Here is a 144179-nt window from a genome sequence, read left to right on the forward strand (position 1 = left end):
ACAAGCCTGCTGGTAGGATCACAGCACAGCCAATACACTCACTCTTTAACACACTGCAAGGGGAAAGCACTCTGAAATCCAAGACTTAATTTGAACTGATACTTTAAAAATGTTAATGCCATTTCTAAAATTTGATACAGTATTAAAATTACAGATAACATAGAAATTTAAAGAGGCAGCAAAGTTATAAATGATTCTCATTATAGCTGATTTGTGTCAGCTAAGCTGATCTAGGTCCAGAAGTTCAATTGGCTGAGATTCAAGTCTTAGTGTACTAAGCCTAGAAAGTTAACATGTGTGTTGAGGAAGAACAAGGGGAAGAAAAGGAGAACTTGCTAGCCAAACCTTTCTTCTACCATTAGTATGCCATGACACTTAGGGCCACACAGAACAAAAAGAGAACTATTTATTTTTCTGTATAAAATATTTTTTTTTACAAATAGATCCAGCATTAGTGCTGAAAATTTCCTTTCCCCCTCTCATATGTCCTGAATTGAGTGTAATATGGTTGCAGACAAGACCCTAACAAATTTCTGTTCAGAGCTATTATGCAAAGTGCAATGGAAGTGGACAAAAATTGAAAAATTGCTGGTTGAGTTCCTGTACGTGTAACAGGTAAAAGTTCCACAAGAGTATGAAGACTTGCTCTGTGAGGAAGGTCTGGCTTTTTCCTGTTAGTTTTTTGACTTGCCACTTGCCATGGAGAAGCAATACTCTGCTCTGTGAGATTCATAATGTAGTTTTCTTGTTCACGTTTGTCAAGAGATACATGTCACATAAAAGGAGGACTTGAGTGCTTGGGTTTGCAAATATAAATGTTTTTTCAATGCAGTTGTTACACAAACTATTTTTTGAACTACTAAAGAGTTGCTGAAAGTTGTTCTAGAACTAGCCAGAATTTGTACCAGAAGAGATGCTGTGATAGAGCTGTTAGCTCCACACTTTTGGATCAGGTTTTAAGTAGCAGATACCTTCATGGCTGTACATCACTTCAGTCTACCTTGAGCCTCAGCTGCTGCTGATGTGATGATTTTGCTGTGCTCTCGCTCTTTGCTCCCAGCTCTTCATTCCTGACAGCCTGCTTTTGCTTATGTTGATGTTTTGGTGTCACACAGGGAGCTGGATCAAAGATCAGCCCTAATAGGGTACTAAATTTGTTTTAGTTGTTGCTTATATTCAGCTATTTCAAGAGAGGGGATGGGTTGATGATGAGGAGAAGGAAAAGGAAGTTGTTTTGGCTGGAGCCCATATTTATTTTCAAATAAAGTGACAGTATCTGCAGCTAGAGACTGTAATTCATATAATCAATTAATTGCATAGTTAATTTTGCCATCATGTTATATAGCTGCCATTCCACCAAGCAGCAAAAAATCTCTCTAAGCTATTTTTACTGTCAGGTTCCAGGAGTATTTCTCATGTGCAGTCAGTTTTGCTATCATCAGGTCACACTGAGTTGTGATTTTGTGTTGAAATTATCTATCAGTCTTGGAAAGTCTTTTCCTGTGAGGTGAAGAAACTGAAAGTAGCTTGCAGTAGAGAGGCTTGCTAAGAAAATGGAAAATGTTAGCCTCAAAGGTTGGTGTTTCAGGAAGCTGAGCACCAAGAGAGTTAGAACACAAAGTTGTGCAATCTTTTCTGTTTCAAGGGAGGCTGATCTCCAGATGTCATAGAAGGTTGTGTATATATCCATCCTCTCAATTCTAATCAACAGAAAGAGAAATCATAAAATAGGTGGGAAAATGTTTGTGTGAGAACGTATTTGAAAAAACACAAGGTTAAGGTTTTGTTTTGCAGATATAGTTTGTCTGCTTTACTGGACTATAATATATTTTACTGGTTTAAAACCATATGTAGGTAGCATTTGTGTCCTTGCTACGGTGATTCCATGCATAAATACTGAAGCATGAATCAAATAATATTTGACTTCTTTCAGAAAAGCAGAGAAAAAGTGGAATAAGAATGTGAAAGACTGCTGTAATTGCTCTGTTTCTTAAGCACAGGGGCATCACACTGCATCCAAAACCATTTGAATGGTTTTAGGGGGTTTTTTTGCAGCCGCTAGTTCCAAGAAAAATAAGGTTCATAGCTACTTAAAGGGCATAGTTTTCTTTGCTTGCTTCAGTTATGCTCAGGAAGCATTGAACCCACAGAGAAGTGAAATGGCCCATTTGAAACACAAAAACTATTTACAAGTTCAGTTCTGAGGAAGGTGCTGTCTGAGTGACAGGTGGAAGAGGAAACTGGTAGTGAAACATAGAGTTCTCACTAGTTCAGTTAGGGCCATTTGTGGTAAGAAATGTTATTTTTAGTTCCTGCGGTTACAGCCTCATCCTGTACTTCAGTACTTCCTGATTAATATGTTTGGAAACACCTGATGTCAGTGTGTGTGTGTGTAAGTTTAAATATGTATCCTGGTGGCTGCTGTATTGCTTTCACTTATGTACATGCTACAGTAGAAAGATGGAGTATGCAGTTGATGTGTCACATATTCATCATAAAAAAAACCCACAGAACTTGTGTTTGGAATTAATGTTGCCTTTCTTTTAAGGAAGAAGCTTTAACTTGCAGCTTCCTGACCTGTTGATTTGGGTTTGTACTTTTTAACCACCTTTTCAACACCTCAAATGTCTGAATACTGCAGCTAATAAAAGTTTTCAGGTTGTAGAACACTTACTTGTGGCTACAAGCTGAATCTTTGGTTGAGACACAACAAATACGGATCCCTACAATATGATGCTCTCTATAATCTGTCTTCCCAGCAGTAGGACACTGTCACATGTGTTGTTGAAAGACATAAACTTAGTGCTGGGAGGGAATGGGGAAGAAAAAGAAAAAAAGAAAGATCTGGAGATATGAGTTAGGATAGGTTAGATGAGTGTCTTGTGCCTGCTGGTTTTTAAAGTATTGGAGAAGTATTTTAAAGTATTGGAAACAACCACTGCTCTGTGTTAGTTTGGTTAGTAGCAACATATATATTCATTCTTTAGGTTCCTCAGAGGAGGAAATTTCCTTTCTGTTAAACTGGTTTTATTAGGAGAATTCATCTGGGAAGCAGAGATGCAGGTTAGTATATTTTCATTGATTCAGTGTCTTGGCCACTGGCTCATTAAATTTGAGACTGCTATTTTGTATTGCTTTTGTTTTATACTTTATCATGGCCTTGGACAAGTTTTCAGGTAAAAACTAACAATGTTTGTAATCCACATGTTTCAGTCCTAATGTGTTGTTTCCCTTTAAACAAGATGTAGTGATTGTATGTGTAAATAATTTTGGCTAGCCCCAGCAAAATATGTAAGGGAGATCAGAGCACCTACTTTGGACTCTTAATTGTAGTCAAGGAAGCGTAACACCAGTTGTCATGACTCAACAGGAGGGCACAGCAGCTGGTGGGAGTGAGAAGTTGAGAAATGTGTTTCAGGGATTTCACATGTGACTACACTCCAGGATGTATTTTCCTGAGAAGCACCCCCACACCATGCATGGTCAGCACAGATGTTTCTGTGGTTTGGTGGTGAACCAAGTCTGGACGCAGATATAACCAAAAACCCTTGGTTTGGCTGGTTGAATTCCTTGGTCCCATCCATCAGCTGGGTACAAAGCCAGGGCAGTGCCAGACATGGACTGCGGCTGGAGATGGTGTGCAGGGCTCAGCAGTTGCTTGAGAGACTGAGATGTTTTGCTGCCAAACACAGCAGAAGTGAACATGTTGCAGGAGCCTGGATGTGCCTGAGTCCAATGTGGCTTCTAGTTCTTGCTTTCCTTAGTTGTGATCCAGGTTGGAGGCCTGTCTTTTGTCAGATAAGCAGCTGCAATGTGCCTCTGTTTATGACTCCTGCAAACACAACAGCTGCCTTAGCTTTTCATAAAAAAAAATAAGCAGGCTCTGGAAGAGGACGTGATGACGATGGTACCTGTTTGACACAATGATTTAAAACTGAGCAAGTGGAAAGAATAGATCCTTTCTCAGTTTGAATATGGCTTGTGGTTTTACCATTAGGTGTGGTCTGTAGCAAGTGGGCTGTTTGGCACAGCCTCAGCTTGCCTTGACGCAATCAAGAGCAAAAGGAGGTGCCTGACTTCCCGTTGGTAGTTGTGGCTCTTGGATGAGAGCCTTGCTCATGGCCCCTTCTCCCAGGACCATTTCTAATATAAGCTTCATAACCCATTCTGAATTCTGTAGAGCCCTTCAGAAGACCAAGTACTTTCTGTAATAGCCTTGGCAGTGCAGTTTATTCCTAGAAAAAGACAGATCCATTGCACTGAAAACTATCAGCTAATTTTTAGGTGTTCTCCCAAATGTATTGGAGGCAATTAAATAAGCTTTCTGGATTCTGCCTTTTGTCAGTTGAGGCACACAGTCACTTTGGGAAATAGTACCTGTGATTAAACCAAGCTACTTGTCCTTCATTTGATTGAGGCCTTTCCCAGCTTTAACAATTCTGTATTTTCTCTTGTTTAAAAATGAAAAGAACAAGCTAACTTCCACAACCTCTCATGTTTTTAAAACAGAGCCTCCAAAAGATGTTAGATCTTTGCTGGGCATCTGCTCTCTCAATTGAAGAGCAGTGGTTTTAAAACAGGCTTTCTAGTTGTATCAGCACCCAGCTTGCAAATGTGTGGTGTTTTCTCATTTATACAGATCCAGTGTCCATCTTGCCAATTTGTCTGGTGTTTCAAGTGCCACTCTCCCTGGCATGAAGGCGTTAACTGCAAAGAATACAAGAAGGGAGACAAGCTGTTACGTCACTGGGCCAACGAAATCGAACACGGGCAGAGGAATGCCCAGAAGTGTCCAAAATGCAAGGTGAGCTGCTCTCCCTTGGCTTGCAGGTAGTGGCTTCAAACTGTTGAAATATACATTTAATTTTTTTAAATGAGACTTTGTAGCTTCTGCTCAGCATTGGAAATGAAATTCACACTTGCTGTGCAGTTTCTTGTTAATGACCCATTGAGAAAAACAGGTCGGATTTTTTTGCTGGTTCCTGCACTGATTCTGCAGAATGTCTGCAGGTAAAAGAAATATTACGGAAATTACTAAGAAGGGGCTTTGATGTATGCTTAGAATCATAGAAATGTTTGAGTTAATTAATTACAGAATGAATTAATCCTATAATAAAACTTCAAAGAAATGTAAAGCTTTAGGGAAATACAGTGCCCTTTTTCAGGTTTTCCAGAGAGTTTGAGTATATTCAGTGTCTGAGTAAGGCTGGAAATACTCTGTCAACAAGTTAACTAAGGGAAACCAAGACTTGGCAAAACTGTAATTGTAGGATCAAATGTTACTTCTTCACAAGCTGTACCTCAAGGTGGGACTTCACAGGCCACACCTTGAGTGCTGTGTCCAGTTAGGGGCCCTTCACTTCAAGAAGGACGTTGAGGTGCTGGAGTGAGTCCAGAGGTGGGCAACAGAGCTGATGAAGGGTCTGGAGCACAAGTCCTGTGAGGAGTGGCTGAGGTCCCCCTTGAGTCTCCTTTTTAGCCTGGAGAAAAGGAGGCTCAGGGGGGACCTTTTCATTTCCTACAACTGCCCTAAAGGAGGCTGTAGCCAGGTGAGGGTTGGCCTCTTCTCCCAGGCAACCAGTGACAGGACAAGAGGGCATAGCACCTCCCTGCACCAGGGGAGGTTCAGGCTGGACATCAGGAGGAATTTCCTTGCAGAAAGGATTGTTAAACATTGGAATGGGCTGCCAGGGGGGTGATGGAGTCACCAGCCCTAGAGGTGTTCAAGAAATGACTGGATGTGACAGTGATATGGTCAGGTGGCAAGGTGTTGATCAAAGGTTGCGGTTCATGATCTCAAAGGTCTTTTCCAACCTAGATGATTCTCTGAAGTCTTTCTCATTACTCAACACTGAAATGCAGCTCAACACCCTAAAAATTTCATTGATCCCCTCAAAGAAATGAGAAGTATTTCCCATTACTCAAATGAGAGGCAACAACTCTGCACACCCCTGCTGCAGTTGCCCTTAGTGAAGGCTGCTCTTAAATTGTTTACTATTTTTTTCACAGCTACCAACAGAGTAGTAAGTCAAAGCCAGACTGTTTCGTAGAAAATGGATATTGAATGGGAAGATTTACTTATAAACATACGAAGTATATGTCACACTTGGAGCCTTACACTGTGCAAATAAGAAAATGTTCATCAGTTTATTAAGCATCATATTTTGGTCTTTGAGAAAGAAATGCCTGTGATGCCATAGCTTGAAATTGAAAGACTTCAAAACACTGAGGAAAATTGGAAAGCTCTGAAATCAGCATCTGGTTGTTTACCCTTCTTCCTGCACATGTGTGACCTAATAACAGAGTTTTTGCAGCTTGCTTTTTGGTAAGAGTTGTTAGGTTTGAGTCAGTTCTAAAAATGTTCACTTTCTGGGAAGTCTTAAAGTAAAATACTTAGTCCCTTTTTGGAGTGGGAAGAAGTATGTGTTTTGATTTTAGTTGTTTGACTTGTGTCCAGGTTCAGGACATGGTTCAGGTTTATGACAATGGAATTATGTAACTTGAAATAAATTGTCCAAAAAATTAATAAAGTGGACCAAGCAAAAAAATATGAATGTGGAAAAACAGGAGTGGTAAGAAGGCAAGGTCTTAAGCTGGAAAGAGAACTAAAACTGCTAAGTCTAACATTTAGCCTGAACTTAACCTGAATAAGTTAAATTTTAAAATGCCACGTTTAAATATTGAAGTCTTCTCACCATCTCCAAGAGAAAAGGCTGGATGCTTGGAACTTACAGGGCTCGTTACTAATTCTGAAGCATGAAGTTGCATGAGTTTGGCTGCTAATTTAAAAAATACTTGAGGTTTCTTTTCTTAATCAAAGAAAAATAAAACGTCCTACATGGTAAGAGGCAGTATGGAAACTTAAGAAACTAGCACAGAAAAAGGACCTCTGTTAAGTCTGTCCTGGTAATGTAGCATGTAATTGAATATCGAAGAAGGAATTCAACCTTTTATTAAACTGTGTTGTTACCCTGACTTGATACTTTCTTTTCTTCAGAGGTAAAAAAAAGTTTTCTGCCTACAATCTAAAAAATGTTTCTCTCAACATACTGTTTATTTTTAAGTCAGATCTATAACCTGCAAGTAATCAAAAGTACCACTTGGCTGGCAGTTAGTTCAAAAAATACATCTTTGAGTAGTTAAAAAAATATATCTTAAGTAGTATTCTTCATCTGGTCTTTTGTAGGTGTTTGGCATGTGGGGATAAGCATTCTGACAGGTAACAATTTGAAGTCAGGGGGATTAGATCTAATACTTCTCTGCCTTTCTCTCCCATTCATCCCTCCCTCCAAAACCTGTATATGAAATAATATTGAATCAGATGATAATCCTATTTCCAAATAAAATAAATAGTGACAGAGAAAATAATTAGTAACACAGGATTTGATTTATCCATGTTCTAGGTCCACAGAGGCAGTGTTTCAGGTGAAAACATACTTTATTTTTAACCTCTTTCATATTTTGGTTGAAAATTTATGGCATCCAAAATTGGAAAACAGATTGTGGGAAAGTCAAATTGTGCCTAAAGATATCAGTATTTCACTTTTACACTAAACCTGAAATTAATGGAAGTTAAAGGTAAAAACTTCAGTAAAGTAACTGTACCTCTAACTTAAGTAATATGTAAACTTACTGTTAACTTCTAAAGTGTGATACTGATTACAGTGTAAACTGTGACCATATTTTACAGATAGCTTCTGGAGATAATTATTTATACACACAGACACATACACACTCAGACTCTTTTTAGTTGTACCATGGAGAAATCAAATGCATTATCTTGTCTGGGCATGCAGGTGAGAAAATCTAAACACACTTACAGGGTATGTGTATACAGAGGCAGATCCTCAGGCAAATATGAGTATTTCATATCAGTTTGGGTAAGTGATTTGTAAGAACATAATCTTTTGTAATGCAAATATAGTGGGGACTGTTAGATAAGCTTAAACTTGATTACTTTTTCCTGAAGTTGGATACAGCTTTAGTGCATCTAATAGGAAGAGCTTATATTTACCTGGTCTCTCCAAGATGTGTTTACATAAGATAATAAAAATGTTACACACTGTCCAAATGCTTAATTTTAGATTCATGTTGTGACTGTGTGTCAGTATGGAAATATGAAAAAATGTTACTTTTTTTAAACTGTATCTTAAATTTCTTTTGACTTTTTTTTTCTTTTTTTTTTTAATAGAGCCTTTTCCAAATTTACAATACACTATTTTGAGAGTCAGTTTAGACCATTTTTCTCAACAAGACTTGTCCAAAAAGTGCTGGTCTTGTTCTAAAGCAAGTTGGCTAATAAGTGCAAATTTGCTGCATGTTACTGGATGCCATTTGCCAAAATCTATAACTTTACTTGTCTTTCTTCAGTACAGTTTTAAGGGGTTATTTTTTACAATTTCGTGGTATGTTTACAACAAAGTGCTTTTCTTTCCACAAGTGTTTTTACAGTACAGCAAACCAAGGAAATACTCCATGTTGGTGTTACCTTACCACAGATTTCAAATGCAGCACTATCTGAGGAAACACCACATAGCAGCTGCATCTTAGAAGGTTTTGAATGGCAGCAGAAATTTAAGAACAAGCATGTCAATGCAAATAAAGAAGTGTGTACTTATTATCTGTTCTGATTCATATAAGCATTACCAAATAATTCAAGGCATAGTTTTTGGAAGCACTCTCCATTAATTAATTAATTAATTGTCATCCTCTGGAGGGAGGAGAGTCTTTATTTGTATACAAAGGGATAAAGCTGTGCAGGTTTTCTTTAGGGGTGGAGTAGATGTAGCCAGTTATCCTCAGAACTCTTGGCAGTGATTTTTCTAGAAGATTTCTATGAGAGGGCATGTAACATGTAGAGGGAGTAAAATGAGGGTCTGAAATAGCTACTATGCTACTTCAGTTGTCTACTTAAGACTCTGAACTGGATGTGTTTGCCCTTGGTGTGTAATTTTCTCTCCTGTTGTTCTGGAAGTTATTGTTGGGTCTCTGAACAGCTAAACCTTCCCCTGTAAGGTGAGTGTACATCTTTGGTTTTGAACAAGCCGTGGGTGAGGGATGAAGGCTGTAGCTTTGACTGAATGCATGGAGGCAGAAACTGGGCTTGCAGTTGCTGTGCTGCAGGGAAGCCTGCAGCCACACGGCACTGGGCCCTGCAGAGCCGCAGCTTCCCACAGCCAGCGGCATTCCCGGCCCCACACGTTCCCCCGGCTGCGCCATGGCGCTGTCAGTGGAGCAGGAACACCCGTAATAGATACCTGAGCCATCGGCGATTGCTTTCTCAACCTATAGATTTGTAATCCATCTCTGTCAGTGGATTATCTGCAGGGCACGGAGTCATGCCCATGTGAACCGGAGATGAAGCTGATCTGCTGAGATGTCATGTCTTAGGTTTGAAAGCAGCCTGAGCAAATGGTACAAAGTTCACCTGGCATTGTCAGTCTGCAAAACATGTGATAGGGAGTCCAGTCCTGCGTCTAAGGTTTGTGGGGGTTTTTACTTTGTTTTTTTTTCATTAAGTCTTTACTCACTGGAAAAAAGGCAAGTTTTCGCAATAAAAAGGTATAGGCGAGTACAGCCGGTTGTTCCAGATTTACAGCATTTGAAGATGGTTATATGTGCAGATGAGTATTGACTAAAATATTTTTATGGTTTGCTTTTTGAAGAAGCAAACATGAAGTGCATGTGGTTACAGTAGTTGTCTGTAAGAAAATAAATCCTTATCAACTTCTTTTATGTTTCAAAAGGACAGTATGTCTGGAGAATTTAGGGCAGAAACAAGTAGATTGACAAACTGCTCAGCAGTAATGCATGACTTAACTGGAGCAGGGAGGCTCCTAGGAAAGCATGGGTAGAAGGATGGCAGCAGTTTCTATGAGGTGGATATTTCTGAAAGATATGAACGGTAAAGCATAAAAGGCTATTGCTAGCATGTCCTTGAAGTTCTTACTACCAATAAAAATTAACTTATTTTTGAAATGTGAAGTAATTTTGGTTTGCATTTAGGATTTTTATAGAGTCCAGGATTATACAGAATTACAAGGATGAATGGTAACTTAATTGGGTTCATACATTAGAGAAGAGAGAGGAGACTTCAACAGTCTTAATTCAAAAAGAGAATAAAGCAACCAGTTAATTCTCATTAGTCACAAAATCTAGTTCCCTCATTTACGTTTTTAAGATGGAATCAGCAGATGAGGACAATTACCCTTTAAATTACAAAAGTCTGTAATAGTTGCTGTGTGAGATTGTCCCTTGAAAAATTAATTAAAAATAATTTTTAAAGTTAATTTGTCAAAACACTTTAATTTGCTATTAAAATTCCTTCATTTCAGCTCAAGTTAATCTGAGAAATTACAGTAAATAAACAGTGGCTCCATAAGTGGGGTCAACATTGTTTTTCACATGTAACCTGAGATGTAAAAAGTTGAACTGACAATGTAATGTCCCTTTTAAAAAAAAACCAAAAACAGTGTGTGTCTTTTTAAGTTATGCTTCTTGGGTAGATTTCTCTTTCCACTTTGCCTGCTGTCAGTGCTTAACTGTGAAATTTTGAAGTCAGGGGGCTTATAAAGCTCGTCAGCAATGGTGTTTATTCAGGTGCTTTTGGAAAACAGACACCTGTAATACAACAGAATTCCTAGGGGTAGGGGAGGGTGTTTGCTTGATCAGACAAATTTTAAGTCTACTAGAATACTTGCCCACTAGAAAGCATTGTTTTTAATAGCACAGTTCTATCTTTTGTGAATGTCTTTCCCCTCTTTTGTATAAAAGCAGCATTTGAAAGCATAGAAATGCAAATCCTGAGGTCACTACTGTGGCACAGGGATGCTGGAAGTATCTGGAACTACTGTTACCTTTGTAACTCTTTTACCAGGAGTACTGGAGGTGGAAAGCACCACTTTGTTACACATATAAAGTGCCAGTTTTGGTAGATGTTTGGGTGAGCAAAGTGAGAGCCCAGATCACCCCGATCAATACCAAAGAACAAATGCATGTGACCCTCTCAAGAATGTTGGATAGCCCAGGAGTCATGAGCTTCTCTGGAGCTTGCTGAGCTTTCAGTGTCTCTGGCTTGTAGGGCACCATCGTGCTATGTCTTTGCCTGTACCTCCCCACAAAAAAAATGTGTAGGTAAATATAAGAGTTTCAGGAGGCACTGATTTATCTGTTGCAATTTTCAACAGGTGAAACTCAAATTGTATGTAATGGAAAAAAGTATTCCCAGGGAGGATGGTGAAGCATGGTGATTGCTCAAAGAGGCTGTGACATACCCATGCTTGGAAATTTTTTTAATCTAGTGGGATGAGACCTGAAGCAATCTGATCTAGCTGGAGTTATCCCAGCTTGGAGTTAGGGGTTAAAATAGATGACCCTTGAGCATCACTTTCAACCTCAGTTATTAGGCTATCTACCATTCCACTGTGGAATGTGGTCTTTGAATGCATGATGAGGAACTATTTATGCAGGCAATCAGTAGAAAGATGGCTGTAGAACTGGGGCAGCCCTGTTTGATGCTGTACTGTGGGTATCATGAAAGCTTGGTATGATTTTTTTATTCCACATACAGTTTTATAGTTTGTGGATTTTTTTGTTTTTCCTTAAGAATGAAAAAGCATCCATACTTCTCAAATCACGCACTGTAACAGCAGTGTCTCTCTGGTGTTTATTACAAAATGCCAAATCAATTTGTGATGGAAAAGGCAGTGGAGCCACAGGTGGCCTAAGAAGGAAACCCATCTGTGGAGGGGTCAAACAGAGTTCATAACTATATTCACTGTGTTGCTTTTATTTTTGATAAAGTTAGGTGCTAACACATTTACCTCAGCAATAAAATCAAAATTTCAGTAAGGGCAAGTATTCTCATCTGATATGAAGAGTATTTAAACAAAACAGGAGGATTAGGTAGGAAATGGGAATCTGGAAACAATAGAACTCACATTTAATGCTCTGAAACATGCCTCAGAAAACCGTTATTGTCTTAAGCCAGCTGCAGTATTAATTAATGCAAATGCTGATTTAGCAGGGGGTTACTTGCAGCTTCTTTCATCTGGCACATGAACTGCCCCTGGTAGTGGCCACTTTCCTGTGCTTAAGAAGGAGGGAAAAATAATATTTCTTTTTTTTCCTTCTGCTCATACAGATCCACATCCAGAGAACCGAAGGGTGTGACCACATGACCTGTTCACAGTGTAACACTAATTTCTGTTACCGTTGTGGGGAGAGATACCGCCAGCTCCGCTTCTTTGGAGATCACACGTCAAACCTCAGTATCTTTGGATGCAAATACCGCTACCTCCCCGAGAGACCACATTTAAGGAGATTAGTGCGAGGCTCTGTCTGTGGTGAGTGGATTAATGCTCCTTGTGGAGAGCTGCACAATGAAGTGATTGGGGGGGATAGGGCAATTACAGTTAAATTAAAACTAGTGGTTTAAAGGATTGGATGGGCAACTTGTTTTTCAGCTATTCAGAAGGTGGCCTGTTAAGTATGTTTAAGTATATGGCATTTTCCCTTTTTAGATGAACTGTGTATGATTAAGTATTGTGTCCTCATCTGATAGCTTTTTTCCTATTTTTTTTTTAATAATACATAAGCAAACTGGAAGAGTGCTGTCAATATGCATGTCATTGGCTGTGTTCATTATTCTGAAGGTATATTGGAGAAATGGCTCAGAGGAGGAATCTTAATTAAATTTACCTTGGTGTAAGTCTTTGAATAAAGTGTTTTTTGGATTTGAACCTGATCTGAGTTAAAAACTCAAGGTTTTCCCATATAAATAGGAGGGCACTACTTTAACTGTTAGCTTTAGTTCAGATAAAATCAGCTTGAAACAAAATACAACTTATATACGTTAATTTTGCTCACAAAAGTATGATACCAAAAATGTCTTTTTATTAAACAAAAAGGCACTAGTAATTTGCTTTTGAGCCAGGTAGATATCTGTCTCAACATACAGAAGCACAAGATAATAAAGTAGACTAGTATATTATGTCTTTCATGTACGTGAAGTTCATTGTAGTGAATTTACAGCATGTGATGTGAACTACGTTACAGGAAATAGATGTATTAACTGTCAAAAACTGTGAATCTATCAAGGAAAATAGAACTTTTCATACTTTGAATGAAGGCATAAAAAATGGAGATGACTTGTAGTTCCCCTAGGATGCGGAAATGCTTTGAGATCGATTGTAGGGGGAAAGGCAAGAGATAGAACATATGGGGAAAAAGCAGACCTGAGGTGAAAACATTACTCCTGAGCCAGACATGTTCCAGTAAGAAAAGCTAGGTGGTTTCCAGAGTAATGTAAGAATTGACATACAAACTCATAGACCTGGTAATAAAAATGCCAGTCATGCTGCTCTGCATTGTGGCAGGTGCACAAACCTGGAATGCTTGTTTTAAACAAGTGACAGTGTGTCATGCAAGCCCATTAGTTTGATCTCAGGGGCTTGCAAGGCTTTGGTAACCAACTTTGAGAGAAGTGATTTAAAGATTCAGAAATAACTAGAAAGGAGATGAAAATTGAAAATGATTGGAGGTGCCTACTCTGAAACATTTGGTAGAGATGAATGAATACATGAGAAGATCTTGTCTAGATGAAAGACAGTGCTGGCATTAGGGCACATGAATATAAGCACTCATTAATAAATTTAGGCTTAAACTTTAAGAACTGCTTTAAAGCACTTAGTAAGATTTCAGAAGGGCTTTTAGTAATAGTCACAATGGCAAACAGTGTAAGCTGTTTTTAAATAGATCTTGTTATATTTGGTGTAATTAGTCTCTGCTGTAGCAACAGATTGTACTCGGAGACGTTACCAGGTCAGTGCTGCTCACATGCAGAATCATGGGTAACCTTATTAGAATCATAGAATAGTTTGGGCTGAGAGGGACCTTTAAAGGCCGCCTGCATTGAGCAGGAGCATCTTCAACTAAATCAGGTTGCCCAGAGACCTGTTCAGCCTGGCCTTGGATATTAAAGCTCTATGGCAGATATGTGCTCATATTTACAAGGTCACGCATAGAGAAGGTGTAAGATATTTTTATTTTCATCTCCTATTTGCAAGTGTACTTGTGGTTTGCATTGATTAATAAACCAAGAAATATTAGCAAAGCTCAAAGCCTCAGATTATATTTCTCTTAAGGTTTTTTGTTACAAATTTCTCTCCAAAACTCATTCTGTCATATAATGTGATTTCTCACAAGAATGGTCCTCATCTGAATAGAGACAGAGGTATCTGACACTGTCAGCACCTGTAGTAATTGCCCACATTTTTACAATAGCTTGTTAACACTCAAGTTGACAATAATTCAAAGAATTCTTCATCAGTACTTATGACCCTAAATCTGTCATCGCTACAGCTCTAGATTTGAACATTGATCTTTATTGAACTTTATGAATAACTACCAAAATACTCCAGAGATCTAACAGAACTCACATGTGAAAATAAAAAATTAGAATCTTCAGAAATTTGCATCAGATTTGAATTTGGGAATTAAGCTCACAGCTCTTCTTCCATTGCAGTAGATTTTGACTATGACTTGCATGTATGGGCCAGTCTAGGTTTTTGTACTTTTTTCCACACAAGTGCATGTGTGGATTTTCACATCTGTTTTTAGAAATGCATTATATTGCTGTAAGACTGTACCTCCTGGCCTTTAGAAGAAGATATAATTACAAACTGTGATACAGTTTACTTGTGGATTCTGCCACTTTCAATGCTGGAAATTTGCTAGGGTCATCTATCTTTGTAAAACAGAATTCAGCAGAATTGATCTGTGGCTGTTAATTTGGCTTGTATAAAGGTCTGCCTTAGTGAGTCTGTCCCCAGAAATGGTCAGTTAAAAATAAGATCTCACTCCCTGTTTGTTTCCAGTAAACATTGCTTTAGATGCTTTCTCAGTAAGGTTTGCAAATCTGAACCTTTGCTTTATAACCCTCAGTGAATGGATCCTTCACTAGTTTTAACAGTTTTTGGATTTTGGCTTCCACAGCATTTCTGGTAGAGGCTCTAGGATTTCACTATGTCATGTAGAGAAAGTCCTGTTGTTGTTTCATTGATTCCTAATAATTTCATTGACTACTTTTGTTATCATGAAATTGAGTAAATAATAATTGCTTGCTGGCCTTTTCATATTATTCTTTTACAGACTGTCCGTCAGATTCTACTTTGTCATGATATTTGATTTCTTTCTTTTGTGTTTTATGTGTTGAGCACAAGCTTACTAGTCTTAATCACTTAAGATCAAATTTAAAACCCAAAAATGTTGAATTCCAGTTGGGGATCAAGCCCAGGCTCAGGAAGGTCCCAGTAAATATAAATATGTAAATACTTTATCAGGCATGAGAGGAGCATTATCATCAACAGGTGTTACTGCACAAGCCTGGGTTTTGGTTCTGTTCTGAAAGTCAGCAGAAGAGATGGTAGCAGAGATGCCATTAAAAGCATAGCCTCTTACCATGTAGTAAGAAGCAAAGGCTGAATTTCCTGTAGAAAAACACCTCTGCGAGTTAGCTGAGTAGTGGAAATTAAAGGAATGTTATCTTGGCTATCTGTGGGAGACTGGTGAGGTGTTGCTAGATATGTGGGGGTTTTGTATGACTTTATTTTATTGCTATGGAGAAGAAATACTTTAATTAATGTGACTTTGTAGCTATGTGGAGTGAAGGGTTTTTTGGGTTGTATCTAAAATCTGGCTAGGTGGAATGTGTAGAAAGATCACCACATGGCAGGCTGCCATGCTGTCATGATTTCTGTTGAGAAGCAAGTGCATACAGTCACAAACTGCTCTGCAGTAAAAATTGGGGAAAAGCTTTTATGGCACCATAAATTTGAACATACTTTTCTTCATAAACCAGCTGTTATGTAAAGGTAATGTTATGTAAGAGTAATAGTAATCACAGGGAGAAACCTGGGAGCAAAAGTGATGTCTGACATTTCTCTCCCTTCTTTAGCCAGCACGTTTTTTAGAGAAACTGTCCTGTGACCAGTACAGTCAACTGCAATTATTCTTACTGTTCCATTCCAGCAGACTTAGAGATTTCATTCTCATTACAATTGTTTGACTGAATTGTTGAAAGCAGAATGGCTGGTTATAACTGGAGTCAGTGGTGAATTATATAGGAAGGAAAAGTGTACTTAAGTATACTGAAGACACCACTGGAATACTACCTGGATTCCGTTGATGAATTGTATTCAAAATCACTTGCTAGGTACTTCATGGATCTGTAACAGGACACAAGATGTAGTGAAGCTATTCAAGCAAATTAATATTTCTTGCCTGGTAACCAGCATTTCAGATGGGATTCTGAAAGCAGGATGTTTTCAGATTTGACTGATGTTTACTCCTGTCACAAGCATAGCACAAGGTTCACTACATGTAAGCATGGCTTTGAGCCTTACAGAAGACAGCATACAATTCTGTGATCTAACCTTCATTAGTAACTTCATATTTTAGTTGGTCTGACTTGTAAGAAGTTGTCTCTATATGCTTGGTAAGACTCTTTAAATACATATGCAGACTTTGATTAGAACTTACGTCTACATAGATACTGCTGTTTTGATTTGAAGCAGACATTTTTATTGTCTCTGCTTAAACTATTATGATATTTAGACTTAAAAGGTAAAATTTAGTATTTCTCATATGTTAGTGATTAAATCTGTTTTATAAAACTAATTTATAAATTTTTTATGTGGCAAAGAATTCTCTAAGGATATATGGGTGTTTAAATATATTACACTAAAACCTGTAATTAAACCCAAAATTAGGCAAGGAAAAAGTATTCCCTCATGTTTCCTGAAATACTTTGTTATTTTGCAGAAAAACGTAGTTCTCTATATCGCAAATAAGACAACCTCTCTGAGACACCTGCAAATACAGTTGTTATACAGCCACAATTGTCTACATCTTCATGCTGGACTATCCAGTAGAAAAATTGTTTTCCCATTAATTTGAGTGCAATTGTAAAAAGGTTCTATTTCAATTTCTTTTTGTTAAGTTACCCATAAAACTAGCTTTGGATAACAGCAAACTGGCTGTCTTAACCTACTGCTGAGATCACCACATGGGCTAATGACCCAGGATTTTACTCAGCTCTGAAGCAGGTGTTACATTTGCTCTCTGTGCTCTGTGTTGGAGCTAACAGATGTAGGACAGTGTAGTGCCTGCAGCAAGCATCCTTAGTCTCAGTGACATTTCTTGGTGTGTCATGATTCTCTCCATGATTAAGAGCCTCATAATCCTTTGAACTATTACAAATGATGTTTGTCAAACTGGAATTGGATATAAAGTAGTTTTAAATTCTGACATGTAAAACTGAGCATTTTGTAATTGTTTTGTACAATGCAGATAAAAATTATTGAAGCAAATAATCCATAACCTACTATTTTGCCTGTGATTGCTGCTCTTTGTACTCTTCCTGATGGCAAAATTTGCAAGCCTTGTTCACCTCTTGTTGTTTGTTAGTTTTAGTGGACAAAGATAAGGAAATAGTAACGATTTAAATGTGACAGATATGCAAGTAGAAAAAGTATTTGTTTTGAAATTTGATCTTTAAAAATAATGCATTGATAACCAAAAGAAGATACAGTCTCATGATGATGAAAAGTCATTTTTTTCTATAAGATCTTGTAACTACACAATACTTGTAACTTCATATTCACTGGCAGAAGGAAAGACATTACTCATGCTTTATTTCAGCTCTGAGTTTGTCAAATGTAAGTAAACAAATTCTTGAATTAGCTCAGGAACTGTTCTTTGTGTCTGAAAAGAAGTTATTCCAATTAAAGACGAGCTCAGCCCTTCCCATAGACTCTGTTCCTGCATACTCAGTCACTAGCTCAGTTATTTAAGTTTTTAATAATTTTGGTACCAAACATCACAATTTTTTAGTGTTTCAATTACATGGCTATTAATGAAGTAAGGAGTCCAGTCTATACCTTAAGCCTCTAATCTTTTACAAGCTTTACTTGAAATTGTTGAAGGCTCTGGTAATGTTTTAAGATGTTTTTAATTTCTTATTTTTGGACCTTTCCTGAGGTTTTCCATCACTTTTCATTCATTTTTGTGTCTACACTTGAATAATGTATTTGACAAGTTCTGTGTGTATAGAACATAGCTCAGTGGAGTCAGGAAGGTATGCCATTAGGATGCCTAGCAACTAGAGTAGTACAAATATTTGACAATTTTTTTTTCTTCTAGGAATTAGTGTTTCCCACCCTCAACACTCCAATGAAATTTAAAAGCTATTAAAGCAGAGCAAGAAAAAGAACAGTTCATTTAACTGCTGTAAATATTTCCAAAATATCTAATTTTTCCTTCAGACTGCTCAAATTAGTGTCTCAGGTTATGGAAATGATTACTTCATTGTTGAATGAAGTAATCCACTTACTGAAATCTGATATGAGTGATTTGGGAGAGGGAAGGACAAGGAAGCGAGAAGTAACAACCTCAGTTTTTCTCCCCTTCTAGAGGTGGTCTTTCAAACACATACCTAACTTTGAGAGTTGCAGAATTTCAAATCCCTGCTCCAATTGCTGGTATATCAGTAAAAATGCCTGCCCCTTCTACATTTTCAAACAGCTCATTTAAGTGATGTCTTTGACCCAACTGCTCAGCCAACAGAGCCAGGGAGATTCTTCCATTCAAAGTGTGCAATGCAAGGAAGATAGCTTGGGTTCTGGTTCAGTTTCAAATTCACTTTTTCAGCAAGACCCCTGCCTTCATTCTGTGGACTTCTACAAATCATGAACTCATCAGAAATAAAGAATATATGAACATGCTTTATTTGTTCATGTTCTTACACTCTAGCGAGTATGCTGCTCAATATCACTGCACTACTCATGTAAGAGCCACAACATCTCCTTATAAATGTAGATCCGAAATAGACTTGGCTGGGGTTTGACTCAGACCTAAATCACAGCTGTACATGAGCACTTCACTGTAGCCTTTTAAAGAGAGCAGAAATGTATTTAGAGGTGATGGTCTCATCACCTTGAGCTAACCTAAACTTTCCAAGATGCTAGTTTGCTTGGCATCTCTCCAGGCTGGTTGCTGTGCAGTAGGATTCCAGAGAAGCCAAATTATAGTAGCTTTATAGCTATCACGTTCCTGTCGATGCTTGAGGGATTTCAGAATGGAAACAGAAATAAATGCAAGCTGTTAATGTATGAAATAAGCTGTGCTCAGAGAGTTGTGGTGGGTGAAGAGGGCAGAGAGAAATGTGTGTAGGGAGCTGACAAAGGGAGTGTGTGTGTGTTAGGGAGCTGTGTGATGATTAGCTCCTGGCTGAATTTGTAGGATGAAACTACAAATCTAAATCATATTTATAGAGGTAAAAAAATATTATTTTTAAAATAACAGATTAAAATAATTCCTGATATTGAAATATTTATGAATTGTTGGAAAGGAAAAAATAAAAATACCTTCTTTGAACTATTTAATTAATTTTGCATTTCAGCTGGAAAACTGCTCATTACACCCCTAATATTGGTTCTGGGACTGGCACTGGGAGCCGTAGCTGTTGTAATAGGTAAGAGTTACATATATGAATTAATCTAATCTTGGTTATGCAGTGGCTTTTTCTATATGACATCTCAAAGAAATGGAGACAAAGTACAGATTCCACTGTTTTAGTATTAAAGATGAGTTTTTTCTAAAATTTTTTTTTTTTTTTAAATTTATGCTTACTAGCTTTATTTTGTTCCCATTTATTTGGTTTTCCAAATAAACATCTTTAACTCCTGTAGATAAACTAGCAAAAGTCCAGAGTAAATGTAAATTTACTTATTTACTTAAATTAAATGTAATCCTGGGGGCTGACAGACTTGTACCCAGCCTTTAATCACCCCACAGTTTTATGATCTTGGCCATGTGTATGACAAGATTTTTAGGGAACTAAAGCCTAGTCCTAAGAGCTCACCAGCTTGTAGATGCAACAGCAACAATGCAGCAAATTGGGATGAGTCAGTCTCAAAACATGATCCAGTGCGATGGCTGCCAAATTGTATTCCATCACAAAAACTGGTATTGTGAACTCACTTAATTACAGTATCAAAGCTCTGTTAGTGTGGTTGTATTAACATGGACGCAGATATTTTAGCAAAACTGTTGTTTGCCTGACTTAGCTGAGTTTTCCTGCAGAAACAGGACTTGCTGTGACGAGAAGAGGTATCAGTTTGCTCATGTGAGTGCATATCCACCCTTTATGTTGGCAGCAATGTCATTCAGGGGTCATGCTGCTTCACAGCTTCTCATCAAACTGCTTATTCCACTGAGAATTTGCAGTGAATGCCCAGCCCTGAGGTATACTGGGATGTGGCACTTTATTTCTGTATAATAAAGCCAAAATACACCAGGATAGTTATATTAATATGGTTGTAAGTAACCAGTCAACCTATAACCAAAATACTATTACAGCTTTTCTAGACTACATCTGGCCAAATAAGGAATATTGCTGTAATTTCTGTATTTAGACCAAACATCTTCACTGAAGAGGGTGAGCGATGTCTATCTTAAATATTCATTCTATTCAATAGCATTTTTATGCCAAAATTTTAAACAGTAGAGACTTCTTAATGCCAGTAAATCCTATTTTGGTCTGCAATCTGGTATAATCTGTGGTGGGGAAAAACACCCACATTTTTGATATACTAAAAATTTAGAGGGTTTTGCAGTGATGTCGTAACAATATTTGCAATAATAATCAGAATGCCATTGAAATTTCATCCTAGGCTTGGCTGAATAAGATACAATCAAGGCCAGCAGTGTGGGCAGTTCCAAAAACATTGATTATTTATAGAAAAGTTTTGGTTTTGAGGTAATTGGAGGAATATTTGCTGCCAACCACTATTAATCTCAGTTACATGACTGAAAACCATACTGCACCGTTTACAAGGCTATTGAGCAAAGCAAGAGCCTTGTGATTGTAGTAGTCTTTTGTTCTATGTTGTTACTGTAGTGGTATCAGAAAAGAAAATCTTTAGCCATTTCAGTCAGCTGGTGGAAAGAAAAAGGGGAAAATGATACTCATTTGGGTTTGGGAGAGTACAAACTATTTGACAAATTATTTTTCACCTGAATGATAGTGATGTATTTATTTATTTTTTGGTTTTACAGCTTTCTTAAATGACTTTTAAGAATAAATAATTCCCTATCCAGGCAAGGATAAACACTTGATATTAGTCAAGATAAGCATTTTTTATTACTTCACAGTAGACAAGGGCATTCATAAAAATAAATAAAAAATTAAACTAAAACGTGCTGTCTCTATTGCATGTGAATCTAATTGAAAACTACTTTAGTTACATCAGCTTTGAATTTAGATCTAAGAATTTCCAGAGTGCTTTTAAAAGTTTTATGTTTGTACCTCATACCAAACAGCGTGGTTCAGAAATTAATTTTTCAGAGATGAGTGTAGGGTTAGCAGGAATTTGTTGTAATGGAAGGAGTAAGGAAGGAGTAAGTGGCTTAACTCATTATCAAAGACACTGTTTGTTGAAGGCTGGTGTTTTTTCTGCTGGTCCAAATGCCTAATCTAAATTCTCCTGAGACATGTAAAGCTCCATCTGAATGCATATATCTAAAGAGCATAGCACATGCATGAAGGATTGCATTTAATTACGGTTTTTCTTTCATGTTTCCTTCTTTTGGCAGGTTTATTTGTGTTTCCTATCTATTGCCTTTGTAAAAAGCAGAGGAAAAGGTCACGGACAGGTATGCCCTGGTGAGGACGGACATTACTCGCCTGAACTGAGCTGGTCCTGCAAGGGCTATCCATGTTTTGTGCAACAGAGCAATACAGTGCTGGTTACAGCATCAAAGCCACCGCCCTGGAAGAAGAATGGGGGCTCTCCTGCCATCTTCCCTCAACTGAAAACACTACTGCAGACCAGAAAGCCTCTTTGCTCTGGTGCACTGTCAATAAGATGGGCCCCCTGACTGCTGCTTTTTAAATATTTTTGGTTTGGGTTTTTTTAGTTATTACTTTGGAAGGGTTTTTTTGAGTCTAAGTTTCTGAACCAGACAATCCAAGTCTGTATTGTAGCCACAACTCTACTACCGATCTGGCCTGTGAAGAAAGTGTTTAACTGCTAACGTGTGCTCGTTTAATTTCAGTGTCGGCCTTTAAGGGGGAAATGCTTAGAAGTATTCGGACTCTTACTGTGTACTGAGCATACTACTTTTGGTATTAAAAACTACTTCTGTAAATAACTTCCATCACACAGCATTCTGTTCAGCATACCAAAACCCCATCACATGCCAGAGCACGACAGCTGGTTATCTTCTGAGTCCTCCTGCTAGTGAAGTGCACATTGCCACCGCCAAACTGCAGTGCCTCAGAGGGAAATACACTTAGTACTGAAGCGCCGTGATACTTCAGAATACGGTGATTGGTGTCACTTCAGTAATTTATTCATGACAGTCTATTAATATTAAGGGTGGGGGTGTGACAAGATTTCTTACAACAGGACTTCATTTTTAAATTCCCACAGTACAGAAAAAATTTGAAGGGTTTAGATAGCAAGATGTGTCAGTGGCCTAATCTGTCCTAAGATATGCCTGAAGTGTGTTTGCAGAGAAGCTGGAAACCTGCTCTTTTATTCTAATTTGGAATATGATACACATGCTACACACTACCTGGGTGAGGATTGACTTGATGAGATTTTATAACCTAAATAGCACATTTTGTTTGTTCCCTTGAGTAGGCTACTACTACGTAAGTCTTGGAGTATCCACTGATGTCTCATGAGGAAAATCTGTGAATCCAGGGTAAGGGAAGCGATCATAAATACTTAGAAGACCATTTCATTCTTACTTTCTGTTTCCAGTGTTTCTCTTCCTGGTGCATGACAGTTCTGAAGAGAATAGCTATCTTTGCTCTTCTTTTCTTAGGTTCCATTGTTTGCTACCAAACCTCTTTCTCAGTGCATCATGACAAAAGCAATGTAATTCAGCGTAAGGAATCAGTTGCTGAGAATTTTTACACTTCTAATTTTATTCCAAATTTATCATACAAATATGACTTAAAAGAAAAACCTAGAATAAATTTGTTTAGACAGAACACTGATAAAATAAAGAAAGGAACTGAATAAGAAAAATACCTACTTCATACTGTAAAAATAGAAGCTAATCTTAGAGGACTGGATTTGTACTGTGAAGATATTTCTTTTCAGTGTGTGTGTTTGAAGATACACACATATTTATCTATATGTTTGTGTATATATGGTGAAAGGGGAAGAAGGAAGATGGGAAATGTCCTTGAGAGTCTACTGACTTCAAAATTTAGCTTTGCAAATAAGGTATCATTTAAGAGGATGTACTTTGTACCACTTTCTTTGAAAATTGTTGTGAAATCTGAATCCAGTTATAATTTTTAAGCAAATAGTGTTCTGCCCCACCAACATAATACTGTTATAAGATACTTTGACTTCGAAGCCTCAGTGAAAGAAGCTGATGACTTTTGTTTACCTGGAAACACAAGTGTCATCTTACCATAGTTGGCTAGTATGCTTGTTTTCTGTCGGCTTCTGGTTTTGTTTTCTTGCGGTTTTTTCTTCAAGCACACCATACTAGTCAATAACTAATAATTTCCATTTGAATTTAAGGGCATGTTGACCCTCTTATCCTAACAGTAGGAATAGTACTTTTCAAAGATATGCAAATTAAGAAGGGAAACAATGACATTTAGAAATAAGATTCAGAGCCTATTGTCAATGCAAATTCACCTGCTATTTAGACTTACTTTCTTCTGAGACATATCAGTTTTCTATTTGTGTTCTGTCTGAAGTTAGAAGCTGCCTTAAAATTGGTCTTGGTTTTGAGTGTGTTTTCTGAGGCTATACATATCAGTTGTCTTTGGCTTACTCAGGGATTTTTATTCCTCTCTTTAAATGTCAAATAATGAAGATATTTTTGTATTATTTAGAATAACCTTCAGACCTCAGAGAGCAAGATATATATAGATAGATTTGGGTTTGCAATGCAGTCTATAACTTGGTGTCAAACTATTCCACTTGAGAATATTTTAGTACTTGAGATTATCTGTAATTAACTCACAGTGGATTAATTTCCTTTCTTTTCCTGGTTCTGTATAAATGTGTGAGATACTCTTATGGTCTTTGTAGCTGTTTTCACTCTGTCATGTTTGCCATTTTCAGTTTTTAACTAGAGTTCAGTAAGATCTGAAAGATATTAGAATAAAGAACATAAAAGGGAAGATAATAGATCTGCACTTACTTTTATTCAGAAAGTATGTCCTTGTGGATGGAGGAAAGGAACAGACTCAGTTCCTACATTATCATTTCATCTAGGCCATTTTGATTTTATCAGAACAGATTAAATCAGAGGGAAATGGTTCTTCATTTTCTGTACAGAGCAGAAAGAGACATCTTTGACCTTGTAAAGATGAGTAAGTCTGTGCTTTTTCTGTTGAGGTAAAAAAAAAAAGGAATTATAATAATTTTTGCTTTTCTATAGAGCAGGATAAATGTTCAAGAACCAGGCAGAATAAGCATATGGAAATATTTTTCCATCTGTATAAAAATATTCCCACATGAAAAGTACATAAATACAATTTTTATCGATATTATATAACACAACCTACACTAAAGCATGAGAATTAGCTCTGTACAAAGTTTCGTTTTGGTAAACATTAGCTTTTAAGCAACTCATCGCAACAAACCTTACATGCATCAAAGCCACATCATTTGTTTTAAAAGCATTAATTTATTCATTTCAAAAAAACTGAATGAACATTATAAGGAAATTATGTAAATGTATTACGTTTTTGTTACTACTCTAAAAAAACCTTTAGGCTGTTCTACTCCATCTTCATTAGCAGAAAACTTCATCAGGCAGCTATATTAACCTGCTAAGGCAGATTTCACACTACTGTATGCTGATCATCACTGGTCACTGTGTTTGCTTTCATGACAATTAATATTAAGGATTATTTATCTTTGTGCAAAGCTGTTGCTCATCAGTACCTGTGTTCAGACTAGGAAATGCTTGAATCCATTCTACACCACCCTTCTGTTTCCAGCTTGCCTGGGGCTGCATTTCCCTGCGCGCTCAGTTCTGTGTGCAGTCAGAGCTGGGGCTCTCCCCGTGGTGTCGCGGTGCGTGTGTCCCATCCCACTCCTGCTGGGAGGGCTGGCTGCACACGCCATCCCACGGGGGTGAAAGGGCCGCTTTCCCTTTCTCCGCTATGCGGAATTTACTTGTATTTCATTAATGGGCTCCAGTCCAGGGCTGCTCAGCCATAGCAGCAGCAGGATCATTTTCTGTTCTGTGGCATCTCAGAGCATAGTAAGATATATGTATAGAGCTTATCCAGGAGCTTGTGACTGCAAAGTAATTGTGCTTTTCCTTATGTCAGTGTATTAGTCAGTGAGAGTTATAGGTAGAGCAGGTATACAAGCAAGAGGCAGAAAACCAATTCCAAGTAGCTTTGTGCTGAGCTTACCCATCAGGCTAAGTTCTGTACAGAAGTCAGTGAGTCTTCAGTTCTCACCACCTCTATAATAAACAGCATATTCCTACTTGTTCACTGTCATTAAAGTACAGTGCACTTTGAGTGATCTATTATCTTCCTTTGAGGCAGTACAAATGTGTAAGGGAAGATTTTGTGTTTGGTTTTGGTGCTCCTAATGCTGACTTTGTAACTCTTCCTGGTGTGTTAGGGGTTTTTGTAATTTACACCTATTTATTCATTATAAGAGTTTTACTTTATTCAAAATATTAATTTGTAGGGACTACTGCCAATTCTAACTAGAAAGCATTTTGGATCACCATCAGGTTTTTTTAGCCAAGAGGCTTTTTGCTCTTCCAAAGACTGTCACAGTTTGTGTGATGTTAAATGGTGTGTGGGTAGGGCAGTAATTCTCCCAGAGGATACAAATTCACCAGTGATGGAATGGTTTCTTCACACCAGTTAGATTTGAGAAACCGTTTAATATTCAATGGCCAAATAGTTTGCCATGCAGATTCTTGGTTGGTTTGTTAGATTTTTTTAAATTTAGCTGTGTTATTTTGTTTCTTGAGCAAACCTTTGATCATAATTTTTGGTATGCTAATTGTGCAGGTTCAAGTTGTGGATAAGAACCACAGATTGCTGTTACTGTTATAATCTATATTAGATCTCTGCAGATGGAAAGAATCCTACATGAGGAAACTATTAGATAGTTTCTTACTTTCTCTTAATTTTCAAGCCTTACAGTTGCAGTGAGTCAGCTTCATTCCTGTCATCAGTCACAGCCCCATTAAAAACCAGAGAAAACAATTTTTATGCCAGTGTAGAATTTGGTCATGAATACTTTCATAAAAACATCTGGAAGCATGTTGATAGCCATGGAAAACCTGGTTCACTTCTTAAGAAGTGCAAACTACTATGGAGCCACTTCTCTCATTTGCAGAATGATGCCAGTGTGTTTAGTAAGCGCAGGAGAGGGAAGGAGTTGGGAAGAATTTCCAAACAACATTCTCATTAGAGCAGATTGTCAGGAGAGGGGATACTAGCTTTTAGTATAATAAAAAAACCTCAATGCTTTGAGTCACTAATAAAATTAGAAACAACACCCAAAGACAGTGTGAGATAATATTTCTTCAAATTCTGCTTTCTTCAATGTAACAATAGCACACTGTAAGAAGTGGGATTGCAGCTGTTCAGTATTTTTAGGACTTAACACATAAACTTGAGGACACACAACGTCTAAAAAGTTATGTTGCTGATCTCTTTGGTAGTTTTTCTTGCTACTGTTACATGAAAAAACAGCTGAGCCTTGATTTGATTGAAAGACAGTGTTTTGACTGGTGTTACAGCTCGAGCAGTACTTAACACCCCAAAACATTTTTGTAAGAGAACTAACAAATGCAGTTGCTTGCAGACTGAAGCTTCCTCGCTGATCCTTCCTTACCTTTCTGTGCATAAGAGTTCAGGAACCATGTGTTCTGTGTGCAGTAAGGAACAGCTGCACATATTAGGCAGTTAATCACTAATGCTTCTCTTCTCTTGGCCTAATAGTGAAATGCCATAAGGTAAGGAAATGAAAACTGATCTTAGAGTGCATGCTCCGATTTTGAAGTTAAAATTGTGTAATAAGTTTTAATTACTCCATAGCAAAAAATAGATTCATACATTTTGAAACATAATTCCAGCTGTTTGTTTATAAATCTGTCTGTATAACACAATAGTTATAATAGTGTTGCATTTATTAAAACATGCATATTATGCAAAGGAAAACATTTTTTGGTGCTTATTTGGCTTATCAAAACATGAAAAATTAATCTGAAGTGTTTTGGATGGTTAAAAGTCGGAAGAGAAGCTTATTGTGTAAAAATATTTGTTTAGCATAAATGTGAGTTTTGCACATATCTTAAATACTGTTGCATGCCAACCCCATTCAGTGTTCACCTTGTTGAAAATTTGTCAGACATAAAACAGTATTTTTGAAATCTTTAACTTACTGTCACAGAGCATGATGTTACTAACACAATGCCACATTTACCTCATTTTAAGAAGGAAATATATTTACCGAATCTAGAGAAGATGTTCAGGTGTTTTAAACCTGTCCTGTAAAACTATGATGCCGTCAGAAAACATTTTCATGCCTTATGCAAGCTCTGGATGAGCAGATGGATTCAGTCTTTATGTTTTTACATAAAAAAATGCACTCTTGAGAGTTCTTCATGTCAATTTGCATCCTGCTGCTTTGTGTCCAGAAATTGCAAGGACAGGGATAGATTTCCATTTCACTGTTTTGCCATCTCATAATGTTTACTATGTTTCCATTCTTATACACTTAGTTTGTATGCTCTCCTCCTACTTCTAAATTTTATAATTTGAAACTGACTTGTGTAAATGGGTGAAGATCAAATTGGACCTGTAAAATGTGATCTCATAAGAAGTTGCTTTGTTAATGCTTTGCTGAGCTATAAGCAAAAGATTTTTGTTGTATTTACATTACTAAAAGCAAGTTGCTGAAACCTATTTTTCTTCAGGGCTTTTAATTTTTCGTTTTTAAAAATGCACTTAAACAGCACAGTCATCTTTGTTACATAACTAACCATCTGAGTACAAAAATAACATTTTTGGGTATTTGCGAATTCTTGTCACTATAGTAGAGATATATAGTGCTGAAAAGAGAGAAAATTATCTCTGAGGAGTGTGTCCAAGCTGAATTTAATTCCATAACAATTCAGTGAGAAATCCTCCCTTGCCCTCATCTCTTTTTTGTGTATCTTAGGGTAAAGGGTTCCCTTTAAAATAGGTTTAATTTGAATGACAAGTGACAAGGCATGAGGGTAGTGAGATAATAGATCATAACCTTTTTAGTGTACAAGCTTCTGGCACAATTTGAATGCTGGCCAAACACTGTGGAATTATTAAGAAAGCAATTTCTAGTTCTGCATTTGGGCAACACACAAGCTAGATGCATCAATGATAGGAATGTTTTGTAGTATCTTTATGGGATGACTTAAGAACTTGTAAAAACTGGAGGGAGGCAATGCCCATTAAATCAACACTTGAATTCCAGTATTTAGTGTTTTGTATAATGAGGGATTTTAAATGTGTAAGTGCCTTATTGCGTGAAGCAAATGAAAGATGTTCATGCCCCTCAACAAAGCAATATGGGAAATCCTGTTCTGTGGACTCATACAGTTATATTAAGCCAAAGTAGTGAGTACTGGTTTGCTCAGAAAGTTGACAAATGTTATATTAGGGAAGAAGTTAGCCTATCATAAAAGTAATCTGGCAAGCTTATTTTTATTATGATGATGTAATTTCTGTGGTTTTTTTTAACTTACTCTTTGTCCCCATCCCCTCCCTGACTCCCATCTTCCTTTAGATTTCTGCACAAATGCATCTTAAGTTGTTAAAGTTCAGCTCCTCCAACATAAGAAGCCATGAGTTTTCAACCAGTGAAGGAAATGCAGCCTTTTGCAGAAGATAATTCAGCCAAAGTTCAGTTAGAGCACAGCCTCTTGTGGCTGTACCTGCCAGCTCGGGGGCTCACTCGTGCCTTGTTCTCACTAATTGTTGGAGGTGGAAGCACCAAGGAGTGTGGCATGTGGAGGTGCACTCTAACTAGGCTGGAACTTAAAACAGGTTGAGAGCATTTCATTGTTGTCCAACTAAAACTAACATATCCTGTTAATAAAAGTTGGTAACTCCTCTGAGGTGGGTACCAGTGGGGATGGAACCATCACTTGAGATGGTGGTGCAGCTCTGGGATCTCTGCCCAGCCCTTCGCTGCAGGGTGGGAGGTGTGATCTGGAAAAGTATTACTTATTTTGCCATCTTCTGATAGCTTCAAAATGGGTGTTGAGGGGTTTATGTCTTCTTCCTTCCTTTTCCAAAGACAGTGGAATTTTACCCTTTATGTCTTACTAAAACTTACTTAAAACAGACTTACTAAAAGACCTGTTGGTTCTTACTAGCATTGGTGCCACTATTGTCCATCTATTATTGAAGTCAGGAATAAGCTACTTTTCTAAAATGACCTTGAATTTCATGAGCTTATGGTAGCAATTATCTGTCAAAAAAAAATTAATTATAAAAGGTAATTGTCAGAAGGAGATTGAATTGATGGGGGGTAAGAAGAAAAATGATGCTTAGAAAGTCTATTTTTTATAGATTCGTTGTCATAAGATAGTTCTAATCGGTTCAATTTCTTCCACTGAGAATTTATAAAGGAAAGGAGAAGATGAGTGTCCCTTTGAACCTTTTATTTTCCTGAAATTCTTGAGTTTTTCAGAACTGTAGGAAGGGCTTTTTTCCCACCCTGGAGTTACTAATTGGTAATATAGCTGTCACAGTGTTATTTTGAACAGTACTGTGACTGTTTAGTCAGGATTCAGCTTACATATCTGAAGGTTTTGCTGATAGGGAATTTGCTTTAAAGCCATACTGCAAAACAATTGTAACTGAATTATCACATATCTTAATTACTTCTTTTTCAGCATTATCTCAAAATTTTAGGCATTAAAAATTTGATCCATCTATAATGCATTAAATAGAAGATGCCATGTATCAAAATACTCCTTCAACTTTGAGTTACTGTTTATTTTTTACTAGTTATTTCCTTAAATTAATTGTTTCTCTCCTAGAACCAGCAGACACAACCAAAATGATGATAAGATTTCCCCATTATCTTTGCCTTGCATTTAGCTGATACTATATTTTCTGTTGCATAGTATTGCAACAATGGTCTTCATGCTGTAATAACTTGATGAAAATATTCAGTAGTCTTGGGCAATATTTTACAAATAATTCATCTTCAAGTTGGTATTTTAAATGTATACTAATAATCACTGTTGAGTGCTACCTATGTGGCTGCTTTAGTTCTTGTCAATGTTTTGTAGGGATTATTTCTTGCTACCTTCTTCAGAGTGCCTTTTCATTTAGGAGGTCTAGAAGATGGTTCATTAAAGTCTTCTGTTGAATTTACCATAGTATTGTCTGATCTTCAAACTTGTCCTGATGAATGTATAACTAAAATCTTGTTCTTTAAAAAGCTATAGTAGACACAGTTGTATATGCACATGCATGGATACAAGGGAAGGTGTTCTGCCAATGTTTGTCCTGCTGGACAGGACCTTTCGAAAGTAAGTGAATTTTTTAACAGTTTTATTTTCAAAATGTTACCTCACTAGTATTCAGTAGTAGATATGTCTCTGTATTGCTTCACTTTGCTAAATATAATCACGGCAGTTTAATTTTTAAAAGACTCTGCGATGAATCTGGTGTTCGTATGAGACTGAATTTCGTAAGACAAAACTTACGGTACTTTGTTTCCTTTAAAGGCATTCCTTTCACTTACACTGACATCCCAAGCCCCTGTTAGCAACAGACTGAAAACGTGCTTCCCCATGATGAAATGGAAGAATGTACAGTTGCATTTGAGTGCACTCCACCCATCTTAGAATCAATATTCAGAAATGGGGGCGGGGGACAGCGGATTTGATTAATTGTGGGGAGACATACATTGTAGAATTTGTTCACTTGCACACAAGGGGTTTTACAATGTCATCTAGTAATGTTGTCTGCCTAATAAAGTTTTGAAAAAGAAAAATTAAATTGCCTGAATGTTTAACTCTTTCTTTAAGCAATTCTGTGTGTGAAAGATAGCTGGAAATCTCCAAGGAGTCTTGCTTAAATTTGTAGTACTTTTTATGATATTTATATAATCTTTAAAAAAAAAAATCACACCAAGTAATTTAAACTTAAGAATCTTTTGTGTTCTCAAACCCTGTATTAGACTCACTTTACTCTTTAGCTACTTTAACACTGAAATGAAAGTAGAGATAAAAAGCCAGTTTACTCTGGTGAATATTTTAATGTAAAATACTCCCTGTTGTATAATCATCTCTGGCTACTGCTTTCACTTTTAAAAGCATCTTAATATGCAACACAGAATTTTACCTTCTCATGAAATGTTAAAATGTTAGCTTAAAATCACTAAACACAAAAATGAGGAGAAAATTGCTGGAATCCAATTTTCCCATTCCCTTTCTATAACTACTTCCTAAAGCTTTATCACTTTAAAAGGGTTTCAGAGAAAGCAGTCTGTAGCTGTAAACTTGAAATAGGTAGCTCATTAATTGAAGCATGTGCCTCTTTTCTCTGGAAAGGAGCTGTGTTTCCTTACTAGGTGAGCTGTCAGTATTGATGAAATGTGTTTCCTGCTGTGTTGGGGATTTTTAAAAATTATATCTAATTATGAAGTTGCACTTGTACATTTGTAAACAGGCACACAAGGTATCCCCATTACTTATACTTGGTTTCTGTAGGAAATAAAGCTGAAAAACAATTCCCTGCTGAGAAATATGCAGCAAAAATTTTGATGTCTATGCTTGGTCCCTCTGGTGGAGGATAAACCTTTCAGCCCTCTCCCCAGCCTCCTCCAAAACAGTCAAGATTTGCAGCAAAGTGTCAAGGACATCATACCAGAGGTTCCTTATCTGTAGGAATTCTAGCGTGCAGTGTGCAATGGAAGGATAGGCCCAAAGCCAAAGAAATCGATAGCCCTAGAGCTGAAACTGAAGTTAAAGGCTAACTTTTCACTTGCCATCTCAAACTGTTTCACAGAAGACAAACTTTGATTATAAGCATGGTATTTCCCCATGTAAATAGGACTAATGTGCTCCACAGATATTACTGATACAGAATTGTAATCTTTAGATTTTCTCATTCAGCTGATTGATGTGTTTTGGGGGGTTTTCATGATTTGATAAGTAGTTTGGCTGGAGCAGTGAAATGAATCACTGTGGGGAATTAGAATTGGCAACCATGTAAAACTTGTTATGCTTCTAAAAGGTCAGTAAAGCTTTTATGAAGGAGTCTTGTCTTATCAACCACAAAGTTTACTGGCAGGTCAGCAAGTTCTGTAATTTCTTGCAATAGCCTCAAATTAAGCCTAGACATGGGCTAAGAAGGAGAATCTTGCATGGACAAGGTGGGCATGGTATGGTTAGAACATGCAAACTGATTGAAGTAAATAGCTTTTGCTGTGAAGGGAGGATGCTACTTGAATTCTGCAGAGATCTGTGTTTGGCTTTGCTCTTGAACATATTGGCAAATTATGTAAAGAAAAAGGTAAGCAATGGGGTAATAAACAATCTTGAGTTACCCAGGAGTATAGAGATGAGAGACAGTTGTAGTAATCAAATGAATGGGCTTTGGACAACAGCACAATAGAGGTAGGCTCTTCGCATGGAATGATATGACTGATGGATATTGGTTATCCTGTTTGCACCAAAGGTTTCAGAATGATACAGGGAAGACAAAATAGTGATCAGATGGAAACTGTAACAAAAAAAAAGATTAATCTTGGTGAAACAATGAAAGACTAGTGAAGTCTCCTGCCAAAGGATGTTGTACATGCTGAGAGCTGACATGAAAACTGGAGCAATTACAGGAGAGAAAGTGGTGGCAAGTCACTTAATGTATAGAGTACTCTCTTAGGCTCAGAAATTCTTTTGAGTCAAAAATGTTTGGAAGCCTGAATAGTAGTAGAAGGTAGTATTTGTTTGCAGTGTTTTGCATTCTGGTTTTATTTTCAGTCAGAGAGACAGTTGGGCTCCCTGAAGTATTGCTCTGTCTCAGTATTTTAGGACATTTTCTTTTAATTGAAATTCCCTAGGTAGGGATAATGTCGTAGTGGATCCCAGCGGTGATCCAATGAGAATGGGAAGGACACAGCCTCTTCCATCCTACTTGACCATAGAAAATACTCTACCATGGATGATATGCTGATAGGTAAGATTGGGGTTTGGAAAGTTGTGAAGTGGTGCAAATGTGTCCTCTTTGTGTACTGTTCTCACCATCAGCTAATTTTGTCCACCTGTTCTGAGGCAAATAAGTCTCAACCTAATTTCTCCCTAGCTTGTCCTCTTACTCTGGGATGTTTTCCCAATCATCTCATCCTTTCCCAGGATGTTTTCCTCTTTCTTCCTTAATACTTCCCTTACTGGAATACTGAAATAAACTGAAGCTGGGATTTGCTTTTGTGGTCCTCTAAGAGTGTTGTATGCATCCAAATCCATGTTCTCTGCTGGCCTAGACCTTGCCTCCTTGACCTATTTGGACAAAAATAAATAGTACTACTTCTCTAGAAATATTTCTTCCTAAAAGAAATCCCATTTTAGGTGTCCCTTGCCCACTTTCATCTGCCTTCTATTTCATCAATTTTGTTTTGTAAATTGTGTTTTCTTTTTTGTCCTCTTTTATGCTAAAGAGCTGTGGGACAGTCTCTCAAAACTCCAAAAAGGTAAAAGTGCACCAAATACAATGCCAGAAAAGCAGCACTGTGTGATTAAATGGGATTCTGTAGAGATTACCCTGACTGATACTTGTACACTCATTTTGATTTTTGTGATTTTTTTGTTTAATGTGTGCATAATGCGTCTAAAAAGTTACCTGTGAGCCTGTTTTGGGGTGTTTGGTTTTAGTGGTTGGTTGGTTGGTTTTTTTCTTGGGTTTTTTTGTGGGATGAGGGGACCATGAGGCTGGGGTGCGTTTTTTTTCAGTGTTTGTTAAGGAATCTATATGCACTTACCGGCTGATGAGGGATGGTTCTCCCCTGAGGCTGAAGCCTGCTGAGAGAGGATTTTGATGATCCCCATGATGCACGGCTTCCCAACTCACACTCCCAACAGCAGAGTCTGATGGATAAAGCAACATTCCAGTGCCTGGGCCTGGCACCCAGGGCATCGCTGCCTTCATCCACTGGGACAGGAGCATGGCTGGTTCTTGTCCCTTGCCATCCAGCCCCTTCCTGCCTAAGAACTGCTTTTTAGATTCTCTTAACTCATACCTTGTCAAATAACAGTAATGGCAGGCTCCAGTCATTGGGACATCACTCCAGAATACTTCACGGAGTGAAAAATGATGTCTGGGAGGAGTGGTGGGAAGGACAGATGTCCGTGGGGGCAGTATGGTGTGGCACCTGTCTCCCTCTGCCCCAGCCTGCTCCAGGCATTGTGGCAGTGCTGTGCCAGGGGCAGGACAGTGACAAACTCACCCGAAGGTCCAGCAGCAGCAGCAGCAGCCCACCTCACTGAGACTTCTCCTTATATAGACCAGCGGGCACGTGCAGCCAATCCCCATTGGTCGAGCCAGTCTCCGCCCAGCCAGCCAGCCAATAGCAGCCCGATCCCCGTGGCCTGGGCCTGCTCTCCAACGGGCCTCACCAGCACCCTTACATACATGAGGTAATTCCATAATCAGTCACGTCCCAGTCATAAAGTTGGGGTTATTTATAACTGTGAGAAGAGTTATTTATAACTGTGAGGCCTCCAGGCCAGCTGTAGGCCACCACAGGGCATCTCTCCACAGCTCTCCCCTCTTCCTGATTTTAACTTTATTTTCAAGCAATGTCTATTTTAACCTTTAGTTTGACCATATGTTTATTATTTATTAAAAAATACTTTCAAATGCATGGCTTCATTTTAATTTCATTTGACTTTTAAGAGGTGGTGGACAAGTCAGAGCTAATAATAAATGGCTTAGTGACAAACCTTTGCCAAATCAAACAAACTTTAATTCAACAGCTTTCCAATAATGCCTTTAGTGTTTCAGACCTTCTGTGTCTGCTGTTGCCTTTTCCTCAAATTCCTTTATAACAAGTGCTCTATGTCACCACTCCCCAATTGATGCTATTTTTAATAAACAGATTACTTAGATTTCAGGCAATATTAGGCCTCTATTTTGGTATCATTTACTTATGTATTGAAATCTCGAGTTAGCTCTTTTATAGCTTTGAACCTTAGAGGTTATTGTAGTGATGAAAAAGGAGACAAGATAGACAAAGCCTGACTTTTCCTCTCTTACAAAGAAGCATTCAAGTACTAAACGTGGCTGTCAGAATTGTACTTCATAAAAATCAACCTTTGTGGTGACCCCTTGTCAGCCCAATGGTGGATAAGTGGAGCAGCTGTCTCTGCTGGATCTGTTTATTTACCTGACAGCCTGTCAGATGAGGAGTTCTCAGGAAAAAAGTGGCTGAATGTGAGCTGTGGTCATCACTTGGGTGGCAGCCAGTCCTGAGCTGCTATTTTCTCCAGCTGTTTGAGGGGTAAGTGTGGGGTGTGTGCATGGGAACTTCAGCAGGTCCCAGCACCCTGGATTTGGTGTGTAGGGTGTTGGCTCCCGCTGGCAATAGATCCAGCCAAGTCATAACAGAGCCCTGCACATCCCATTCTTGCCACTTGAGGATGTTATGGGACCCAGTCCTGTCAATGTGCATAAGTATAATTTTTTTAGCTATCATCTCTTCATAGGCCTATCAAGATATAAAAAAAGTGCATCCTTCAGCATAGTTTCTCTGCCTACTATAAATTCAGGCAACAAATATTTCCTAAGTTAAGACACAGAATTTAGAAAAATATTTACATGATTCAGCTTATTATATGTATGCACGATCATATTACTGTGGTATGAAAGCTTTTGCTCTTTTACTTTCTTTTTAAGTATGTATGTAATATGTAACAATTTATGTTATAATGTAATAATATATAAAATTATATATTTAACCATTTGAAATTCAACAGTGGCAGATGCACGGTTCTGAACCTGGGGAGGAATAACCCCAGACTCCAGTGTAGGCTGGGGGCTGACCTGATGGGAAAGCAGCTCTGTGAAGAAGGACCTGGATGTCCTGGTGAACAAACTGTCCATGAGCCAGCACTGATCCCACGTGGCCACTGCTATCCTGGGTGCATTAAGCAGAGCATTCCCAGCAGGTTGAGGGAGGTGATTTTCCCCTTCTACTCAGACCTGGTGAGGTCATGTCTGGAGTGCTGTGTGCAGTTCTGGCCTCCTCAGCACAAGAGAGACATGGAGCTCCAGCAGAGGGCTACAAAGGTGATTAAAGGACTGGAGCATCTCTGTTACAAGGACAGGCTGAGAGAGCTGGGCCTGTTCAGCCTTGAGAAGAGACAGCTGAGAGGGGCCTCATCAACATGTCAGTATCTGAAGGGAGTGTGCCAAGAAAATGGAACCAGGTGTGGTAGTGCTGAGCGATGGGACAAGAGGTAATGGGCAAAAACAGATTTGTAGCAACTTCTACTTGAATATGAGGAAGAATTTCTTCAATGTGCAGGCGGTCATACATTGGAACAAGTTGCCCAGAGAGGTTGTGGAGTCTCTCAAACTGGAGATATTCAAGAACCATCAGGACAATCCTGTGCCATGTGGTCTAGGATGACCCTGCTTTAGCAGAGAGGTTGGACTAGATGATCCATTGTGGTCCCTTCCAATCTCACTCATTCTGTTATTTCATGATATCTTCTTCTCTATAAGTAGATAATAACAGCAAACAAATAGCATTATTCATTCCTTGCTGGTTTGTCATGCTGCATAACAAAAGAACTGCAGTGAAATAATTTAACTGCCTGTTTTATTGTTCATGTACACCTCTAGGGCTTTTTATTATTACTCTTTTGCTAATTTGCTTATCTCAATGGCATTCTTTGGCACTGAATTATCTGCATTCCAATGTGCAAATGTATTTCTTTGCTTTAGTAATTGCCTTTTTATATAATGATTGTCTACCTCCTTGAAGATAAGAACAAGGTCCTGGAAGAATTTGTGTATATTAAAAAGTGAAACGAGAACTGAAAAAAGGTTTTTCAGTTATAAAGATGATAGCAAAATAGGATTACCAGATAAAGAAAAACTGCTGACATAAAGGCACATCTGATGAGAAATTTACATTCTTTAGGTTAGAGACTGACCACATTAGACTGATATACCCAAAAACTTTAATGCAACTCAGTGATTAAAAGCAGAGTCCTGTCATTGTTTCTGCTGTCTACTGAGTTGTTAGGCATATGATATTCAAAATTTGCTGTTCCATGAATGGAAAAACCAGAAGTCTGTTTCCTTGTGAATTTGTTTTCTGTGCCCCTCCATTATAATGTGTCTTCACCTGGTGCAGCCTATATGAACTTACCTCTCCCTATTAAATATCTCTGCTTCTGCCTGGTGTTCCCTAAATTCTCACAAAGTGCCTTCTCCCCACCTCTATCTAAGCAAGAATTATGACACCTTTTTCTGAAGCATGTAGATGCCAGTTGATAATCTAGAACAGTGATGGTTGACAGACCAATTTTCAGGAGCTGTCAGGCAGGCTGGCTGCCCACCAGGAAGTGGTGACTGGGTGCTTCACTATTTCTCCCTACTGAAGCACTCCTATTTCAGTTGCCTTTGTCCAGGTACTGATTTTCAAAAAATCTGAGTGTGCTTACTCTAGGCCACCACACAATGTAGTGTTCTAAGCCTCATTTCTTTAGAATCCCAGGATAAACTGGAGATTTTCATATGTGCACGTGTAAGGTTTTCCCTTTAATTTCAATGTGAGGTTTCATTTTTTGAACATTAATACGAAAGCACAGCAACGGTAATTAGATCATGGAAAGTGAGCCAGCTGTAAGTTGGATTATGCTACTTGCAGCAGGTATGAAAAAATATAAAGATGAGAAGAGGTACATGGACACAGAACATTTGGAGCTAGGAATAGAACTTTAAAAGTACTATTAGTTTTTTTAAAAGTTTTTAACTTTATTTTGGTTTAAAATAATTTTTTAAAACTGTTTTTTTAAAAAGTACTGATAGTTTTGACCAGGTATTTCCTGGCTGTGGAGACTATTGGTTTCTTTGAGTCTTGAGTCTGAATATACAATGAAACTCCTGTAAAAATTTCCTGTAACTAGAATCTTCTAATACCCTTCTCATGCTGTGTATGCCACCAGCCAAACAATTGCTAGGGAAAGATATCAAAAGCTGCTAATAAAAATGAATAATACTGGTTTTCATTTTCTATTCAATAAAATAAATTTTCATTATATTTAAAAAAAATGTGAAATTTATATAACAAGTGAAAAATTACTTAGCAAACTTAACTTTAAATCGTCACAGTTGTGCAGAATAAAAAAGCCGTGGATCTACTTTTTTGTTGTAAATAGATGCTGATTAGATTTGTTCTGTTAATGGTCTAGCCTAAAATATTTAAAAGTTGTGACATTTTGGGTATTTTTGATAGTAAAAAAACTGTTTTAAAAGGATGTCCAATTCTGCATCAAGAACTTGTTAAAATAGTGTCAAGTTAATGCACGTCTGCCAAGCTTAACTGTGCCTTTTTATCATTCAGTTTATCATTTCATTTAGGCCATGCAGTTCACCAAAGTCTTTCTCCTTATCTAGATAGATGTTAAAACAAATAAGGTAAGAGTTCACTTTCAAAGTCTTTTTTTCTGTATATAGGTACTGTATATAGGTATTATTCTATATATTCCATGTAAATATATTATTATTATATATTCCGTATATTGTTTGACATAAACTAAATGTGGGAAAAGCTTTCTTATTCAGTCTGGTTATATTGGCAAATATATGAAGCGTTAGGATACAAAACACTTCATTTTGCTAAATCTCTCATACTCATACCTGCTTATTTTATTGACAGCCCACCATGCCAGAAAAGGAACTTGATCAACTGGGTTAAGAGATGTGGCATTGCATTTATTGTGTGTTAGTGGTTTACATCACATTTAAGTAATATTGTAAGACATGCTTTTCTGTGACCAGGCATTTAAGGAATTTGTGCAGGAGTTAACAAAAGTTTAAAATTACCTTGGAGAAGGACAGCACATCAAGCACATTCATTACTATAAATCAAATCAAGGCATTTTTATGAGACGTGTTTCATGTAATGAAAAGAAAAAAATGCAGTGATTTCACTGAAGAATATTGTGCTCTTTTCTCATGAAGAGAAAACTATATTGGACTACACATAGTGACAAGAGTGCTGTTCAGAAAGGTGCTGAAATGGGGTAGGGTCACTGTATGGCCGACCTCAGAGGATTTGATGGATGCAAGGTATTTTTGAAAAGATGCCATGTACTTGGGAGCCTAGCATCAGCCTTATGTGTTTGAAGAATGCTGCCCAAACTCCTGTATTAAAGGGCAAGGAACTGCTTGAAAGTGGGTGCTAGAAGCATCTTTCAAATCTTTGAAAGATTTTTGCAAAATAAAAACATTTTCAAAATAGAGTTTAACCTGGATGCATACTCTCCATTTTATTGTGCATGAGTTCAAAAGTAGTTGAATTTAGCATTACCTCCCTTGGAATGTAAATGAGCTAAATAAACTAGGAATGAACAAATGTAAGAGTCAAGGCCAGCTGAAAATGTCCCAGCATTTTTAAAAGGTGAGAAAGCAAATCACATAGCACTCCATTATTTATTCTAAAAAAATTGTCGTGGTAGAGAGTTTTTTTTTAGTTTTATATGTTCAGATGTTATGTCTAAAATTATACACAATCTTTGTGTGTCATGCTTTATCACTCTAACTAGTTTGAACTAATTTATTTGAAACACTGCTGTAGGTATTACAGAGGCTGAGACAAATGTTACATACAGTTCAATGTTTTAGCATGTGTGGAGATACTGCTTTCAGCAAGGTGACAGCATTTTGATGTTGAATTGTGGAATGCTATCAGACACCAAACATGCAAATTTCTATCTGAATGCCTTTTTAATAACTTTTATGTCATTTTAAAAAATTATTACTAGATTGACCTGAAAGACAATAAGGCAGATGGCTGACTTCTTGCATGGAAACATTCAGCTAATGAGGTGAATGGAACTTTCACCATAAAACACTAAATATTTTCTTCTAGGCACTATGATCTCAAGCTGACAACTTCTATTTGGAACTAAAACAAAAGGAGTGTGGTTTTCAGCAGAAAAGTATTCAGCAGGAAAAAAAAAAGAGTGTTTTAATTGCCAGACTGAGATTGTAGATGATACTTTTTTCAGTCTCACAAATGCATTTTTTCATTATCTCTCCTTCTCACACTTAAAATTTGACAGACCACTTTCATTTTAGTAAACTGATCTCTCCACTGATCATAAATATCCTGTTTTGCTACCAGAGGGCAACATATTTGCTTCCAATTCTTGGTCTCTCATGTGTCATTTTTATAACAGTCCCTTTCTATCTTTCAGCTGAAAATGTCGAATATTTCACACCAGACTGTGAACATTAGGACAGCACAGAGAGAACAGTGTGGGAACAGCCACCCTGAGGCAGATTTCTGATCCCCCAAACACTGTAGTGTTCTCCTAGTAGCTCACAATAGTGTTCCTGAATCAGTATCTGGTCCTTGGGAGCTTGTGACAGCAGCTGTGGAGGATCAGACAAAGTCTGGTAACACACAACTTGAGTAGTGTCAGAGCTTGTTAAGCACTCTTGGAGACTCTGCAGGATCTGCTGGGGAAGAAGTGGTATTTTTGTGTTTTGTTGGTCTTACAGGTATTTTAAAATTAAATTTCCCAATAACTTTTGAACAAATGCAAATTTTCATTAATCACAATATACCACAGCAAGGGAGGTGCAAATTTACCGCCCATTACCTGAATCAATATTTTTTTAAAATTTGGAATTACCACTAGAATGCAATATGCACTGTGTAGGAAGAGACAGTGAACTGCCAGCCCCTGCCTACTGCCTCCATGTTGTGAGACTGGTGTGCCCCTATAACATTATGTAAAATTCCCCCTGTTCTCCCTCACCCAACATCTCTTTTCCAAGCCAAAAAAACCTTAGCCTGTGAGTTGCTCACAGCAGAAATTCTTCCAATACTTTGAATGTTCTCTGGTTAATATTGCTGTTCTCTGGTCCTTTTCCAGTTCTGCTTTTTTTTGAGATAGGTGGTACAGTACAGAACATAGATGAGACAGACACAAGATCCTGAATATCTGGGAAAATATGCTCTTTTATAAGAGCTTTCTCTTTTTCATGCATGATTGGTTTTTTTGACTGTTAGTGAGTAAGGAAGTGAAAGTTCTTTGAAAATCCCAGTCAAACACTGAGGTCTCATTCCTGAGTCCTAGTTAGTCTGTACTGAATTGAGATCTGGGTAGGTTGCCAAACAGGGTGAAGAGACTCTTGAATATCTAGATTGTTTCAAATTCTTCCTGATTAACTTTATTGTTCCTTCTGGAAAATAAATTTAGTTCTGATGCAATTTTCTTTTTTTTTTTTTTTTTTTTTTTTTTTTAGATTTTTTGTTACTCCATGTTTCCTCAAACACAGACTTTTGTTTCACTTTATAAGCCTATATATATACATGTCCTGTCTCCTCAAAACAATAATCTGAGGAATAGCTCCAATTATAGCAATTACTCTTTCTATTTTAGTCTACCATCTCCAGCAGTGAAGAGCCCTCTTAATTATTGCTTCCAAAAGAGTCGCAAGAAACTATGCACCAAGCAGAAGCTAAACATTCTGGTACAAGAAAAGAATCTTCCCTCTAAATACCAATAAGTCAGCTGCTGATATATGCCCAGCTGGAAATGGCTTGGGTCCTTCCCAGGCCTTTGCACAGCTCTGGTATTCTCTCTTCAACCAGTTTTCTCTTTAAACCCCACTTCTTAAATGATTCAAAATGTTCCACTTTCGCCCATCCACTGACTTCTTATGCACCTTGAGAACTAAAGGGAAGATTTTTTCCACAAGGAAAATTTCTTGCTTGTAATTTTCTCCACCCACACTAGTCAATTAACTCTTCAGAAAAAAATTCAGCCTGCTTATTGACATTGTGGACATATATGTATAGCCAAACTTTTAGATTGAGTGATTTGTTTCACTTGGATGGTTATTTAATACAGTAAAATAATCAAATAGTGTATTTCATATATGCAAATTATTTTTCTCTCTAGCATTTATATATATATATACACATACAAACACATTCATTATTACAAATTGCAGTGTTAGCTATATTAAAGTATATGTTGCTACATACATTTTATATATGTATGTGTATAACTTGAATCCTGTTAAGTGCTAGCAATTTTTAATCATGTTCATCTAATTGCAGTAGGCTCATACATTAATTCTCACACACATTTAATCAGCAGCACTGGCAACAATGCTGTATTGAAGTGTATGTGCAACTGTGGTGAGGCAATATTTATTAATAAATCCTTCCCACCACAGGTGACCTAAGGTTAGGACATACATGTTTATTAGCTGGGAATGCAAGTTTACATGTCAGGGCGTGTCTGAAGTGCTAGGCTGGAACCAGGAGCCCATCCCAGCTAAACAGGTGGGTGCTAAAAGTGAGAATTGGGTAGACAAGTGGTAACAGTTGAGGTCTTGCCACAGAACAGACAGAAATGTTCTTTCAATAGAATGGTGCAAATTGAACTTTTAATTACTATGTGCTCTTTTCAGCACAACAGATGAAAAACTGGAACTGAGCAGCTGGAAGCATGAACTGTTTTCCAGGAAAAACCTGCCTTGAAAAGTGCTTTGTGAGCATGTTGGAGTTGAGGAGGCAGCTGTGTGATTTCACAATGTGATTCTAATTGTGCTTTAACAGGTTTGTGTATTCAAGTACTTGGGTTGGAGCACTGGCTGAGGACAGGTGCTGTTTAATATGATTCAATTAGGCTTTTGTGAATCAATTTAAAAATACAAAAGTGGGAGATAGAAGCCATGCATAATAGTAATGAAACTATTATGCAAACACCTTTTGCAAATACTCTACAAATGGTAAAAGTTATTGTAATTTTTGAACATAGTTTCTGACACTGACATCTCACTCTGATCAGAAGCTAACCAGGACATAAGAAATTAAGCAGAAGGGAAGATGATTGCAGAGATATGACTGAGACACTTTCACCATAGCAGAGATTTCAGAAAGCGTGGCTAAATCCCTTTGCCTAACTGCAGTAAGTCACAAGGCATCTTTCACAGGACTGGTAGTTAATTGCCCAAGTGCACGGAATGGTGCCCACTCAATACCTTGGCTTGCACCTTGGTGTAACTCCCTTGCAGCTAAACGGCTTCCTAGCATCTTCAACACATCCTTGAGATAGGTGCCTTCTGCACTTTCCCTCCTTACACTTTTTCATTCTGCATTTATCACAACTTTCAATTTCCCTTTGCAAATCTACCTTGATGCACAATTTTCTTCCTCTTTCATATTCTCAGAAGGTACCCTCAGCATACAGCCCCCATAAGCATACAGGCCATCCCTGTGCGCTGTAAAGGAGACCTGCACAGAATGCTTGCTGTAACTTCATAATTAACTTCATTTCCCTTAGGGAAATTAGTATTCAAGAGGAGTTTGTAAATGTACAGCATGTTATTCATGTCCATCCTGGAGCAGAGCAAGGCAGTGGAGATCTTTGTGCCCTAAAAAATGCTATGTGCAAAAGGTTAGAAGTAGAAGAACCTGAGCAGTCTTCTTCCTGCAACTTCTCCAACACCAGCCACACCACACCAAAATGTCAGCTTGCCTGTAAATTCTGCCTGCAGCCTCCTTAGCACAAGTATATACAAGTGCCTTCTCTCACCCCACTGTCTTTCACTACACCCAAGTCCTAACAAACAAGCGCAGATCTCCACCCATATGCTTTCCAATTATTGTTCCTTTTCTGATGCTGAATTGCTGCTAAACGTTGTAGCTCACTATCCTAAATATCAGATCAATCCTACCTAGATTCTCTGTGCTAACCAAAGCTAAGAGCCCCCCTGAACAATCTTGTACTTGCTCTTGCCAAATTCTGCTCATGGTGACGCTAAGCCAAGGGCTATGAGTCAGTCACATTTCACTGCTTAGTCAACCTGCTCAGCTAACTTTACCCTGGACTCAAATATAAATGAGTGTTGCAAATGGTGAGGACATGATGCTGATTTGTGAAAGGAGGTGACTGGAGTAGACACACTGTTAAGGATGTGTGTGGGAAAAGGGAGCATGCCTAGAGATCTGCTGCATGCCTAGTTGTCCTCACCTAGGGGATGTAAACACCAAGTAGCTCAACATCACAGAGAAGGAGGCCAGAGGAATCACTGGCAGGATGTGCTGATATTTAAGATATACACACACACAAGATATACATGGGATATACACATTTAAAAACAATTTTCAGTGCTGAAGTTACAGTAAGTGAATGATAATGTCTAATCTTCAAATAGCCCTGATATCAAATGATAAATATATGTTTCCATGAACAGTAAATACAATTCAAGCTTCAACTTAAACTGTTTTTCAAAAGATGACCTCGTTTAAAGGTGTTTTTAGCTTTGATTGTGTAAAACATTTAGCACCATCAAGTGGTAAAACAGTGCACTGCTCCGTCATAGCAGTCTCTAATAAAAAGGGAACAATGATATAATTGTGTATTAGAAAGAAGCCTAAAGAAACTTTTGAATATATTTTATCAAGGTTATTTGGGAAAGTTTCTGAGGTTTTTTTGGGGAAAATACTAGATTAAGTGTTTTTGTTTCCAGCAAATTAAGTTGAATCAGTCATTGTTTCAGCTTGAATATATGGCAGTCAGTTTCAGTATTTTTCAGTCTAAATTACTGAAGTTGAGTCTATCTACATGTGATCAACATAGAAATAATGTTCACTTTAGCACAGAAGCTAGTATGAACATTTGTATTATCCTCCTCGGTGATGTCTTAAAACAATAGTTCTATAAAATGGGAGCAGAAGTAGTAACCTGCAGAGTTATGAGACTTGCTTAACTTTTCCTTGCTGGCCATTAAATAGGCTTGAATGGGGCCAGACAGTGGTAAAGGCTGTCTGCAATAGAGGCAGCTGTAGGCCTATGCATAAAATGAGTAGAATTTAAATACAGAATTTAAAAGAGCACAATTAATTTGGTTCTAAAATAACAGCAACAAAGTATTTTGCTACCCCAAACCCAATTCTGAAATCTGAAGAGATTTTAAATTATGCAGTAATTGTGTATCATTTCAATTAGTACCAACTTTGGTACAGATAACACTTAATATATGCATAACTTGATTAAAGAAATAATAGACCTACCTGTGGGGTAAAATGATCTATAATTATACTGGTTGATTGTTACATAAATGTTTTTAATTTTGCCAGTGTGTGCTTATCAAATAAGGATAAAAAAAGGCCTTCTTCTTCTGAAGAAGAACCAAATCAAACCAAACCAAATAACCAATAAACCCACAAACCAACCAAAAGCTGTTAAAATAGCCCTCTTCATTACTTAAAAATTTATTTTAATGAGAAGCAAACTCTAATGGATGAGTTCAGACAACTGAAGAGATAGAAGGGACAAGCAGATGACCTGATGTCTGAGAAGGAAAAGCAGGTAATTTGTGCCAGGCAGCAAACCAACTTAAATAACAGTGAACAGAAAATCCTTGTGTTAAAGTCAAAGGTATTTTTCCTGATATCACTGAATAAAACAAATCATTTGTATGGATTGAATCCTTATGTTTATCTGAGGGGAAATATCTGATACACAAAATATTTCTCCATTTTGCTATGGATACAGAAGATGGAATTCAGCTTATCAGAAAAGGAAATTATTAATGTAAGTTTAAATTAATTTCTTTTAATCTACTCTTCAGACACATTAAGCTCAAATTTTAGTAAGACGTGAAGACTTCATTGTCAACTGTTCATTTGAAATCACTGTCAACTGAGCCTGGGATTCTTATAATAGGAAGGGGAGAGTGTTTGCTGACTGCAGCAGGCTCCTTGAAAATGAGGATGTCCAGCATCTTCCTGCATCTGTAACTAATAACATTATGTTTTTCATATATATCTTGGACTTCCAAGAAAGGGGCAGAGAAATTTGAAGGGCCTTCTGTGACATCTTGACCAAATTTTAGGAAGTTACATGCAAAAAAATATTTTCCAAATTGTCCTTTTTTTTTTTTTTTTTTTTTTTTTTAAGTACTGGATGCACTTGATTGTAGTAGCTTGTCCAGCTTCAGGAAATAATGTGCTAAGAGAGAAACAGAAGCGCACAAAACCCTCTCGCTGTTTGTCCCAATGTTAGATCCTGGAATCCCAAGTACAAATGCAGATAAATGTGTGATGGTTAATAAAATGTGACTCCTTAATGATTGATCAGGACTAAAATACACGAGTGCTGAGAAAAAAAGACATTTAAGAGGGAACAATGGGGCGAGCACAAGGGAGAGGCACTGAGTTTCATGAAGCCTTCGACAATATTTTAGTGTAATTCCCTTGCAGAGGCCTCAGCCGCTACTCGTAAGAGAGTGATTGATAGCAGCACTCTGCTGTCATCCTCCCAAACCCCACGTTTGGCAGAGAAGAGGAAGTGTTGCTGCAGGCTTTGTTGTCAGCAGGGAAGATGATCTGGGGAATGGCAGCGCTGCTCTGCCAGCAGCAGTGTCTCAGCGCCACGCAAACACCAGCCGACTCCAAGGCATGAGCCATGGATCCCCCCGCTGGCACAGCCCTGAATCCAAGCTCATACACCTTGCCTCCAGCTCAGCTTTTTGGCTGGGGCTCAGTGCAGGACTGGCTCAAGTCCCTCTGAGCTGGAGCACAGGCAGGCTGCACTGAAAACTGCTTTTCGTGTAAGCCTCAGGAAGCTTTTGTAGCTGAGTCTTTTGTATAGTCTGAGTAACAGAGTGTTTCATTTCACACCTTTGAGAGGAATCTGTTCTATAGATCACACATCCTTCAGCTTGATCCTTGTGTCGTCTTGACTCTCCCTGAATTTAGAATTTGCCAAACCAAAAGAGCATGCAGGGATGCCACTTTTATCACATGGATAAAACCATGGGTTAACAAGTGTTTTAAAAAAAACCCTGCAAAATACAAAGACATGTAAAAAAGAATCTGCAGTCTGTGATTTAACTGTTTTAATATATTAGGTAAAAAATGAGAAGCTATTCAGTATTTGCTCCATTTCCCACTGCTCATTACTAAGCAAAAGATGAATCAGAATGTGTGGAAGATTTTCAATAAGCAAGCTACCTCTTATCCCAGAATACTGGCATCCCAAATTAGTGGTATGGCTTACAGGTAAGCTGTCAGTAAACCAAAATTTGAAATCTCATGTTGATGTTATTCTGCTTTCTTATATGTTTACCAAGCTAAATCAAAGTGCACAACAACAAACAGCTGTAAAGCAACCACTTTCTAAGAAGAGGAGAGAGATTCTGAAATTGCAATGGCTGTACCTGACACGGAGGAGAATTTTTTTTTTTAAATAGTGATGGCACAAGAAGAGATAACACAGTATCAAGCAATTTGGCATATAGTAGTTGGGATTTTGAAGGCACAGGACTCAATTTTAAAGGCATTCTATTTTTGGGAATAAGTTGTGTTCTTACAGAGGTTGAAGTCACCCTAAATGGGCATCCAATTCTCTGAAAACATTCTGCTCATTGTGATAGGTTGCTGGCAGTTCTTACTCCCTTTTTTTTTTTGTAGATAAAAGAAAATGAAACTTTATTCTGATGTTTGCTGATTCTATGACTGATTCTTAAGAGGCATCCTTTTTACTGTGAACTCCTTTTAAAGAAATCTTAGGGGGTTTTTTTCCATTTTTAGAAGGATCCATCTCAAGAGTTTAGCAGAAATTAGGTATTATTTTAAAAATCTAACCTTTCAGTGAAGTGTGATTCATATCTTTGCATCATGATCCGAAATGAATACCTGTTTAAGGACATTACAATAGAGTACCTATCTGTTTCTTTCTGCCATTTTTTAAAGAGTTGCTACATTTTTCTCTTGGTGGTATAGATAATAGTCAGGAATGTTGCCAGGTTGGTTCAGTCACTCCCAGTCACATGGCAGGATGCACTGCCACTTCAGTCTGGAAAAGTAGGATTTAAGCCCCAGAAATGGGCATTTCATCCAGCAGTGCAGCAATAATTCAATGTGCTAGGCATTCCATCAGTAGCAATAGCACTTCAAAGAAGAATCTCCTTTAAGAAGTTGAATTAAATGCTCTTCACCAATAGCTTTTGTACCAGATTCCCAATGCACAAATACAGAAATGAATGTTTTCTTCACCAATAAAGAAATCTACTTCTGAGCTACATGTGAAAAATAAATTCTATCCTTGCTTTTAGAATGCCTTCTTACTTTTTAGATATAAAGGAAACACTCTAAGAAGACAGAAGAAACCACATCAATTCTGCTAAGTAAAACTAAATTGCATTGGATCTATCATGATTATTTTACCTGTATCAAAGATTGATTTTGACCTATTCAAATTTTAATTGTCATAATATAGATTCACCAAGTCAACTTTCTTAATATAGCATCATTTTGCAGCATTTTCCAAACCTGGAATTTTATTGTACAGTTTATTGTACAGCAGAATTGGCACATCTCTGTATCAATGGACAGAGAGGTAGATTGGAAACTGACTGAAGGACAGAGTTCAAAGAGAATAGCCCAAGCCCAGCTGAAGGCTGGGGTGTATTTGGGATGCACTGGTATGCAAGAGGTAGAGTGGTGCCAGCAGGCCAAAGGCGTTGATCCTTCCCTCTGCTTAGCACAGGTGAGGTCATGAATGGAGTACAGAGTCCAGTTTTAGGCAAACATGAACATATTGGAGCAAGTCCAGCAATGGATGATGAAGATGATTGAGAGATTGTTATTTGAGGAAAAGCTGAGAAAGGTGGGATTGTCGTCTTGCTATAAATACTTGATGCTTGCCCTATCACTGGGGCAGCCCCTGGGCTTTGTGTTGTGCTGGGGAATAAGGCAATGCTGTCTGCAAAAATGGAAAACCTAAACAAAACTTCATCAAAGGATATGTGCATAGGTACAAAAAAGAGGAGCTCCAAAAGGATTCTAAAAACAGACCATAGGAACCAGAAGAATCAGGTGATAGAAACGGGTAATTTCTGAATCAGAAATTACACTCTTAAGTTTCTTCAGAAGGTAACTGGGGGAAGGACCTCCCTCTCCCACAGCCGTGGGGCAAACTTACAGCTGTTTGTGAGTCTATTAGAGGGTGCAGGCTGGAACAATGTGTGTTTCCTCTTCCTCAGGTTAATGTCTTTGCACAAAGTTTTCATCTGCATGAGTTAAACTGATTGCCTGGTGTTTGGCTTCTGATGCATATGGTAGCAATGTCCATGCCCTGCTTCTGAAGGAGAGCTATTGAATATGTTCTTGGGGAGGTGAAAAGCTTTAGGAGTAAAAAACCACTGTTCTACACTCCATACACCACCAGTTGTTAAAGTTGAAAGTTGTCAAAGGTTAATGGCTAATTTGAACAAAAGCCTAGTGGCAACCTGACTTACAAACCAAGATATTTAGACCTTACATAAAGTGACAAGGATGCTCTTTGAAAGGAATGAGGTGCTTGTGGCAGGGGTGGATGCACACTGTCAGGCAGACTTGCTGAACATGCAACAATTCTGCAAACACAACATGACATTAAGTACATCTTAACAGGGACTCAAGCTACAGACATTTAGCCCACACCTAGCTGCGCAAAGCAGGATTCAGTTTTATGTAAAGCACTTCAGATACTGTGAAGAGTCTCACCTGGCTTGGAGCTGCTGCTGCTCCAGAACAGTGCAGGGCTCACACTGGGATTGAGCTGCACATGTCTGCTCTATTGAGGCATCCCAGACTGCCCAGGAACTCCCAGTGATATTCAATGTTTGTTTGTAGGTAACTGAGTGCTTTCTGTACTGAATATTTCAAGTGCTTAAATATCTACTAGTATTTTAGGAGTCCTAGGGTATCCTGCCTGTCCCAATGTGGCATTTCACAGAACTCCCACAGATCCTGATGCATGCCAGCTTATGTGGGTATCTTGGGCCTTTTGGGACATCTAAAATGGTTCTATGTATGTATATTTTGACATTTAATTGCCTGCCTTCATTCAGCCAGCTAAGTTTAGTCGTGTGCCATCTGGTGTTGAAAGATACCATGAGAGAACCAGCTCTGAGCTCTCATGGTTGCAGTTCATCTAAATCACTCCTAAAGATGTGTGTTTAGGTGGCATGAACCCATGCCTAGAAATGCTGGGTCTCTTTTGTATTTTAACATGAGAGATGAGCAGTTACACTGACAAATAGAGTATTTAATCTCACAAGATTTAGGAATGAATGCTGAGTTTTTTATGGCAGTATATGTATCTTTTAGAAAGTCCTGAAAGCTTAATGACAACACGTTCACACTGTAGTACCCACAAGCCCCAGGATACATGTCAGCAGTCTGCAATCACTTCATGTACAAATTCCAGTCTGATCCAATGTTCATTTTCAGTCTCTCTCTCTATCTCTCTCTCTATTTCTCTCTCTCTCTCTCTCTCTCTCTCTGTTTCATTGGATTGTGGTGCAGAGTTTTATGTGCCTTCCCACATTCTCATCCTCCATTTTTCATCTCACAGTATCCCTTTTCATCCCAGGCAAACTGGAAAAACATTTGAGAGAGTGGAACAGATACTCAATTGACAGGACAGTCAGAAATCTCTTGAGTAATGGGGGAAAAAAGTATTTATTTCACTTCTCAAAAATATTCTAAATGACCTCTGTGAGTTGTAAAAACACAGACTAATATTGTCACAGGCAGTCCTGTTACATATTTATCAAAGACAACTGCAGTGAGTAATCAGAACTTTATTATTATAATAGAGATGTTGGCATCAGAAAAGGATCTTTTAATGTCAGATTCTCTGAAATTTGGAGCGTAGTGACCAATGCTGGATAGCTGATACAAAGTTCAGTTCCACAGATCCCAGTTATGAGAAGTCAGGATGTTTGAAGGAAAACAGCTGTCAAAGAATCAGGCAGGTATTTTGAATTCATATCAATAATAACAAAGTAATTTTCTGCTCATGATTCTATCACAAAGCATGTTTCATACAACCTTAAGCACACTCAAAAATACCATACAAGGTTTGTATCTTCATTCTTACACTCTGTTAGTTACAGCTGGAGAAAAAACAAAAAACATTTTATGGTAGGAAAAGAAAAAAGAAACTACTTTATCATCAGACCATTAAGATCATTTGGAAAATAGTTTCAGAACCATTAGGACAATCAAGAAAATTTTCTGATAAAAATGTAAATTTAAGATTTCAAATTCAGATTAAATCACTAAGGAGCAACTTGTTCAGCCATATTTTTTTTGTTAGAATTGTCTTCTGCTGCAGGCCTGGCATGACATCCAGTTACAAGTAGTATGACATACATGATGGCAAAATAAATACATGCTTAGATTGTATTCCACATAATTCATGCATCCTTACAGCCTGTAAAAAAACCTAGGAATGTCTCCTAAACCAGTATCAAAATTCTATTTTGCAGAACTGTCATCTCTTTATATACTCTTATGGATCAGATACATGTGTAAAGGAAAATATTGTCCTATGGTGGACACATATATGTGATAAAATTAATCTAATGCTTCTTATTTCCATTATGTCTTCAGACCCAGCCCAGTCTTCTGCTACACATTATTTTTTTACCAAGGTTTACCAAAAGGTGAGATTTTGGAAGAGATTCCAGGAGCAGTTTCATCTTGATACAAGACATTTTTTACAATATAATTAATCACTGGAACAGTCTCCTGAGGAATGTGGTTGATTCCCATCAGAGTTTGCCTTCATGAGCTTATGGGATACTTTAGGCACATTTCCTCTCACTCTAGCACCAGTGGAAAATGAAGTTAAAAGTTTTACTTATTGTTAAGAGGTAAGGTCTAGTGTGTTCTCTAATAATGTATTTGTGTTTAATTTAGCTCAGTGTTATTTTTTATAGTGTTTCTAGTATCTTTCTAGTATTGTTCTAGTACCCATTTTGACCCATGGAGCCAGAAGCCTCCTACTGTATGAAACTGCAGACTAAACTGCAATCCCTGTCTGTAAAATACACAATGCAAGTAGCATCTTCTCACTGTTGCTCACTGTAGTAACGCTGACATTTCACACTTCGTGTTCTAAATTGCAACATTGCCCTAGATATTACGTATACAAAGAATAAGAGATGAAAATCAAAATAACTTACTAAAGGTTAAAGAAAGTACTCTGAAAGAAGATTGAGCATATTCTATTTTACTTTTCAGTATTTCTTTAAAAAATCAGAACCCACAATATTCTGAGATTTGAGCACTTTAGCATAGCACATTTGGCAAAGAACTCGATGACATCTGAATGGAAGGAAATCAATTGTAATGTCTTGTGTGAACATACAGGTTTTGAACCTTGTACAAGACATATCCTCGGCTTTTCCACCCATGGCATATTCCTACATTCCTACAAAGATTTAACCTGCTGCTGGAGATCTAACTTTGTATCGCAACTGGAATGCTGTGCCTCACTGCAGCCTGCCATCTTTTCTCTGAAGTGCATATATACACGTTGCCATAGTTCCTCCTGCTAAACAATCATTTGGCCTTAAGGACAGACAAATTCCACTGGTATTTCACAGTCTTTAGATGGTTTGCACTTCTGTGAATTATTCAGTATTTTTTTCCTGTTATTTTCCATGGAAAATCAGTAAGAGTTTAGGATACTCATTATCATGCAGAATCCTACCTTAATCTCCATCTGCAAAATGCATGTAGTTATTCCCTCCAAGAAGAGAGACATCTACTGAAGTCTGGCACGAGATTGGATGTTGTCACTTTTGTGTTAGAGGACAAGAACCAGTCAGTGCAATGACATAAACATGATACATTTATTTGAAGCCTATTGCTGTTTTATTGTGAAATTCGTGTAATCTGAAGTGTGTGATAATACATAATTGTTTCAAAAAAAAAATAATCTGGCTTTTGTTTTTTTCTGTCTGACCTCTTAAAAACCAAACAAAACCCAACTGTTTTTAATTTCAGCATGATGGGAGAGACAATGACCTTTCTCAAGCAACAACTAAGCTCCTACAACTTGATTGAGCCCTTCCAAGACAGAAAACAAAATCTGAATTATTCCAGTCTTTTCAGATATAGAAGTTAAACAAAATCTCTTGCAAGGCAAACTTGATGAAGGATCTCAATAAATCAGAGATATATGTGGGACAATATGAAAATGCATCCTGTGGTACTGTAGGTAGAAAATGAATCTATTTTATGATTAAAAATTGCATTGTGTAATTTCAATGGGATATTAATTTTCCAATAAAATCCACCTTTAAAAGGCTGATCTCCTAGCTGCATGTTGCAGGAGGATATTGTAAATGGCTGGTTTCTTTTTTCTGTCAGACATGCCACGGGATGGACATATTACTGTGGAACTCAAGACTTACGGGTCTGTTTTTCTATTTATAGCTCTCTTAAATGTAGAACTAATTTTGTTATTCACCATAACTTGTTAGGTAAAACACTGGTTGGATTTTCTTTACAGTAGAGGGCATTCTTAGTGTGGAAAAAGATGTATCTAAATGTAAAGGATAAATCAAACTCAGCATATAAGCATCTGGTAAAATTTCCTGTTGTTCAGTAATTTGAATAGCATATGCTGCTGTAAGATTTGTAATTAGGCTTGTACATAAACAGTGTTGTTAATATTGTTTTAGCCCTGTGAGTAGATTGGGTGTTGAGTTTTCATCATGCTTCATAGGAACTGCTTAGGCTGCTCTTAGAAAGCCCTGCCTATATTTGCAAAAAAGTACATTTTCTAAGTATTCTGATAGTTTCACATGTTGAGAGAAATTTCTCAGCCATTCCATGCATTCATGGCTGGGCTTGGCTTTGTGGTTTTTTTCATGTAAAAGTTGCTAGCATTTCTGAGCTCAAATCTTGTCACAGTAAGATGTCTCTGCATTTGAAATTACATGAGTGTAGGAATTTATTTTTCTGACAACCTCTGTTCTGCTTTTGTCAGTGGTAAATTCCAGCTCAAGGAGATGTCAAATCAAATTTTTAATGAAGAGAGGTTTACCTAGGAAAAAATAATGATAATTAACACTTCACAGAAATTAAAATTCAAACCCACATATGTGTATGTATTAAAAGAAAACCTTATTAGATATCTACAAATTAAAGCTGCTTTGGCCTTAGTTTTCTATTTTATTTTTTTTTTGTAAAAACAAAGTTGAGAAATAAGTAATGTTGATGCTTTGCTGCAGAATTTTAAGGAAAAAACAAACTCTTATTTTCTAGCTATAAATGTTCTTTTTTCTTTGATCAAACCACATAATCATTTTCTTTTGGATAATTTTCTTGAATCAAAGTATCACCTATTTGTATAATTTCACAAACAAATGCCCAGTACTTCTTCCATCTGCCTTTACTGTCTTGCTTTGTTATTTTTAGTAGTACAGGCCTTGAGAAGCTATGTGTTCTCAGTGCGTCCTGAACGCATTCAGCAGTATCATATATTCAAATTAGACACAGTGTCTGACTGATAAACACATGGATAATTAGCCATGGAGAGGCAGCCTTGCTAAAACAATATTCTGGACCCGTCCACAAGTGAAGTTAATGTGGACTGGTAAAAAAAATGTGGAAGTTATGTTGGCAGGAGCAAACCTAGAGTAAATCTGTGCCGCAGTGTGAACTGTGTATGGCCACACCACACAGCAATAGCAGGATACAGACCTGTGTGCTGGGAAAAAATGTAATTTTTACTTAAACTGCTAAATATACACGGTAGCATGGGCTCTGTCATTCTTTCACATGTACTCCCATGTTTCTGCCATAGGAGGTGGTAGAACTTGACGTCCACAGGTACTCAGATGAGCCATGAACTCGTTCATTTCAGGCACCTGACCACTTCACTGTGCCGCTGACACACCAGCCACGCCTCTGCTCAGGTGGCGAGCCTGTGCCGCCGGTGCCTGGGGGCTCCTGGCTTCCCCTGGGGGCAAGTCCCGAGCGCCTCCCCTCAGCGGGGGAGCGCCATGGCAGCCTGAGGTGCTGTGCGGGGGGGATGGCGAGGAGCAGCCTGAGGTGCTGTGCGGGGGGGGATGGCGAGGAGCAGCCTGAGGTGCTGTGCGGGGGGGATGGCGAGGAGCAGCCTGAGGTGCTGTGCGGGGGGGATGGCGAGGAGCAGCCTGAGGTGCTGTGCGGGGGGGATGGCGAGGAGCAGCCTGAGGTGCTGTGCGGGGGGGATGGCGAGGAGCAGCCTGAGGTGCTGTGCGGGGGGGATGGCGAGGAGCAGCCTGAGGTGCTGTGCGGGGGGGATGGCGAGGAGCAGCCTGAGGTGCTGTGCGGGGGGGATGGCGAGGAGCAGCCTGAGGTGCTGTGCGGGGGGGATGGCGAGGAGCAGCGGAGGCGCCGAGGGGCCGGCCCGGCCCGGGGCCTGTGCAGGGAGAGAGGGCAGCGCCCTCAGGGCGGCGCCGCCCGGGCCTGGCCGCAAGGGGGCGCCGCGCGGCGGCGGCGCGGGGGGAGAAGGCGGGGGCGGGGGCGGTGTGGCCCCGGCTGTCAGCGCCGCCCGAGCCGGGCTGAGAGCGGGGCTGCGAGCGGGCTCCGACCCGAGCTGTGAGCGGGCTGCAACTGGGTTCCGAGCCTCACGCAGGCTGAGCCCCCGCGCTGCCATGGAGCCGCAGGCACGCGGTGAGTCTCGTCGGGACAGAGCCCTCCGGCGCGGCGCAGGGGTCTCGTCCCTGCCGCCCGGAGCTGCGCTCACCCCTCGGGGAGGGCCGAGCCGGCGAAGGGACAGCGCCAATTGGGGAAGGGGGTACCCGGGACGGGGTACTCGGGACTGGGGGATGCTCGGGGCGGGGAGAGCCCGGGGCGGGGAGCGGGCCGGTGAGAGGAGCGCTGTGAGGGTGTCCGTGAGCGCTGCCCGGCGCCCTCCGCCTGTGGCGGCCCCAGGCTCGGCCGGGGAGTGCGGCATGACCCGGCCCGGTCCGCGGAGCGTCCTCGCCCGGCGGCCCGTCCTCCATCCCGAGCCGCGATCCCCTTGGCTTTCCTTATGGTTCGGATGTTGGCGGCCGCTTTCTCCTGCTGGCTTTAGATGTTTGGCGGTCAGGTGGCTGGCTGACAACAACTCCTTGTTTAAGTTAGTGCCATCGAGATTTGTTGGTTGGTTGAGGTATTTTTATGTGTCCTGCTCCGCTGGCCGTCCCCCTCCCCCGGTCGGGCTGCAGCCACCACCGGGGCGGTGCGAGCTGGAGCCGGCATCGCCACCCCTGTCCCGGAGACAGCCGGACGGCGGGAGCCGGCTCCAGCAGCAGACAGCCTGGTACCTGGCAGAGCTCTGGATCCATCCAGAGCCGCTTAAAATTGGATACGCTGAAATATTTCTGCAGCTTGGCAAACACGGCATTCATTCACCTAAAGCGAGCATTTTCTATTGCAACAGTTACGGCTTACTTAGCTGTTCGTATCTCTCTCTGGATAAAGTTAATTGGCGTCCAAAGAAGAGAAGAAACTTTTCATGCGAGTTACAAATGATGTTTGGGTCAGCCTAAGAGATTTAGCACAGACAGATCTTGCTCACCTTTATAATCTTCATTCTGTTTTCTAAAGAACCTCAGGGCTTTGTCACACAGGACTAAGCAGGTGGTACAAATATTTCTGCAAAGTCAGAATGTTTAGGAAACATTTTATGTCATCTAAAACAGGGAGATGAAATAAGCAGAAGACATATGCTCATTGAAACTAACTGAAAAAATAGGCTTCCCAATTCCTAATAGGATAGTTAAAATGTGCCTTTAATGCACTTAAAATAGATAATGTTGGCTACAAATACATTTGTATGTGCAGGAATACAGTAGGAAATTTGAATTCACAGTGCTTGTGAATGAGAGCTTTTTTTGCAAGTGTTGTGTATATGCTGTCCCAATGGATGCATGGCTGAAGATGCCTGCCAAAATAAATAGATCAGTGGCTCAGTTCTTGGGATTTTTAGAAGTCAGTATTAAGACTACAGCATCAGACTCTTATTTAAACTAATTTTCTGAATACATCTGTATAGGTACTATGATGGGAGTTCCTGTTCATTAAATAGGAACTTCATATGATACAGAATTTGGATAATTTCTTGTATTGTAGATCTGATAGAAAAGAGTATCAGATTCTGGTTAGCTGGATAGTGATAGATGTACATGTGACTCTTGCTCTCTCTGACTAGTAAGATGAGTAAATACGCATGTTTTCAGTGTGTGTCAAAAATTTAGGTCAATAAATGTGTTTACTAATGTATATTTAGGTCAGCAACTCTGTTACTTCCCCAGATCTTGAATGAATTCTGAATGAGTATCTAATTCTTGAGTCACTTTTTTCTTTGGTTTCTCACCTGTGTGTTTCATTTCTACAGTCTCCAATTACATAAAAAAAAAAAAAAAAAAAAAAAAAAAAGTATTGCTTTGATAAACTAGCAGTAGAATCCAAGATTTTTGTGGTAGGTATTTGCATGCCAGCAAACCTTTGTTTTTACCCTCCCTTTCCTTCTAGACTTAATTTAGTGCATGCTACTGCAGTTAGGGAGCCTTGCTGGCAAAAAGAATTCAACCTGTGTCTGATGCTGTCAAATTCAATTAAATACATCTAAGCACTGGTCAGAAGTCTGAGTTTTTCAATCGCAGTTACATGTTTTTGCAGAGCACAGTTACAGCAGTTTATTAAAACAGTAGCAATTTGCTTGAAACACTGCTCTAATTCCAGTATCTCCTTAAGCAGCAGGAGAAATGTGTATATATTTCAGTGAGTTTATTAATTGCTTCTAAAGAACTTTCAGATGCCACGGAGAAATGAATCCTGAATGGCTTGTTCCAGTGTGCTCTGCTGCTGTATTGTATTCCAGCTGAAAAGATAAAGAAAAAGCTATGCATTTAAAAGCATAATTGTGTTGTTTGTGCCATTTTATATTGTCCTTAAGGCAGGCTGTGCCTGAGTAGAGCAATTTTATGTTCAAGAAATGCATGGAAGAATAAAACACAGATTTCTTCAGAGCAGGAAAATAATTTTTGTCAGCATTTTTACCTAGCAGCATGAGTAAACTTTATGAGTCTTAATGCAACTGTGGACAAAAGAAAAGTATTATGTGTAAATGTATCAAGGTACTGGGTAGAGGTCACAGGTAAATGCCATGAGTTTCTGGGTGGCTCAAGGCACAACATAGTGTCTGTCCATGCCTCAAAGACTGTGAAAATTAAATGCTCTGATATTTACTTTAAAGTAGTAGAGTTCATGGACTGGAACAGTATGACTCCTATGCTTAAACATATTGAATATATCAGGCAGCATTCATGTGAATGAACTAGATGAGATGGACATCAGACAGAGGGTAATAGTAATTCATGTTAAAATTATTTTCTAAAAAAATAACCATATGTTCCATGTAAGAAAAAACCATGTATAATAAAATTAATAAATTTTGCATTATATAAGTTTTATCTTTAAGCCTCTGTGTGCTTTTCTCTTTGATTACTTTTCTTTTTGATTGATTACTTTTTGTTCTTAATGGATGAGCTGATCTGGGAACGCACCAGCAAGGCTTCTACTAGGCGCTAAACATTTCCTGAGAGCATATTTGGTTTCCTTCCTACAGCTGCCATTCTTAAGTGAATTCACATTTCTCAGGTGAAAAGTTTGGAAGTCTGAAGAACTGTGTTTCTCTTTGAAAGGGAGGAAGATCTGAACTGTGTATTTGCCATACACAGTCATACTCCAGATCCAGATTAATTATCACATGTAGTCCTGCTTTCCAATTTAAAACTGTGTATGTCTTGTAATAATTTATAATAATGTATAATAATAAGCCATGTACCATGGATGTCTTACTCTGTCTCTCATCTGAGAATTCCATGTGACTTTTTAACACTGGAGCTTTGCTCCTTACACATTTCTCTCCTTTTGCAATAATTCTTCATTTCTTCATGCATCCAGATATAGTTGTACCTTCTTTCCCTGTCACATCCTGTCTTGATTCTTATTCTGATAAAAAGCTTTGATGTGCAGCTTTCTGCTCCCCTTTTACCTACACAGGTAGCTCAACCAGCTGCTTGCACTCCTGGCCTCTGAGGGGGTTTTTGAGGCATTTCCCTGTCCTAGCAATTCTCCTTAGAGCTGTTCCTGACAGATGTTCTGCATGGCCAGCTCTTCATTGTAGCCATAATAGCTTGCGGTGGCTACACTCCTCACCCCTGTCAGGTATTGTGGTGAGAGCTGTGGTTAGCTCAGATGTTGGATGACTCCTCGAGGCCTTACCTTGTAGGCTTGCAGCACCTCACTTTTCCCCTCTGCTGTGTGCAGCTGGCATGCTCCTTCTGGGATCCTCAAGCCAGCTGCGTCTGCCCTGTAGTGTTACAGAGCAGAGGCAGTGCCTTGGCATGTGCATTTGAGTGAAGCTTTTGTTCAGAGGAATATCTTCAGAAGCCACTGCATTTTCCCAGTGCCCTCACCCTGCCATGGTGGCACCTGCCATCTCAGTCAGGTGGTCTGAGGTCTCCGAGGCGGGAGGCAGTGGTGAGGAGGGCTTGTGTTACCTGTGATACGATGTGCAAGACTTGCCAAAATGGCACTGGCAGCTTGGTCAGTGTTCTCTGTTCTTGCTAGCTTACTAGCTACTCCTAATCCAGATAGGAATCTGGATAGTCAATCTTGCAGTGGGGAGATGGGGATAGAGAGCACACGGTGATGTTACCTCACTGCAGCAGCAGTGCTGTAGCCATCACACCAAAGCAGTGTCTTGCTGGAGAGGGCAGCATCTTCCCTATCCTTGTGTTTGGGTCTGGTGCTTTGCCAAGGAGCACTGACTCATCTGATCTATGTTCACCTTTTCCCTAAGGACAGAGTAAAACTACTGGTTTGGAGCTGGTTTAGTATAATTGTTTTATAAGAAGTGCTTGTCCACATGTGCTTTTTGAGGCATCAGGATTCAATCTAGCTGTCCAGGGGGTTGTGCTGTCTCTGCCTTCTAGAGCTCAGCATTGCCCCTCTATGAAAAGCAGGAGAGAGGACTTTGCAAAGGGTCAGGAGGATATTAGAGTAATTGAACCAGCCAGTGATAACCTGCTTATTTCACTGCACAGTGGAGGTTTCAGCTGCTGTGCTAGTAAGACCACATGAAGAGGAGGTCAAGTGAAAAAGGCAGGGTTAAAATTTATGGTAGGATTCTTAAATATTTAACAAGAGTGCACAAAGCTTGAAATAATAGCTCTTCCATGCTTCTTATACTACAAGGAGAGAACATGCATGTGTAGAATGAGTTATTTGGTATATCAAATTTTAAGCAACTAAATGTCTGAAATCAAGTGCAGTGTTTCTCTTTTACACTTTTGAACCTGTACTGTTTTTAGCCTCATGACTCTTGTCACAGGTTGAAATTCAGTTTGCTGAGGCTGAGAAAACTTGTGTGGTTTCATGCTACACCTGAGAACTTAAAATAGCATCCTATGGGATTCAGAAATTATATATAAAAAAGAGACCTGATCTAAAAAACAGGCCCAGTCTTACAAGTCTTTTTAACTTTGACAGTTTTGCAGCCATGAGGACATAAAACGTAGAACATGCTAAAACAGAGACATCTAACCTTAAATCATGTTTTAAAATTCTTGCACTATTTTTTTCTCCTGTGTCTTACTCTCGCAGGTCTGGTGGTATGAGCCCTACAAAGCAGCACGAGTATAATCTGAGTCTGCTCTCTGTACAAAAAGTGCGCTAGTGGAAAGATGAGTCTGCTGATGATGTCCTGACGTGCCTCACTGACTACTACAGTAGAGAAACGTGTAGAACTTTTGAGGTGCTTTGTTTAGATCATGTGCTGCTTGAAGAATGTGGCAAAACCTTGGCTGCAGATTGCAGAGGGTTTGAAGGAAGGTTGCCATATATAGAAATTTATGTATCAACTGGTAGGTTATTTTAGCGCAATCCTGGAATTTAGATTTAGAAAGAAGATACTCAACCCTTGGTTCAGAAAGTGTTTTGAATTCTTGCTTTCTAATTAGAAAATGCCTCTTGAGGTAATAGATAAAAGTGAGGCCTGGCCAGGCTAGTTTTATCTGATTTTATTTGTATCTCATAAAATGCACAGTTGCAATGCCAAATTATATATATACAGTACACTGTAGACATATCACTGCTGTCTAAAGTGGGCCTTTTGGCTGCTGCATCCTCTAAAACCATCTTGTGTGAGAAATGGTGAGAAGGGACTGACAAGTATGGATTTTAGTATCAGATGTCACAATGACCTTCTTCAAAACCCTTCAAAACTATGTAAGTGGATTCTTTAGGACAGAGGTAATATTACTTAGCCATCTTTGAGGTCCATGAATCAAAATCATATCTAACTAAGCTATCATGATTACACTTCTGCATCCATGATGTGGTTAAGTGTTGCAGGTGAGTAATTATAAAAGACATATTTAGCAAGTGCTTGTATTGTACTTTAGCAGTGAATCTCCTTTTTCTTTCTCTTGTGCTCTCTCCATCCCTCTTTCACTTAATACAAAGAAATAGAACAGCAGCAGTGAGGATCTTGTTGCAGAAGTTCTTATTAAAAAGTGTAAAACAATTGCAAGAAAGCAACAGTTACAATTCTGATACTTCCTGAAGTGCCAGCCTACCATAATGATAAAGCTCTTATAGTGTCTTCAATTTTCCCTCTTCTGCTTGGGTAAATTTTACCTTTTCTGCACTTTTAGGATTTAAAATTGCCAGATCATAAAAAGGGCTTCTAAAAGGCTGCTTGTGTTAATTAATTACTTCTGTGTAAGATTTCTTGAACTTTTTGATCCTTTGTTACTTATTCCAGTAAAATTTTATTGTTCTTATATTAATGGCATGATTAACCATGAGGGATCCACTATTGGATCCCCAAGCAGACAAGAAAGATCCCACTGCTAGTTGCATAACATGCTAGGAGTTTCTGTATTGTCTTCACATTACCTGACATGTTTTCTTATATAAGCTGGTTGTTGAAAAATGCTTGTAGCTAAAACCCCAGTCTTTTACAGCAACCAAATAATAATACATCAGTAAAATTTATAAAGACTGGTTTACAGAGAAAAGAAAGAGTCATGGTTATATGTGTGTATCCCATGGCCAGATAAAATATCTTCTCTCACTTAGCTTGCTTTCCAGCTAATGGGCTTTGAGATGCTTATGAGCCATAAGTAGTCAGGGAGCCAGTTCCTAGATTTTTTTTTTACATCTTTGCATTTCTAGTCACTGAAGGAGAATCCAGGGAGCTCAGAGAAGTAGTCTGCAGGTATAAAGAACAGAAGGAGGTCTAATGACTTGTGTCATTTCCAGAAATGGAAGACAATAATATGTCTTGAGCAGTCAGTTCCTTCTGAAGCAAGAAGGGCTGTCAGGAAGAGTGCATACTTCTGTTGTTCCTGTTGGTCTTCTAGGGCTTGGTTTCTGTAAAGTTTTCCTGCTCTCACCACTAATGTACTTTAACCAGCAATTATCCTTGCTGTCCACCAAGAACATAATGAAAGTACACAGGAACTAAAACACTAGTTCTAGTGAGCTTTAGGCAGAGAGAGACCTAAAGTTGCATTTGGAAAACATTTTTGATATTCATACAAGTGTAAGGTGCCTATAGATAAGGTGTTGATTTTCCCAGTGAAAAATGTTTGCACAAAATGTTTATGTACCAGGCAGTGCAGCTTATTTTCATGCACTTTCTTGCTGAAAGGGTTAATTTTGTTTGTTGATCAGTGAAGTTGTTAGAACCAGATCCTCTCCAATCTGTTTCTTCCTCTTGTGAACCTTTCCTTTTGTTTTTTCTTTGCATTTATACGGTCTGATTTTTCTCTGGGTTGTTAATTGTGAAACACCCTTCCTCCTTAGCCATCCAAATACAGTTGTCTCTCTTTAGTACCTGTGCCATGCTTTCAAATTGTATTTAATAATTGCCTAATAATTAAAGTTACTAATATGTAAATTGTAAATAAAACATAATTTAAAACTATGTATGGTATGAATTTAAAAGACTGTATGATTTATATTCTGTAAATATTTATAAATGGTTGCTGAAGGGAGGTAGGTAATGCTTTCTGTGTTTGCTTCTTCAGTAAAGAGTTAGGTTTTTCTGTGTTCAGATTCTGTATTCTATGTTTTCAATTATCTTTTCATCAGTTTCATCACCAGGAAATTGCCTTGCCACCTGGGTGGGACTAAGGTGACGCAGGTTTGTGGTTACAAAAAGGTGGCTCATAACCCTCTAAAAGTTTTAAAATACTTCTGCGTAGTTGACTCAGAATAGCTGTTTTCATTGTGCTTTAGGTGGATTTAGTAGTAACTTGTCAAGCTGATATTGGCTCAGGCATTTTAGGTGCTTATCTAATTCCTCTTTATATGTTTCTCATTTGAATTAAAATGTTTTTAAATGCACAAAGTAGACTTCAGGTCACACTAAGATTTTTAGAGGATGATATGGAGCAAATGTGTCTAGTTAGAAAATCTTCTGAAGGCCTTAGATACTTTATATTATTTCTCTAGTGCATGCTACGCTGTTGCTGGCTAAATTTTCACTAAGAAATGATCAGAGATAGTTGTATTTAAACACACCCTGATTTTTCTTAGAGACGAGTAAAATATATGTACATTACAGAGTTAGAGGGGCAATTATGCCAGGAACAGAAGATTATCTTGTGCTTAAAGTATTTTAGGTAGATGGCAGCTATTTAACTTATTATTGTGGGAGGAAGGAATCAAAGTCATAACCAGAGAGAATGATTTTTGCCATGTCATTATCTAACTGGTGCTGTGCACTATTATGTGTATATGAAGAGCCAGTTAAGCCGTGTGCTCTTGCAAGAGAAAATCCTTCAGTCGTGTAGTAGGACAGGTGGTTCTGATATCAAAGAAAAGATGACTGTGTAGAAGGAACAATTACTTCAAAAGCCTGATTAAAAAAAAAAAAAGGCTGCTGAATAATGTCATTCAAACATTCATATAAATAGAATCACAATACAGACTTGAAGACTTAAATAAGGTATTTGCAGAGCTAAATAACAGATATTATGAGGAAACTGGAAGTCAAATACTACAGGTAGAGGAAAAATGTGTTCTCTTGGTTTTAAATTGCTTCAGAAAATAGAGAAGCGTAGATAATCAGCAATATAGATGAAGCCTGCAGTAAGCACAAGGAATAAAGAAGAGTATGTAATGATAATAGTTTGTACCCTTTTAGGAGAGGCTCAAAGATAGGAACTAGATTTAAACCTAAATCCAGAATTAGAAGGCTTCTCAGTTGTGTCCAGTTCTGCACAGAAATATGGAGCATGGACATGTCCTGAAAAGGGAGTGGCAGTATTTTGGTCACAGTTATGTGTTGTGCATGGGAATCAAGGATGGAGAGGGTAAAGAAGGGAGAAAAATTTCAGCAATTAAGGTGAGTAGGGATGAAGATGTGAATGAAACTTATTAGCAGAGATGCAAGTATTGGAGTTCTCATTTATTTCAGAAAAGTAAGTTGTGTTATGTCCATCTTGCAACAACTTCTTCAGTAAAATATTCTTAAGGTAGTAGGAGAGTGAAGAGAAGACAAGGACTGTCTTGTGCTCATTTTCTTGACCTTCTTAAGGTACTGAAGTTAAAATAGGCATTCTTTCACACTGGGTGATCTGTAAAGATTCTAGGTCGGAGGTTTGAATTATGTTCTTGCCACTTGAGTGTGGTCTGTGCATGCATGCAACTTCAGCAGCATGGCAACTCATGCCATGTACTTAGCTAAACCCCATCCTTCTCTTGCCAGTTGGCCTGCCATTGCCTATGCCCACAGCAGCTGTCAAAGAAGCTCACCCTATTTGGTTCAGGGCTTATCTTCCCAGCTGATCTTCAAGGAAATAAAAAAAGCCCCAACTCTGCCTGTCTCAGCTGCCATTTTCTGCTGGTGTTTGAGGCTGAATTGGGGACCTCAAAGATTGAGACTGTATGATGTAGGTGGAAGTGCCAGTCTCTGTCTCCTGGTCCAACAAGTAGCCCCTCTGAAGCATGGTCTTGGTGTCACTAGGATGGCTGCATGGGGCATGCTGCCTGTTTCTACACAGATAGCCAGGGCCCTAAATCCCAGGTGCCTCCACTCAGAGCCCCGCTAAACACACAGATTTCTTTGTAATGGCATTTTACATAACACTGAGTGAGCAAAGCCACAAAGTTAATGATGCCAAAAACTCTGAAGGCCTTAACATGGAGCTTCACACTTGGAGCAGAATAGTAAGTGCTTCATTTCACACCTCAGGATGCTGGCAAAAATGCTTGTGGGAAAAACAAATGAACCTTGGAGCTGGACAGACCCAGATAGATGGTACTATTCTGACTGAAAAGTGTTCTGTGTGGCCTGTGTGCAGAGAATTACTATTACACTAATTCCAAATTCCAGGTTTATCAGAGCAACCCGCTGCAGAAAGACATCCTGGCTGAAAAGCAGTGCATCTGCAGGAAGTGGTGTGGCACTCAAATGAGCTGTTTGTCAATATATTTGGAGTATTTCCTTTAAAAAATAAAAAATTGTTTCATCTTGAATACAGGGCATATGCAACAGAACATTGCCATTGTGTCTATTAAAATGTGTTGTTTTCAAATAATATTCATATAAATGAGCTTTATTTTTATTGGTTTTAAATAAATTGAGTTGCAGGTAGATGCATCCAAGGGTGGATCAAGTTTATTTAGGGAAGACTAGCGGAAGTTTCCACTGTCATGACACACACCCCCACCCTCCAATCCTCTACCCCATTAGGAAGGCAAAAGTGCACTGCTGCAAAGTAGCTAGTCTTAATTATGAAGGGATTAAAGGGTGAAGCAGGTGGTGCTTAAAAAATGGGGGGCTGGGAGGGAGGAAGGCACAACATACAAGACATATCTGCTCTGAGAAGTGTGTTGATTCACTGCCTCATTTTGGTGGCAATGAGCTTTTACATAATGTGACATAAAACTTAAGAAAAACTCTGGGAAAAGGAACTGTGCCTTTCTCCGAACTTAGGGAGTGATGTCAGCTCTGGGGCCTCCAACTTTAGAAAGGTATGGAGGGCCATAGAGATAATGAGAGAGCTGAGCACCTGTCCTAGGAAAACAGGTTGAGAAAGTTAGTGTTGTTCAGCTAGGACAAGAAAAGGCTTTGAGGAGACCTTACAGCACCTTCTAGTACTTGAAGGGCGTCTACAAGAGAACTAGAGGGACTTGTTTCAAGGGCATGTAGTGGCAGGACAAGGGGAAGTGGCCTTAAACTGACAGGAGGAAATTCTTTACAGTGAGGGTGGTGAGACAAAGGAACAGGTTGCTTGGAGAAGTTGTGGGTGTCCCATTCTTGGAAGTCCTCAAGGTCAGGTTGGATGGGGCTTTCAGCATCATGGATCTAATGGAAGGTGTCCCTGCCCATGGCAGGGTGATTGGAAGTAGGTGATCTTTTAGGTCCCTTCCAGCTTAAACTATTCTATGATTTATTGTTGCTAGTGTGTAATTATGCTGCCTACAAAGCTTAGTCACAGATCATGGATATTTTGTGCCACAGTATGCAATAAAATAGTCCTGGCCCTTTAACACTGTGATCTTTACTCTCCCAGTATGAGAGACTGATCACAGAGGGGAAAGATAATTTGTCTCTTTTCTCCCAGCATTCCTAAATGTGAACGTTATTATATGTAACAACATAGAGACATTTATTTTGTATTAAAACAATGGGGGTAATGAATTTAAGTGTGAAGAGAATAAAGAATCTATCATGTACCCAATTATAATTATTTCCTGTGTATTTCCCTAGTACATTTGCAGGACCAAAAGTGACACATCTGTCTTACAGGTTGAAATAGCTGAAGGGGGGTGTGAGGAAAGCAAGCAACCTTCTGGCTTCAGCATTATTTTGCTAATTTTTAAATTACACTTTTAAAGATCTTGTAAGTTATGTGTTTTGTGATCTAAAGGACACAAAATATGACTAGATGAAGAATTTATTTTTTAATTAAAAAATATAATTTTATTACTTTTTGCAGTACAGATACAACAGATACATTGTTGGAAGTTAATTGAGGAGGCTTTTGAGTTTAATTATACTGCAGTTAGATTGCTATCTAATTATATTCTTTTGCACCTGGCTTTAGAAAAGTACAATAAACTGATTCATTCTTAGGAGAGAAAGGTTATTAAATCCTGCCATTAAGTTTCGGTGATTTTGATTCAGTGGAGCAGATGCGTGATCTTAATTATACAATTGATAGGATTACCGTCACTTCTACCAGCTGAGGATGGGACCCCAGGTGCCTCTCTATCCAGAGATGAGAGATATGTACTGTCATGTATTTTTAGTAGGAAAGGGTGGGTTTAAGAAATGTGACTGACAACTTCCACCTCTGACTGCCAGCATTTCCATGTCATAGCTCTTATCTTCCCCTACATTGTTTTTTCTCTAGTTTGATTATATATGCATTATTCCTTCATTTGTTTTATGCTGTGTGTTACAGTTTCTAGAGTACCTTATTTGTAGAGAACAAGTCCCTTTTGTGATGCAGTTATCCACTTTCTCATTCCCTATTATTCCATTGTGACTTCATCTTTTTCTTTTTTTTCCCGTTTTTCCTAAAGAAAAAGAGATGACACCTCTTCCACTTGAGGCATTTTTTTCTTACCATTGACATCACAGAAAGTTGTGCAGCATGATCAGAAAGCACAGAAAGTTGTACAGTGCTGTCATTACTTACTTTTAGTTTGACATAATAGAAGGAACCTTCTACTGTCTTTAGACTGTTACATTTCACAACAGTTGCTTTGTTTTTGCATAGCTACTGCTTGAAAATGTTGCCCTTGTCTTGTCCAGGCATTCAGGATTATTATTCTATACAGGGAGATCTTGCTATAGGGTAAAATGTGTAACATCATCTTTGCATTCAGAACGTTTCGGGTGATTATTTTGTTTGGAAGATCAGTTCCCAGGTTGAAATCTTAGGCTCAAGCAAATTATATGTATTTTTTAACTGTTATTGCTATTATCATTTTATCCATTGTGTTTCTGTGTTTGGCATGATTATCGAACTCCTTATCCATGTGTACAGTTTCTTGGTACAGTGGTCAAGCTGTTGTTTCTTTTCTGCCATTTTTTTGAGTGTAGATTGTCTCTTTTCACTGGCATAGATTGGCAGCTGTGTCAGCAGTTTCTGGAGGGACAATAAGGTAGAGACATCCTCAAGGTATGATTAATTTATTTTTATTATAATAAAACTGAGAAAAGAATCAGCACATGGATAAACTGACTGTTTATCCAGGAGCTTCAAATTGAAGCCTTTTTCTGCCTTTGTTTAGAAATCTGCCAGTCTATCTTATATCTATGGATAGATTTTCTTACTGCTTGGGTTTGCAGGTGTTAAGAAATGGAAGGGAAAGCTTTAATAAAGTCAGTAGTAAGCTCCTCCAGAGTGACCGGGGACATCTACTGCGAGATTTTAGACTACATACTGGAACTCTTGAATACCCAAAAGCTGTACTCTCTCATCATCTTGACACTACTGCCAACCAGCTCAGTTGAGAGAGGGTATGAACACAATTGCTCATCCATCTCTCTCTTCCAAGGAGCATACTCAGCGCAAAGAGTTGCTTTCTGCAACTGTGTGAGCTGAGCTCACACAGTTGCAGAAAGTAGAACCTAGATTTATCTGTAATGTTTACATTTTTAATCTACATCACCTGTGCATCTTGAATATTTCCCTCTCTTAGCCAACACCTTGGTCTCTGAGTTTGTTTTTCAATCATAACTTCAAAATCAACCTTATATTCTCAGTTCTCAGTCCTTTAGGAGAATGGCAGGCTGTATGTAATTGTTAGGCTCAAGCCTAAGCAAATTCAAGACAAGTTCAGACTTGTCCACAGTTAGAACCAGACACAGAAGGGACGATCTACCTTCACTAGTTTATTTTCTAGGTGAATTAAATGATAACATATTTTCCTATTTGGATCTTCCAATAATAACTTTGTAGTGGAAAAAATGGTATGGAAATCCTTGCAACTTCTGGTACTTTTTTCTGATCAATTTAGTTATTTAGTATATGCTTCTAGTCCCCCTTCTCCCCCCCTTAATCTCTACATCTGGCATTAAGACTACATTATAAAGAAGATCAAAGACGCTAATGCAGTGTCTGGACAGTTCCTTTGTTCTACTTACCATTTCATCCCTTTGAAGACTTAATTGCAATTTAAATTTGTGAACAAGTATTCTCCAAATTTAAATAAGGAACTCTAATGACATGGCAAAAGAAGCTGTAGCAAGTAGTTTTGCTTACTAGTAGTGTTATGTAATTTGTTTTCTCACTGTTTGATTTGAATGCTAGATAACAAGGTAGATATGGTATTTTTAATTAGCTGGAAAACAAGAAAGCAGAGAAGTAAAAGCACTTCAGTTCTTAAATGCTTTGTTAACACAAAGGATCATCTGTATATTTCCCTGAATGAATGTTAGAAAAATGTACACAAATGGAATTTTGGTGTTTTTAACCGTGATTTTACTGTCATTATGGTTAATTCAGGAGATATCAGTGCCTATAGTGTAAGCTTTTCCTTTTGTTGGGTTTTTTGGGGGTTTTGGGGTTGTTACTCTTTTTTAAGCAGTCAACATACAAGAAATAGTCTGATACATACTACTCTAGAACATGGGTCTGAGATGATTACAGAGAAAATACATAAAAAACACTAATAAAAACATCTTTATGTAGTTAATCTTTAAACCTGAGCAAGTCTAAAAATCTGTCATGGACTTTATCATTGGTTATTTTAAATTTGCAGAATAGTTACAGATCTTCTAGATCCTAAGTGGTTTATTAAATTTTTTATTCCTGCAATTCTACTGGCAAACATATGCGCAGGTATTGATTGATGCTGAAGCAGTTTCTTGCATTAAATCACATTTAGCAGCAGGCTATAGAATTAGGGTCACTAGTCTTAGCTACAAGTACCATGAAGAGTTTTCTTTGGGAGAAAACTCAAAATGCCCATTTCAGCAAACTGGAACTACTTGCATGGTTATTCTATTATCTTGTTATATGAATCCTTCAGAACACAATAAACGTGTTCCCCCAGCTATCCACCTCCTACTTCTTTCTATATAAATCTCCTAATACAAAGGGTTTTTTTCTAATTTGTTTCATCTTGGATCTTTCTGTATGACTTGCAGTTCCTAATTACTGATAATCCCATAGTTTTAATGCTTCATTCATATTTTATCTAATTATATGTGACAGTAAATACTAAAACTTTCTTTAAAGTAGATGCCAAACAGCATTTTGCATTGATTCAAACCTACTGTATGATTTCCCACATTTTATGGGGGTGGGGCTTTTTGATATTTTGAAGTAACATATGTCCAGACAATCACTAGTTTTCCTGTTTGTGGAGGATAAATGAGTTATGCATGAGTATATTATTAGTGTAATTAGCTGTAGCAACAGGAGGCTGTATGAGACCATAGGACCTACAGTCTTGTCTCCAGTAATGCTATGTCACAAGAAGAGGCTGTCTGGAAGAGATAATGAGGGAGGTGGTCTGGGTCTTGCATCTGTCTCTCAGTGTCTTGTGACAGCATATCCCAGAGCTAATTGTTGATTGATTGATTGATTGATTGAGCTCTGAATTGAGCTTCATTGCAAATGGAAGTGGAAAGAAGGGGATAGGTAATGAGAACTCCATAATTGACCATGGAGAATGAGGGAGGGGAAGTTCAAGGAATAGGTTCTAGGACAGCTTCTGCTCCACTGATGCCTCTTGTGTGATTTTTTTTTTTTCCCTTCAGTGTAATAGAACTGCTGGGCAGGCACAGCAACTGAAATTAAATTCAGGAGCAACAGAATTAATTTAATCTGTGTAAGATATAGTGGGAGAAGAAAACAGATGTTAGTTAGCTATAGTGTCTAGGCTCTATCCTCATGCCTTACCTGTTAGTGGACTGCTTAAATGAAACTTGGGAAACCTGTGTTTAAATTGGTATGCGGAGGTCAATGCCAAAAATACTGTTCTGTTAGTAAAGGACATAAAAGGTACATAAGAGATAAGCGTTGGACATCACCAATGCCATAGGTTCTTGTAAATGACTGGTAATCTACTGGATGAGCCCCTAATTCATTCAGGGAAGCTTGTAATGTCTATACTATAGGGTGAAGCAAAAGCTGTTCACCCACCCAACAACTGGATTGCTCTTCTAAAAGGGCAGAAAGTTAATTTCCAATTCCACACCTGGATATTAGTGCAGTTCTGAAATAATAGCAGCTCTATATCTGATCAATTTAATAACAATTTAATCACAATTCCAGTTTTTCCAGATCTGTCCCAAGCTGGAAACAAGGCATGATCTTCAGTATTTCTGGGAGGAGTGGGTAAAAGAAGAGGGAATGCAACTTAAAGCAAACTTCTTTTTCTGCTACCAATGACTTTTTGTGAGTCTTGAAAACAACTCAGCTACTTGTACAACTCCCTTCCCAGAGTGATCAAGTCTTCATGGCTCATAACTAATACCTATGCATCTTTATGCAAAAATACTGTCGTTTCCCAGAGCCATTCCTGTGTGTTGTCAGGTCATATAGCTGGGCAGGAGAGGAAAATACCTCGGTCTTCTTCAATACTGAGAGGAGACCTCATAGCAGTCTACAACTTTCTCATGAGAGGAGGTATAGAGGCTGACACTGATCTCTTCTCTCGTGACCTGTGACAGGACCTGAGGGAACAGTCTGAACTTGTTTCAGGGGAGGTTCAGCTTCGGTATTAAGGAAAGGTTCTTCACCCAGAGGGTGGTTGGACACAGAAGAGGTTCCCCAGGGAAGTGGTCACAGCACCAAGCCTGACAGTTCATGAAGTGCTTGGGCAGTCCCCTCAAACACATGGCATGATTCTTGGGGTTGGCCTGTGCAGGGCCAGAAGCTGGGCTTTGATGATTCTTGTGGGTCTCTTCCAACTCAGTATATTCTATGATTCTATGCTTCTATTCCATGCCCACCCAGGACTTGGAAGCTGTACAAGAACAGAACTTGTAGGTGGGCTTAAATGAATTTCTTCAGTTGTACTGGAGGGTGCTAGGCTGCTCTGTCTCCTGCATGCTCAGGGAATCAGGAACTTCCTTCAGTATGGAGACTAAAGTGTGAGAGTTGACAGTATCTAGAGAGAGAAACCAGCAACTGGAAGAACTGTTCCGCTGGCCTTGCAGTGTCACACCCTGCCGAGACACCCACAAATCCTGAGCAATAGATCCTGTGATCCAGAGCAGCAGCCCTAGCTCAAGGCTCCAAAGCAATGTGTTAGGGTATCAGCACATCTGGGCTGATGAGATCTGTAACTCCAGTACAAGTCTGAGCTGATGGGTGCTGACCTCTGTTGTGCTCCATTATTTAATGTCCTAATTGAAAGCTCCCTGCTATTGCTTCTGCTAGAATCTAAGTATTCTCACATGAGGAGTATCAGAACTCAGACTGGCCTATGGGACCCACAGTATGCTGGAGAGATGCTCAGACTGGAACTGTGAGATGACCAAAGTGAAACCTTTGCGGAAGGACAGTGACCATTAGGGAAGACTGGTGGTTTGAACAAGAAAGTAGAGACTGAAGGATCAGACTTGAGTTTAGAGGACTTAAACAAGAAGCAAAGGACAAAAATTGGGAGAGGAACTGAATGAGTTTGCAAAGGATCATAGAGAAGATTGATGTGTATTTGCTGTTTTGGAATGGATTGTAATTTCAGTCCCGTCTCAAAGTTTCAAAATGACCATTGGGTCTAGTGTTAAATACTATTCAGTTGTTTCTGGTGATTTTGTTCTGGTTGGCTTTCATCTCTTACCTAGCCATTCCCAAAGTAATGTTGTCCCTTGAGCACAGATCTGCCTTCTATTTGGCTTAAGGATCAGTTGCTCCAAGATCACCTCATCTCAACATCTATCCCAAGGCTTCCCTTAAGGATTTTCAACCCTGTTGCCTCTTAGATCCTTCCCAGCATTTCCAACAGCTGCTCCTCCATCCATAAAAAATAGACTGCTTTCAAGACTGTGCAGACTAAGTTTAGCTTGAATCCCATAGCAACACTATTAATTCTCAAACAAATACCAAATAACAATTGTGTGTAGAGATGTAGGGGTGTTAATAAAGGTGATTTGGGAGTGTTCCTACTGAATAAATATGCTTTTCTTTTGACTTCAGCAATCTAGGTTTTCCTGGCAAGCTGCTTACTGCTTTTTGGGTAACAGCTAAGATATCAACTATTTCTATATGCTTTCATGTTTTTAAAAGGTTTTGTGCTTAAGGTGGTGATCTGTTTCTGCATATGGTGCCAGGCAGGGGTTCAGCACTGTATTGCTGCTCTTTATCTTCCCACTCAGGGAAGACTGTAATTAACAAGGCTGAATTCACTCCATTGTGTTCTGCAGGGAAGTTGATGGTATGAATTGAATCAGTTCTGCTCTGTTAAATAGTAGGAAATCCAGGTACACTGGGGAACTCTAGGTGAAGGAAATGGCAGAAGACTGGAGGGAATTTAGTTTCCTGCATGAAAATGTAAAGTACTTAATTTCAACAGATTTGTTTCTTGTAACCTATGTTCTTTAATGCCCAAACTTAACTAAGCTGTATTTTAATCTCTTTATAATAGAGTATACAGGCCTCTGTGGAGCTACTAAAGAAATTGTTCTCTCTTCCATATTAACCAGTATACAGGTGTCAGGAGTCAGCAGAGATGGCTGATTACCTGCTAGGGAGCTGAAATAAGGGGAAAAGTGCTGTCCCATGTGTAACCTGGAGGAGATTTTCCTTCTACAACAGAAGAAGATCTAGAATTTTAAAATAAGTTCCAAAGTAACCAGAATGTTTTCTGTTATCTCATGGGTTGTATTGTTTTCTCTGCAGACTGTAAAGAATGAGAAGCTCTTAGTGGCTGGAGCTCTATCAGTCTTCACTGAATGATTGGGAGATAGGAAATATTTTGTTTCATCAGTACCTATTATGCCAGGCAGGCCCAGGTCTTGGAAGCATTTATGTATGCACTTACCTTGCTTATTGCAGATACTGACCCTGATCTTGGGCATGCAGAAGAAAAGTAATGAGGTCCAGTGTATTTGTCTCCCCTTCACAGGTTTAGATTGAGCAATCAAGGAATGCTTTTCATTAACATTCAGAAAATTCAAACAATAGGTGTGGCATTTGTTTCTGCAAACTGTGTGCACCTGTAAGATTTCAAATTGCTGCAATCAGAGGTACTTTCAGAGAAAACTTGGCTCTGTAATATATTTCCTCTATTCTTCAGTGTACTATTGCTACTCTTTGAAACAGTGATCCACATTAGCCAGCTTTCTTATTCTGAAGAAAAACCTTTCTTTTTTTCTTCTGTATTGTTAGAAGCAAGAAAATCCCTGATTAGTAGGGTCCAAGGTGATTGATTTCTGGGAATGAGTAGTGCTTACACGTATTAAATTGCTCCTGTGCAGACATTACCCTCTGATACTTCCAAAACCTTTCAGAAGTGAAGCAGAATGCAAATGATTGTAGGAGGAAAAGGTTGTTTTTCCTTTTTTTTTTTTTTTTTTCCTCATGGGTGAATATTATGTCTTTCTTAGATTTTAGGGTAGGCCAATACAATAATTGAAATAATTAATAATGGTTCTCTTGACCTTTTAACATTTAAGGCCTATTGGAAACTCAGTCGTTCCATGAAACAGATGAAGATGTAGTCACTGATGTTGATTTCACCAATATGATTTCTGAAGAAGAGAAAGAAGAGTTAAAGATTGAGCTAGCCAAGGTAATGCATTTTCATTTCTGTGAGTGTTACTGTTTCTACTTCCTTAAACTGGAAACTATTAATTTAGGATGAGATAGATATCGTAAAGGTATACCCTTCCTTCTTGGTAAAATTATTCTAGGCTACAATAATGTAGCCTATAATTTTCTTATATCAATTTTTTGAAGGTTAAACATCTACTTGATGATTGTACTGTGAAAGTCAAATGCATGTTCCCATCTTAGTCAAGACGTGTCTTTATTTATAAACATTCCTTGAAAAAGAATGAAAGGTATTCTCATTAGATCTGTGGTATTTTGTTACAATGGTTGTGCCACCTGATAGAAAAATTTGTTTTTGTGGTGCTCAAAGGAAAAGGTAATGATGGTAGTTACAGAAGAGGCTGATGACAACAAGCACAGTAATTTTATCATGTTTTTGTTTCCTTTGGCACTGATGTGTTTTCAGAAGGTAGTATCTTTTTTCAGGAGTCTGGAACGCTGTGAAGAGGCATAAAAATAATGAGATGGGAAGACAAAGGTGTGAGCCATGTGATCTCTTTATTACAAAAATTAAAGAGATTGTTTAGATTTGGTCTACCATGGAAGGATGAATTCAGTTTTTATTATTGCTGCTGAATGCCGCAGAAAATGAAATTCCAGAATGGAAGATGAGAGAATGGGGAAAACTGTGGGTTTAATTATTTGAAATATGAGTCAAATAACAGAAATCACAGCCATATGAACATGAAGGGTTGGTTTTGCCTTAACTGGAATACTTAAACTGATATTAAGTTGTAGTACTTAGAGTATTTACAAAGTCCTCACAAAGTACTCTAAGAAGTAACATTTGTAATGACTTTCAAGTAATTTTCCTGCAGTGCTGCTTCAGGATTTCCAAGTGAAACAGAAGACTGTTTTTTCACTTTAATATTTTATCAGTCTTTGTGTTTCTGGGTTACTAGTTAATTTTTACTTCTTTGCTGATCCTGTCACATCTGTAAACAATCAGAAGGAAGCTGAAAGTTTACGTGTTCAGTTTATCAAATAAGTCAGGAGTTGGCATATTCATTACTGGCTTTTCATCAGGTCCAGAAGTGTTGGGCACACAGTGAAACACAGGCGGTTCTCCCTGAACATCAGGAAGCATGTTTTTCATGTGTGACTGAGCAGTGTACCCTAAGATGTTTTGGAGTCTCCATCTTTGAAGATATTTAAAAGCTGTCTGGGTACAGTCCTGGAAACACGCTCTAGGTAGGGCTTGAACCAGATGTTCTACAGTGGTCTCTTCCGGCCTCAGCCATTCTGTGATTCTCTTCACTGGTGAAGGGGACTTCACAGGCAGATAGAAGCAAGGCAGGAAAAGAGGCAGAACTTCCTGCAGTCATCTGAGAATGATATGCCTCTCTCAACATAATTAATCTCAAATGTTTCTGGGTGTCCCTTCTGCTTACTGATTGCTGTAGGAGAGAGAATTGTTGGTCAGTCATGCTGGAAATGCTTTAATTCCTGTACTAACGTGCAAGTGAGAGATTGCCTGTCAAATATTATGATCTTGACTGACCTAGGAATTATTTTCTGAATTCCTCACAGCAGTTCACTGGCATGCAGCTGATGCTTAAAAGCAAAATAAGAATGATAATTATGCTAAGAAAGATTTGGAAAACTTGAATGTAGAGTGAATAAAGTCTAAAGTTAAATGGGGCTTATGACTCTTAGACTCCAAAAAGCATGTGATCTTGCCTCCTTCAGAAAGAAAAATATGTGGGAATTGGGTAATGTTTCCTTTTGAAAAGCTGTTAGACCTTACTTGCAAGTCCTTACTGCTCCACTATGATTTTTTGTTTCTTTTTTGTTTTCTTCCATGTCCTTACATGCTGCGTAGTACCTTTTTGAGCCTGTATGAACAAGCACCTCTCTTTCTGTTGGGAGAAGTAAAAATCATCTTTAATTCTGCTCTCAATAGTTGATAAAATGGGGATCTCTTTGTGAGCACCTGTTGTGCATTTATTTAAGCAGAAAATATATGTTCCATCTCTGTGTTGAGTATCTAATGTATTTTTCTTTGTTTTCTTCTTCCTTCCCACTCTGACATTAGGAGAGGAACAAGCACTACTGTTTTTCTGGCAGGATTTTTTTGTATCCTCTATTTCTATTCTCTTGCTAATGGTCTCTTTTTACTGTGAGCTTCTCAGGGCATGGACTTACTGTGTTCTTGTATTTGTAGCCTAGCTAACACAGCAGGGCTCTGACTCTAATCAAGCCTTAGGATTTCTACAGTGCAACTAAAATGAGTAACTCTTACAGAAACTTCTAACAGTCATTTGAATTTACAGAGGTCAGTCTGACTTTTCAGAATAACAGCAGAAAATTGTAGCCTAAAAGCTTTACATAAGGCCAGAAGATTGTTAGCAGAACAGATTCCCCCGCCCCCCTCACTGTGAGGAGCATTGTACAATGACTCTTGAGTCATGCTGGGGGCTGAGATTTTGAGCTACCTTGCTCATTGCTGTCAGTTGTCCTTCCATTACGCTCATCAAAGCAGTCATTTACTCTTTGGTGTCTTCCCCCTCCCACACCTTCCCAGAAGGAGCTATCTGGTTTGATCTAGCTGATGCACAGGTTCAGCAGTGTGTGTTACTGCATGTTTGTTCCCAGTTTGAGAAAAGATGGTGGTAATACCTTTTCCTGCAAACTTTTGGGAGAAGGGAACTTTGCCTCTACATGATGCATCTATATTCTTCTGACTCTGTTGCACTTTGAAAGAAGGGAAGCGTGAGAGTTAGAAGCTTGTATTTCTATTGACTTAAGTCCTAGTTTTATGATGGCGTTATAAACATTAACAAAAGTGGACTTTTAAAAAATTCCTAAACAGGTGATGCCTGACTTCCGTGAGAGTTAGGTATGTTACATGCTTAAATGCTTTTCAAGATCCTACTGTAGGTCCCTAATCCTTTCTACCTACTTCAGAGTTGTCACTGATATTTGAGCACTTGAGGGCGGCTTTGTATCTGTCATTATTTCAAAATGATGGAAGTTGAGGAGGATTTTGTCAATTCAAAACTAATTGCTGTGTTATAAATAATAAATTACTTTTCTTTAATCAAAAATGTTGCTCATACTTCTGCCATTGATCACATGGCTAATGCTTGCTTAGGCTATCACAGCTTTAAGATGTCTATTCAATGGAACAGATAGATGGGAAGTAATTTTAATAGAATCCCTGAAATGTTTATGTATCCAAGTACTTGATGATCAGCCTAGTGCTGGCTCATAAGTGTCATGGTCATGTCATCAGTTTTAAGTTCTTTAGCGATGTTGCACAGGCAGTTATGCACTAATGGGGTTGCTCTTCGTGAGGAACAGCCAAAAGGAGCTCTGAACTGCTCCCTGAGGAATGCTGACATTTGTGCTTTCTTTCTATAGGCATTTAACCAGTTACCCTCTCAGAAGAGAGACTCTTGACACCAGCCTCTTGACAGTATTCCATTTGCAGGTTAGGAATATAGTGGAGTGTGAAGGATATGGGAAGGAATAAAGCAATTTGGATTGTTGTGTATCTGACAACAGTACTGGTGAAGTGCTGGCATCACACGCATTGGTGAATACTAATATCTGCTTTGCTCAGGTTATGATTTTGCTTTGTGTTCATAGTCTTCCTGCTTAATTTTTAAGCTGCTTGAATATTTAGATTGCAGGTAATGACAAAAGAAACTGGTAGCTGGGGGATTCAAGGATGAGACTTTTACAAGAAAAGTGAGCTTGCAGCCAGTTTTACAGTGAACCAGAATGAATGACTGTGTAAATTAAAATAATGCTGGTACTGGTGTCCTAAATATAGCCTTGGAGGTCAGCACTGTTTCAGCTAGTGCTTGCATCATTCCCTGCAGCCTATGGAGTTAAATCACAAGGAGACTGTGGTTCCAGGGAACTTAACATATGGTAATCAGATAAGTTGCCATATGTTACCTTACTAACATATGGAGGAAGGAACACAGTTGGTAAGGGAATTTCTAAACCTGAAGTGAAAGGCAGCTGCTCTGGTGTCACTTGCCCTTGTTAGCTTCAGTATCTCTGTGTGCTGCTTGTATAGATTGGCTTGGGAGGCTTCCAGGTGAAGAATGCAAACGCCTGCTCACTTGCAGGAGTGCTGCCCAAGGAGCAGAATTCTGAGTCGGTGGCAGGACAGTTCTGGAGTCCCTCTTCTTACAGTCCTGTCTTCTGGTTCTTGCCTTGATAAAGCACTGGCTTTGATTAAATACTTCAAGAAAATGTCTACTGCAGGGAGAATTATATTCCTTTGTTTGGGCTGGATAGCACCTTTACAGCTTGAAAATGCAGAGTTTGGTTAAATACTAGGATCTTTAGAAAGACTAATCTGCTCTGTCTTCTGAGTGCTTTTATGCTTTGACTACTGATCACTCATGTTAATAGTTCAACTATAAACTTTTATGTTACACTTTTGAAATATGTAGGGACTAAAATACATAAATAAAACTCATATGACAAGGATATAACATTTGATGGTATTCTCAAGTCATATATTATCACGCATTTTTTTTCTATTTTTTTTAACTTGCTCCTAAGAGTTTGCATATGTTATTTTCAGGACCAGAAGACCAAAAATCTGCAAATATGAAGTTAAAAGCCTGTGCATTCAAAGAAAGATATTTGCTTGAATTTTCCAGTCTTCCCTCATCCTGTCCATTCCCATTTTACTAGTGAATGAAAAGCTGGTGTTTGAGATTCCTAATGCTGTAAGGCAGATTTGGATGAAGTCACTCCCTTGCTGGATAATTCTCTCACTTATCAGATGCATGTGATGGTGAACATAGGTGACACAGAGGCTGCTCTGCTCTGGGCATACCTTAGTGACCTCCACAAGCACTTTACTCTCTCTCTCTCTCTAGCTACCTATGAAAAGCACAAGTTTGTGAGATTCATTTAGCCTCTTAACATTGTATGTGTTTATCATTCTATGGGAACAAGCTAACACCTTTCTCCTTGTTTCCCTCAGCTAGAGGATGAAATTTCAACTTTGCGGCAAGTGCTAGCAGCCAAAGAGAAGCACCTGGTTGAAATTAAACAAAAACTTGGCATAAGTCTGATGAATGAACTGAAGCAGAACTTTAGCAAAAGCTGGCATGATATGCAGACAACTTCTGCGTGAGTACTGATCTCTATACTTACACATATGAACATACCATGTTTTTCTAAAACTTTTTGGGCTGAATTAATAGCAACATTGGTAGAAAGAACCACCCACCTTTCATCAAGTGCTGTCTGAAAAGTCATTTGCTTTTTTTTCTTCTTCATTTGACAACTGAATTTGACACTTAAGGAGACGGAAAAGTGAGCTTCTCCACAACTGAGCTGAGCTGGGAGTTGACAGCAAAGAAGGCAGGGGGGCAGTGGCATCATCCATGAAGTCCCACAATACCTGAACAAAGAGAGCAGAGCAGGTACAATGACAGTAAAGAGGGTCAAGCCAAGAGTTCAGACCTCCAAGTGCATCTGTACTCACGAGCCAGATCCTAGGTCAAGCCAGAGACTGAAATCTGTAAGTTCAAGATCAGTGAGGTACCTGGCAGGATATAGGCGTATCAGTAATATGACTTGATCTTAAATTCAGCCTAGTATAGCTTCCAAATGAAGGGAAAAGGTGCTTAACAAGAGTTCTCCTAACTCTTGCACATTTTCATCACAGTCTTACCCAAGGTTTCACAGCTGCACAGTGCCAGATCTTGCCTTGAGGTCCCCACGAAATTCAGGGGATTGGAGGGAAAAGTGTTAGCAGATCCTCTCAGTGCATTCAAGGTGCTGACAGAGACTCATTAAAATATTTTAAAGTGTTCATTTTTACATTTAAAGGACTATTATTTGTATTTTCATGAGAAGTCAAATAAAGCATAAACCTCTCAATAAAAATACAGCTTGTACATCTCCTATCTCTCACTGTTGGACAGTTTTTCATCTAGCTCTTGTTTCTCATGCCATGTCATTAGGAGGGGTATCAGTGTTGCCCTGCATGATGTCTGGCATGTGCTAGGAGAGAACAGTCTAGGGACCCTAAGCTTTAGAAGAGAGGAGGGGCACAAGACATCTGAACTACAATTACTAGGAGAGACTATCAAAATTCTGAAACAAAACAACTTCCATTTTTACTTGAAATTTGGTAGCAAGTTCCCAGATACCTTTTCATTTTTCCCCCACATTGACGTTTTCCACAAAGATAGATTTAGAAGACTTTTCCAGTGTGGTAGCTGCTACTTTTTATTTAAGATGAGTTTCAGAAACTACATTCCATTAGGTGGTACGTGTCCAGAAATTGTTATGTGGAACTGAGCAACAGGAGTCCTATTGGTGTTCCAGAAAATTCTCAGGTTTATGGTCCAACTGCTGTATAATTCTGCTAGGCCCTCATGCCAGAACACCAGTGCTGGTACAAATCAGGGTAATCCAGCTTTCTTAAGAATGGATATGTTGAGTAATAGAGGTGATTCATTGTTTCTGTACCAAAATAGCAGCACTGGGATAGCATTATTATTCACCAAGATTCTCTGATTTAGGAATGATGAAAAGCTTGTCCTAAAAAAAAAAAAAAGAAAAAAAAAAGTTCAAAATATTTACATGTCTGTACTTTGGGTTTCTAAATCCACAGTTACTCATTTTAGATTTTAAAATTACCTGGTTTTAGGAGCACAAATTTTGTTTCACTTAGCTGGTGTGCTTCCTTGTAAGTTAAAACTACTTTTCTTTAACAGGGAACTTTTCAAAGCCACAAAGCACCAACGTTTTTGTCCACTTATTGTTAATCTTTTTAAGTTCTCCATTTAGGGATGCATTCTTAGGAAGAATTCTTAGAGGAAGAGGGGTGGGCTTCTCTCAGAAACAGTCCTGTACAGTGTGTTTGACCACTAGTTAAGAGTCATGACCTAATTTACAGGGATGCATGACACCTCTACTGACTAAATTTAACTTGAGATTTTGACTGTTTCAAAGCATTTACATCTTAAATGGTTTGTCACAAGTTCCTTGTTAATTTCCTATACTATTCAGTGCACTGATGTTTAGTGTAATCTGTGTCGGGGGAGGCAAAGGGTTCTGCTATAGAGGACATCAGTAACTAGAGAGCAAATGGTTGCCTTGAATTTGGTTTGGTTTCATGGTGGTAAGGTATTCAACTGGAATGACTTCCTACACACACCTTTTTAATAATTGGGTTTTCAGTGAATAGAAGTGGGTGGGTATTCAACTTCTAGCAATGCAGTTTTTCATATTTTAAAAATAGGTAATTCATTCTTATTTAGATGCTAGAAGCAGGGTCATGTTGATGGATTTTGAAGTTATTTATTTTAGTTTAAGAAATAATTACAAATGTCTTTACATGGATATTTGTAAAGACCATAATTGAGCTTTTCTAATTACTGTTATGCTATAAAACAAAAGTTTTACATAAACTAAGTGCATTGTATTCAGTTGAAGCTTCTTAGTGGTACATCTGTAAAGTTCCCACAGGTGTCCTTACCTTCCATACTTAAGATTTTCACCATATAGGATTAAGGTAGAAGATAGTACTTATGAAGATTAACCTGGTTTTAGACAGAATCACAGAATATTTGAGATGTTGACAGCAATGTCAGGAGACTGTCTAGTCCAACTGCCTCTTTCAGACAGGACCAGCAGAGTGCTCAGGACTGTGTTCAGTCAGGTTTTGAATATCTCCAAGGATGGAGATTCTACAGCCTCTCTGGGCAACCTGTTCCATGTTCAACTACCCTTGCTGTGAAAAACATTTTTCTTAAATATTAATATATTATTATATTTTAATATTTCTTGCATTGAATATGTGCTGGTTTCCTCTTGCACTTCACTCAGAAGGGCTTGTGCCTCCATCTTCTTTCCTCCTTTCATTAGGTTGTTTATACACACTGATGAGATCCTTCCATGAGCCTTCTCTAAGGTGACCCGTCCCAGCTTTCCCAGCATTCTCATATGATAGATGCTCCAGTCCTTTACCATCTTTATGCACCTTTGCATACTTGTTCCAGTTTGTCCATGTCTGCCTTTTACTGGGAAGCACAGAACAGGGCCCAGCACTCCAGGTGTGGCCATGACCAGGGCTGACAGCGGAAGGATAACTTCACTTAACCTGTACTCACTTTTCCTAACACACCCTAGGATACTGTTAGCCATCTTTGCTGCAAAGGAACGTTGCTGACTCATGTCTGATTTGCTCTCTACCAGGATTCCAGGCCTTTTTCTGCAAGGCTGCTTTCCAGCTGGTTAATCCCCAGCTTCTACTGGGTTATTAATCCCAACCTGCAGGACTCTGCATTGCCTTTGTTGAATTTACTGAGACTCCTGTAGCCTCATTTTTTTCAGACAAAGTCCCAAGTAATTGGATTCTTCAATGCAATTATAGAATTGCATTTCATTATATATGGAAAAGGTTACAAGGGTTACTTTAGCCTTTCACTAGTACCTCATAGTAAGCACTAAAGACATAGATCCACAAGATATCTTGCCCTTTGCTGAGCATTTATGTTGTAACCATGCTCAGCTTTGTCCCTCAGCTTTTCATTTGGTGCTTTTCTGTAGTTCTTTGGAAAAAAAAAGGTAAGACATTATAATCCCATCCTCTTGGGAGATATTTCAATTCTACTGAACTTCTAAGGAACAGTTTTATCTGTAAAATTACCCACCAATAAACTCACTCCAGCCTATAGATCCCACAAACTTCGTCATCCTTTTTTAAAATGTTATCAACTGTTATAAGACATAAACCTCCTCTGTTTTAAATAGTTAACCTTTCAACCCATGGATGGAATAATAACTATGGAGAGAGCTTCTAGGGAGATGAAAATGCTTAGTTTTCTACCAAACCTCTCCAAAAAAGAAGTACTCCAGACATTCAGACCACTGTAAGCTTCAATACTGCCATGGCAAATAAATTACTAGAAGAGCTAGAAAATTAGAGGAAAACCATTTTATCTTCAAGGGCTATAGTGAAATGATGTGAAGTGTTTCAAAGTCAATATGCTTAGTGTTTCTAACTGGGGGGCTGGGAAGCCTTTGATGTGATGGAAAGTGGACCCATGCAAGGTTAACATTTAGGATAGGAATCTGACAAAGCTTTTTTCAAAATGGCTTTTCATCTTTTGACCTCAGAAATTTTCACTTTTAGAAAGGGAAAAGCTCATGAATTATAGGCCAAAATCAAGAGAACTGTAAGTGCTGGCTCCAAACAGCATATTTCCTGGACAGGGCCCTGGGCTTTTTTTTAGGTGGTGGCTGTCTTTTCAATCATTTTTAGGAAGGTTTCAGTGTTGCTCTGTTCTTGCATGTAATATTTAATTAAGATTTGGGTCAAGAAAATTCAACATGGACTTGGCCTTTTCCTCCAGAGGTAGAATAAAGATCTATTCATTGACTACTGGCTGAACTATGTGAGCAAGCTTAGTTCTTTTGATAGGAAACCTGAGAACAATTGCATGGGTTTCAACAACTATTGGGAACTTATTGTTTTATAGTTCAAATTTCTGCCAGGTGATAGGAAAATAGAAGGTAGTAGTTGCACTGCATGTGTTTTAGGCTTACAATCTATGGTACAGGCAGTCTTTGTTAATATAATTTTAAATATATAGTAATGTGTTCCAAAGTTTGAGAACTTTTTTCAGTAAGTCAGGTATAATTTGTGGACAGCCACAGTCCTACTGTGACTTCTAAGAATTAAGTAAACTGTGTTCCCACACACATACTTCTTTTGAGTGGTAGTAAAAGAAATGTAGGTGTTTCTGTTCATTGCAATGGGTAATCACCTTTTGACATTTTCTTCTCTAAATTTGCAAGTAAATGTAACAGTTGTGTAAGTAAAGAAATTGTGTGTTGGCTTTAGCAAGTAAATTACCTGTGTGAGTCCATGCTATATGGAAGTAAAATGAGCATCTCTCTTCCACTGCCTTTGCTTCCTGAATCAGGCAACCTTCATGCTGTCTTCAAAGAGAATTATTTTGCTGCTTTTCCACATGTGTCTCTGGCCTTGAATTTGGAAGGATAGAATAATAAGGAGAAAGGACTTCAAGAAGTTAACTTAGTTTGTTCTCATTGATCCTTGTCCAAAAGATGTATGTCCATTTGTTTGCATGAGAACCTTCAGCTAATGGAAGTTCCACAGTAAGGTCAGGTGATCCGTTGTAGATGTTCGTTTCTCAGTGAAAAACCCACTGTGATTATCATGGGGCACCAGAAGATATTTACATGTGTATTATGGTGGTCTTTAAGTGTGTATATCTAACTGTAAGGATGGGAAGGGAGACCCAAATGTAAACTGGGATCTCTGAAATTACAAGTAATAAAAATATCCAGGAAAGAGTTAGTCAGAAAAAGGAGACGGGAAGGGGAAAGGAAGAGAAAGGAAATGAAAGGGAGGAAAAGGAGAAAGGGAGAGGAAAAAAGAAAAAGAGAGAGGCTGGGATGCATTTAATCTGCATAATTTTGTTAATCAAATGTACAGTACAGAGCCCACAGACAATGCTATTGATACAATTTAAGGTGTGATGAACTGCCTGTGATGTCTTAAGATCATCTGTGCTTCAGCAAACATATTTTGGCTTTTCTACCTGGACAGTAACTGTAGCATACTTTTTTCCCCTCCTATTCTATGCTGCATTGCACAAATAATGCATTTCAAACATCTGCATCCCATATTTTTCTCAAGTATTTGAAGATCACAGGACAGTGATCTTCAGCCCAGAATATTTGTCACCTTTGTCTGGCACCTTTCCTGACCTGTGACTCTCTCCAGCCTATTGAACAGTCACCTTCTGTGTGCAGCACACAGATTTCTGCTGCAGCCTGCAGAGGTTCTGTTCCCTCAGTTCTCTCCTTCCTCTCTCTGTGGGAGAGGAACTACCTGGGGCATACTTCCTTAGGTTTAGGCATATGTACCCATCCAAATGCCAACACTGTTTCAGTTAATTCTTAACATCCTTGGCAATGGGAAGGATGACAAAAAAATAACGTCTGTCATTTGGTTTTAAAGTTGGAATGAATTCCAGGAGAGTACTAAAAAAGTCCCACCAAAACAAAAAGCCAAAATATTGCACAACAATGTTCATTTCTGGCAAAAAAGGCAATAAGAATGGTCTTAGAGCATGTTTTATGTACCTTTTATCTGTCATATATGCTTTTATCTCATTTCAACATTAGCATAATTTAGTTAATGCTGAGCCCTGTTTCTCCCAGAAAATCAACAGAAAAATAGTTTGGTAGCTGAGAGTTTCTCAGGGATCCAGATGCTTTTTAATCTTTCTTTAGATTCTTTAGAATGACAGGAAAGTCATTCTTAAGCTGACTAGTGGTTTGAAAACTGAAAAGAAGCAAGCTCCATAGGGCATGGCTTGTGCTACCAGGCTCTGCTCTACTGTATGGTTTTGTTGTTAATTGTTTGTGTTCTGTTACATCTTCTGTGAGCCTTATCACAGGCGAGGGTTTCTCAAATGGATTAATTTTGCCAGCAACACTGATGGAGAGGCATAATGCTGAATGAAGATGTACTAATTAGCAACTGTACTGATTTTACAGAAGCTGAATTAAAATTCTTTATCATTTACTGCAATACATCAAATGTGCAGCTTGACATGCAAAATATAAATATTGTATGTGTAGCCTACTTCTGTCAGCACGCCCTGTATTGCACCTGTGAGTGAAGGTTACATTTAACTCTGCCATGTGAAGGGCAATTCTGTACTGAGCTGAGTATGATTGTCCTGTCATATCCTGCAGATGATGTTGGCCATTTAAATGTCTATTTCTCTCTATACTGCTGCTGCTTGGCTAGTCTCTCTATAAACCACTCATTCCTTCACATGTTGTGTTTATGAAACAGTATCTCCTTATATTTCCTTTCACTGTCTGTAAAAATCACAGTGAGATTATATATAGTGAGATCTAGTTGTCACAGCATAACCTAAATGTAGTATATGGCACTGTCAAGTGAAAATGCAGTCAAAATATGCTGCAAATCTACTTTGTCTAAATAGTATGTTACAGCACTGGAGATTGAGTTATCTTTAAAGCTCCTTTTAATTATGTTGAGCATTATTGGAATAGAACTGCAACATCAGCATGTTTGTGATAACCTCTGATAATCAGTTTTATAAATAATTGCTTCTGGTAAAGAAATAACCTATTTAAAAAACAAAATTATAATCAGAAATTGATGGATGAAATTCTTGTTAATGTCCTATATAGAGTTCAAATGTTCACAGGTTGGTGTTATTTGCAAGTTTACAATTGAGACAATCCCTCTTGTCTATGAAATACGTTATTAATATTGTTAAGTGCTGAGTCAAAGCACAGAGTGTGACCCTTGTTTGCCATTACCACCAATTCTTCTGTGCTACAGAGTATTTTCAGACACCACAAAATCAGAGCAGGAGTTCCTGTCCTTCCTGAAAAATTAAGTAGGCTGTTTCTGATTTTTTTCATTTTGCTGATGCTACCTGGTGTAATGCTGACGGTGCCTTTTGTACGAGTGTAATGATGTATTTATGTAAAAATTAACTCCATGACTTGGATGGAAGGTGCTCTTTCTTGAATCCCTGTATCCTAAATTATCTGAGTTTTGTTGTTGTTTTTTTTCTGAAGTATTTCTGCCTGTAAGTTTTGGGGTCACTGGACTAGTCTGAGCTGCTGGCTGACTGACTCCTAAGATACTGTCACCTCTCTCAATGAGCTGGTGGTCAGTGCTCACGTAGGGATTGCCAGCAGTGGCTGCTGAAAGGATGAGAGTGCCCAGCTGTTGAAGGTGACTTAGCATGCAGAGCACTTGGTGGTGCAAGGAGGATTTAAATCATACACAGAGGACTTTTTCCAGTTAACAAGTGTTTGTAGTTCTTACCTGGAATATCCAGCTTTATTTCTGCTGGTAAAGGTTTCTGAAAATTATGTATGCTGTTCAGCACATTAAAACAAAAGTAAAAATTGCTGAGATGATGAAAACTGCTTGGTCAGATGATTAATGTGCAATACAACTGAGCAGATTCCCAGATGACAGGAGAGTATGTTGAACAGATACTTGTTACCAGAGTGCTTGGCAAGATATCAAATTTATGCTGTAAATATGAAATAACTACAAGAATAAATCTATCTGAGCCAAAATACAATGCATCATGCATCCAAATTTCAACACAGCACATAACTAACTACAGTGAGGCAATGTGCTCTGTAGAAAGATTATTTATGAAGAAGGCATAGTGATACATGTAATGGTAGAGAGGTGGAAATAGACAGGGGTTTGATTTTTAAGCTATAAGAGAGCTCTGCTGAGATACAAATTAATATTTCTTGTCTCAGCTGACAGGTATTGTATGTTGTGCTCCATTTTCACCTTTGTTATTTTATTGTTCCTTAAAGCTCATCTTCACCATTGCTGAAGGGAAGAGGGGACATGTTATAGGTCGTTTTTGCTGAAGTTGGTGCTGAAAAAAGACTAGTTGTATAACAGTTTTAGCTGGATTTATGCTCTTATGTAATGTCAAAAGTATTAGGAACACAAATACAATCTCCATGTCTTCCTCGCTAGTGGAAATACTGGAGGATGTTTGGTTTATGGCATTTTCAGAGAAAATGCAATATTGTTGGAATGTCAAAATCAGTGTAATTTCAGCCAATTCTCTGAAGATATGTTCTGATCAATGTAATGTTCAGAAATATGTAGGGGACTCTAATGTTTCTCAGTGAAATTTGGGTCTGTCTGCTGTATGGCACCTTTTGGACTGTTTTCTAAATAGTTTTACATGGTGTGAAGAACTTGCAGTGAAAAGGTAAGTCATAGAGATACGTTTTCAAAAGCTAAATATGCCTATAAATAAAATTAATTCCAAGGTGTTATTTCAAAAAAATAGTTCAGAGGGATATCTGAAAAGTATATTACTATGTACATTCAACCTGTACATAAATAGGTTGCGGTACAAAGGTCCTTTTAGATTTGGAAGTCAAATCTTGCCCTTCATTTTGTCATCAGCAAAATTCTACTTGTGCTGAATAGTTTAGGAAGCTTTTCTGTTAGCAAACTCTTTAAGACTTGTATGCCATAGGCAACAGAATATTTGATTTTCTTCCTTTTCATAGGCAACTCTTATCAAAAGCCAGGTGCTTATAGTTTGACAATTTATAAATTGACAGTAGCATCCTTATTTTAGGGTCTCATCCCATTCTAGTTTATATGAGCGTATATCTACTGTCAGCAAGAGAATGACACATCTATTAAACTAGTTAAGCTAAAGGATGAGGCCTCAGTGAAATAAGAGTATGGTGTTCTTGCTATGTCCGAGGACAGACTGGCTAAGAAGAAAGGAGATCCAGTAAAAACTAATATTCGCAATTCTCTGTATTGTACTAGAATAAATAAAACAAACATAACCATTGCTTCTTCCTTTCTAATTATAATTTGTGTTCCTTCTGTCAGTATTGCAATGTTTTAGCCCTTTTCATTCAACTCTGTGCATATGTTTGGTTCAGCTTATCTAACTGGAGACTCCTAGAGATTCTGTACCCTAGTATTCAGTTGCTCCCTGTGGATTTCCTTATTAGTGAAAACAGAGACAAGCACCTTCATAGAAGATGCCCTTTCACTTGGCAGTCCAAAAACTTGTTAAGTTAGTAGGATGTTGTGGTTTAGGAACCTAAAATCAAAATTAGCATTAAACATAAAACCTGAAAGAGCAGAGCATTGTGTGGCCTCCGCCATCAAACTGGTGGTTTGTAAACCAGTCCTGAACAGAGGACTTTCAGCAATAGGTCCTGCTGGATTAAAATAATGTGACATAAAATGTGATATGCCATACTGAAAATGTTAATTTTATCCTCTCTCTCCCTCCTCCACAAAGTTACTACTTTTACATACATAATAATTAGGAGAAAATACCCTGTTATAAGGACTTAGGCAGTAGGATAATCTTTTGCCAGTGTATTTTGGTACATGCTTGCGATCCTATAGTTTTTGTTCAAAGGAGAATGAGAACCAGTGGAGTTTTATTTCTGAATTTTTCATCATCATTCCTTCTTGCCTGCCAACACACACTACAGGATAGAAGACTGATTATAGTGTGCTCTCCTTTTGTTACTAGGTCAGTACTTCTAATTCTGAGCTTGTCTGCGTCACTGGGAGTATCAGATCGTTTACTCAGAAGGAAGCCTCTGACATGCTCAGAATTAGTTGAGTCAGCAGAACATCATCTGTGCAGAAAAGCTTATTGATTACTCTGAGAGTTCAAGTTAACTGTACTGAAGGGTCTGTATGGGTCAGAGTATGTATTCTGGGTCAGTAAATTAAGATGATTCTGTGTTTGAATCTACATGCTATAAGTGAAATTAGGGACATCTTTTAAAATAATTCTAAGTGCTAAGAATATGCATTCACTAGCTTTCTTCAACTTTCTTTCTCTGTCCTTCCTCAAACCTTCTTCCTTTAAAGAAATGTTTAAAAGTGGGGGAAAAATGGAAAATTGTGGCATATGGAAAGAGATTTGATTATTTTTTCTATTTTAAATATCATAGAATCATTTTGAAGTGAATCTGTTAAATGTAACTAATATGTATATGCTTGAAAGAGCAGAGTTGTATTTGTCCTGATTCTTTTCTGTGCTTCAGACAGTAGATTTTGCCAGGAGGTCAGTGTCTGCTGGAAGAATATTTACTTGATGTAAAAATGATTTTCTGTAAACAGAAGTCGTATCAGACAGGTATTCAACAAATCACTGCATTCTGCTTTTAACTAGTGTGTGCTGGCCCATCTGGGGGATGTTATCAGCAAAGGGGAAGGGGAGGATTGCTAGGTGAGGGATTGCTCTGGAGAACCCTGCACTTGGGAAGCTGTGCAGAAATGGGCGTCCTCACCCATGTTTGGTTTTGTGCTACTATGTTACTATGTTGAGTTACTATGTTTCTTAACATTTCTGTGGATTGGATTTTGATGGAATTTAGTTTCTGCGGTTCTAGTCTCCCTTTTTAATACTCCTCACTCTTTCTGTTCTATTTTTTGTTTCCAGTTACAAGAAAACACACGAGACCCTGAGCCATGCGGGGCAAAAAGCAACAGCAGCTATCAGCAATGTAGGAACAGCTATCAGCAAGAAGTTTGGAGATATGAGGTATCAGCATCTGCTGCTTCTCTGGCCTCACCTAGAGGACTAAATGTATAAATCACTTGTCAGCTCTTCTTTTCCTTCTACATTAATGTTTTAAAGGTTCAAGTAGTTTATAGTTACAGTATTTAATAACATTCATGTTTTTAACTGGAAAGTAGGCATAATGATGACCAAAGGTAAATTTTTATATGGGTCTTTTTTTTAAAAAAAAAAGTAGAGTGAAAAATCCTTTTGTGATAACTTTGCAAACTCAAGGAAATGTGTAAGTAAAATGGAACAAAAAATTGCTGTTAGATCTTTATTAACCCAATTTTATTCATAGTGCATGCTGGAGAAAAATAGTGTCTGAAGAAAAGAAACATACCTAAAAAGTGCTTGTGATAAAAAATATTTCAGGCTATTTTTAATCTCTTTTTTTTCAAGACGTACTGCAAAGTTTTGTTCTGCAGTTGTATAAAAATAGATATGATGGAAACAACAGGAGCTGAGGTCAGTAGAACTGCCACTTAAAGGCAACTTCAGTGTCAGGCTTTATGTGCTGAAATATTTTTTAAAGAGTTGGTCTTAAGGTTCCTCAGTATGAGAGCTGAAATTGTGTACTGTAAACCATTATTTCAGTTTTCATTGGGCAGTAGGAATTTCTTGAGTTTTTGAAGGATTTTTTGCGATAAAATAAATGGACATGGATAACTACAGTATAATGTTTGACCTGGAGAATTAGGGTCTCATTTATTAATAGTGCATATTATCCCATTGGTAAGTGCTCTCTTTTTTGTTATTTTGCAATGTATGATGTAACTATATCCTAAGCTCTGTGTGTGCTATAAATGACTGGAGCTTAGTTCATGGCAGCTAAAACTCTTTTTTCCCCCTTTTTATTTTTATTCTGGATCTTAAATCTTTATTAGCCCCTTAACACCTACCTTTTGCATACAGCTTAATAAATCCTCTATAGAAGTACTAATGTTTTTCTAGAAACTGAAAAATTAAAATCTTCATTACTGTATCATCTGCTTTACAGTGTCTTTTTCCACACTGCAGTTTAAAATGGACATTTAATCAGTGACTTGCAACCAGGGTATGAACGTAACTAAGATTATTTGACTTGATACAGTTAAACATTCATGAGTATTATATGCCTATCAAAGGATAGAAAAATAAGCAGGCATGAAATTATATTTTCTTAGTATATTTTTTTAGTGTTCAGAAATCTAAGAGCTGAAAACTTTCTAAAACATAAATTTGAGCCTTCCTTTAAAAGTTTCTTGAGGGTTTTTCTTCATGAATTTATCATTATTTAGAATTTATTTTAGTTTATATGAGCTTTTGAAATTCATAACACCTCATGTCTCCCCAGATGAATAGAAATTTATGTGGTAAAGTCTGTGGTTTATTTGTTCATTCATTCATTCCCTATTTGGAGTCTCCCTGGTCTTTCCTTTGGTGCCTTCTGGCTCTTCCATTATGAGAAACAGTGAGTTTGTTCTTCTTCTGATCTTCATTTCACTCATTATTTCTTGTGAATTATTGTATTTCACTTCAGTTCCCTCTTTCCAGACTCCAGTTGGATGAGTCACTTTCACAAGCCTTTTTGTTACCTTTGTTAATTCTTTCTGCCTTCCCTGCATTTATAGTTGTAGTCTGTATTTTTGAGAAATGTATAAGATGTGTGTAATGCATGTGGCACCAACATATTCCCTGTTTCATTTTATGTTCTTTTTTGACACTTCCTCTTGTAAAAGACAAGCCCACAGCTCAGGAAACAGATTTGTTGCTGTTTCCAAGCTTTAGATTCTGCAGCACTGACCAAAGGCTTTCTGTGTGAATACCTTGAGCTGGCTCTGGATTATAGAGGGAAAGATGACTTAGCAATTCAGGATTTCTCAGGTCCAAATACTTGTGCTTTGCACGTGGTGTGAGATTAACTGCAAAGGCAGAAATGTCTTCACTGAAATACATCATGTTTATCCTTTAATATTTCCCTTAATTAATCACTGTTACCAAATGCTTTTGTCTTACCTATCAGTATCAGCCCTCATGCCCATGGCAGTCATGCTTCTGACATGGCAGATGGGAGGTGTTTATCCCATTAGCCCTTTAGACAAGGGCTGAAAGCAGAGGCTGACTCCAAAAGCATTTCGATTAATCATAAAGCAGATTTCTAGTAGCTTTCTTTGATGGAAATCATTCCCTTGAACCTGAAAATATGAGCTACCATTGCTGCCTTTTTTTGTGAATACTTGCTGTTTTCAGTTAAGTTCTCAGTTAGGACTGAGTTTTTTTGACTCCTGATGATGAAGAAGCTAGTGGTCTAGTTCCCATAGTTATAGAGAGAGAGGTGTGACTTGGACTTTCTGCATCTGCTGCACATAAATGTGGAGTGATGGTCAGTATGCTTCCCTCAGCAGCAAAGCTGGCCTAAATTCTTGGCTCAGCTTGGCCAGGTGTAGTTTTGTGTGGGGTCATGTTACAAACCTTATCATTTAAATAAACTGATTATTAAAAATCTTACCCCTTCTCTTTCCAACCCCACTTCTGTTTGGGGGTGTAACCTTTAAAGAGGCAGGAATTTTCTGTGTCATTGTTGGCTTTTTTTGCTAACCCAAATAATTTTATTTCAGTGATCTAGTGTATGGATTATCACCACCCCCTCCCATAATGCCATTTTAAACAAACATCAGACTCTAGCTTAATTCTCTTGGTTAGGCATTAAGGCTGATAGTCACCAATGACATCCAGATGCAAATCCCTGTTCTGCTTTCACTCAGAGCAGACACTTGAAACTGATTTCTAAAATCCAGATGTCATCATAATTCCCAGTGTGTTCAGCAGCCTTACTCCCTGCCTATGGTGATAGTGATTTTGAAAGGGTTTGTAGACAGACTCAATAAATACTGAAACCTGCCTTCTTTATGAAACAAAATTCTGTTTTCTATGTTGCCTGCTATGTCAACTGTATAGAGCACCACGTGAAATACATATTTCTGTTCTGAAGTTGTTGGGCCTTAATTTTCATCTTGTTTTAGCTCTAAAAATATTACTAAAATATCATATAACAACAACAGGCCAGATAGACTCCCCCAAATGTGCTATTTTCCTATGTTAGCATTCAAGAAGATAAAATCTATAATAAAAATGACAAAATTCTGATTGTCTGAAAGAACAGATGCCACCCTTTGGGGAGCAAGTGCTTTTCATGCAGCTGCTGTGCTTCTCTTTCATCCCCACCCCATCTTCCCAGTGTTGCAACTCTCTAATTCATTTTGTGCATGAATAATCACTAGCGTTTTACATTTTCTGAATTTTGTAATAATAATAATACTTGTAAGGTCTCTTTACAGTCATAATGCATCCTATTTAATATTGTGTTCCTAGGAATACAAGAAATACATATAAATGTATATGTATGTATATGTATCATATATATAGAATACATATAAAACCAGTGTACAAATATTTCTGCTTTAGGATACGAAGCAGACACTAGCAATATAGCGAAGATAATAGATCCTTCATTAATAGGTCTTGTGATTAATTATATTCCATCAAGATTTTTTTTTTACTCCTCCACCTCCAGCTCACATTGTCTCTTTTAATATTTCTCTGGTGTGAAAGGTTAAGAGGAAGGAGGTAGTCGCAGGTCACTCACAGGGCATTGATCTGAGGTTCAGATCTCTCAGTATTAGAGATTGCCCATACATTTTAATATGGCTCTTGCTAAGAAGAGCACAGATGTGATAGAGCTGAGGCTCTTTATCCCTTTTTTCTTTGCTTTCTGCTAAAGTTTGAATATTTTCATGCTATACTGCTGGGCTACTCTGCAGCTGTCTGTGTGGATCTATGTTACATCCCTGCTGATGACTTTTTTAGAAACAAATTGTGATACCAAGTGAGAGACTTTTTGTGTTTTGGGTTGCCTTAAAAAAAAAAAAAAAAAAAGGAAAGGAAGAAAAGGTGAATTACTTAACACTACACTGCTATATGCACACTACCACATACATTGCTACTACTCAAGTAAACGTATTTAAAGATTAAGCTAACAAAGGCATGCATGCAAATTAGGATGTCAGCAGTTACATTTTGTGTAACTCCTTCATTCAGCTGTCTGGTGCATTTTCCTTAATTATATGATCACACAGACCCCTTTCAAATCCAGTGCCTGGGATGAGCCAGCTCTCAAGATGAATGAAGGGAATATAATGCCTCATTCCTGCCAGCAGTTGGAAGGCACATGTGGAAAGACACAAAAGACTGCAGGGAGGGACAGCCTGGGGGCATGACTGTTGCAGTCAGAGATCAGCACAGAAGGTAGAGGAGGCACCGGAGGGATGGAGGACAGCAAAATTAATTCCTCTCCAGAGGGACAAGGGAAGTTCTGGGAACTACAAAGCAGATACTGGAGGAATGCATTAACCTGTTATTTTCTAAGCATCTAGAAGATAGCATGATGGCAAAAACATAAAAGGGTTTTTCAAGAGCAATTATCTTGAACTGACAGCACCTGTCATAGAGGATAGATGGAAGGTAGGAGATGTGATAGAGCTTGACTTTGATAAGGCTGTCTGTACTGTTTTTGCAGAACTAGAGAAATACAGCTTAGGTGCTATTGCTTTGGCAGGAAGAGAGCATAGGAAATTGGAAGTTGTATCCAAAGAATAAGTCTCAGTAGCTGACCATAATGTAAGATTTTGCAGGCATCTGTCCTGAATATGTTACTCATCAGCATTTTCATTGCTGGGTTAGATGAAGGTGCCAGGATGGCATCACTTAGAATTCCCATATGACTGCAGCATCAGGGCATGCAAGCACTTTAGGCACCAGGATTAGAAATCCACATTATTTTAAATGATAAAATAAAATTCAGTATAGGAAAGAGTAATGTGCTTTATTGACAAATGGAGAAAAAATTCAAAAGCAGAGATGGGGAGGACTGACCAGGCAGCTCTGCAGAGATGGGCTAGTAAGTCTAGCCTCATGGCTCACGAGTGCAGCCAAACAGGGGTTATTTCTGAAGGCTATGAAATCTCTGTCATTTAAAGCTTTTAGAAGCAGGTGGGACCAAAATCTTTGGTGATGGTTCAGGTCTGATTAATCTGCATTACCGCTTTGGGAGTTGATTTTTGCTGTGCCTTTATTGTTGTTTTATTTTGAGGTTGTTTGTGGTGATGTAGTTTTTGCACATCCCTTTAGGATTTCTGTGATGTAGGGATGTTCCGGGCACTTAAAACTGCTGTCAGATCTGAATTCCCTCAAATGCTGTAGCTGTCATGCCTGAAACTACCATTCTCAAACCTTTCTGTCTTTTGATACCTCTGTAAAGGAAATAGCAGTACTACCTTGCTTCAGAACATAATTTCATAAGCATTTTTGCTGATGGGTGAGGAAGTTGTTTTCTCTCACTTCCTTTGACATTTTCCCCTTAATTTCTGCTGTTTTTTAGAATTCTGTAGTAGCAGAGATTTCCTTATCCTATGTCTGTGCAAGTGTCTGTATTGCCATGTAGAAGGGGGTGGCTGTTACTGGGAGCCAGCAGGTAGTACAAGGACGGCAACAATATTAAACGGCTCTAAGCAGAAATGTGTTCTGAAGACAAACCCTTGAGTGTTTGAGAAGCACCAGTATACATGATGATGTGTATAACCTTGTAAAAAAACTGAAGAAATCAATGCTTTTCTTTGGAGCAAAGTATGAACATTGTGCAGTAAATAATGCATCACACCACACATTGAGAGGGGATGTGAAAAATAAGTATTTGAAGAGATGGTCATTAAGTGTGCACCACCTCTGGCTCGCTGCATGAGGCAGGTGTTCCCTTGAAGTGGTCTGTAATTAAAGACTACAGCAGTAGCACAGATGAAGGAGAGGCTTGTCTGCCTCATCATTTCTCAACTTTGGAACATTAATGACATCCTTTGAATATTGTATATCAGTGTGTCTCTCTCAGTTCCTCTTTAATTAAGTTCCTCTGAGGTGGAACACAGTGTCAAAGTGTTTAAAGTATTGTTTTCAACAAGGAACAAGTATTTTAGAGAATGTTGTTTAAGGAATTAAAAACTCCTTATTTTTTCCATAGTCTGTTTTAACTGAGAGATGATTAAGAAATTCAGAGGGGGTACATGATATATGCATTAAGCAAGCCTATACTTTCTCTTTAATGATACTAAGGGAGGCTATGAGGAGAGAAACCAGTTAGCATTGTTTAAATCTGTTCTAATGAAGAGAACACAAAATTTAGTAGACAAAACTTGTGTTTTTCAATGCATACAGAATAGGTGACTGCATAGTGAAGGACTGTGAAAATTATAGCTTCGGAGGGATCTGAACTGATCCACATTCTACTGTGAATTCCAGCATCTAAATTTGAATGCAAATTATTTTATTTTTCTCCTTGGGCATTTTGACATGCTACAGATGTTTATGTCTATTTTTGTTACCTTTTCCTAATACTTTTAACTTTTGCTTTTCTTTCCTTGTGCATCCACCACAGATCGCATTCAATTGGGTAAGACACATTACTCTCCTTGAATACTGCCTCTGTGTTTGACAGGATTTGTTTTATGGACTGTAATGCAGTAATCTCTTTCCTTTCCACATCATTATATTAAAAAAAAGCATATGCTACTTAAACTGCTATGCCTCATTTTTACAGCATGGTGAGTGTAACAAGAAAAGGATTGGACTAAGTGTTTGCCTTTAGTAGATTAGTCTCAAATTCAAATAATGGACGCATTCAAAAGACGTTTGTCTTGGGAAAACCTACTTACATATAATCCCATTCTCTCAACCATATTCTTTCTGTCAGAGGTTCAAACATGAGCAACAAACAGTAAATATGCTATTCAGCTGAGTTTTGTAAAGATTATATGAAGTATTTTATTACCTCCTCTTCAACTGAGCTAAAGTATCTTAGTCATGATTCTTTAAAAGTCTTGGGAGTCCTGGGGAAATTTCCAAGTTCTGAAGATGATGAAAGAGTTCTTCATGTTTAGAGTTTGAGTTTATTGGTTCTGTAAAGCACTTGAACATATGATGAATTAAAAGACAATTTTGTATTCCCAAAGACTGTGTAAGCAGTCTGGCTTTATGTCAGTTCACCCTGAAGAGAGGCTGAACAGCCCTGAATGCCTTGCCAGTCCCTCTGGCCTTGTAGTATCTTCAGTACTGAAAAGCTCAAGAGCATTTTTTCCATTCAGCTAAATTGTCCTAACAAGGAATCTAACTTCACTGAGTAAACTTCAAAGTACAGGATAGATTGACCTTCTTAACTCGGCTCTGACATGAAATTAAAACGTAGTATTTGCCAACCTCTGTCAAGAAGAATCTCTGTTCTCTGCTATGGTCATTATCACAGATATGTATGTCTTTAAAAAAAGCTTAATGTTTTAGGCTTGTACTATAAGATTTTGCACTGTTTCTATAACTTGCATTCTTACCTCTTTAGAAAAATTGAAATATGAACTAAAAAAAATAAGCACTTAATATTTGGATTGTCTGTCACGTGCCGTCTCTCAACTGTGTGAATTTAATCTTCTGACTTAAACCTTTATATTTGAAATGTTTTGCTTTTAGAAGAGGAGCAGTCTATGCTAAAATACTTCCAAACTCTATTTTTGCCTATTTGTTGTGGGTTTCAAAACTAAAATGGCAAGGATGCTTGCTTGATTTAATGAGGATTTTTAAAGATTTGCTGCACTTGTGAAATGGTTGGGCTAATCTTTCAAAGTCTTAAAAATTATGTGAAAAATTGAGCATGAAACATTAGTATTGTCTGCTGTCAGTTCTTGTCTGCCTGATGTTAGCAGATGCCTTAAAATATATACAACAGCAAACAGTTTGTATTAGATCTCACTATTCCACCTGCTTGCCAAATAGCTCTTCCCTCCCTTCCCCACCCCCATTTCTGAATCTTTAATCGGGAAAAACAAATCTGTATAAAAGCTCAGTGCTGCTCTGATTTGGTATAGTTTAAAACAAACACGTGTGTTGTTTGTATGAGAGCTTTCATTTTTTAATACTATAATCATGCTTTGCTTGCAGCCAAGTGTTGGTGATCCTTACAGAAAAGCTCTCACTGTTCTCAGTCAGACCAGGCTGCAGCTGTCAGTCAACACTGGAACTAGCAATGCAGGGATTTTTGGAAAAAGACACACTCTTGCATCACACACTTTAAGTAAAGTTCTCAGATCTAAGTGTGCTTATGAAAGGTTCTTAAGCTTCAAATAAAGATTCTTATTTGGACCAGGCCTGATGCCTCCCAGCAGCAGGGAACAGGTGATGCTGTGAAAGCAGAGTTGGTGTCTCAGGTGGGAAAATTTGGCTCGTGTAAGTCAAGCAGTCAGCATGGATGGCATCTGCAGGGCTAAAGGTGTGCAGCATTAGGTGGGGATCTTTGAGTAATGCAGAGGCGCCATCCTCTGCTCCCAACCTTCCAATACTCCTGCTGCTGGGAAGTCTGAGGAGGGAAGTGTCACAAGGAGAGCTGGACAAAAGCTGTGGAAAATAGCTCAGTACGTTTGGTAAAGTCAGGGAGTGAAGGAGGAAGTGAAATGTCCTGGAGAGGTGCGGGTAAGTGAGAGTGCTGCCTGTCTGGTTGAGGAAACCTCTTGTTTGGGTAACCATTTGTGCAGGAGCCTTTTGAGACTGGGAGTCAGCTGACCCAGCTCTGCTGATGTGCACAAACCTGGGGTGTATCCCTCCTGCCCAACACAGAGCTCATCCCCTGTCACTGTGGGACACAGAGGTGGCTCTCTGTGCCCCTCTCATGTGTCTCTGTAGATAGCCAGGGTCTGCAGCATTTAAAAGGATTTTGCCAGGAGCTGTTTTGCATCATTTTTTTGAACCCCATTGCTGGTCAGTTGACATGAGAAGGTGGTGGTAAGATCTTTAGTCTGAGAGTAAGCTGGAGTTTGACAAGCCCTTGCCATCAGCAGGGGAAGAATACCAGCATTTTTGAATATGAACATTTACAGCTAAGTTAAAAAAATACATTGTAATCATATTGGAAATCGGATTTTACAGCTTTTTTTTCTTATGTTTTTCTTTCACCCCACAGCTATTCTATTCGCCATTCCATAAGCATGCCTGCAATGAGGTAATGTGCTACCCATATTCTATTTGATATGGTGATGTTCAACAGAGTAATGAGGGGGGATTTGCGTACTTTGATCCTGATCCTGCAGTTTTTAGTTGGATGAGTAGTCTCACTTCGATCAATTAAGGTTATTCATGTAGATGAGGGCTGCAGGACAGGCTAGCTGTGGGGTTTGTTTTTTTTTCATTTTAATTGTATTAACTGCCTAATCTCTTGTACAAGCCTTTGAGTAAATTAAGCAGTTCTGAGATGTATTTGGGTAGCTGATTGTTATCAGGTTTGTATTACTGAATCTGAAATTCAGTTGTTTTGCTGTCTCTAGAACATCATCCAAAGCCCATTAACGTCAGAGATGCTTTCCACTCCAACAGGCTTTGGATCATGCTCCTATGGAGGGATTTTACATGAGTGCTTTCATATTTTAATGGCTATAATCACGCTTTACTTGACTGCAGCCAAATATTGACGTCTGTTCAAGTAAAGCTCTGACTGTTTTCAATAAAATTAGTATCTAGCTTTCTTTTTACTCCCTCGGCCTCTAAATACATGACTGTTCCCACTCTGTGCCAAGCATGCATGAAAAACAAACTCACAACATAAATGACGGATGCTCATTAATTCAACTTCAGCAGCTGGGTAGTTTAAGGCAAGAATTCACCAGTGTGACCTATGGATCAAATATAAGTTCTATAAGTCAGTTTCTCCTTTTGACCCGTCTTGCCCTTTGAAAATTTGCATCATTTTTTCAACTGGCTTCTGTTTGCCCTTCCCTTAAAATTGGGTAATTTTAGCTCAGCTTGATGAGGGATATGATAGAAATGTATTTGCAGAACCAGGAAGTGTGCTGGACAACAGTGCCTGAGCTTCAGAGTATTCACTAATTATGAAGTACAACATATGTTGTAAATGAGCTCTCAGGTGCCAAGCAAGAAGCAGACAACTAGAAGAAGGTCCCCTTCACCCACTGTAGATTTGTCCAAGTCTCCTTTGTGTTGAATGAACACAGAGAAAAGCTTAGCTTAGTCAGAGATGCACCTTAGGAACACAGTTTCTCTAAAGCCTTTGTCTTTGAAAGCAGAAGTCACAACATCATAGAGGGGGAGGAGGCGGTGGGGCAGTTGGGCAGTTAGGATTCCTCAAAGGCATTTGGGACCCACTTCCCATGTGGTTCTAATCCCCTTCCCAGCCTTAGGACATTAAACTTGGCGTCTTTTTAATAATGTAGGTTATGGACTTGCTCATCAGCTAAAAAAAAATGTTTATTTCTTTACAGCAACAATACAAATGGATAAAGCCATAGAAAAACAGCATTTCAGGCAGCATTGTCTGGTTGTTCTTCTGAGAATGTGACAAATGTATCATACAGTAGGTAGGCCAGTTATCATTTGGTTTCAATTACTAGGCAGGTTCTGCTTTTGAAAAATTGTAGCTAAAAAATACTCATCCGATTACCATAATTGGATTTGACTGATAGAGCAAAGTGAGTGTTCATAGGCCTGTGCTGCCCGCCAGCCTTCATGCTTTACTGGCAGCGTTGCCTGGTAAGAACTGATCAAATTATGGAGTTATCCCATTATGTTGGCAACTCTTTTTCCTCCCTTCAACTTTTTCTTTTCTCCTAGGAATTCTCCAACTTTTAAATCATTTGAGGAGAAGGTTGAAACCACTGTCACAAGCCTTAAGGTAAAGGTTAGGGGCAGAGTTTGCATGTATGTGTGTATTAAAGTGTGACAGCTTAGTTGTCCCTGTATGTATACAGGAGACTGACTGAATTTGTTGTTCCATCAAGAATTTCATGGTTGTGCAAGAGCACTAATGGAAAATGAAGGCAATATGCAAAGAAATTGTTTTCCTTTGCTTTGTTGCTAAGAAATTATTTCTGATGCTTGCCAAAGTAAGGAAGTGGCCAAAAACAGTCAAAATGCCAAAAATAGTGGTGTCAAGGAGTGTCTGTCCCAGTCATCTCAATGTGTCATTCAAAAATAGAAAAAGGTAATTCAAACTGCACAGCTCTGAAGACCATTTCCTCTCACACTGATCTGCTTGAGGAGCCTGATCTTATTTTGTTGATTAAGCAAAGGTGTTCTAGAGGAGAGTATTTGTCATGCCAGCTCAGCCTGTTGTGTTCAGAGTGCTCTTAGATCATCCTTTAAGAAATCTGTAATTAAGCAGGACAACACAGTAAGCTTTGAGTCTGAAATAATCCTCCACATCTCATGAAAACCTCCATTGTCTGTCTTTATGGGCAAACTTACTGACATTTTCTCAAAATATTTTCTTTCTGTATTTTCTTGCTTCCTTCCTTTAATTTCCTTGTGTGAATGGGGAAGGGAAGCTGGAGTCATGGATCTAAGGTGCCACCAGGGTAGACTGTGGACAAATGGGAATGTCTCAGCATTGCTCCTCCTTTTTCCTGCCTCTGTTCCAAGGCTTGCAAGATTAGGAAGACTAGGAGACCAGGGGATGGGGGGAGAAATCATGGAATTATCCTTCAATTCTAGGGTTTTGTTGTGGTCTCAAAAAGTGGAGAATGACACAGAGGCCCCTGAAAAAAGAACAGCAGTAGTCTTAGCATCTTTCCAACCCCCATGTCAGCTACAAATCTTCAGTGATGCTACAGTGTTCTGCAGTTAGCCAAAACCAATATTCAGATTTCATAACATTTACAAATCAAATTTCAAATTAAATTTTATTTGCTCTTGGAGTTTGGACTTTGGGTTGCAAAGTGTAAAATACTTTCTTGGGAGAGTATACATTTTCCCCTGGAAATCAAACAGGACCAGGGTGCCTCATTCTTTTCAACTTTTCGGAAAATCTGAACTCTGATGAATTAAATGTTTTATTGGACTTTCAAGCTAGGTAAGATGCTGTGCTAGCAGTTAGTGCTAGCTAAAGAAGCAGGATTACATAGGATTAACCCTTTGGAAACTTAGAACACAAAGTTCATTTAATTAAAATAATCTTCCTAAGCATTCAGTGGCTGAGAGGTTGAAAAAATGTCAGCTTGAGTTTGGCTGTAATTCTAGGATGGAATAAAAGGTTTTGTCCTATTTTCAGGTTTGAATCAACTTGGAGAGGGCATATCAGCAAACAAAGCCACAAAAGAATGTTCTCTTACCAAGACAACCTAGTCACAACAGCTTTTTCTCTTTGTCACTTAGTCTTGATGATTTCCAAATCTTTAGATACAGCTCTATCTTTGTTAGGAAACTCCTTTTCCAAAGATTTAGTCTTACTGATTTTAATTTTTAATATTTATTACAAATTCAGTGACCTGAAGCATCCTGAAAGTCGATGTGCATGTACATTGGATATGATTGATTAATGTATTTTAGTGTCTCTTCTGTGCCTTCCCCAATGAAAATGCTGCTTTATATACCAGTATCTAGGCCTGATGGGATTCAGGTTGCTGGGTTTGACCTTGGCTTACTGCATTCCTTCTGCTGTCCAAAATCTCAGTTTGGTTTATGGTTTATGTATTTTCTGAGCATCTGTGTTGCCATAGCTAGCATGTGAGCCACTCAGAAAATGAACCAGTTCATTTTAGTATTCATCTCTTACCCAGCCTGCACAGAATTGGAAAAAAACTGTGAAACCAGTGTGAGCTACTCAGGTAAACAACTACATGGGGTTTACTGCTAGGGTCTAGGATACTATCTGGGATCTACTTAGGGACTGGTTCCTTTAAGCATATGAGACGTGCCACTGTCAGATTTTATGATGGCAGCCTCGTTTGGAAATTGTGGAGTAAAGAAGTTGCTTTATTTGTCTGGTTTTATAGCTGTTGTTCTAAGGAAAAGCCCATTCCTATGTATTCTCTGCCTGAACAGTTCCTTGCTCTCCATGGCCATGGGGTGGATAGGAAATGGATTTGCTTCAGTGTGAGCAGAGGAACTTACTGTTTTCTGTTTGCCTTATTTCAGACCAAGGTTGGTGGGACAAGCCACACAGGAGGCAGTTTTGAAGAAGTTCTCAGCTCTACAGCCCATGCCAGTGCTCAGAGCTCCCTTGCTGGCACCCGACTCCCTGAAAGTGAGGAAGAGCTTCAGTGTTAAACAGCAGCTTCACATGCCTCTCTTCAGAGACTTGCCCAGACAGTGATTTTCAGCCCTCCCTCACCACACAATTTGTGCAACAAGGTTTTGTCAGCTTTGGAAAATTGCTGTCCTGGCCTTGTGTTGGAGAAATGTTTCCTCTCCTTATTTCTATTTTAGATGGGCCATTTTATCAGTAGGTACTTTGTACATCATCAAAACCACACGCAAGTCATTGGCTATAATGCACTAAATTATGTGTTAAGTGACTAAATAGTTTTCAGTTACATGTAACTTCCCTCTAACAATCTCCCAGCCTCTGTTTCTTATTTATTTTGGTTTACTCTTTTCTATCTGCTGGTTTCTGGCTTCCCTCTCAGTGCCACATCAGACAGATGGACCTAGAGCTGTGCAAAGCATTCAACTGCCAGCAGTAGCCCATACACCAGCTGTCTACCATCCATACCAGGTGCCCTTTGCTCAGGAGTGCCTGTATATCATCTATTTCCTAACAGAATTAAAATCACTTACTGTCACAAAAAGCTGTTTCTCCTTCAGTGGTACAGTCTGGCATTGCCCTATACCCATTAGGCAGCAGAGTTAAGGAGGGCCAAAGGAGACACCTGGTTATTCATTCAGAAACAACCTATCACAGCTGCTGATGTCAGATGGTCATTTTGGCTGGAAAAGTTTCAGCTTCAAAATGTGCACCATTGCTTGCTCTCTTTGGTTTGGTAAGACTTGGCAGTGATATTAATTAGAAAATCACGTGGAGTGGAGGGAACCTCTAATATTTTTGCCTCTGTATCTTCCCCTCAAAACCAAGGGAAGGTACATTTATGAGCCTCTGTCAAGATACAGCCTTAAGTGAAAGAATACAAACCCAACATTTGGCTTCAGATGTGCCACAGGTTAGAGAGCCCATGCCTTCAGAGCTGCTAGTGTAGACCCTGTTACCTGACAATGCACAGGATGAGTAAGAACTTCACTTTTGGTGTCAAACTTTGTTGTGCTTCGCTCCAGGATGTAACTCCATCAACCGCATTATCTCTGCTCAATCACCAAGAGGCAGACATCTCTCAGCTTTGATTCAGCATGTTTTCTGAATTGCATTCTTCTAATGTTTTCTAAGGAAAGAGCAGCACATTTGTGACACTATCTTGCTGTGTCGTGAGCGCGTGTCAGTCCGCATGTTGTCACTCAGCTCACCACACAGTGAGGTGGGCACAACAGTAAACAGGATGGAAAAGAGCCTGGCTACTTTGAAAATGGATGCAGTTTTTGAGCATAGGCCAAAGCTTCAGATCCGTGTTAGCGAGTTTGACATTACAGACTGCTTAAAATTTTGTGAGAAAACGTGGCTTTAAGTGATTTTGTTTTTTCTTGTGTGGCTTTTGTTAGTTTTAACAAAGTTGAAAGTCCTTTTGTAATGTTCTACTGGACATAAGTTAACTTTGGACATTTATATCACATGCCTGTGTGATTTTTAGCATGGAAGCAAATCTAATCATTTTTCTAGTATTCTTGTGACAATTTTCTAGCTTATTTTATGTGGTTTTGTGCATAAATGTGAATTTATTTAATTAAAAATGGAAGATATTGACAACTTAGTTTGTGTAAATGAAGTTCTTGATATTCTTATTAAAAATAAAATTCTCTCTTACTCTTTTACCCTTTGTGATGTTTTAATTGTTTACCACTAGTACTGAGCAACCTAGTGGAAGGCGCCCCTGCCACTGGCAAGGGAATTTGAGCTAGATGATCTTTAAGGTCCCTTCCAACTCAAACCACTATGATCACTGTACATGGGGTTCCACGATCTGTCCCCTCAATCCCCTGCAGAATGGAGAAGCCTCCTGCTGCGCTGCAGGAATGAACTGTTCCTGCTTAGGGTAGAATTTGTGCTGGGTGTGTTTCTACCAAACATCTCTTCAAGGCCACTTTTCTGGTTTGCTAGGAATGTTCTCAGTTCTGCCCTTCCACGCATCTGTAGCTCTTTCACACTCAGCATTCAATGCAAACTGATGGAGACTATAATTTGTGTGCACCTAGGTGGAATAAAAACACTGACAAAAGCTCGGTGGGCCCTGCTCCATCCCCCTCTGCAGTATGACAATCTGTTGCCAAGAACCACTCAGCAGCTCAGCAAAGTGCAACCTGTTCTTCCAGGGCTGCCACAGAGCATGACTGCTGCCCTGGGGGGTTCCTGAGCAGAGCAGGCATCTTGCATCTCCTCTCAGCCAGACCAATACGCTCTGCAGATTTTGTGCACTGTGCCAGCCACTGAGGCAAGAAGTTCCCAGCATCTCTGCACAGCACTTTGTGCTCCAGGAAAGTCACCAGCCTCAGAACGCTTTGTGAGTGTCAGTCAGACCCCTAAGGCTTGCATAAAGAAAGCATTTCCTGAGCATGGTGCCTAAAAACGTGTGTTCAGATACATTATCTGCCTTTAAAGGGTATGACAATTCAGTTTTACTGCATTTGACATGATGCAGAAGACAGAGAACTTCGGGTCTCTGACATGTAATTTTTCCAGGTGCAAATTTTGCTTATTTGGAAACCATGGGTTAATTAATTAAAGGGTAATCGTGGCATTGCCCTTATCTCCAGCTGCACAAAACTCAGCAGTTGGGCCTGACACTTGCAGACACTGGCCTCATTATGGCATCTACCACCACGACAGCTTTTCTTCACAATCATTCTGTACTTCTACATTAGTGTCTACTTCTGCCACAACTCATTTATGGCAGAACTGGTACCAGCGTGTGACAGCCTGAAGAAGGGAGCCAGCTTTACATGGCTGTACAGGCTTCTGCATTAGATTGCACAAACTCCAAAGGTCCATCCAACCCCAGGTATTCTGTGATTATCAATTACTTGTGAAGGAGTCTGTAAAGCTGCTAGTCTGGGAGGAAGGGAGTCAGGAATATAGACTTTATGGAAATACTGGCACCATTCCCTGATACAACACATGAACAGGGGAAAAGGTGTATGGAACAAAGAAGATACTGACACAATGTAATTAATGAGATTACCAGTTTTGTGAATCACTTAAGGCTTAGGCACTCCAAAGAAATCTCTAAGGTCAGTCAAGAGCTTCTACAGACACATGCTCATTGGTCTCGTTTCTGTGTAGCACCAAGTGAATATTAACCCATTTTGAAGGCACTTCAATCCATACATTTTTAGAAATTCACAGAACAAGACCACCAGCCCCACAGAGTGCATACGTGAACAGATTAGATTGCAATCAACTAATTTTTAAATGTACCTAAATTTCCCCAGTGGAGAATCTATTTGTAACTGAGACTGCATTAATCAGAGGCTAATTAAAAAGAAGGAAAACCCCAAATATACTAATTCTTTGTTCCCTGACACAACCTGAGAGGCAAGTACACCACCTGCTCCTCTCTAAATGGTCCTGGGATTCTCAGCAGTGAATGCACAGGAAAAAAATCTGCCAGCAGAATCAGTGATGTTAGAGAAGAAAAAATAATGACCAGAATATAAATCAAAGTATTTATTATGGCTGCAGCATTTAGGAACACCTCAGGAAGGCGGGTGAGATGTGGCAGCTATTCTTTTTTTCCTTTCTGTGTTAATCAGAGATACAAGCTGGAGTATTTCTGGGTGAACAAACTTCCCTGCAAAACAAAAGAAAGGGAAGGTTAATGAAAAATGCTCTCATTTTGCCATGTGTGAAAGGCAGAGTTGTCATTTTAGGCTCAGATTATTCTGAGCCTAAATCAAATTATTCTTTTAAGAAAGTTTTATATTTATATTTTTATATAAATAATTTTAAGTCAAATTATTCTTTTAAGAAAGCGAATGCTCCCAGTTCAATCCATCTATGGAGTAAGTGTAGTTACACCCCTTCTTCACAAAAAGCTTGTATTTTGTGCCCTATTAAGACACTTAAGAGCTGAAAAAGGGATGCACCCTGACCAAAATAATCTGATACTATGTACTGTACTACAGGAAACAACTGCAATTGCAACTGCATTTAAGCTATGTGCTGTAGGTTCTACTCAGACACCAGCCCAATTTAAGTTGTTGAATTCTGGTAGGGGAGCAAAGATGTCAGTTAGAAAATAAAGCATTATGAGCTTCATTCATGTTGTCCTTTTTTTATTCTTCACTAATCAAAGTCTTATATTTTCCAGAGAGATTATTATTTCCTTGGGGAGTCATCCAAGTATAAATAAGACTTGTCAGGGACTCTGGTAACTGCTGATCCTCTTATCCCTAGAGTTTGTCTATCCCTAGTGTTTTTCCCAGGACAGGATGAGTTAGTTACAGTCCTCCACTGGTGTTCAACTACCCCACCTAAATGATAGAGATTATTTTTTTACCTATCTCTGCTTTCAACTACCAGTGGATTTTGCAAAGGATGAAAAGCAGTGGATAGAATGAAAATAATCACAGTTGCAACTTAATAATTTCACTGAAGTTGTTCTCACAGGAACCTCGGACAGGTCACTCAGCTCACTTGGGGATAACAAATTCTACTTCACTGGTTCCAGCAACACTGACAGAGTACAAACAAGCTGCTGTCAGAGCATCGCTGAACACCGAAGACTCCTTTATGAAGACTCTGATGTTTCAGGGAGATCCTTACACACATGCAAGTGCAATGAAAGCTGAGCCTCTCTCTAAGGTAAGAAGTGATGTAGAAGGAATTTAGCATTAATGAAACTCAGGTTTAATACCTAGAGATAAATGTCAGGTATTTTCACATTGCATTAAGTTTCCCCAGAAATATTAGGGGACTTGAGCAAGAAGTAAAATAACTAGTTCTCACTTTCTCTGAATGTCTGTCAGAATAAAAAGGCAATTTATATATTTCATTTATGAAAGAGATAAAAAGAAAAGCCTAAATATCATACCAGAAGTTGAATCAAAAAAATCCTGCAGTCTGCCAGGTGTGTTTTCCAACTCTTCGTACTCATATGCTTGCAGGATCATTTCACACTGATCCAACTGCTTTACAAACTTGGCCTCTGCAGTAGACTGGTTTTCATATTCCTGAAAAGATTTGCAGTTATAAGAAAATAATTTTGCTACTCTGAAACAGAACATTAAAATCTCTCTATATATCTAGAATTTTCTTCCTTAGTACAAGCCAGTCCAGAAATATTCAGCACAACTGCATCTTTCACTTAGTTTTTACAAACACGCAGTGGTCAGCAAAACACTTGAAATATGTGCCGATTTTGCAATAAATGCAGTGGGACATAAAATACAATCTTTTGCATAATCTAACTCTAAACATACCAATTGTTTTGGCTGAATCAGGGATGATATGGAGGCAACTCTGAATGACATACAAGTTAAACAATAGGTTTGATTTAACAGTATTTTACGTATAAAGATCATTTCGGGCCTGCCTAAGGCTATGAATTACCACACCGTGTGCCTATGCACTGTCACCACCTATTTTTAAGGCCTATTTTGCACTTTTCTCACCACCTGATGTTTCTATATGGAGTTGTTCTTTATATTTCTCTTGTCATTCCTGCCTAATCTTTTTGGTCTAATCTGTCTGAGCTGCTTATGTCCTTATGTCTCTCCTAGGAGATAGGAAGGGGGTTAAGGGGTTTCCTCCCCTTCAGAATTTAAGTCCTTTAATCTCTCTGCTATCTTTTTCCTCTCATCATCAGTATATATTTATGAGTTATTCACATTTCTAGACAACTTGAACAATTTTGCTGTCATTTGTTTCCAGTGATGGCTGCAGACAGGTTTGGCACTGCATTTTCTCTTTTCCAAATCTACTGCATTGTCTGTGGTCTCATGAGTAGGTCTTCCTGACTCTCCTGACTTCCAAAACCAACCCCATAAAAAGGGGTTTTCTTCTGTGCAGGTTATCATTACCTTGATACTGTTGGCAGGTCTGACCCTATTCATCATGCCCATCACCATTAATCACACCAAAGTACACACTGGGCCCATCTGTGCTCCCAGATCCACAGAACCTGTGGATCATAGTATTTCCACGTAGAAGAGCAGAATGAGTGCAGGAAGAGGTTTGCCTACTGACCACAGAATCTGGCATTCTTTTCTGTATCTTAAAACAATAACTGTGGTGTGAGTGTCATTCACAGTAAGCAAGATCCAGGCTTTGTAATTCCAGCACACTGATGTTCGCATAAGTGTGACAGTCATTTCCTTGTCTTGCATACTATTAGGAGTCTGTTCTTAGGCTTATTACTTTATCTTTGAAGTCAGAAACCCAGATTTTGATAGGCATGATTGATTGGCTTACTATTCCACTATTAGATTTCAATGGTACTTTGAATTTTCAGTTACATCTTCATCATTATTTTAGTAATAAATTTCATTTCAGTGTTTTTATCTTGTTTTTTACTTTTCAGCTTGAGCTTTGCCTCATTTTTAAATTAAGTACTACTTATTTTCTTAAATCTATTTACTTCTGGTTTATTTTCTTGCAATCTATTTTGCAGGGGGGAGGGTCCTTCAAAGACAACAAACTCTTGGCAGCATTACAGAGGAGAACTTCAGGAAAAGGAAAAGGTTCACCTGTAAAAGTTGGTCCCACCTCCAACGATTAGGTGAGAGTATCAACCTGTTGCAAACTTCTTTGTGCTACAGAGCCCACCAGATGTTATTCACACCTCAGCTCACACTGCCCTCAAGAAACATCAGCTATGACATGTGCAACTGTGCACGGTGCTGAAACAAACACTTACTGCTTCCTCCCCGCAGGTGGTCAAGACTCTGAAATAACAGTGTACTTTGGAAAAACACTAACTGGTCTCTCCAACACCACAGCCCATCTTTTAAAAATCATCCCCATGCTTTTGCACTTGAGAATAAAAACGCAGGACAGAGCTGAAATGTGTTGACTCATTTACTTTACTGTTTTTTCAAACGTATTTTGGATTAAGTTATAAAGTGAAAATATATCTGAGGTATCTTTCTGCTGCCTCTCTCCCCTACACTCACCAAGTACCCACCACCACCATCCAAAGCAGCAGTCCTTGGAAAGCTGAAAGGCAAAGGGAGACAGAGACAAGGGCAGGGCAGTGCAGGAAGGACTTGCTAAGAGTGTCGAGAGATCTTGTCCTGCTCAGCACTGTTCAGCTCTGGTCCATGATCACCTTCACTCAAAAAAAAAATCATAGGGAAATGTCTCTGGCTTGCTGAGAGCAGAGCACAGCACACCAAGTTATCCCTCTTTTTTATTTCTTAAGGAGCAACTAGTTGTTCCACTTAACACTAGAGGGACCACATGTGAATAGCAGATTTTTAGGGTACCCTCTCTGCCACGTGGGTTGCACTCATGCTAATGAATTGCAGACACAGTGCAAATAAATAATCCTGAAGGTAGAAACAAAGTCCAAATTATCAAAAGTGTGCAAATATTAAATTATGGTTAATGAGAATGATGAAAACCTAACAAGCTTTCAGCATACTGAACCAGCTCTTACAGTATCACAGGAGAAGACTGAGACCAACAAAGAAAAAGACCCAATTATAGAGAACAAACCTTATCTATCAAAACATCATTTTCCTCAATTGTAACAGTTTCTCAAGGGAGAAGGAACTAGTGCTCCCTAAAATATACACATATTATTTCCCATATCTGATGATGTTGGTTTACCCCCTTTACCTTAAAATCCAGCTCTGAGTGCCCATTCCCACTGCCTGTTCAACCACACAACTACAACAGGGAAAAAAAAACCAAACAAACAAACAAAAATAACCCTAAACCAAAAGCAAAACCACAAACAGGGTGTTGCAGCAAAAGGCAGAAATAAGATGCAAATATCTGTAATTTAAATACACTCTAAGTAGAAAATAATGTGAGTATAAGATACAGGCTCAGGTCATAGAATCCAAGAAATGCAGAATGCACTGTTTGAAGGAGAGGTTGAGGATACAATTCCCCCCATGCGACCATATGGCAGGAGGAGATAAAGCACAGTAATTATAAATTTGAATTGTTTGGAAATAATCTAATCATCCCTCATTTGCAAGTATAAAAGATCTTATCAATTAACAGCATGGGTTCACATAAAAATGGTTACATCACATTCAAATACAAAAGATACTTTCTAATACAAACTTTTAAGAAACCCAAGACCAGAAATCTCCAATGTTTGTAGAAAAGCATAGTACTTTGTCAGATTTAAGTTTAAACTTTAGTTTACTTAATCATTTTAAGTTACTACTAAATATCTTGGTCTAATGGAAATTATTAGAAATGAAAGCCACAGAAATTCCTTGCATAAAAAGAAGAAAATAATCCATGGCACCATCACCTACCATTGTTTGTTTTTTCCTGAATTAAAAACTCTAAATGGCCAGATATGAACAAAAGTGATAATGTAATAAAAAATCAGATTTATATCCAGAGGGCTGGATGTAGAGGACAAATGCTTCCTTCAATTGTACAAACCAAGCCCTGGATAGGTTCATCTGGAACTCTGAGAGGCTAGGGGTAAAAGATAGTTATTTTACCCAAGTCCAGGGTTTCTGTTTGAAAAGGATCCTAAAATGACCTTGACTCATACTGTTAAGCTTTATCTTCTAAGCGAATAAATCTCACTTTCTTGAGGTCAAAATAAGAGATGGCACAATTTCACAGGTACATGGTAAGAAGGGAATGAGTCACCCTGAATTTTAACATAGAATTAAAAGAATTCAAACTTACGTCCCAGAGTTCATAGATTTCTTTTCCGAGGTCCTCTGATAGCAGCTGGGTCAGTTGTTGCATAGCTGTCTGAAAAAAAATAAGCCATTTCCATTTATCTATTTTCTGAACAACATTTTTACCAATGTATTTTCTGAATTATCTAGTTGTCACCAAGCTAGCAGAAACATCCACTACACAGCATATTACTGTATTGTTTTGACACAGCAAGGTTTGGCTACAGCTAAGTCCAAGGCAGTAGCACCTCTGGAAAAACATATTTAAGAAGGGAAATCCCTCTGCAACTCCACCCAGAGGGAGGAGTGAGAAGTGAGAGAAAGGACTCTGCAGATACAAAACTTAGTGAAGGAGGAGGAGGAGGTGCTCCAGATGCCAGAGCAAATTCCCCTGCAGTCGGTGAGGAAGATCATGGTGAAGCAGCTGTGCCCCTGCAGCCCTACAGAGGAGCAGAGATCCACCTGCAGCCGCTGGAGGTCCATGGTGGAGCAGATATCCACCTGGGGCCCATGGAAGACATAAAGCAGGGGGATGTGCCCATTCCAAAGGAGGCTGTGACCCTGTAGGAAGCCTACACTGGAGCAGGCTCCTGGCAGAACTTGGGACACCAGAAATTGTTCTGCACACTCTTTGTGTCCTCCCAGCTGATCAGTCTCATTTCTGTACTATCTCTACTGTTTGCCCAGTAGGGCAAACATGAAGGGCTCTTCTGAAACAGCCAACATCACAGACATGATAAAGGTTTTGTGCCATGATTGTTTCTCCACTTCAAATACAGGATATAGTGTCATAATGTGGTTCCCCATTGCTTGTGACCACTGAAGCATCAAGGTCTCATTCCTTTTCACCTCCTTCCAGCTCTGGAACTCATCAGATTTCAAGGTTAGGTGGCTAAAATGACTTACCTAGAAAAAAACCCTACTCCAAACAAGCTCCCTCTTCCACAAAAAAACCCAAAACTTCTTTTTTAAATCAGGTTTATTTTCTGCTGCCTTACTGTTGGTGAGACTCACTGGTTAAAGTTACTGCACAAGCATCAAACTTCAGAGCCAGATCAATGTCGGCTTTAAAGCAACCACTAAAAAGGAGAACTCTGCAGTGGAAGCAGAGTATTGATAACTCACCTCAAGCCACCTCCTGAAGTGGCTACCCATGGTCTATTTTTACAAAGTATTTCAGAGTAGTCCCAAATGTTTAATGCTTTACTCTCCTTCCCACAAAGTCAACAGAAAAGTCCTCACTGACTGAAATGGGAGCAGAAAGAGCTGAAAATACTTATGAAAACTTCTTAAACATACCTACGCATCAAAATACTTTTTCCTTGACTAAAGTCAAATGAGAATTCTATCTAGACCAAAGTTGAAGGCTGATCCTCAGGGCACAACAACCTTTAGAGGCTTCCAGAAAACATGTTTCTTCTGTTCAGTGTTTTGAAGCTCTCTGGAGAGTGTAACAAATACTTCAGTTATTATTATCCCTCCCCTGCTTTTATGCTTATCTGGTTAAAACTAGGGGCTTGGGGGCCATGACAAACTCTAGGAGTAAGCCCTTTGCTAAGTGGAAATTAAAGAACTAGGGTGCATTTGGCATTCTTGAAGTACTGTCTTTACTGACTGTAATTTTAGTGTTTCTTTTTTTCAATATACTTCTTAGTGTGTTCTTACACTGAACAAAAAAAGGCTCTGAAGAGTTCCTGAGGCATGACATTGCCCTCTAGCTGTGGCTACGGAAATGGTTTACATTTTCTTTGAACAATGCCACAACCCAAAAACAACAAACCAACAGTTTGGATAAGTGCAAGGCCAAAAATAAAGTGACTCTATGCATGCTGCAATCAAAAAAATCACAACAACAAAAAAAAGACACCTGCATCTGTGGTTCTGTGGAAAAATGAAGTCTCTGTCAATCTCACGATCTGGCACCACACACACAATCTGACATGAACTGTCATCCATCCTACTCAGTGCATCTACTCCCTGCTCTTCACCTCTTGGCAAGGCTGCTGAACGTGACTAATTCAGGCTACCTAAACTACAACTAGTTCAGGAAGAAATGACCAACGTGAAGATTACTTCAAAGATCTTCCATAACTTTGTACTTGGTGATGTTACAGGTACAAAAATCACTGAAAACTCCACTTGGTTGTGTCAGGTTTGTCCAATGCCTACGACAGTATTATATTGCTTGGAGTGTTCCCTCACTACCATCAGAACACCAAAACACACAGAATGCTCTGCAGCTGTGGCTTCACACCTTATGTTCATACCTCTTCTCTTCTGTGTTTCTCCTCTTTTGGGATATTATCTGCAGGAGCAATATCTCCAACGATGCATTCAGCCATATCATGAACCAAAGCTAATCGTATGCATCTGACAAGGAGGGACAGAATAATTAGTTTTTCAGCATTTTAAATTGAAAACTTATGCAAAAGACTAAGAGACTGCAGAATTTAACCCCCTTTATATACTCCAAAGGTTGGCTGGAGCTTTTCTTAAACTTTATGTAACATTTTTTACTTTTTTACGGGGAGTATTTTCCACCTAGATATGATTTTGATTTCTTATTTCTAGTCCCTACTGCTTGTAAATGTAGATTTAAGTATAAATACACAGTGTACCAGTATATAATATTCAAAAGTAACATACTTAGCTTTTGTATACTTGGCTTTTGGAGATGCTGTAGTAATTAACTACATTATACACCTCACGTTATTCCTGAAACAGGTAGAAGGTAATCTGATTGGAGCATTCCCTAATTCAGTACATAATCTGTCACTGACAGCTCTGTAGCTATGCCAGTCTGCAGCAGAATACTCGAAGAATTCTTCATATCAGCTCCTAGAGCTTTGTCTGCTATGCTAGAGGATTTCTATGGTTTCTTACTGCTGCAGAGTGCTCCTTCAGCCTGTCAGAATCCACATGGTCTACAGCACTGATGTGGCTGTCTGTTGCTTCACGTTGTTTTTTAGCCTGCTTATTTACTGCTTGAAAGAAGACCAGCTTTGAGCCTCTGCACTAAGGACTTGCCTCAACACTCACAGCTAAGCAATGAAGTTTTAGTCCCTTTCAATTGTGCAGGTAAACAGAACACAGTCCAAAGGATAGAGAGAAAAAAGGGGCAAGGATTTCAAATTCCTTCAGTGTGATTTAAAAGCTCTTACTTGGGACGACCGCTTCTTTTAGCATTTTGTTTGCAGCTCTCCCGTTAACATTAACATCCGGTCCTGATAAGCAGAGGCAGTCTCACCTGTCCTTGTTAAGGCTTTTGTCCTCAGTCACCAAAGCCATCATCGCCATCCTGTACATATGGTCGGAGACGCTCTCTGGGTTTGCCACGTTCCTGTACACCCATCCTGTCCGCCGTACTCTCTGCGCCGTGCCACACAATCACAGAATCAGACAGGTTGGAAAAGTCCAACCTCTAGGGGGATGGATATCACCGTACCCACCAGACCATGGCACTGTAAAGGTTAAACCCCTTGGTTTTGCAGGCCCTCGTTTCAGAGACACCGGCAGAAATTCCGCCCCACCATGGCCTCCACGCTCCGGAGAGCTTTGATGCTCGCAGCGAACACCTGCCCCAAGGCCCAGCCGGCCCCCAAGGCTGTACCCGGCCAGGATCCCGGCCCGGCCGACAGCCGAAGGGCCGGGACGCGGCGGCACCCACGAGTCCACTCCGGGCCCCGCCGGGCCCGCTGCGCCGGCACCACGCGGGAGGAAGCTCCGGCTCACGCCGGGCCCCGCCAGCCCCGGCCCTGCTGCCAGCCCGGGCACTGCCGGTGGAGCCCGGCCCGGCCCAGCCCCCGCGGCCGCCCCGCCCCGCCGTGCCTAGGCCTTGTCCTTTGCCCGAGCCCACCTTGAGCTGCCCCAGCAGCCGCAGGAAGGGCAGCAGTCCGGCCCCGCCGCCCGCCATCGGCAGCACGGCCTCGGCCCCGGCTCCTCCTCCCGCCAGGGCGGGGGGCGGCGGTGCCCGCCCTGCGCCCCCGGGAACGCCGCAGGGCCCGGAAAAAGGTGTCAGCGGGGGCGGAACAGCGTCCCCAAAGCTCTGGCTCCTCGGGCTTCACCAACCACAAAAAGAACGCCACGGGCTGCGGCTGCAATAAGGAAAGCAGCAAAGGAAGCTGGGCTGCCCACGGCCATGAGCGCTGTGGAGTGGGGAAGGGAAGGTGGCAGGCGTGTCCTCTCCCCTCTTCCGACGGGGTCCAGCAGGGAGGAGGGAAAGGCAGCCTCGAAGGCAGGAACAGCTCATACCTCTGTCAAAACTGAGCGTCCCGGAGAGCTTTACCGTGCCTAGAAAGAAAGAGTACAACCTCATGTTATTGTTCAGAGAAAAGCGGATAGTCCAGGGTTGCTGATGAGTTTTAAATTATTCTGTGGACTCCCGGCATATTGCTACAAGCACATTCGTAACTTTTATAAGTTGAATAAATAACACGATGATTTTTCTGACAATTGGTGGATTTTCCAAATAAATTGCATTTCTTTTCTACTTTTTTATTGCCAAATGCAATAGCGGATAATGGTTTAAATGCGGTGATGAAATAAATCTGTTTCAGGAAAGAACATCTGCAGTTTTGCCACCTATCAACAGATAGCAAAGTATTTTTATTTTTGTTTGTGCAAATATTTAAGCTCTTAACTTAATAATACAGCCCAGAAAAATTTTAGTGACCATTTTAAGGCCATCTTCCCACAATAAACAGAATCCTAGACCAGGAAATTCATCACCTTTACACCTGGGTATACAATCATAGATGCATTGGGTGTTGCAGTACAGCTTTCCTGATTAAAGTGAATAACATCTGTTGCAGATTTGTCTTGACAGCTCCTGAAACCATCCAAAATAAAAATTTCATGCTTTGTCCAGGCTGTCTGCCTTCCACGTGAATAATTGTTTCATAATGTCCTCTTTGGACCTCCTTGTAGTTTTGCCTTGTATTGCATGCCACTCCTAAGGGAAGTTTAGCTCCCCTGCATTGTAATCCCCCCTCAAGCAGCGGCGGGCTGCTGCTGTATGGGCCCTTATGCTCTTCAACAGGAAAGGCAGGCCTGGGACACCTCAACACCTCCTTCAAGGTGATGTGATTTAGGTCCCAGCTGTCTTGGTAGCCTTCGCTGGTGATGCCCCGTCTTGATCTGAGAAAGCACCAAAGCGAGACTTGTGTCCAGCCAGTGTCTTGGCAACACCAAGCAAAGGGGGACAGGACCTTTCCTCAGCATGCTGGCTGTATTCCTGATGAAGGCTATGGTGTGATTTCCTCTTTTTGGGATCAGTGTGTGCTATGAGCTTGTGTTGGACTTGGCTTTCACATAACCCCAGGTCATTTCTGATGAAGCTGCTAGCCAGCCTGTTTCTTCACAGTTGGTACCAATAGAAGGGCTTACGTGGCCTTAGGTCCAGAACTGAACATTTATACTTGTGTTTCTCTGCATTAAACATGTTGAAACTTCTTCCAGCCCAGTCCAGAAGCTGCCTAAAGTCCCTCAGAATTTAAGCTCCATCATTTAGTGTGTCAGCCATCCCTCCTAACTTAGCATTACCTTAAAATAGCCCAAGTGCGTCCTGTCCTGTGGACCAGGTTTTTAATGAGACAATGCTCCATATGGACCCCTGTATCAACCCCTGGAGTACTCAACCTGTTTTGGGCCTTCAGGCACATTGCCAAGCCACCAGTGCCACCCACTGAGCCTGTCAGCCTAGGCAGTTTTCAGTGCATTTATTAGACAACTTGTTCATGCCATAGTTCCTCAGCTTGTGAGTGAAAGTGCTGCAGGAAATAATTTCAACCACTGTAATAAAGTCAAGATCTATTGCAGCCAGTGCTCCATCCTTGTCCACGATAGCGAACCATTTCATTAGAGGATGCAGTCAGGTTGGCCAAGCGGGATTTGTTCTTCCTAAGTTAATGCCAACTGTTCTTGACTGCCTTCTTGTCTTTTACAGGTCTCTTTCTAGTAGAGCTTCATCAACATTCTTTCTGTATCTTGCAGCCTCTTTCTGGTTTCATGAATGGTTGAGAAAAAATCCTTCAGAACGCAATCATAAAAATAATACAGAGTAATAATTTGTGTTTTGAATAAGATGCTGTATCTAGCTCAGAAATGCTATTGTTAAGGCTAGCTGATAACAGATGCATTGTCTTTTAACCCTTCTTGAATGTATCTATTCAGTGTACATGTTTAGTATTTATAGCAATTTAAATACAAAATTTGTTCTAGCATATTGATTAATAATTCTTTAATATGAATAAGTCTTATACATCTCACGTGTATGGAGGAGGTATGATTTTCAATTTTATTGTCTGATAAATTCTTTGCCACTGATGTCCTTAAGGTACATTTTCAGAATGAACACTTGAGCGATAATCACAAGGCTGGACTCACAGGCACTGGCCTCAGTGTAATTTTTGTTAATATTTGTCAATTCTGTAGCATTTATATGTGTATAGTTCGTCTGCATGCACTTTGTCTGACGTTTTGTGCATATTGCTTATTGACACTGGTTTTCTACCCCAGTTGTTCTTCAACAGTACTTGGAGGCATCATTTATGTGGTTTTCCAAGTTCCTATCAAACACATCATGTGTACTGTTAAATGCATGGACTCTCAGGAGGCTGGAGGACCACAACATAGTACAAATATTAGCTCTGTCAGGATTTTATTCCTGAGGAAGTAGCCCACAAACAGAAACAAATCAGCTCCATACAATTTTAAGCAGCTTTTAAATGTAATTCAGAAACTTCAGCAAGGATTAGGAAAGTCTCCCTACAAGGTATTAAGGTAGTGCTAAGGCTTAAATCTCAATCTTTCATCAGTCTCAGCTGGCTTTTTTTTCCATCTTTTGCCAGAACAGATGGCAATTCCAAAAAAGAAATCCCAAATAAGCTGGTTACCACAGAGTAATTATGATTTATAAGCTGGAGATGGCGCTCTCTGCCCACAGATTTCTGCTTCAACCGCATTTGCTGCTACCCGGTGCCAGACTGAAATTGTGCTTCCATTTCTTTAAGAAGTAGAGCTGAGAGCAAGGGGTTGCTTTGCATACCTGGTGCAGTACTGTGAAAATCATCTCCCCAAACGCCAGGTGGCTGGAAGCAGACCCGGCCACTACTCCTAAGGTGGATCGTAATCAGTTTGTGGTTTATATAACGTAGAACAAATGATAACACATCAGGTTTTGAAAACCCTTATGTGTTCTGCCAGCATGGGCACAGTAAACCTTGTATTGGCCAAATATCTTCAGGAAAAATAATTAATTGATGGGATTCATTCGTTACCATCTGGCAGGAAAAGAAAAAAAAAAAGAAAATGTTGTGTAGTTCAGTGGACAGGGCAAAATGGTTGTGTATCACAGACTCATCAGGAAGGAATAACAGCCTTGATGTCCTCCCTAATAGCAAAAAGATTGGTGAGCACCTGTCAGACACTATAAATGGTCATTTCAGTTCTCCAGACTATAGTATCTTCCTTTGTCTGAGGCAATCTTAGCAACTATATAGAGTTAGCTCCACTCTCCCATGTGGACTGTCAAAGCTGTTGAGAGGCACCTGAGAGAGGCACCGTGCACTGATACCTGTGCCAAGGGCTGGACATCTGCTGAGACTTACTTCATAGAATTATGGAATGGTTTGGGTTGGAAAAGACCTTAAAGGTCATCTAGTTCCACACCACTCCAGTGGGTGGGGACACCTTCCATTAGACCAGTTTGCTCAAAGCCCCATCCAACCCGGCCTGGAACATTTTCATGGATAGGACATCCACAGCTTCTCTGGGCAACATGTTCCAGTGTCTCATCACACTCACAGGAAAGCATTTTTTCCTAATATCCCATCTAAACTTAGTCTCTTTTGGTTTAAAGCTATTCCATCTTGTCTTGTCACTACATGCCCTTGTAAAACATCCCTCTCCATATCAGAAGGTTGAAGAGAACTTACACTTATGGTAGCATTTCAGTAGTCAGCAATAACTGTCCAGAGGGTACCTGTTCAGTGTAGCTAACCGGTGGCATCACCACCAGAAAGAAAAAGTATGTTCTTGCTGCTGTTGCATAACATCAAGCTTTCAGTGATTAACAAAAGATTTTCTATCAGAACCTTTAGGATTAGCCTATCTAAACCTTCAAAATGAAGAAAAAGTTGTTTTACCTTATATGTTTAACAGATCTGCAAAGCCAAGAGTAGAACTTTAGAACAGCACATTTGGGAAAAAAAAAAAAAAAAAAAGTCAGTTTAAGAGCAAATCAATCTTACATGAGCAGAACATTTCTAATGTAAAAAGGCAGCTGAATTAGAGGATTAGGTCACACTGCCTGATTAACATCATTTGATCTTTTGCTATTGAAAAGCCACTGGTCTTCTCAGAGAATGGAAGCATTCAAACTTTAAATGACACCACAAGCCTGGCTTAGAAAAAAACCTGCTAAACTGAAAACAACTTGCCTTGCTTCAGTAATTGTTGGTTTGTCTCTGCTGGGGGGGGTGGTGCGCATCCAAATCAGGATTTAGAAATCCCTCACATTTTACTATAACAAAGAAGGACTGCAAAACTGAATGAGGGCATCTTGGGCACAATGTGGGAGAGGTTTACAGCATGTGACTCTTGCCTTGCTTTGCCATATCATATTTTTTTCTTGTTTAAAGGTGGAAGACAGATACTCAAATATCTGTTTGATGTCTGTTTTCTTTATTACACGTTCCCGTTGGTTTTGCCTTTTGAATTTTCCAGGGATAGGAGGTAACAAAAAAAAAAAAAAAAAAAAAAAAAAAGCAGCTCACCTTGGACCACAGAACCTACTCAGAATCTGAGAGGTACCTGCTGATGACATTTGGTAAGAGAGCAAGAGAGGGAGTTCTAGATACAGTTTTTATTGTTTTTAAAACTGAATTTATTTTTACTAAGGAACATGTTTAAACAAAGAAGCTTTTCTTAAAATTATACCTCTTTCTCATGAGCCTCAAAGTGAAATTGTAACAGATTAGCCTTGGTCTTCTGAAATTTTCTAAGGTAAAGCAAGAATGAGGGAACCATTCTATGATATAATTAAGCCTTTTGTCACTGGAAACACCAAGAACAAGAATAAATCCCATTTTAAAAAATTCTCTGGATTTTCCTGTTTTCTCTTAAAAAGCTTATACTGTTTTCACTTATTTGTACTTAAATGGGTTTTGAAGGGATATTAACAATCACCTGCCATTGTCAGCACTTAGTAAAGTAAACAGCAAGCAGACATATCAAAGAATTTATTTCCTATCTCTAATGATCTGATGATGAGTTTGCTCAAAGAATTTTTCTGTGATTTTTGTAAAGTACTAACCGGTTTCCACAAGCAATGTATTTTTATTCTTTTTAAAAATGCTCATTTAATATTCATGATGTTATTTTCAGTCATAGTGTTATTTCAGTTTCTAGAGATGGAGGAAAGCAGTATTTTAAGACACAGAAAAGCTGTGAATATTCTTGTTATTCCCCCAGTCATGCTTTTAAGCACTGCACATTCATATAATGAGCACACAGATCCTGCTCAGACTTTTGCTTTTCAGACGTATCCCAAATGTCAGCCAAGTCAGACCCTGCTTAGCTTCCAAAATCAGATGTGATCGGGCATGTAACAATGTAAAGAAAAATAAACCCTGAAAGGCACTCTGAATTATAATGTACATTTTTTTTCCCCTGACATGCAAGAAAGAACAAAATGGAAGTTTTATCACAACTCTGCTTCCTTTTGGGTGCCCCCACCCTCCCTTATTACTGTGAGCAACGTTTTCTCAAAATAAAGGCACACTGATTTGTTTGTTATTTTAGGCTCTGAGAAGCAGGTCAGACTGGAACCCTGTCCAAATACATGCCCCTGGTTCCATTAAGGACCTCGGCAGGCACTTATCTCCATCCTTTGCGGAGCAGCGCATTGTCTTGCAGAGAGGGCCGCTGACACTGCCCGGCTCTGTCTGTCGCTCACCGATGGACGTGCTTGTGCAGGCCGCCCCGAGCCGCAGCCGCTCCTGTCGCTTCTCACACAGGCAGAGATGCACGTAACTAGCGGCGTTAGCTTCCTGCACCCACACACACACACACACTGCTCGGCCATTATTTTGACGGCTGGTGACAGGGATGTGGAGCCTCCCTTCCCCTCTGTCACCCTGCCCGGCAGCCGCAGCTGGGCGGCCTGGTTTGTGCCCTGCCAGCCCCGGAGGGAGCGGGGAGCAAGGGGGAGCAGCCTGGGCCCGGAGCGCCTCGCTGCAGGGCCTTCCCTTCACGGGCTCTTCCAAGGGCAGGGTCGCTGGCCACAGCTGGGGGCGGCACTCCCTCCCCTTTCGTGCGACCGATACAGCTCCTACACTAACAAAAAAACTCCGCTTTGCTATTTTTTTAAAAAATATTTGAGCCCTTCTGACATCCCTTAACAAAGCACACCAGCCATAGGCATGCTCCTGCTAATCTGAGGGAACCTCTTGCATGGGCCTCTGCCTTCTAACCTGAGATTGACTTTAATTATCCATTATTTTTCCTTCCTCCCTGTGAGCCTCTTGCTGAATGCATTGTGCCACCCAGCATATTAGTCAATCATCGCAGCTTACGGAGCTCTATACTTCACATCTTGGCTTCGGCGTCATTCATGTGCACGGAGTGAAGACAGCAACCACTTTTAAGATGCTGGATAGATTTAAGCATGCTAGGGCCTGTCTGTCCCTATAGTAAATAGCTTTACTGACATTTAAGCTGCACATGGCTTGATGTTAGGTCAAACAAAAATGTCACACTATAATCACTTTTTAAATAGCTGTTTCCGGCTCAGTTAGTACTGTATAGTTCCAGAAGAGAAAGCACTTACAAACTGACAGACAGAAAGGGGAACCGTCTGTATAGGATGTTTGCCTAATCCCATCCCCGCCCTTGCCTGTCAGGCTTGGAGGCTTTGTTTGTTTAAAAAAAAATAAATTTGCTTATACAATTTAATGCCACTGTACTTTTCATCTGGGCAGACACTAAAGCAAACTCACGAATGAGTTCTGGGGAGAACTCACAGCTTTGATGTAGCTGTGAGGGGGTTGGGTGGCCCAGGGGGCACCCAGCTCTCAGCAGTTTTGGGGCTGATACTGTGTATGGAGGCACTATGCTTCTGAGAATCTATTGCTGCAAGAAGACATGTAGGTAAAATCCTAATGATCTCTGACAGTGGAAAATGTGAGGGTTTTCATATTCCCTGATACCACTCCTTAAATTTGTCTGTACCTCTGGACCAGCCTGTGAAGGACATGGACCATGGCAAGCCAAGCCAGACTTGCTTCCTCTCTCAGACACCTTAGTTTGTGTGTGATGGTCTCCATATAGAATCACAGAATCATTTAGGTTGGAAAAGACCGGTGTGGTTTCACTGAGGCTCTGGCATCCTGCCCTACCACCCTAGGGAGGAGGATCCCCATGGGGCACAGCAGTGGCTCGCCAGAGGGCACAGCAGGTCCTCATTCCCCATTAACACAGACTGGCACTGGGTCAGAGTGCCCTGTGATGATGCTGAAGTGTGTATGTCTTTATTCTCCACCCAATATATGGCTGAATGGAATACTTGCATCCCACCACTCAGACCCACCGTCCCAAATGAGCTACGTGTGCAGTGCTGCCCACCTGCAGTTTTGTCTTTGCCCCACAAGTTCTCCTGGAGATTATCAGCAGTTTCTTTTGTGTCAAGAGACAGCTGTAATCAGAAGGTGGATCAGTGGAATGCAAAGCACTTGTAGAAGGCAACACATAAGAGATTTTGTCTATAAAGATGAATAAGAGTGCATGATCTTTTTGGAAGAACAGAAACCTGTGAGGGAATAAAGCAGTTTGTCATCAGCAGTTTAGCAGCAAGGAAAAAACCAGTCTCTCTTGGCTTCCACTGTAGCCTTTTTAATCTAATTTGATCTCTGGCTTTATTATATCTCACCAAGTGGCAGTCTGAGAACATGGTATAGATGTGACTAAATGCCACCATGAGAACTGAGCCCAAGCCTTGAACACCCCTGGCTGCTGCTTCACAGAGGCTGCTGACCCCTGCTTGTAGGTCTGTTGTAAGTCATTTCCTTTCCTGATTAGGTCAGAACAGTGGCACCAACCTGAATGTGTCAACATGGGGATTTCCTGCTGTGTTGATTTTCCTCAATCCCAAAGCTGTATGCTATACTTATTAAATTAAAAAAGCAAATTTATTCCTGTAAGACATATATTTCCAAGCTGAATTTACACAGTAAGCAGTATATCTTAACACATTCCTCATTTCACATCATAATTACAGCGGGTGATGGCTACTGTCTGATCCCATAATAGTGAACATGATGGAAAAACAAATCTCTATTACATTCAGACTGTGGAAGATAAGCTTTTACCAAATACAATTGCAAATTATGGGGCACTGTGTAGGGGGTGCTCCAAGAGGTAGGACAAGTTAAACTCTTGTTTACAACCATCCAATATTTCTTAACCCAGATGCAACTCTTGTTGCACCTCAGATTTGTATCAGCAACCCTTTCTTTTTAGGTAGTTTGCTGGGAATGATTGTGCCTTTGCTTAACCCCTGGTGTGAGGGTGAGTGGTTGCCATTGCATGCACACTATGGGGAGTCACTTTGGGGCTGTTGGAGAGTTCCTCCTGTCCAGGAGATGAGCAAGGAATAAGCAGAGGGATGGAATATATACACAGTGCACAGTAAATTTACTAAAAATGACCATGCATTTCAAGTCAAGCTGCTTGTCCCTGTGTTACACTCTTTGCCAGTACAAAGAATGAAACAGAGCTAGAGGAGCCTAGAATGAATGAGCATTCCTGAGAAAGCACAAAAAATAGTATTGACTGAAAAACAAATGCTGTGATTTGGGATCTTAGACAGATTCACATGCCAGGGAAAAGGAAAGGCCCAACTGATGATAGAAACTGAGATAGAAACTTTCTAAATATAAGTTTACATTCTTGTGTTGTTGAGTTCTTCCTTGTAAAACACACAGAGTAGGGGTGGGCAATGGCAGTTTTGTTACCAGCTACATGTGAGATCATGTATGCCATGATGAACCATCAATTAAATACAATGTTTAAAGATGTAAGCTACCACCTTTTGTTTTGTCTGCTCCTCATCATCATCAAATAAAGACTTAAAGAACTCAGGCAAGAGAGTATTTTCTTCAGTCTTACAACATTTAAAATACATTCAGGCATTCAGCTGGAAGACATTTCCTAGTAAATAAAAATTTAGTAAGTAAATATTATTTAAACACTCCCAATTATCTCTTTGAGGACTTTTTCTCCTTGTTAAAAATACTTAGCTTCCTTTTTATTGTACTTCACATTCACAAGATTTAGTTGTAAGTGATTAGTAGCACATTCTTCCAACATCACAAATCCTTCTTGTTTATGAGGACCACAGAATGATGGAATCATTGAGGTTGAAAGGGATCTCTGCAGATCATCTGGTCTGAGTGCCCTGCCCAAGCAGGGTCAGCAAGGGCAGGTGATCTAGGACCATGTCCATACAACTTTTGACTGTCTCCAAGGATGAAGACTCTGCAACCTCATATTCAGTGACAAAATACCATCCCTTTGTGCCAGCCTTAAAAGGAGAGGAACTTCCCATCAGCAGCAGCTTAAGTGGGGGAAAAAAAAGGACACACTAAATTGACAACTAAAAAGATGCTAACATTTCCAGTTTTTGCTTTGCTGACTCCACAGTCTTTAGTTATATGTAAAAATTTACAGAAGGATTTTATTAAGTGATTCTTTGCACCCACAACATTACTGTTTCTTCAAAAATGGATCATAAATCTTCCCAAATTTTTAAAGCTAAAACCTGCAGCCATATGCCATTGAAGTTCCCAGGGATTTTTCAGTATTACAAATTGTCTTCTGCGGTACTACAGCTTTTCATATCCTGAATTTTCCATATGGGAAATCTAATACAGCAAAATCAACCTGAATTTCTTCTGTGCAGAAAAATACTGATTTTAACTTACCTGCCTTTTAAGCCATGTTTCTTTAGAGGAGTCAAGTATTTAGAGTGTTTATTTTCGTCTCTATTTTTTTGGGGGGGGGTGGGGTGGATTTGTTTGTTTGGTTGGTCTTTGTTTTTGGAGAAAGACTTCATCTGAACATTTGATCTTGAATATATTTTATGTTTTAATGCAAATTTTTAATCAGTCTATAGGTTGTACAGACATATCTAAACAAAAGACACACTTTTTTATGAAGTGGGTATCTCAGTTTGGCTTTTTGGCCAAGTGCATTGACAGAGGTCATCCATACGTCCCTTCCCAGGTGGAGCTGTGTATCTGCTCTGTGAGAATTGTGTATTTAGTTTTTAATTGTTTTGCTAAGAGTAAAATTACTGAATGTTTTCACAAGCAGAGGAGTGAGATGCCTGCCAGAGAGCTCTCTGAGTGTGAGAGTAGCACAGCACGCATATGAAGACTGAAGAAAGCATTTCAAGACCGCTGGAAGTTGCAATACGCCTGTGCAGGGCACCCTGACAAAATGTTGTGCAAAAGTGTTCCAGTGCAGGGCACTGACAGGTCAGTGCAGCGACATTAGGAGGATTAGGACAGCAATGATGGAACGATGATTCCTGAATGAACAAGAAAAATCCTCCTTGCTTTCTGACTGTTTGGTGGGTCATTCAAATTAATGATACAATGGCACAAAAGAAGAGCATTATAAAATCGTTGGGGTGAAATTTGTGATTGTCTTGGATAAGGTAGCTGGCTGGCCTTTGCAAACTGGTAAACTTGTAAACCGAGCAATTCACAATTCACAACAAAAGCTACCCCAATAAAACATTTGTCTGCTGGCTTCTTTGTCTAGCTACTTTTTTTTTGTTGTTAAAAGGTTTGATTTTTACACAGCTTGTCAGAAAGATTCTTGCACTCTCAAAGTTCTGTATTTTCTTTTTCTATGCGAGCATTTCAGTCAAACCAAATATGACAACTTAAAGATGTGCAGATGGCTTTTGAGCTGGAGAAAACTGGTTGTCTAAACTAACTGGTAGAAAGGGGAATCTTCTACTTGTTTGACTGAAATTTGGCTCTGTTAATTTAGTAACAACCTTTTCCTCAGCATTTGTTCATATCTTAAAGATTTTTACCTTTCCTAATATGGATCATGATTCTACTAATGGTAAGCACTTTTTTATTGTGTTTTTGTTTGTTTGTTTGGAAAGTCCAAGGGATAAGTATAAATTCCCTCAAATACCCAATTTAATAAATATTTTGTTTTGTTTTTTTTTTTTAATTTGGTTGTTTGTTTTGTTTTTTTTTTTACACTGGAGTATGTCCATTATTCATTACTATTACTTGACTTTCTCTTGTGGACATTTTGGTATAAAAATTTTAAAAATAGCAAGCATGTGCTGAAAGGTGAAAGAGAAATTCTTCCTTTCTCACAAAGCCACAAAGCTTCTTTTCCATTATTGAATACTTGTTTTTTTTCTTTTTTTATTTCAGTATTTTCTTTAATATTTTTCTTTTCAATTTCCTGTTCCCTTGTAACTTAGCTATGTTATAAGGTAAGTAGTCTAAGTAGATATTAATCTGAAATAAAAAAGTGTTTTGCTCAACAAAAGCTGCAAGACTCAGTTTGTTGGCAGAGGAAAAAGTGTTGGTCTCGCCCTTCCCTGTTCTTACTAAGGAATGTTTTAATGTCCAAATTAGAAGACTAAAGTACTATCAAGCAATAACATTTCAGGTAATTGAATTTGGGATTTGTGAGGTTTTTTGTGGTCATTGCTTGGTAATTAAGGGTTGGTCTTGGATTTTAACTTTTCATTTTTGAAATATGAACTCATTTTTTTCAGACGGATTAATCAGACATTTTGTGGCTGATGGCCAAGATGCTCAGTTACAGATTTAGATATAAAGTTACAGCTCCATTTCATGCAGCTTTTTGCTTTGAATTTGTGACTTACCACATGCACATTAAAAGGGGAGAGCAACAGTGAGCAGCTGCCACACATCCCCTATTTCACTTGTGAGCAGTGAAGTGCTTGTGCAACACCGTGCATCATCCCTGTGGGAAGCCCATTCCTGAGCGGGGAGTCCTTGGACCCAGCAAAATGTTTTCCTCACCTCTGAATTCAGCTGGGAGCAACAGGCTGTACCGTACCAAACACAGTTTGTTGGCATCAGCTTGAACTTTATTCTGGTGGGGTTTTTTTACCTCTTTTCTGCATGTAAACACTTCAGTAAACCTTTCTGTTGGCTTCTTGGCTGCAGTATCCCTGGAAAACAAAGGAGATCTTTTGTGGCCTACAAAACGTGGAAATGGGAGTTTCAACAAGCGGTTGGAAGGGGTGCCTACAAAATCTTGTTTGCAGGTGTGTTTTGGCCATCCAGCAGAGCACAGAAAATGCCACAATCACACTGTCTGTGAGGAACACAGCTGAGATACAGGCTGGACAACACTCTAAGCTTGTTTTAAAGAGTTTCCTGGCCAAAAAATATTCTGCTAAAGAGGTCATTAGTAATTTTTAATATTAAATATTTTCATTACTTGAACTTTTCGCAACAACAAAATACAAATGTGTCACTTTTAAAATATGGTCACTGGAAATAATTTGCAAATAAGCAATCTTGTCAAAGATAGCCTACCGAAACAATTCTGTAAAGCACTTTTATTTAGGAAATTACGTTTACTGCTCCAGTATCAGATACTCTCAAAAACGTGTTCTAAAAGATGATCCTGTGCCAAAATCTTTGGGATTCTTCCAGTCCCACTAGAGTTGTGTGAGTTTAATCCAGTGCTGTTCTATTATCATAATCAATGTATTTTTGACAAATTAAATAAAACATTTAAATGCTTTTTTTAAAGTATTTTGAAAAATAGGTGAATTTTTTATCCAAAGCATTTTCATGTATTTTTATTTTCTCATAGGATGCCTCTGTTTAAATTTCTCCCTCATTCAGTCCTTAAAACCTTTTTATGTTCAGGGGGAGGATGGACAACGCAAGCATGTGCTAACAATTGCTGTTATACCGAGTGTGAGAACCGGGGAAAAATACTTATCTTCAAATCAACTGAGTAATTTGGACAAATCAGTCATTTGTTTTCATTTTTTAAATTAAAATAGGAATACCAGGTCACAAACTGTCATTCAAAATTTAAATAAATCTTTCTGGAAATATTTTTTCACAATTTTAGTTCTATTTTTCATCCAAAACTCTTTTAAACTTTGACATAAATTCTTGCATATTTTCAGCCTCTGTCTCATTCTACTGACAGATAAGCCACATAGGTAAAAAAAAATTACTTGCTCCAAAGGTACCACTTGCATATTGGAAAAGTATCTGCTGCTTAAACAGCAGCAATGGTTAAAACTACAAAATTTAAATTTATCATCCAGTCCTATGAAACAAAACCACACTACCTTTTTAAAGGAGAATATATATATATATATGTATATGTGTTCGACTGTTTGCTTTTGAATCAGCCATGGCTGCTGTTTGATCACAAATTTGAATTATGGAGACAATCTTCCAGGGCCTGCTGGTAATTAATCGCTGTAACTTGTGTGTGCCTTTGTGAATCCAGCAGTGTGGCTGCAGATAAACAACTAATTAGCACTTTTATACAAGTGAGGTGGATTTCCAATTACTGCTATCTCCCCCCTCCCCCTCTTCTTCACATGCATTTTTCTTAGGCATTAGGGATGCCTCATGGCTTACCAAACCAGATAGTCTTGTCTTTCTCCCTTTCTCTCTCCACCATTCAGCAAGGGTTTAATCCAAGCCATGCTGCTGAACTGCTGTGCCTGCCCTCATGCTGCTGTCCTGGTGGGAGAAGCCTTTTGAAGGAAAGAGTGAACTTTTTCGGTAAAACAAGAAAATGTAAAAAGCATTTTGACAAGAACAGTGGTAGTAGTTTATAATCAGACATAGCACTGCCAGAGAGCTCTACTGGGAAGAGGCTCTAGAATTATCCCAGGTCCCTAGATTAGCTCAGGACTAAAGGGAAAAAAATGTGACCAGCAGTTATGTAGTGTATATGGGCACAAACTAGAAAATCCAGAGGAATCTGTAACACGGTGTATTACAAGCAGCAAAGAGGTGCAAACCAGTCCTGTGACCTGCTTATCTACAGAAAGCTGGGACTTGATCCAGCTACTTTGATCCTCCGAGAAAGGAGGGAATGCAGCATCATGTACAGCTAATTTGGTAGAGTTCAGCTAGAGTACAGCTCCAGCCCTAACGGGGCCAGATGGCGTGACCCCGTGCTGTGCTGCCTGCCTGCCCGAAGCACAGCACTTCCCTTTGGCTGACAACTGCCTTTCCACCACGTGGGATTTCTGTCTTCAAGAGTTGCTTTAAGAAATAAATGCCTTGCACTTCTTTTGCTCTGAAGAGGGGCCCACCTCTTGAGCACAGTAGTCCTCTGTTTCCACCAATGTATTTGGAAATCTTTACAGCATTCCACCAGTTGCCAATGCAACTTTGATGCTTTATTTCTCAGAGGCAGAGCAAGTATGGAACATATTACCTTGCTGGGAAAATTCTGACTTGGATTATTGCTTTGGCACTTTCCAAGTGGCCTTCTCACTCTCTATCCCAAAGTGTCTCCCAGGGTAATAAATTACAGTACTCACAACCAGTATGACCTCACTCAGTAAGATCCACCTATGGCCAGGAATAGCTCCATCTTGCTGTCAGTTAATTAGTGGTGTCATTCATTAACTGAGGAAGTGAGAGCCAGGAAGCAACCCTTTACTCCTTATGGCCGGTGGCACAGCATGGCACAAAAGCCATCTAACCAGTCACCATCAGCTGGCTGAAGGGAGGTTAGATATTGACAAGGAGTTTGTTCCTCTGGTCCATGAGAGAGGCCTTGCACACACAGAGTCACCCTTGCATGCACACCCCATGCATGGTAACATTTAGGGTTGTCATCCCACCTTTCTGCAAGCAAGGCCTGAGCTGCTGTTGCCTTAAGTTTTACTGCTCTGGCCTTAAACCTTAACCCTGTGTAATCTGATGGGGGTGGCTTCCCAGTCCTGCAGACTGGTGCCCTCTAAATCCAGGATTTGTAACCTTGCTCCTCTGATGACAGAGACTGGTGTATCTAATCACACACAGCACACTGATATAGGATTAGGGGAACCCAGTGTGGCTGCTTGCTGCTTCTTTGTGGCCATCCAGGGAGCCTTTCTGGGAAAAAGGATCAAAGAGTCCATATTTTGATGTGGAGTGAAAAAGGCATCTCTGCTTCTGCACCCTAGCGTGGTTAGTGCCCAACTTTGATTCTTGCAAGCCCAAGTGCTAAACTGAGGCACAATCCCATGGAGACCTGGAGGAGCAGAACACAGCTCCTTGTGCTCCAGAGGGAAAGGTCCACACTACCCCGCTATCTGGAAATGCTGGCATGGGTGCTGCTGGCAGCAAGCAGAGGCTGATGCTGCTCACAGTCCCCCAAAAGGGCACAAGCAGTGCCCAGCCCTGCCCTTCACACTGAAGGCTTTCTTCCTCTGCAAACAGAGCTCGAGGTGAGGCCTTAGGAGGATTTTGATCCATATGAAAGGCGTGCAGAGAGCACTGCAGAGACATGTATGAGCCTGAATTCATCTGTAGTCTCAAGATCCCATAGATATGCAGAAATGCTATGATGGGCTTCTCCCTGAATGCTGGCATTCTTGGCCTTTCTGCTCCTTCACAGACACCTCTCTGACAGCCTACAGAGCTCTTTGGTATCACTCCTTATTCCATTCAGAGTTCATCCACCTTTCTTAACCCCCTTTACTCTGTCAGCAACCTTCCTCACCCTCCCACAGACAACAGACATCCAGTTCCCCCCTAGAACTTTTTTTTTTTAACATATGAAAAATTCCTTCTTGCTTTTCCCTTTCCTCCTCTGCTCTGCTCCACACCACATATTCTGGAAGTCACCTTCAGACCACACTGGAGTGTTACCTCTATTGCCCAGGGCTTGGATCATGTTACAGCTTTCCTCTTCTCACTAAAGATGTGTGCTCTGATTTGAACTTCACCAAAGTTCAGGGATGTTTGGAATCTGGACTTCTGGCTTGGACCCCTCTCAGTGCCTCGTGTCAGCTTCTAGGAGTTGACAGAAGTTGTTTGCAGCTGAGGCAGCCAGATCTGCAAGATGCAAATGACCAGGAATAACAGAATTAGCTCTCCCATTAAAGCTGGTCCCATGAGGAATTGCCTGGTTTCTGGAGATATACCAACATATCTTTCTTCCCAGGCAATGCTCCCCTGGCTACTGGAAAACTCAACAAGCAAAGAGATTCCAGGAGTCTAGGGTCATACATCCTGGCCTGGATGGCACACACCTTCATATTCTTGCTTTCCTTTCAAGGGACTGGGCTAGGAGAAGGTGATGGAGAAGATCCTTGCAGTTAGGTAATGCCATTTGGCACATGGCTGCTTTCCCTTTGCAATGGCTGCGCAATGGCTGCAATGGAAAGAACAAATGTTCTTTTGCTTTATATTTATTTTACCAGAGTAGGCTTGGCCAGCTTAGCTTTGACTCCTTAACAGGACACAATGTGCAAAGGATGGTGGGGGTAAGACTTGCTTCAAAGCCCTTGTTGAAGTGCAGACTGAGTTCCTCTCCTGGCACCTCACCTCAGCAGCGTGGCACCCGTGGGGTTATGCCTGCTGCTGCTGGGGGATGTGAGCGAGGCATTCCAAGCCTGTGCTCTCCGTATGCCCTCAGCCTGCCCCTCAGGGAGGAGACCTTACAGCACCTGCCAGGTGTCTGTGCAAGCCCAGGGGAGCCTGCACAGTGTCAAAACAAACAGGGTTGTCATTTTCTCTTCTTCTGCCTACAGGAACCGAAAATTTCCTTCCTGTCCTTTCCTCCTGACAGAAAATAGGCAGCTGAGAGACAAGCCAGAGAGGCTAGGGAAGACCAGTGACCCACACACTCCCGGGATAGGAGGGAGCTGTTGCAGCCCAGGCTATTTTTAACCTGTTTTTGTTGCACACTGGCAGTCGCGTCTCTCATTGCTTTCTTCCTTCTCTGTGTCTCTGTGTGTCTTTGCAGCTCCTTCCTGCTACTGTGAGATGTGTGAACTATATATGGCCTGGGAAATCTGCACCAGGCAGTATTTTTAAACCAGGGCTCCGCTTTGCAGGCTGCTGTGACGCAGTTCATCCGACTTTGCGAGTTTCTCATGGGAATGCAGGGTGCCCGGCAGCAGCCTGCGATACTTGGCTGTTGAGTTTTTGGCCTGCACGATGCAACCCTTGGGGCCCAGGCTAACATCTCAAGACTTGGGAAGCAGCAGACCTTGTGTATGTGCAGGGGAGGGTTTGAGCCTGGCTGTCATCACAGTGCAGCTTTCTGGACGTCAGCTGCAGGTCTCCGAAGTGAGGCGACTTTTCCAGCTGGCCAAGTGTTGCCATCGAATCTAGGCACAGCGATGATCTATCTCCCTAGGTACCTGCCCTCCTGCAGAGCCTGTGTCTCTTTTCAGAGTCCCTGTTCATACCCTCTGTGGAAATGGTATGGGTTTTGTTATATTTGGAACAGGTTTGCTGTGATGAAACCCTGGAAAATAGACATCCAGTGTAGAAAAGACTGATTAAAAATACATGTAGAAATATTCGTGAACAAAATTTCACCTGCTTCACATGCCAAATAAACTTTTGTTCTTTCCTCTTCTTCCACAACTAAAATTCTACCCAAGTAAAAAGGTACTACTGAGGACAAAATATTTCCTTATGAGTTGTTTGCTTTTTTTTTCTCATTGCTATTTTAAATTTCTGCTTTAGATTCAACATAGGGAAAATAAAAGGTTGGTCTGAGACTCTTTGCTGGAAACGTTCTCTCCAAAAACATTCTTTGAGCATTTTCACTCTGAGAAAAGACAGGAGACACTTTTATTGTCTACAGCATGAACTTCCATTTTTCTCATTGTGTCAGCTTTTTACTGAAATTCTTGAAGAAGATAAAAAATATGTTTTAGTCACTCAGAGCCTTGTAAATTAAAGAGTCAATCAGATTTTCTTCTGTGAAAAAAGCTTTGTTTATTCTTCTTTTAATATTTATGATGCATATAGATTTAAATTAAATAACCACTATCTGAAGATTCTCTTATATGACTCTACTGCTGTTGCAGAATGAATCATAGAACCATAGAACTGTATAGGTTGTAAAAGACCTCTAAGATCATTGAGTCCAACCCTTAACCCAGCACTGCCAAGTCCACCACTAAATCATGTCCCTAAGTGCTACATCTACACATCTTTTAAAATCCTCCTGGGGTGGTGGCTCCACCAGTTCCCTGGGCAGCCTGTTCTGATGCTTGACAACTCCTTTGATGGAGAAATTTCTTCTAATATCCAATGCAAACCTCCCCTGGTGCAACTTGAGGCCATTTCCACTTGCTGTATTATTACATTATAATACATGTATTACATGTGTTATAATGTAATAATATACATGTATTATAATACGTGTATTACATGTATTATGCTCATTACCTGGGAAAAGAGACTGACCCCCACCTGACTACAGCCTCCTTTCAGGCAGTTGTAGAGAGTGATAAGTCTCCCCTGAGTCTCCTTTTCTCCAAGCTAAACATCCCCGTGCTCCCTCAGCCACAGGTGGTCCAGATGCTTCACCAGTTTCATTTCCCTTCTCTGGGCTCACTTCAGTGCCTCAATGTCTTTCTAGCAACCAAGTGTTGAAAATTGAATGCAGGATTCAAGATGTGGCCTCACCAGAACTGGGGAACATGGCCCATGGCCTTCTGGCCACAGGATTTCTGATACAAGCTGACCTTTCTCACATCAGCTAACTGGGCCACTTTGTCACAGAAGGAGATCAGGCTGGTGAAGCAGGACCTGACTTTTACAAATCCACACTGGCTGGACCTGATCCCCTGGCCAGCCTGCACACGCCACAGGAATGCACACAATCTGATCTGATCCATGAGCTTCCCTGGCACTCAGTTCAGGCTGATAGACCTGTAGTTCCCCAGATCTTCCTTCTGACCCTTCTTAGAGATGGGAATAATTGATGTGCTTGTCTGCAAACATATATTTGCAAATATATTTGTGTTCCTATATAAGCACATACTTTTATCTACTGTTGTTTATATTGTTTTTCCTCAGTAGTAATTCTAACTCTAGCAGTGAAGAAGATATGTCTTCGAGATACAGTTGATTTTTATAGATTTCACTGTGTTTTGGACCACACCCATCTAATTTTTTTTTTTAAATGCTTGATTTTAGATCCATGAAAATACCTGTAATTTGTGAAGATTACCCTTTTAGAGGTTAAAGAATTACACAGTTTAGGGAATGCTGATCAGTGTTTATACAGTAATAATTTGACCTCAACACCACTCCATCCAATTTATTTTAACTGCTAATAAGGCACAGTATTTCAGTTTGCCAAAAGTGAATGATTGCAGATGTTATCAGAAAACCACGGGGTTTGGTACAATGACACTAGGCACTGTTATGGAGAAGACTCAGACCCATCTAGACCAGTGTAGTCTCTGTGCCCAGGAATTTTTTTCATGCTTTTTTTCATGGTTAACTTCTTGGTTTTATAAACATTTAGGTAAAACAACACCAAGGATGTGAGTTTAACGGTATTAAAAGAAAGCATGGGATATGGTTAATATAATAGGTAAGACAAAGGAGAGAGATAAACCCTCATTACTTCACTGGTGATAACCACCCCCAGGCATTATTTAGGAGCCCAGTGACGTTAGTAAAGATGCATTCCCACTGAGTAAAGAAAATATGGGATAAAATTCTGACAATGTGGAATAGTAGACTTTATCTTGCTTGATGAATTTTATTTTCCAAGTAGATATTTGCTCATGGTTTATCTTTACACAGTATCATATCAAAACTTGGCTTTAATTGTCTTCTTTCTATCAGAAAAGGTCTTTGTTTAAGCACACCCATTACTTCAGGATCAAAATGGTTTTGTCATTCCAGAGATGCTTTCCAAAATGTTCCCATGACATGAAGTGGTCAGTGGACTTCTAATTCTGCAGATGCCAATAAGAATCCAAGGTCTAAGAGGAAGTTCATTTCTGGGCAGTGAGAGCACATTGTGGGTGGTCAGAGACGCCACAAAGCCTATGACTTCAGCCACCTGAGAAATTAAATAATGACCCCTGACTGAGGAAGCTTGCGGGCATTACATCATTTACACATAAAAACAAAAAATAGATTTATAGGGCACATGGGTGGCTGTGAGCCAGCAGCCACTCTAGAATTCTCAGCTATATCCAACAGACTAATGTCCTTTAATACCATTCTTTGTAGAAAGGGATCCCACAAACCTACTCCTCCTCTACTTTGGGTTTCTGTTTCTCAGTTGTTGCTGCAGATTGACTGTGACTCTCAGATGTCTTGCCTAAACTGCAGCTGTACCGGGTGTGATTTGCACTGAAGGAATAGGATGTGTGCCAGGTGTTTTTCCAAACCAGTGTAGCCGTGGAAAGATGAACTGCTGCTGCAATTTTAATGGGGATTTGGAACCAATTTAAGGGATTTCTAGAGCTCTGATGTGTTTGAAATATTTTATTGTGGTGATACTGGCTATTCAGAGGTGGGAATAGGGTTGTTCTGTTTCAACCCTTTATCCTAAAGTGTTGCTAACAGTCTGAAAAAAAATTATTTGAAAAAAAAATTATTGTACAATACAAAAGTTGGAGAACCAATAGCTTACAGTAGTAAGCAAGCAGCAACAGAGCTGCAGCCAGAGGTGTCAGAGGGCATATCTCTGGTGGTCTTTGTTGGGAATGGGGAGAGGAGGTCCTAAAGTGGCTTTAAATGAAGAACCACAGGAAGAATCAAGTGATTTTTGCAAAGAGAAGGACAGTGAGGCTGATAAGTCATGGGAATAGCTGCTAGCAAAACAAGAAGGCACACAGGAGGCAATGGTTACTCCTCAGAGCCTGGGCCTCCATGTACACAAAAACAATTATAGGGTCTTTCTGAGTGTCATTGATCCTGATGCTTTAGGCTCTGAAACTCCTCCCTCACCCCAAAACACACCCATCACCTCAGGGGGCCAGTTTGACCACAACCAGCTCATATCCCTGAAAAAGCATCCTCTGCACACTGACCCTGGGCAGTCTTTCTGGAAACATCTCTGAGATTTCTTTAATTAAAACTTCGATTTGTGCTCGAGCAAGAGAAAACAAACATTGTCCGGTCCCAGTGTTCAGATTCCTCAATGGAAGCCAGATGTCACAGCTGGTTCCTACAGCTGCTCTCAGTGTGGCAGCGTGACCTCCTGCCGCACACCACACAAGGGCAGCAGGCAGAGACGAGCCCAGTAGCTGCTCCAGTGTGTCTTGATTTCATATTTAGTCTCTAAATATATTTCCTGGACTTTATATGCTCTCCCTCGTTTCTTTTATCTTTTCTCCTTGTTCTTCTCTCTCACCTTGAGACTTGGCACACAGCATGCTGAGTAGCAACATGAATGGAAAAGAAGACTGAAAAAGGAAGAAAGGACCCAGGCCCGTGTCTCACTGTTTGTTTTTAAGGCAACAGGTAGGAGGTGCAGAGCAGTGCTGCTCAGTGCCCTGGGAGGCTGTCTGTCTGTCTGTCTGTCTGTCAGCACGGGCACCGGGGAAATGGTGTGAAACAAATAAGCCTCACTTGTGCTCCCGTGTCAGCCCTTGGTGCTGCGGCTGACCCATCCCTGGCTTCCCTTGCTGAGTGACTGGAGACCAGTGAGCAGGCAGGCAGGTGAAAAACATCATCTCAGGTGGCCTTGGATGACAGCCTAAGAGCTGAGACACATTTAAAATAACAGGGCTAGAAATAAATTACTTCCTCCTCCCAGGGTTACAGCCAGGTCATACAGGAAGGAGGACAGGATTATCACTTCAGGAAAGAGAGGATGCATTTGGCAGTTAAAAATTTTACTGAAATAGATAAAAGAGAGGATTTTTTTCATCTGTTTTCTTTCCTTTGGTCCCTGGACTTCCTTCACCTGCCTCCATCCATCGTAAGCAATCATCATGGGACAACACATGAAGCTGGGGTCACAGTCCAGAAAGGGCAGGAGGACACTCAGGTCAAAGTCAGTGGAAGATGAGCAAAGCTGAACTCAGCTGAGCTGTGTGGACACTGCTGAAAGAGCCTTGTGGGTGCAGTTAGGGGCATGGGCTAAAGCAGAAAGAGGCTTGGGGAGGGGTTGGGTGATAGCAGCCTTAGGAGTTACATGGACAAAAAATCACGTTGCAGGGGCTGGCACTGATGCTTTTCCTGCCAGGTTAGGGAATTTTCCTGCCTAGGGCTAGGAAACTTTCCTACTGATTGGTTGCTACATTTGGCATTGGAAAATACAGAAACATGGCAGAGGAAGATAGAAGTTGTGATCAAAATGTAACAGATGTGTCTGAGACAAGAGGAGATTCACCAGAGGCAGGCTATGAGAACTTGGCTCCTTCCCTGTCTTTCCTTCTTTCACTGGTGCTGGGGACATGCTCCTGCACGGTGGGATGCACGGTGGGAACCCTACAGGCTGAGGATGGCATCGTGGTCTGTCTGCAACCCTGACTTTGCCTGAGGGTTTTTGAAGGCTGCACTTAACTTACTTGGAAAGGTTTCACTGATCAGACCTGTCTCCATTTGCTCAAAAATATCAAACATTCAAGTTTCTATTGCCTTCAAAATGAAGAAAACTTGCAGAAAGCTCTGCAGAATTTACTTCTGAGGTTTTCTGAAATATCAAGCAGCTGACCTGTCTTTCTAGCTGTTGCACTAAATTTCAGAAAAAGCCCAGGGAGTATTCTGGATACTTTTTACAATAAACTTAACTTCATCTGACTTTAGTTAATGCCAGCTGAACCACTGGTGCCTAAAAAAACCTCATGTTGTTTGTAGGACCCTTGGAGAGTGCAGGAATAATATGCTCAGCAATAGATAATTAGTATTGCTGGATAATCTATGAGAAAAGGACTTATGCCAGAGTTCAAGATGCCTGTCTCTGTACTTTCAGAGGGGACAATAGAAGTTTCTCTACAGGCAGGTATGTTGCAAAGCTAGAATTGTTAGAGAAATCCAGAGTAACCCTGTTGAAAAGAATGACCATATTTCTTTCCTAGATTACGATGATTAAATTTAAATATGGGGCTAATAAATCACCTCTTGCTCAGTCTAGTTGAGCCTTCCATATGCAGTAATGACTTTTCCAGGCAGAATGGGCTGGGTATTGGCAATGAATAGGGAGCTGTGCATTCCCTACATCTGTATCTGTGTGTGGCTGTGGCTGTGTGTCTGGAAGGTGTGAAGCATGTGTGTGAATGTTGTAGGGGATATTCACTGAAAAAAGTGGCAATAACAGCAAGAAACAGAAATAGTCTCTCTCTGATGGTGGCAGAGATCCACCAGTGTAACTGCACGTACCTCCTTTTTCTAAGAACTGTCTGTCATGTACATCTTACCCAGATTAACAACATGGCACTGCAGCTATATACCCAAATAGCCTCAAGTGAACAGACAAAATCTACAGGATTTCTTACTACACCTACTTACCATTTTTGATTCCTGTAGGATGGTTAATAAGTAATTTTTGGAGCAGTAAAACTTTGCTTGTTTTAGAAAATTTTTCTTGTCTTGGAAGCATAATGCCTTGTATTTCTAAATTAACACTAAAAAGACGTACTTAAAAAGGCATTTTGAAACCCTCTTAATTACCTGGATTTAAAGATTCTAAGCAAGTACACAGCGTGACTTAACTTGAGCTCCAGGCAGGGTTTAGGAAGCATCTTGAAAAAGATCATAGTCTAGAACTTCCTTTCATTGATATGTTAACATAAAATGTTTTGAGTTAGGTTTTTTGTGCTTGTTTCTTTTCTACATTTGGAAGTTAATGTGTCCCAGATCTGTTGTACCTCATCTTTATTTATATCCAAGTCTTTTTTTTTTTTCTGTGCAACTTTTATTTTTTAGTGTAGCTCCTTTAGAAAGAAGAATGATAAAAGAGAAAATTGAATCATACCCAAAAAATGTGCCTTTCAGCTTGTCAGAGGTAAAGAACTATAGCTTGTATTTTACTCCAGGGAGATGATTACCTAAAAAATTACTTTATTTTGCAGCACCAAGCTTTCTTATGTTCTTTATCCCTCTGTTTTTCACTTTCTGTTATGGGATTTTTTTTTCAAGATTTCCCATTCTATAAAAAAATCTGCATATTGCAGACATGAAACTGCCCACCAATGAAAAAAATATTAAGATTAAATTTCTACACACAAACATTTCTGGGACAGATGTGATGGGCAATTACAGCATCGTAACAGTGGGGAGATAACCAAAACCATGCTCTTTGCCCTAAACAATGCACACTAATGACACGTGAAGAGCCACTGTGATTACAGTTTGATCACAGTCCAGGCAAAGAGGAATTCAGGTCTGTGCCATCCCACACTTGAGAGTCTCCAGACTGATATGGGCAGCACAAAGTTTATATTTTCCATGGCAGGAGGGGACGTAGTAACTGCCTGTATGACGCCAAACTCAGGAAAATGATGAAGTGTGTCTCAGCTGAAGCACTTGAGTAATCACATGGCATGTCAAACATTCATATGGAACTCTCTGGCTCATAAGATTTGGTGTTTGGCCATATGCATGAATTAAAAATAACTTCTCCTGACTCTCCTAACAGCACCGGGACTTTTCTGTCAAAGGAAATATCATTTGTATATCACATATCCTTTGATTGCCCAAAAGGCCTGTACCCAGACATGCTGGTTCAAAATGTGGCTTCTTTTTCAAAACAAGGAGATACTGGAGAGCAGCTTATGCATTCACTGCACAAGCACCGCTGCATTTAGGTCAGTGCCTTTACAATGATTGTAATGGAAAAAGACCATTACCAAGGTTTGGGTAGAACAATTGCTTTCTGATACAATTCCCCTCAAAGGCAGTTGGAATGAAAACTTATCTTCTGGTCTTTTCACACCAGCTAGGGTTACTCAAAATTCTGGGCTCAAGAGCAGCCCAGAAAGCGTTTGTAGCATCTCTTCTGCTTTGGGAGTTTGCATTAGGGGTTAGTAATGAGTGTTTTGGCAATGCACAGCTTAAACACCATTACTGATAGTGCTAGTTGTGATTGTGTGGAGACCCTATGGCCAGCATGAAGGTTACTCCCCTAGGGATGCTTCAGCTAAGGCAGGGAGCCCTGAGCAAACATTCCCAAACTAATTCTTTCCTAGGGAAGGCAGGGCCTCGGAGGCACAGTACAGGCTATCACGTGTAGAAACCCACACCAAGAACATCATTCCCATGAAAACTTAGTGGCCTTTAGGGCAAAATGAGTGCCTTTGACAGGAAACTCACCAGCAAGTACCTGAACAAGCAGTCTGCTCCCACACCAGGTGCTGGCAGAAATGACAGACCCTTCCTCCTGCCCCCTGCATGTCCTGCTTTAGGTAAAATAACTGTAACCTTTAAACTCTTGTAAGAGTTAAAAAAAAAAAATACAGATCCTGAAAGATGTGACATTATCTGATGCTGACACCAGAGAACTGTAACTATGACTACTGAAGCAGCATTTCCTTTTTTCCCCTTTCTTGCCCTCGTGGTCCCACCTGAAATGAAGGGAACACCTCTGTGAATTAAAGCTCATTTCTGTTTCTTACCAGCTGAGTTTTCTCTGAGGAAGGCAAAGCTCCAGCTAGAATTGTACTTGTTACAGGGATTTTTAGAAACTTCAATGGCAGTTGCTTGATTTATAAATTGCATCCCATTGCCAGCTTATAATGCTTATCAGCATTATAAGTTATTGTATTGTAATTTATTATTATTGTACCTCTCCTTTCAACATTACCCATACTCTTTGCCTGCTGAAGGGAAAGATGGAAAAATAGGAGGAGACACAAACACCACTTTCCAAGATTAGTTCTTCCCAGAATTTTGTGCCCAATAGCTTTCTAGTCAGTGAGGCATTGAAATGCTGAGCTTTCAAACCAGTAAATGGCAAAAATAATCAGCTGGTCCCCTCGACACAGATGGAAATCTGCTCAGCTGGACTGTTTCTACATTGCTGTCAGGCAGAGAAAGATGTCCACCAATTGTCACCTCCTCCTTTGGCTTCGGAGGCGACTCGGCATAATTCGCTGAGTGTGCATAGATGTTGCTGGCACGCACGGCAGCGCAGGGAGGAAGGCAGGCACCACCAGAGCAAACAGAGCACAACAAGAGCAAGGTTTAGCACCCCCCCACATGTGTGTATGCACACTCACATAGTGAAATATGAGAAGGAAGGGAGAAACTGGGGAGCAGTGAAGTGTAGCACGTGTCCAGGGAGAAGGGGCTTGACTGTTGTGGCTTCTTTTCAACCACAAGGATTTAATGCAACATTAATCTCTGGTGGTCTTGACATCCCTGATCACAGTCTTCTGATTCCATGTGGATAAGCATTTCCAGCACAAATGTCTACTTTTCGTGGGAGACTTGATTCCACAGGAAAAAAGAAACCCTACATCTCAGCTGGATACTGATTTTTATTCTCCAATTAATTAAAATAGAAAACTCTTTCCACCCTTGAATGATGTGAAAGCAAAGAAGCCCAGGGATGGCTGAGGTTGTTTTTAATTCACTTAATTTCTGGCACTTAAGGGGAAACATGAAAGTGATGAACTTAAGTATATTTGAAAAGAGACATTATTTGAAAACAAGTCAAAGATTTCAAGTGAATTATCAGCAGGTGCCTGAAAATCAAATCCTTTGCTGTTGACACCAGTGGCAAAGCTAATTTGGCTCAACAGCAGTGGGCAGCAATCGCTGCATATGGTTATAACCTGATAGCACTGTGGTTACATCTCTTTCCCCCAGTTTACCCTGGGCTGAATAGAGCCAACTATCAAAAAAACCACCAGTGACCCCTGAGGCTCCCCTTTCACCTTGCCATGCAGCCAGTCTCCACCAGCATCCAGCTTGAGCTGTCAGGGCTGTGTGTCAATGGAATTTGCACAAAGCACAAGCACTCCTACTTTAGAGGAGAAACTGGGACATTTCTATGCTTGAAAACATGGGACAACTGTGGCAGCATCTTTGCAGTTGCAAGGACACCAACCCAAAGTGTGACCAAAATAATGTCTTGGGCTTTCTGAATTGTTTTCCAGAGCAACAGTAGTTCTGTAATGTTGCCATTGCTATTTAAATAAACAGATCACTGGGGTCTAATTAAAGAGTGGGCAATGTGTATATACGCTGAGCTGCCAAAGGAACTGAGGGACAACTGACCACTGTGATTTTGTCTGCCCAAAATGTTTTTATGTGATGACTTTTCAGAAGGCTGTAACACAAGGTGGGGAGGGGGCTGAGTTTGTGGAAGTGATTTTGGAGCTTTTATCTTAACCAAGGGATATAATGCTCTTCAACCCTGTTCTGGGATTTTTTTTCATGTGA

The 144179-nt window shown here is 39.5% G+C and overlaps 3 protein-coding genes and 2 long non-coding RNA genes across 23 annotated transcripts in view; 3 read left to right on the plus strand and 2 right to left on the minus strand.

Annotated features, from left to right (window-relative positions):
- Window positions 1-31073, plus strand: part of RNF217 (ring finger protein 217) — a 63530-nt gene extending 32457 nt beyond the window's left edge. Inside the window, exons 3-7 of one of the 3 annotated variants that reach the window (XM_086876957.1) lie at window positions 4640-4804; window positions 12143-12344; window positions 19460-19531; window positions 20143-20185; window positions 20419-20491. In XM_086876957.1, coding sequence (XP_086733083.1) covers window positions 4640-4804; window positions 12143-12344; window positions 19460-19531; window positions 20143-20185; window positions 20419-20446 — 510 coding nt within the window. In that variant the 3' untranslated portion in view covers window positions 20447-20491. Of the gene's footprint in view, window positions 1-4639; window positions 4805-12142; window positions 12345-19459; window positions 19532-20142; window positions 20186-20418; window positions 20492-21654 lie in introns of those variants that run through there. The other 2 variants (XM_086876956.1, XM_086876959.1) reach the window with 2 other exon arrangements.
- On the minus strand, window positions 24302-34148 carry LOC111927217 (uncharacterized). The gene is made up of 2 exons (XR_002863460.2): window positions 34059-34148; window positions 24302-24426 (listed from the first exon to the last, which is right to left on the minus strand). It is a non-coding gene; the product is annotated as an uncharacterized LOC111927217 (long non-coding RNA).
- A 471-nt stretch (window positions 34149-34619) lies between these two features.
- Window positions 34620-39558, plus strand: LOC111927214 (uncharacterized). Its single transcript, XR_015283181.1, has 2 exons — window positions 34620-34713; window positions 36052-39558. It is a non-coding gene; the product is annotated as an uncharacterized LOC111927214 (long non-coding RNA).
- A 15458-nt stretch (window positions 39559-55016) lies between these two features.
- TPD52L1 (TPD52 like 1) lies at window positions 55017-105810 on the plus strand. Of its 17 annotated transcripts, XM_086876966.1 has the most exons (9): window positions 55615-55787; window positions 60771-61030; window positions 74767-74882; window positions 79878-80026; window positions 90916-91017; window positions 97502-97516; window positions 100067-100105; window positions 101728-101788; window positions 104029-105810. In XM_086876966.1, exons 3-9 carry the CDS (start codon window positions 74835-74837, stop codon window positions 104158-104160), a joined length of 546 nt encoding a protein of 181 aa, XP_086733092.1. In that variant the 5' UTR covers window positions 55615-55787; window positions 60771-61030; window positions 74767-74834; the 3' UTR covers window positions 104161-105810. The 17 variants fall into 17 exon arrangements, with proteins under 17 accessions (XP_086733098.1, XP_086733096.1, XP_086733099.1 ...); XM_086876970.1 differs by lacking the exons at window positions 55615-55787; window positions 97502-97516 and adding an exon at window positions 55105-55145; XM_086876968.1 differs by lacking the exon at window positions 97502-97516.
- A 1834-nt stretch (window positions 105811-107644) lies between these two features.
- On the minus strand, window positions 107645-120116 carry HDDC2 (HD domain containing 2). The gene is made up of 6 exons (XM_086876976.1): window positions 116669-120116; window positions 116060-116181; window positions 115080-115182; window positions 112817-112885; window positions 109026-109164; window positions 107645-107783 (listed from the first exon to the last, which is right to left on the minus strand). Exons 1-6 carry the CDS (start codon window positions 116723-116725, stop codon window positions 107689-107691), a joined length of 585 nt encoding a protein of 194 aa, XP_086733102.1. The 5' UTR covers window positions 116726-120116; the 3' UTR covers window positions 107645-107688.
- Window positions 120117-144179: the final 24063 nt, after the last annotated feature.

This window comes from Cyanistes caeruleus, chromosome 2, assembly GCF_971803275.1.
Source record: "Cyanistes caeruleus chromosome 2, bCyaCae1.hap1.1, whole genome shotgun sequence".
Taxonomy (NCBI): domain Eukaryota; kingdom Metazoa; phylum Chordata; class Aves; order Passeriformes; family Paridae; genus Cyanistes; species Cyanistes caeruleus.

What these genes read in the sequence shown, in the direction of transcription:
- TPD52L1 (XM_086876960.1), top strand. Translation starts at nt 66,484, where the DNA reads ATGGATCTAATGGAAGGTGTCCCTGCCCATGGCAGGGTGATTGGAA. An exon ending in CCATGGCAGGGTGATTGGAA is followed by an intron (nt 66,530 to 74,766) that starts GTAGGTGATCTT and finishes TTAACATTTAAG; the next exon opens with GCCTATTGGAAACTCAGTCG. An exon ending in TAAAGATTGAGCTAGCCAAG is followed by an intron (nt 74,883 to 79,877) that starts GTAATGCATTTT and finishes TGTTTCCCTCAG; the next exon opens with CTAGAGGATGAAATTTCAAC.
- HDDC2 (XM_086876976.1), bottom strand. Translation starts at nt 116,725, where the DNA reads ATGGCGGGCGGCGGGGCCGGACTGCTGCCCTTCCTGCGGCTGCTGGGG. An exon ending in AAATCTATGAACTCTGGGAC is followed by an intron (nt 109,165 to 112,816) that starts GTAAGTTTGAAT and finishes AAATCTTTTCAG; the next exon opens with GAATATGAAAACCAGTCTAC. An exon ending in TTTTTTTGATTCAACTTCTG is followed by an intron (nt 107,784 to 109,025) that starts GTATGATATTTA and finishes TTTGTTTTGCAG; the next exon opens with GGAAGTTTGTTCACCCAGAA.